The sequence below is a fragment of the Bos grunniens genome, chromosome X (assembly GCF_055505025.1).
Source record: "Bos grunniens cultivar Pamir isolate PY7600 chromosome X, Bosgru_T2T1.0, whole genome shotgun sequence".
Classification (NCBI taxonomy): domain Eukaryota; kingdom Metazoa; phylum Chordata; class Mammalia; order Artiodactyla; family Bovidae; genus Bos; species Bos grunniens.
Genome location: NC_141194.1, coordinates 89,397,839 through 89,542,017, shown reverse-complemented (window position 1 = coordinate 89,542,017; position 144,179 = coordinate 89,397,839). Strand labels below are relative to the sequence as shown.

General features: G+C 40.1%; 3 protein-coding genes and 1 long non-coding RNA gene across 32 annotated transcripts; 3 read left to right on the top strand and 1 right to left on the bottom strand.

Annotated features, from left to right (window-relative positions):
* The first annotated feature begins 7,683 nt into the window (after window positions 1-7,683).
* TCEAL7 (transcription elongation factor A like 7) lies at window positions 7,684-7,986 on the top strand. The gene has a single exon (XM_086388764.1). It carries the CDS (start codon window positions 7,684-7,686, stop codon window positions 7,984-7,986), a length of 303 nt encoding a protein of 100 aa, XP_086244890.1.
* A 25,696-nt stretch (window positions 7,987-33,682) lies between these two features.
* Window positions 33,683-41,738, bottom strand: LOC147340861 (uncharacterized). The gene is made up of 3 exons (XR_015158602.1): window positions 41,323-41,738; window positions 34,740-34,851; window positions 33,683-33,995 (listed from the first exon to the last, which is right to left on the bottom strand). It is a non-coding gene; the product is annotated as an uncharacterized LOC147340861 (long non-coding RNA).
* A 3,254-nt stretch (window positions 41,739-44,992) lies between these two features.
* On the top strand, window positions 44,993-68,673 carry TCEAL9 (transcription elongation factor A like 9). Of its 3 annotated transcripts, XR_015158601.1 has the most exons (5): window positions 44,993-45,240; window positions 45,721-45,808; window positions 46,048-47,730; window positions 48,127-48,209; window positions 68,485-68,673. XR_015158601.1 is itself a non-coding variant. In XM_086386952.1 (3 exons), exon 3 carries the CDS (start codon window positions 46,117-46,119, stop codon window positions 46,411-46,413), a length of 297 nt encoding a protein of 98 aa, XP_086243078.1. In that variant the 5' UTR covers window positions 44,993-45,240; window positions 45,721-45,808; window positions 46,051-46,116; the 3' UTR covers window positions 46,414-46,753. The 3 variants fall into 3 exon arrangements, 2 of the variants coding, with proteins under 2 accessions (XP_086243078.1, XP_086243077.1); XM_086386952.1 differs by lacking the exons at window positions 48,127-48,209; window positions 68,485-68,673 and having other exon boundaries at window positions 46,051-46,753; XM_086386951.1 differs by lacking the exons at window positions 48,127-48,209; window positions 68,485-68,673 and having other exon boundaries at window positions 46,048-46,753.
* A 664-nt stretch (window positions 68,674-69,337) lies between these two features.
* BEX3 (brain expressed X-linked 3) lies at window positions 69,338-137,500 on the top strand. Of its 27 annotated transcripts, none has more exons than XR_015158584.1 (10): window positions 69,338-69,441; window positions 69,825-69,902; window positions 80,337-80,488; window positions 88,934-88,973; window positions 92,355-92,515; window positions 95,437-95,498; window positions 96,496-96,634; window positions 126,400-126,512; window positions 135,327-135,362; window positions 136,071-137,500. XR_015158584.1 is itself a non-coding variant. In XM_086386949.1 (3 exons), exon 3 carries the CDS (start codon window positions 70,314-70,316, stop codon window positions 70,620-70,622), a length of 309 nt encoding a protein of 102 aa, XP_086243075.1. In that variant the 5' UTR covers window positions 69,338-69,441; window positions 69,825-69,902; window positions 70,302-70,313; the 3' UTR covers window positions 70,623-70,872. The 27 variants fall into 27 exon arrangements, 2 of the variants coding, with proteins under 2 accessions (XP_086243075.1, XP_086243074.1); XR_015158583.1 differs by lacking the exons at window positions 69,338-69,441; window positions 69,825-69,902; window positions 80,337-80,488 and adding exons at window positions 84,670-86,241; window positions 88,253-88,315; window positions 94,599-94,725 and having other exon boundaries at window positions 88,769-88,973; XR_015158596.1 differs by lacking the exons at window positions 69,338-69,441; window positions 69,825-69,902; window positions 80,337-80,488 and adding exons at window positions 84,205-86,241; window positions 88,253-88,315 and having other exon boundaries at window positions 88,769-88,973; window positions 96,499-96,634.
* Window positions 137,501-144,179: the final 6,679 nt, after the last annotated feature.

Here is a 144,179-nt window from a genome sequence, read left to right as displayed (position 1 = left end):
AATTTATTGACTTGTTTTTGGTCTAGCCTGTGATCTCTCTTGGAGAATGTTTCATGTGCATTTGAAAAGAAAGTGTATTTCATTGCTTTTGGATGGAATGCTCTACATGTATCCGTCAAATTCACATGGTCTAATGTGACATTTAAGGACAGTGTTTCCTTATAGATTTTCTGTCTGAATGATCTGTGCCATGATATAATTAGGGTATTAAAATCCCCCAATATGACTGTGTTACTGTCAATTTTCCCCTTTGTGCTTGTTAATATTTGCTTTATGTATTTATATATAGACATTAGTATGCTAGATTTTGTCCTCAAACTATCCTCATTTTCTAAAAAAATATTTTTCTTTTTTCCATTCAGCTTAGGTGATTTTCACTACTCTGTCTTTCAGTTCTCTGATCCATTCTTGTGCATCATCTAACCTTCTGTTGATTCCTTCTACTCTATTTTTTTTATTTCAGTTATTGTAGTCTTCAATTCTGTTTGATTCTTTGTATTTTTAAACTCTTTTTTGAAGTTCTTACTGTGCTCATCCATTCTCCTGAATTCAGTGATCATCTTTATGATCATTACCTTGAACTCTTTATTGGGTAGATAAATTATCTCCACTTTGTTAATTTCTTCTCTTGGGGTTTTGTCTTGTTTCTTCATTTGAAACATATTCCTTTATCTCCTCATTTTGCCTAATTCTCCGTGTTCATTTCTATATATTAGGCGGTTGGTCATATTGCCTCATCTTGGAAAAGTAGCCTTATGTAGGAGATGTACTATTTGGCCCAATACCATACTCCCTTTTGGTCACCAGAGCTGTGTGCTCCAGAGATGCCCACTACGTGGGCTACATGGGCTCTTCTCTTGTGATGGAGAGGACTACTATGGGCACAGTGGTAGATGGGGTTCCCTAGCCCAGTTGGTTGCCAGGCTCTGCCTTCTATCATGATTGCCAATTTGCTTGGTCGTGGGGCTGGGTCTTGGGGCAGCAGGCTATGGAGCTGGAGGGCCTGAAACTGGTGCCAACTTGCTGGTGGGGAGGTAAGCTCCTATTGCTATAGGCTAGAGAGAGGACACCAAAATGGCACTTGCCAATACCAGTGTCTTTGTGGTAGAAGGAGCTCCCCAAAATGGCTACCGGCAGCATCTATGGCCCAGAGGGAGTCCCAGTTTCCTCCTGCCTCTCTGGGAGGCTCTCTAGGATCAGCAAGTGGGTGCAAACCAAGCACCTTTCAAAGTACTGCCTCTGCAGTATGACTTGGAGCATGTTAGACTTTGTGTGCACCCTTTAAGAACAGAGTTTCTGTTTCTTACAGCCATCTAGTTCTCCTGCACACAAGTTCCACCGGCTTTCAAAGATATCTAGGGACTTGCCTTCGTAGTGCAGCAACTCTGGACTAGGGAATCTGATATGGAGCTTGGACCCTTTACTCCCTGGGGAGACCCTTTGCAATTGTGATTTTCTTTTCATTTGTGAGTTATCTACCCAGGGGTGTGGGTCTTTACTATATATGTGTACATGTTTCCACCCCTCCTACCTGTCTCATTGTGGTTCCTGCTTTATATCTTTACTGCTGCTGCTAAGTCACTTCAGTCGTGTCCAACTCTGTGCAACCCCATAGACGGCAGCCTACCAGGCTCCTCCGTCCCTGGGATTCTCCAGGCAAGAACACTGGAGTGCATTGCCATTTCCTTCTCCAATGCATGAAAGTGAAAAGTGAAAGTGAAGTCACTCAGTCGTGTCTGACTCTTCACAACCCCATGGACTGCAGCCTACCACGCTCCTCTGTCCATGGGACTTTCCAGGCAAGAGTACTGGAGTGGGTCACCATTGCCTTCTCTGCTTTATATCTTTAGTTGTGGAAAATCTTTTCTGTTAGTCTTCAGGTTTTTGTCATATATAGTTGCTCTGTAAACAGTTGTAATTTGGTTGTGCCTATGGGAAGCGGGGAGTTCAGGGTCTCACTACTCCACTTCTAACCACTGGTCACACCTTAAACCATTTTTAACTGTAGAATTTAATGTATTTTAGTACACTTATAAGTGTATAGTTATCAACACTAGCTCCAGAATATTTTCTTCATCCCAAAAGGAAATCCCAGACCTCTTAAGCACTCTGATCTCCATTCTTCCCTTTATTAGCCCCTGGAAAACATTCATTTGCTTTATGTCTCTATTGATTTGGATATTATGGATATTTACCATAAATATTATCATACAATATGTGGCCTTTTATGTCTGGTTTGTAACTCACTTGTCTTTCTTTGTCCACCTTCGTGAAGTTTCACTTTATGCATGTGCAGCTTCATATATAGCAACGGACTCGAGGGAAGCTTTTTAAAGACTTTTGGAGAATGTTTTTGTGTACTAATCCCTCATCTCTGGCATTCTTCCTCACAAACTTCAGCCACCTCTACCTCCAATATCTTTATTGTCAACTCAGAAAGGCAAACACTCCTCCTCTTTATGCCACCATCCATAAGATGCCTTTAGTCAAAATCCAAAGCAGTCATAGGGCTTACCTTGATTGCTTCCCTTTTCTCAGGAACCACACCCTTGTGCTGCCAATTATATAGTCTGAAAACATTGTAGTTATTTGATATATTTGCTCATTATCTAGTTCTTCAAGGCAGAGGATATGCCTGATTCCAGTTTGTCTATCATTTCTGTCATTTGTTTTATTTTAGCATGCATGTGTGCATGTTAAGTTGCTTCAGTTGTGTCTGACTCTTTGCAACACAAAGAGTAGACTGTAGCTATTCCAGGGTCTGTAGCTGGCATAGACCTATGGACTGTAGCTTGCCAGGGTCCTCTGTCCATGGGATTCTCCAGGCAAGATTATTGGAGTGCAAGGCCATGCCCTCCTCCAGGGGATCTTCCCCACCCAGGGATCAAACCTGTGTCTCTTACGTCTCTTGCATTGGCAGGTGGGTTCTTTACCACTAGCACCACCTAGGACGCCCTTATGTTAACATATTTTGCACAATTCTAGGACAATTTACTTACAGAGTCCCCTCACCCTGTGTGAAGCCTTATTGGAAAAGGAACCAGCAAGTCAGCTTGGTGTCTACCTAACACACAGAAATATTCACCCATCCTTGCCATAACAAAGGTGAGAGTACATTATATCTCTGTCTTCACTCTGCTATCTCTTTTAGATCAACAGAATAAGTAGTAACAAGCTATGTTTTTTTTTTTTTTCCAGTAGTCATGTGTGGATGTGAGAGTTGGACCATAAAGAAGGCTGAGAACCAAAGAGTTGATGCTTTCAAACTGTGGTGCTGGAGAAAACTCTTGAGAGCCCCTTGGACTGCAAGGAGATCCAACCAGTCCATTCTAAAGCAAATGGATTCTGAACACTCATTGGAAGGACTGATGCTGAAGCTGAAGCTGAAGCTCTAATACTTTGGCCATGTGATGTGAAAAGCTGACTCACTGGAAAAGACCCTGATGCTGGGAAAGATTGAAAGCAAAGGGAAGGGTTGGCAGAGGATGAGATGGTTAGATGGTATCATCAACTCAACAGACATGAATTTGAGCAAGCTCCAGGAGATAGTGGAGGACATGGTAGCCTGGCATGCTGCAGTCCATGGGGTCACAGAGTCAGACACAACTTAATGACTAAACAACAACAACAACTAAGAACTGTACACCAGTTCTGTATGTACCCTCTTCTTGCAGATCTTTCTCTGCATGTAATTCTCTTAGAGCCTCCACCTCTACTCGGTTTAAAAGAGGATAGAACTATGCTCTTCCTTTCATCCATGAAAAAGGGATAGAATTGACTTTCATCATGTGCCACCCCTGGAGTTTGAATGTGCATGCATTCAACTGGACTTTGCTTCAGGCATGTCCGACTCTTTGTGATCCTATGGTCCATAGCCTGCCAGCTCCTCTGTCCATGGGATTCTCCAAGCAAGAATACTGGAGGGGGCTGCTGTGCCCTTCTCCAGAGGATCTTCCTGACCCAGGGATTGAACCCATGTCTCTTATGCATCTTGCATTGGCAGGCAAGTTCTCAACCACTAGCTCCACCTGGGAAGCCTGGAGTCTGAATACCTTAGTTAAAATTCTGTCTGCACTATTTACTGTGGGCTTCCCAGGTGGCACTACTGGTAAAGAACCCAAGGCAATGGCACCCCACTCCAGTACTATTGCCTGGAAAATCCCATGGACGGAGGAGCCTGGTAGGCTGCAGTCCATGGGGTCGCTGAGGGTCGGACACGACTGAGCGACTTCACTTTCACTTTTCACTTTCATGCATTGGAGAAGGAAATGGCAATCCACTCCAGTGTTCTTGCCTGGAGAATCCCAGGGATGGGGGAGCCTGGTGGGCTGCCGTCTATGGGGTCGCACAGAGTCGGACACGACTGAAGTGACAACAGCAGCAGCCAATGCAGGGGACATAAGAGACGTGGGTTTGACCCTTAAGTCACGAAGATCTCCTGGAGACAGAAATGGAAACCCACTCCAGTATTCTTGCCTGGAGAATCCCATGGACAGAGGAGCCTGGTGAGGCTACAGGCCATTGGGTTGCAAAGAGTCAGACACGACTGAAGTGACTTGGCACACATGCATTTTATAGAAGGTAGAGATGCTAATGATAGAGAATACCAGAAAAACAGGCTTATTAGAAGGATGAGCTATGGTGCCGTGTGTGCTAAGTCACTTCAGTTGTGTCTGACTCTATGCGACTCTATGGATCACAGCCTGCCAGGCTCCTCTGTCCATGGGATTCTCCAGGCAAGAATACTGGAGTGGGTTTTCATGCCCTCCTCCAGGGGATCTTCCTGACCCAGGGATCAAACCTGCATTAGCAGGTGGGTTCTTTACAACTAGCGCCACCTGGGAAGCCCTGAACTATGGTATTTACTTTCATTTCTGTACTCTATTCAGTTAATAAAGAGTGACTGCTTTCAAACTGGAAGAAAGAACCCTACAAATGCAATGATCTGCATTAAAAAGCTGTTTATAGAGGCTTCAGGACTTCTCCACCCCACCAACAGATCTTTTGCCTCTATCACAACTACAATGCCCCACTCTTTTTAATATCTCTTTTATTTCTCCTCTTAAATAGTTTTTGGAACTACTTACCTAAAAGTGGTTGGTGGCAACTTTGCATTTATGATGAGCCACTGTTTTCCTAAAAACAAATATTAAGAACACATTGCTGAGAATTCCCTGGTGTTCCAGTGGTTAGGACTCCATGCTCTCACTGCCTGGGAGGACCCAGGTTCAATCCCTGGTCAGGGAACTAAAATCCCACAAGCTGCACAGCATAGCCAAAAATAAATAAATAAGTAAATAAACATTAAAAAAAAGAACACATCTCTCTTTCTGTTGCATATATTTCAAGCTAACCAATCAACAACAGATTCACTGATTACTACCAAAAGTCTTAGCAACAAAAGCTTTTGTGTGATAATTGACTAAATGGGGCCAATTTCTGTTAGTGCTTCTAATTCCCCAATGTGACGGAGTAAGGTCTTTGTTGTTGTTGTTTAGTCATTAAGTCGTGTCTGACTGTTTTGTGTCCCATGGACTATAGCCCGTCAGGCTCTTCTGTCCATGGGATTTTCCAGGCAAGAATACTGGAGTGGGTTGCCATTTCTTTCTCCAGAGTAAGGTCTAAAGAAACATAAATAAGATAGAGATGTGTGGGAGAAATGAAAATCTATTGGATTCTAAATAAGAGTGCCGAGGAAAGGTGGGATCTTTTAAACACAGTATTAAGGGAGATAAAAGGGCATGGTACAAACTGGGAGAGAAAAGGCATGATACTGAGATCAAAGTAGTAAAATTCTATGACTGACTTTTGAGATCTGAAAATCTAAGGACAAGGTGTGTAGCATTATGGAATCAGGAGCTCGCCTAATGAAAAGGCCTCCACATACTCAGGAGTGCCTCAAAAGTGTAGCCTCTAGTTGTTCTGTACATTTTAAACTTCCAAAAATGTATCTGGTTGGAGAGTCTACATTTCTTATGACTCAGCAACAGAAACAGATGGCTGGGTCTTTTTATCCTCTTATCGTGAATCTTTTTTATAAATGCATGTATTGTTACTGTATTTCTGATTATTAAAGGAATATATGTTTATGGGGGGAAGAATAGGAAATTATCAGAACAAAAGTACAAACCACGATCCCAATCATTACTTCCTTCCTTAATTTACCCCATCCCCTCCAATTTGGTTGCAAGAATTGAAGTGCAAGGAAAATGATGGCTGTTAGTGACTGAGGAGAGGGCAGGTGAAAGGAAGACTGCTACCTTTCTGTTCTTGTAGTTTAGAAGAGAATGAATCGTCTTCTCTCTCCAACACAACCATTTAAAAAGTAACAATTGTTAATATGACTATGGTAATCAGAGAGAGGCAAATTCCAACTACAGGGAGAAGGGGCCCCTTTTGACCTCTGGAATTAGCAGTGACAAAAATGAATGACAGGGCCTGGTGGGGGTGGGGGGAGGTTGGTAAGCTGCTCCACTTCTCCAGCACAGCTGGTGGGAGAGGAAAGTGGGGACCAGAGTTGGAGGATGACATAATCCTCACGTGATCAGGAGCTGGTGTGAAGTCCCTGTATTTCTGGGATTCTTTCTCCTCTGGCTACCAGCTCCTTACTGCCCTGCAGGTGTTCCTGCTTGTGACCAAGAGAAAGAGGACATAAAATCTAAATCCCAGCAGGTTGGTGTGAGGGAACCACTGGAACTCTTGGGGTGGTAGTGGCTGAATCTACTACTGGAGAAGGTCTAGGACTGCTTTCCCCAACCCCCGTGAAGATAATTGTATTTCTGAAGGAGGGTGGGGCTGGAGTAGGTGGAAGTCTCTTGAGAGACACCCAGAAATTTAGTGGTAGTTTAGAAATAATCAGCTTCCCTCACACTGGTAAGATTTCCCTTTTTTCTTCTTTTCTTTCCCCAACTCCATTGAAGGAAATGAGGTGTGGGCTGGTGTGTGGAGAAAGGCTGGAATCCTGAGGTGGAGACAGATAAATTTAGAGAATTTGAAAATAGTTCATCTCATTGACTGCTGGTCAAGGGATCCAGTGAAGTGGGGAGTGAGGGGAAAGTGGTCCTCATAGGACTAGGCCCGAGGGTGAGGGATGTGAGGTGGGGGCGGCACAGAGATCCAGTAGGAAAGGATGGGACCAGGAAGGGAAACAGGAGGTAGGAAATTTGGGGTAACAACAGTGGTGAGGATCCTGGATTCAAGATAATATAGAACTCTCTCCTCCCCCCTCCTTCCTTTCTGCCAGCGGGTCTGAGGGTCTGTGTTCACAGATCTCTCGAGGCAAGAAAAAGAGAAGGAAACTATCCCAAACCGTCTCTGGTCAGTGTGAGGCAGGCACTCAGCAGTCTCTCAGGGAGGGTGTTGGAAAGGTCGAGAGCTGGGTTAAATTTGTGGCCTCGTAGCTCACCTCCCTGTCCGCTCCCCTTCTCCCGCCCATCAGAGAGGCCATTTAACCTTGTCTGCTGGAGAAATGGTGGGTTGCTGAAGGAGGAGAAAGGAGGTGGAGAAGGGGTGGGAGAGGAACGGGCGGCATCTCGAATTTCAGGAGGGCTGGACCAGTGTGGTAGGGGTAAGGAATCAGGCGAGTAACCAGCTTCAAAGAGAAACTGACAAGGTTGAATCAAAAGAAGTGAAGCAATCTTACTTACATTTTCTCCCTGGACCTAAGCAGGAAATCACTACATCATGCAAAAATCCTGCAAAGAAAATGAAGGAACACCCAAGTGCAACGTGCCAAAGAGACAGGAAGAGCGCTCCTATGGAGAGTTCCAACGCCAGCAAACAGAAGGGAATTTTAGGCAAAGGCTGCTTCAGTCTCTAGAGGAATTTAAAGAGGACATAGACTTTAGGCATTTTAAGGATGAAGGAATGACAAGAGAGGGAGACGGGATGGAAAGGTGTTTAGAAGAGATAAGGGGTCTGAGAAAGAAATTTAGGGCTCTGCTTTCTAACCGTAAGCATTTTCGGGACCATCCATATCCCATTTAATGCACTTCTCCCCAGAATTCGACTATTTTCTGTTATTAATATTGCAGCATTGGTTCCTTTTGTCTGCGTTTTCTTGTGAAATATTTGCTACTATTTTATTCCAATCCTTCAATGTTTTACATGTGACTCTTGTTACCATCATTTCATCTTTTGACCTGATCTCACTCATTTAATAGAGTTGTTTCATTTGCTTGCATGTGAAGATGCTCATTGTATATTGTAAAGTGAAAATAATATGTTGAAAAAATGATATATATAGATATACCTACGTATATCTTATATGTACATTTATATATGTCATAATACCAAAAACGTCTGAATTATTATATAACAAAAGGTTAACAGTGAATCACTGTGTTATCTGTATTTTATTTTATTTTTTTACCTATCTGCATCTTCTCATTTTCCAAAATGAATTATATATATGTGTGTGTGTATGTGTGGATTACTTGTGTCACAAAAAACTAAAATAAACAGACACGATAAAAGAAATTGTCAATCACCTTTGAAGGGCAATGAAACAACAAACTCCTAATAACAGACCTTGGAGTAGGAAATGGCAACCCACTCCAGGATTCTTGCCTGGAGAATCCCATGGACAGAGGAGCCTGGTGAACAAAGAGTCCGTACATGACTGAAGTGACTTAGCACATGTGCACACAGTATATATGTATGTATACTTAAGCATTATTTCTTAACTGGACTTAGCATTTTGCATTTTCAAGTAAAGGCTATTATATTTCATTATATTTCTATTGATTACTGCTGTGACTTATGCATAGTGGGTACTTAATAAATGTTTACTTAATTAGAATTATAGTGTTCCTGGCCTAGTTTTTTGGAGCCCAAAAAATAAAGTCTGACACTGTTTCCCCTGTTTCCCCATCTATTTGCCATTAAGTGATGGGACCAGATGCCATGATCTTAGTTTTCTGAATGTTGAGCTTTAAGCCAACTTTTTCACTCTCCTCTTTCACTTCCATCAAGAGGCTTTTGAGTTCCTCTTCACTTTCTGCCATAAGGGTGGTGTCATCTGCATATCTGAGGTTATTGATATTTCTCCCGGCAATCTTGATTCCAGCTTGTGTTTCTTCCAGTCCAGCATTTCTCATGATGTACTCTGCATAGAAGTTAAATAAGCAGGGTGACAATATACAGCCTTGACGTACTCCTTTTCCTATTTGGAACCAGTCTGTTGTTCCATGTCCAGTTCTAACTGTTGCTTCCTGACCTGCATACAGGTTTCTCAAGAGGCAGGTCAGGTGGTCTGGTATTCCCATCTCTTTCAGAATTTTCCACAGTTTATTGTGATCCACACAGTCAAAGGCTTTGGCATAGTCAATAAAGCAGAAATAGATTGCAGCCATGAATTTAAAAGACACTTATTGCTTGTAAGGAAAGTTATGACCAACCTCAATAGCATATTAAAAAGTAGAGATATTACTTTGCCAACAAAGGTCTGTCTAGTCAAGTTTATGGTTTTTCCAATGGTCATGTATGTATGTGAGAGTTGGACTGTGAAGAAAGCTGAGTGCCAAAGAATTGATGCTTTTGAACTGTGGTGTTGGAGAAGACTCTTGAGAGTCCCTTGGACTGCAAGGAGATCCAACCAGTCCATTCTGAAGGAGATCAGTCCTGGGTGTTCTTTGGAAGGACTGATGCTGAGGCTGAAACTCCAGTACTTTGGCCACCTCATGTGAAAAGTTGACTCATTGGAAAAGACCCTGATGCTGGGAGAGATTGGGAGCAGGAGGAGAAGGGGACGCCAGAGGATGAGATGTCTGGATGGCATCACTGACTCAATGGACATGAGTTTGAGTGAACTCCAGGAGTTGGTGATGGACAGGGAGGCCTGGCGTGCTGCAATTCATGGGGTCTCGAAGAGTCAGACATGACTGAGCAACTGAACTGAACTGGCCTAGTTCTACCTCTGATAGCTTAAAGTTGGGAATAATATATTTCTTTAGAAACTGTAACGTTTATTTTCGAAAGGAACGCAACAGGAAAGCGGTTATTCCCCAAATTCAACCTACAAAACTATTATAACATTGTATAATTGATGTCTCTCAAAAAATCAACTCCTGACATTATAATCATGTAGAGTACTTGTTACAAACACACATTTTTTACAAATATCTCCCCATACACACACACACACATCCTTGTACAAAATCAGAATCTCTGTACATATGGCCTTGGAATCTTCATTTTGGGAGTTCCCATGAAATTATGTTCTCCAAAACTGCTTCAAAAACTCTCACTATAGAACCTGTTTCAACTGAGCAGTGCAGAAGCAGTTTCCTTATAACCAAAGAGCCTAATCATTTATCCTTCATAATTAAGGGCTCTTGAAAGTCAAAATGGTTGTTACCATAGCTGGAAAATTGAGGGTACACACCAAGTAAATCTATGTGGAGAATAAGCATTGTTCACCCTTAGTAGAAGGCAAGAAGAAAAATGGAAAATGAATAAAATAAAAACAAGTTGCTATCTCTATTAAATAGACAAGTGTTTACTTACAATACTCAGCTTTATTGAATATGTAGGCATTTTCATACTCATTGAGAAAGTAAATTGCTATATCCATTTTTTTTTTGCTTCCATTCACAGTAAGTATCAAAAGCTCTATACTTCGCATGCTCCATGTCTCACAAATTCTACTGCTTAGACTTTGTCCTAAAGAAATAATCAAAAAAAGAAAGAAAGAATCAGAGCAGTGAGCAAATTTTTAGCTATAAGTATTTTTATTTAAAGATGTCATACATTTTCAGGGAGCTTTTTTAACCTAAGAATCAACTACATGAACTATCGAATTAAAAGGAAATGAACATAGATTCCTACTAGCCACATACACAAAAATACATCCCAGGTAGATTAAAGATGAAAATGTGAAAAATACAAATAAAATACTGAAATGAAAATTAAGAAAAATTTATATAGTCTTGTGTTGTGATTATCTTCTTAAGCATAAAAGAAAATCCAGAGGTTGTCAAGGAAAAAAATATAAATATCTAAAAACAAGAAATAGCCTGGAAGAAAAATATTTGCAATAGCATGACAGATAACAGGAAAATATCTCTAATGCCCCAATAGCTTTTGCAAATGGAAAGGAAAAAATAAACAAATCTGTAAAAATATGTACATACCATATTACATAAAATTCCATTGCTTTGTATTATAATAGAGATATATATCTGAGATATATGATATATACACAGAATGCTTAGATGGATGTTTATTGTGACATTGTAAAAGCCAATATATTAGAAATAGCTAACTCATCAAAAGGAAAAGGTCAAATAAACTGTGGTCTAGCTATATACTAAGAAAAGTACATGGTAGTTAAAAAAATGAGATTTTTTTTTTAATTTTAATTGGAGGCTAATTACTTTAAAATATTGTAGTGGTTTTTGCCATACATTGACATGAATCAGCCAAGAATGAGATTCTTATGGTGAATATTGCTGAGTAAAGACATTATATATCTTTATGTTGCTATTGTCACAAGTAATGAATTACCTAGTTCACCTTAATATAATTTCCTTTAACCACACATTCAATTCCAATTTCCTTCCCACAATTAAACATTTATCAGCTTTGTGGATATCTATCTAAAAATTTATATATTTCTGTTTTGTATTTTAGCTAAATATTATGTTACATTATGACTTTCAGGAGCTCTTAATTATGAATTATAAACTAGTAGGCTCTCTGATTATAAGAAGACTCCTGTACAGCTCACCTGAAACTGAGTCTATGGTTATGTATGAACATTAACTTTACAGTTATTGTTTTGTGCATTTGTCTTTTAAGTCATATAGAAGAAAAAGAGACGTTATAAACCAAATATGCAAAACTATTTGCTTTTGTATTTAGCTAGGTAGCTATCTCTACCATTGTTGTTTAAGTCTTCATATGACTTTGAGTTATGCATTTACCTTGTGTCCCTTCATTTCAGCTTGGAAGTCTTATAGGATGTTCCAAAGGTCAGTGAATACAAATGCAATGAATCTATTTTCTATAGTATAAATATAATTTACGCTATTCAAACTATTCCCCTATTGATTAGCATTCAAGCTATTTCTATATTTTGCCCACTAAAAGAATTGCTACCTGCCATGAGCATGCTTGTACATATATTCAAACTACTGGTGCTTTTATTTCTGTAGAATAGATTCTGGAAAGTAAAACTGCTTGATCAGAAAGTACATGTTCTGGGAATTCTCTGGTGGTCCAGTGGTTAGGACTCTGCACTTTTCCTGTGAGGAATTGGGGTTCAGTCCCTGGTGGGGGAACTAAGATCCAGCAAGGTGAGTAGCAAGGCCAAAAAGAAAAAAAAAAAATTCGTGTTCTTTTACTTTTTCCAGCTTTCCTTGCACATATGTTGGGGCCATCGAATGTAATATAAGACACATCTAAGGCTTATAAACAATGCAGGGTGATCTCTCCACACTCCTTTCAGTAACCTTGGAAACCATGTGTGCCATCTGGATCACATAAAACTGTGAGATGAATGCAGGCTAGATACCGAAACAATCAGTGGAGGAGAGCCAAGCTGGAGAGCCAATAACTCTCATGAACTGACAGGAAGGAATAATAAACCATTTTAAAGTCAGTGAGTCAGGAAGATCCCCTGGAGGAGGAAATGGCAACTCACTCCAGTATTCTTGCCTAATCCCATGGGCAGAGGAGGCTAGTGAGCAATAGTCCATGCTGTCACAGAGTCAACATGACTGAGCAGCCACATCTTAACATCTTGACAAAGTCAGTGAGATAGCCTCGTTAATCTTAATATACTGCTTTAACTACACCTTAACCCAATTTCAATCCCTTCTCCACAAACACTTATCAGTTTGACAGCTATCCATCTAGAAATTCATATATTTCAGTATACATTTTAGCTTAATGTTATAAAATTACATTTACTGCCCTACTGTTTTTACTTAAAAATATTCCTAGAGATGCTTCAAAAAAGAATCTCATCCTTTTTAATGACTATGTAGTTTTGTTAGAGCATAGTTTATTTTATCTTTCCCTCCTGATGACCTGGGTTATTTCCAATATTTTGACTCTTACAAACAATTTTCACAGTAAAAATCCATCTATGCATTTTTGAGCATGCGTGTACGTATATCTCTACAGTAATACAAAGCAGTGGAAGTGTTAGGTCATATAGCATGTACATAATTTTACTTGTTTGTTTATTTACCAGTGTACGCCAGAAACACATAATCATCTTGAAAGTCCTGTTGAATACTGATGTAAAAATTCTCAACAAAATGCTACCAAACTAAACTAGCAGCATATTGAAAGGATTTTACATCATGATGAAATAGGATTTGTCCACGAAATGAAAGAGTGATTCAATACATGAAAATCAAGTAATGTCATATAGATTACATTATATACATATATTAATATGTACATTATATGTTACATTAATATAAGAAAGGTAAACACACTGTCTCAATACAAAAGAAAGTATTTGACAAATTCCAACATTGTTTTATAATACAAACACTCAACAAACTAAGAATATAAGAGGGTTGTCTTACATGATAAAGGACATTTATAAGAAACTCAAAACTAAATTATACTCAACAGTGAAGGATTGAAATCTTTCCATGTAATATCAGAAACAAGACAAGGTTGCCTGCTTTCATCAATATTTTACTGAATGTTCTAGCCAGGGAAATTAAGCAAGAAAAAGACATTAATCAAATCCAAATTGGAAAAAAAGTATCTTTATTTGCAGATGATGTGACACTATATGGGCTTCTCTGGTGGCTCAGATGGTAAAGAATCCGCCTGCAATGCAGGAGATCTGGGTTCAATCCTTGGGTTGGGAAAATCCCCTGGAGGGGGGCATGGCAATCCACTCCAGAATTCTTGCCTGGAGAATCCCCATGGACAGAGGAACCTGGTGGGCTGTACAGTCCATGGGGTCACAAAGAGTTGGACACAACTGAGCAACTATGCACATCATATATAATAAATCCCAAAGAGTATGCAAGAAGGCTGCTGCTGCTGCTGCTAAGTCACTTCAGTCGTATCCGACTCTGTGTGACCCCATAGATGGCAGCCCACCAGGCTCCCCCGTCCCTGGGATTCTCCAGGCAAGAACACTGGAGTGGATTGCCATTTCCTTCTCCAATGCATGAAAGTGAAAAGTGAAAGGGAAGTTGCTCAGTCATGTCTGACTCTTGGCTACCCCATGGACTGCAGCCCACCAGGCTCCTCCGTCCATGGGATTTTCCAGGCAAGAGTACTGGAGTGGGGTGCCATCGCCTTCTCCATGCAAGAAGGCTACTAGAGCTAATAGATGAACTAACTTGGCAAACTGCAAGACACAAGATAGCCATCCAAATTCTGTTGTATTTTTGTATACTAGCAATGAGGAATCCAAAAATGAAATTAAGAAAACTATTCTATGCACAAAAGCATGATAAAGAGCAGAATACTTAGGAATAAAGTTATCCAAGGAAGTTCAATATTCATACACTGAAAATTACAAAACTATTGAAAGTAATGAAATAAGACCTAAATAAATGGAAAGATACCCCATGCTCATGAATTAGAAGATCTATATTCTTATAGTGGCAATAATTCCCAAAGCAGTCTACAGATTCAATGTGATTCCTTTCAAAAAAAGAACAATCCATTTTCCTGAAATGGATAAGCTAACAAAAATTCTTATGAAATTTTTGAAATCCCAAATAGGTTAAAAAAAATTTTGAAGGGAAAACAAAGTAAAAAAAGACTCACATTTTTTTATTTCAAAATCCTATAAATTTATAGTAATCAGAAGAGTGTACTACTGACATAAGGATAGATATATAGATAAATGGAATAGAATTTAGAATCCAGAAATTTTTTTAATGGCCAATTAATTTTTGACAAGAGTGACAAGTCCATTCAATTGGAGAAAGTATAAGCTGTTTCATAAGTGGTAATGAGACAACTGGATATCCACATGTAGAAGAGTGAAGTTAGATTTCAATTCACATTATATCCAAAAACAAAAAATGGATTAAAGATCTAAATGAAGAAGCTAAAACCATAAAACTTTCGAAACAAAACAGAAGCAATTCATTAGCCAAAAAAAAAAAAAGATGAATTGGACTTCATCAAAATTAAAAACATTTGTCCATCAAAGGATACTATCAGAGACTTCCCTGGAGGTCCAGTGGTTAAGACTCTGTGCTTCCACTACAGGGGCTCATGTTTGATCCCTGGCCAGGGAACTAAGATCCCACATGCCATGCCATGTGGCGTGGCCAAAACAAAACAAAACAAACAAATTAATAAATAATCTTTTTTAAAAAGGGACACTATCAAAAAAGCGAAAAGACAACCTACAGAATGGAAGAAATATTTCTGTATAATATATCTGATAAAGGTCTAGTATTAGAATATATGGGCTTCTCTGATGGCTCAGCTGGTAAAGAATCTGCCTGCAATGCAGGAGACCTGGGTTCAATACATGGTTTGGGAAGATCCCCTGGAGAAGGGAAAGGCTACCCATTCCAGTTTTCTGGTCTGGAGAATTCCATGGAATAGTTCACGGGGTCTTAAAGAGTCAGACATGAATGAGCAACTTTCACATTAGAATATATAAAGAATTCCTGCAATTCAACAACAAAAAAACAAACAACCCAATTTAAAATTTTTGCAAAGGACTTTAATATAGACTTTTCTCCAGAAAGGATACAATTGGTCATAAGGAACATTAAAATATGTTCAACATTATTAGTCATTAGAGAAATAGAAATCAAAACCACAATGAGATACCACTTACATCCACTGTGATGGCTCTAATCCATAAAACTGAAAATAACAAGAGTTGGTAAGAACATGAAAAATTGTAATCCTGGGCTTCCCTGGTGGAGACTTCACCTTCAATATATGAGACAGGAGTTTGATCCTTGATCCTGGAAGATCCCACACACCTCAGAGCAACTAAGCCTGTGTGCCACAACTACTGAGCCCATGCACTCTAGAGCCTGTGTTCCACAACAAGCGAAGCCACTGTAATGAGAAGCCTGTGCACTGCAACTAGAGAGTAGCCACCACTTGCTGCAACTGGAGAAAAGCCTGCATGCAGCAATGAAGACCCAGCACAGCTGAAAAAAAAATGTAATCTTTACAGATTGCAATGTGAATGTAAAATGGTACAGGGCCTGTAGAAAAGTGAGTTCTTCAATGGGTTCAACATAGAATTACTGTATGATCCAATAATTATACTCCTAGAAATGAACCCCTTTTCAGAATTTAAAATAGGTATTCAAACAGTTGTACAGAAATTTTTATAGCAACACTATTCACAATAGCCTAAAGATGGAAACAACCCAGATGTCCATCAAATGATGAGCTGACAAACAAAATGGGATACACCCATGCAATGGACTACCATTCAGTCCTAAAAATGAATGAAGTACTGATACATTCTACAATGTGGATGAACCTTGAAAACATTATGCCAAGTGAAAGAAGCCAAACATGAAAGGTCACATATTGCATGATGCCATTTGTATGAAATCTCAAAATATGTAAATACATAAAGACAAAAAGCAAATTAGTGATTCCTAGGGCTGGGGACAGGGCAGAAAGGGGAGTGACTGTTTAATGGGTACAAGATATCCTTTGGGACTAATGCAAATGTTTTGGAACTAGATAGAAGTGACAGTTGTGCAGCTTTGTGAGCATACTAAATGCCACTGAATTGCACACTTAAAATAATTTTATTTTATGTGAATTTCACCTCAATACAAAATTATATGCATTTTCGTGTTTAGAAATATTTCCTTTTGCTCCTAAGAGTTTGTACCAATTTACAGTGGCATCGGCAATGCATGAGACTATTCCCTTCACATCACTAGGACTGTATTAAAAACCTTTTTGATCTCTAGTCTTTTCAGACTACCCCAGTTCATGAAGACTGTCACTTTCTCTAAACTATTTTTGACCTTCACCTTTTAGTCCATAATCATTCTCTAAATATGCTCGTGTAGGGCTTTACCTACTTAACAGAAAATCATTGCCAACAGGTCAGTTGTGTCCTCTTAAACCTGTCTCAGTGATAGAAACAAAGTGCTTTGCATTAGTGTTTTCTACATTTAGATCCTCAGATTTATACCTATGTTACAGATATTGTTCTAATTTTACAGATAAAAAACTGAGGTTCAAAGTTTTAGGTAATACTTTTAAACCCTGGAGTGTATCAAGGCTGGGATTCTAGCTTCCCAATCTACCTATCATTCCATGTGTCCTTCTTATGGGCTGATGAGACTTGTTTATCAGCTTCTACACATTTATATTTTAATGGCCATACTATGTAATGCATATATGTATTCATTTAATGACACCCCCTGCTGAGGATGAGGGTAGCAGTGAACTTATGTTCTTTAGGCTGAGAAGTCTGGGACTGAGGACCATATAGATTGGCTGGTGTCAAAGTCAAAATGGTATAAAGCAATGTGCAATTTTAAATTACCAGCTTTTTTTTGCTGAATTTGAAAGGCTATCTTTATTATATTCTAAAAGTCAAGTTGTTTCTCTGTCTGTATCAACCTTCCAATGGTATTCCTTAGCTTTTTCTCTATTCTTGGGCAGTCACTTAAAAAAAATATTCTTAATCTATCTGGCAGTGGAGTTTGCTTTTACCGTTTGTTTTAATCAATTTGTGTATTTGTATATGCATGTGTATTTATAATTAAGAGAAATTTTATTTTTTATTTTTTAACCATTTATCATTTCTTTATTATTATTATTATTTTTTACTTTACCATACTGTATTGGTTTTGCCATACATCAACATGAATCCGCCACAGGTGTACATGTGTTCCCCTTCCTGAACCCCCCTCCCATCTCCCTCCCCGTACCACCCCTCTATGGTACATATACACAATGGAGTATTACTCAGCCATTAAAAAGAATACATTTGAATCAGTTCTAATGAGGTGGATGAAACTGGAGCCTATTATACAGAGTAAAGTAAGCCAAGAAGAACAACACCAATACAGTGTACTAATGCATGTATATATGGAATTTAGAAAGACGGTAACGATAACCCTGTATGCGGGAGAGCAAAAGAGACACAGATGTATAATTCAGAGAAATTTTAAAGCAACATTTTCAAATTCCAAAAAGATTCCTTGTGATTTGAATTGAAACTGAAATGAATTTAAATACATGAATTTATGCATAATTTTCATCTTTTACAGTAGTTGTCCCACATAAGCTCTTGGGCCCCCAAGTGTACCCAAAGATTGCACTTATTGTCTATCCTCTCAGTATTCCATGGTAACAAGGCTGTGTGAGCTGCTAAAAGCTTACATATAAATAAGTAACTCAAAGTTCCTTTTTACCTTGGTGAAGGTGGTGGTTTCTGCCCCACTACATCATCCTCTTAAAAAAATATTCTTCCAGAAGTACCTATTTCATATGATTATGGGAGAAAGTAGAAATAAGATATTAAATAACAGTGGTTTTTATAAGATTTCATATTTGAAAAAATAAATCAATTAAACAGGAACAATATATAATGTACAAATGTCTGCAAGTAACATTTCATAGTATTCCAGGAAAAATATAATTGAGTATCTTAAACCTGAACCATGGCAGTATAACAGGTAATAGGTTTGGGGAAAAGTAGGCAGAGGTGAAAGATAATTAGAAGGATGAATTCTCAGGAATTGGTTATTGATGTGATTGAGGGAATAAAAGTAAAGGATAATACCCAGGTTTCTGATTTGGCATGTAAAAGGATATTGGCATTATTTATTTAGATGGGAAATGGTGGTAGCTTAAATGTGTGTAACGGTAGGGGAGTTGGATAAAAAAAAAAAACTGGTTCTAGAGGCATATTAAAAAGTTATATCCCAATCAACATCCAAGCAAGTTATTCCGTGGAGATCACAAAATAGTCAAAGGTTTATAAGGCGAGGTAAAAGACCCAGAATAGCCACCACAATACTGAAGAACAATGAAATTGAAAGACTGGCTTCAATGACTACAACAGAAATGCAAGGCTTACGATAAATCTAAAGTAATCATGATAGTGTGGTATTTTCAAATGAGAGAAGACTAGATGAATGGAACAGAATAGAGAGCTCAGAAATAGACCCACATATAGTCAATTGACATTTGAGAAAGGAGCAAAGACAATCCAATGAAGCAAAGAGAATCTCTTCAAAAAGTGGTGCTGTAACAACTGGACATCTATATGCAAAAAAATGAATGTAGACACAGATCTTACACCCTACATAAAAATTAACTCAAAATGCATCACAGACGTAAATGTAAAATGTAAAATTATCAAACTACTAGATGGTAGCATAGAAAATCTAGATGACGTTGGATGTTGGGCATGGCAATGACTTTTTAGATATTACACCAAAACCATGATACATGAAATACTTGACAAGATGGACTTCATTAAAATGAAAAACAGCTCTGCAAAAAACAATATCAAGAGAATTAGAAGACAAGCCACAGACTGGGAGAAAACATTTGCAGAAAACACAACTGAGAAAGGACCATTATCCAAACTATACAAAGAATTCTTAAAATTCAATAATAAGAAAACCAAAAACATGATTTAAAAATGGGCCAAAACCCTTAACAGACACCTCGCCAAGGAAGAGCCACAAATAAGTATATGAAAAGATGCTCCACATCCTAAGTCATCATCTAAATACAAATTAAAACAAGATACACTGTACACTTATTAGAAAGATCAAAATCTACAACATTGACAACACCAGCTGCTGTAAAGGATGTGAAACAATAAGAACTCTCATTCATTGCTGATGGGGCTGAAAAATGGTTTAACCATTTTGGAATACTGGCAGTTTCTTAAAAAGTAAACATCCACTTATCATATGATCCAGCAATCATGCTCCTTGGTATGTACACAAATGAGCTGAAAACTTACGTCCATATAAAAATCTGCACACAGATGTTTGTAGAAGTTTTCTTCATAATTGTCAAAACCTGGAAGCAACCAAGATGATTTTTACTAGGTGAATGGATAAATAAATGGTGGTACATACAGACAGTGGAATCTTATTCAGAACTAAAAATGAATGAGCTAAAAACCATGAAGACATGGAGGAGTCTTAAATGCATATTACTAAGTGAAGCAAAGCTAGTCTGAAAATGCTACAAACTGTATGATTCCAACTACATGACATTTGGGGAAGATGCATGGGTCATGGTGGAGAGATCTGACAAAACGTGGTCCACTAGAGAAGGGAATGACAAATCACTTCAGAATTCTTGCCTCGAGAACTCCATGAACAGTATGAAAAGGATGAAAATGCAAAATGATATGACGCTGATAGATGAGCCCCCAGGTCGGTAGGAGTCCAATATGCCACTGGGGAAAACGTAGAAATAGCTACAGAAAGAATGAAGAGGTGGGCCAAAGTGGAAAGCACACCCAGTTGTGGATGTGTCTGGTGGTGAAAGGCCGATGCTGTAAGGAACAATATTACATAGGAACATGGAATGTTAGGTCCATGAACCAAGGTAAATTGGACATGGTCAAGCAGGAGATGTCAAGAGTGAACATTGACATTTTAGGAATCAGTAAACTAAAATGGACAGGAATTGGCGAATATAATTCAGATGACCATTATATCTACTACTGTAGCCAAGAAGCCCTCAGAAGAAATGGAGTAGCCTTGAAAGTCAACAAGAGTCCAAAATGCAGCACTTGGGTGTAATCTCAAAAATGACAAAATGATCTCTATTCATTTCCAAGGCAAACCATTCAATATCACAGTAATCCAAGTCTAGCCCCAACCACTAATGCCGGAGAAGCTGGAGTTGAATGGTTCTCTGAAGACTTACAAGACTTTCTAGAACTAACACCAAAAAAGATGTCCTTTACATCACAGGGGACTGGAATGCAATGGTAGGAAGTCAAGAGATACCTGGAGAAACAGGCAAGTTTGGTCTTGGACTACAAAATGAAGCCAGGCAAAGGCTAACAGAGTTTTGCCAAGAGAACACACTGGTCATAACAAACACCCTCTTTCAACAATACAAGAGATAACATGGACATCACCAGATGGTCAATACCAAAATCAGATTGATTATATTCTTTGCAGACAAAGATGAAGAAGCTCTATACAGTCAGCAAAAACAAGACCTGGAGCTGTGGCTCAGATCATGAGCTTCTTATTGCAAAATTCAGGATTAAATTGAAGACAGTAGGGAAAACCACTAGACCATTTAGGTATGACCTAAATCAAATCCCTTATAGTTATACAGTGGAAGTGACGAATAGATTCAAGGGATTAGATCTGATAGACAGAGTGCCTGAAGAACTATGGGCGGAGGTTTGTGACATTGTAGAGGAGGCAGTGATCAAGACCATCCCCAAGAAAAAGAAATGCAAAAAGGCAAAATGGTTGTCTGAAGAGACCTTACAAATAGCTGTGAAAAGAAGAGAAACAAAAGGCAAAGGAGAAAAGGAAAGATATACCCATTTGAATGCAGAGTCCCAAAGAATTGCAAGGAGAGATAAGAAAGCCTTCTTCAGTGATCAGTGTGAAGAAATAGAGGAAAACAATAGAATGGGAAAGACTAGAGATCTCTTCAAGAAAATTAGAGATACCAAGGGAACATTTCATGCAAAGATGGGCACAATAAAAGACAGAAATAGTATGGACCTAGCACAGGCAGAAGATATTAAGAAGAGGTGGCAAGAATACACAGAACAACTATACAGAAAAGATCTTAATGACCCAGATAACCACAATGGTGTGATCACTCACCTAGAGCCAGACATCCTGGAATGCAAAGTCAAGTGGGCCTTAGGAAGCATCACTATGAACAAAGCTAGTGGAGATGATGCTGTGAAAGTGTTTCACTCAATATGCCAGCAAATTTGGAAAACTCACCAGTGACCACAGGACTGGAAAAGGTCAGTTTTCATTCCAATCCCTAAGAAAGGCAATGCCAAAGAATGCTCAAACTCACACAATTGTACTCATCTCACATGCTAGCAAAGTAATGTTCAAAATTCTCCAAGTCAGTATGCTAACTGTGAACTTCCAGATGTTCAAGCTGGATTTAGAAAAGGCAGAGGAATCAGAGATCAAATTGCCAACATCCGTTGGATCACAGAAAAAGCGAGAGTTCCAGAAAAACATCTACTTCTGCTTTATTGACAATGCCAAAGTCTTTGTGTGGATCACAACAAACTGTGGAAAACTCTTAAAGAGATGGGAATACCAGACCATCTGACCTGCCTCCTGAGAACTCTGTATAGAGGTAAGAAGCAACAGTTAGAACTGGGCATGGAACAATGGACTGGTTCCAAATTGGGAAAGGAGTATGTCAAGGCTGTATATTGACACCCTGCTTAGTTAACTTATATGCAGAGTACATCATGCGAAACGCTGGACTGGATGAAGCACAAGCTGGAATCAAGATTGCCAGGAGAAATATCAATAACCTCAGATACGTAGATGACACCACACCTATGCAGATATGCATATGACACCACACTTATGGCAGAAATCGAAGAAGAACTAAAGAGCCTCGTGATGGAAGTGAAAGAGGAGAGTGAAAAAGCTGGCTTAAAATGCAACATTCAGAAAACTAAGATCATGGCATCTGGTCCCATCATTGCATGGTAAATAGATGGGGAAACAATGAAAACAGTGATAGACTTTATTTTGAGGAGCTCCAAAATCACTGCAGATGGTGACTGCAGCCATGAAATTAAAAGATGCTTGCTCCTTGGAAGAAAAGTTATGACCAACCTAGACAGCATATTAAAAAGCAGATAAATTACTTTGTCAACAAAGGTCCATCTAGTCAAAGCTATGATTTTTCCAGTAGTCATGTATTGTGGGGAGCGAGCTCCGCCCGTGGCAAAGGTCATGAGGAAGGAGGCTTGACATACGCAAAGGCGGGATCAAGCCTCAGGAGTCTCCCTGGAAATTCTCGAGCAATCTACCCCCAAAACCAGAGTCTGCCTACTTTCTGCTTTGTGCTTTCACCTACACCTCTGACTTTACGGGGGGCTGTCCCCCACTACCTCTCTGAAAAAACAGTTAGCTTACAGCTCCAGTTAATAATTCCTGGGTGTGACAGTGTTTAACCTACAAACTCCTTTGGAAATCCTCTAGCCTGCCTGAATAGGTTTTTCCGGCCACATGTGATTGTTCAGAGCCTCCCAACTGTGAGAGGCAGGAGATGTTCTAAACTGTCTAAACACAGATTCTTTTGAGTAGTTAAAAGATTGATTAGAAATTGTATTGGTGAAGGGATTTTCACTTGTTGGGCCAATGTTTGCTGCTAAGTTTCCATATCCCTCACCTGCTGTGTCCCTGGCAGTGTATTGATTAATATAATTGGTGTAAGTAGTAGCTTTAATGTTTGTAACCTGGGAACCTTGAGTTAATTCTTTTTCTTGTTATAGCCCACCACACCTTTGCTCTGTAGGAATGCAACTTTATCTAATGCTTTTGGAGGGTGGCTCCTGACCAATCACCTTTAGAGAAAAATAAGTTTTCTGAAGAAAAGGTCTTAAAATGTTAACAGGCCTCCGGGCCAGAAGATGATGCAAATCACCTAAGCTTTTGCATATGATAAGTTTGCAGGAAGAAAGCCTGGTTTGCTGCAAGACTCTACCCCTTCCCCCATTATCCTCTATGCATAACTTAAGGTATAAAAACTACTTTGGAAAATAAAGTGCGGGCCTTGTTCACCGAAACTTGGTCTCACCATGTCGTTCTTTCTCTTACCTTCTGGCTGAATTATTCAGCCTCTTTTCTCCACTGAATTTCCTCACTGAGCTATCCTTATTTCAGCCTCTTTTCTCCACTGAATTTCTTCACTGAGCTATCCTCATTCTATTACTCTTTATATCCTTAATTAACATTTAATTAAGCAATTGTCTCCTGATCTTCGCCTACGCCGTCTCTCCTTCGAATACCCTGGATCAGCCGGGGCTGGTTCCCGGCAATGTATGGATGTGAGAGTTGGACCACAAAAAAAGCTGAGCGCCACAAGAAGTGATGCTTTTGAACTGTGGTGTTGGAGAAGACTCTTGAGAGTCCCTTGGACAACAAGGAGATCCAACCAGTCCATCCTAAAGGAAATCAACGCTGAATATTCATTGGAAGGACTGATGCTGAAGCTGAAACTCCAATACTTTGGCCACCTGATGTGAAGAATTGACTCATTTGAAAAGACCCTGGTGGTGGGAAAGATTGAAGGTGGGAGGAGAAGGGGACAACAGAGGATGAAATGGTTGGATGGCATCACTGATGCAATGGACATGAGTTTGAGTAGGCTTTGGTAGTTGGTTATGGACAGGGAGGCCTGGAGTGCTCCAGTCCATTTGCTCAAAATGAGTCGGACACGACTGAGCGACTGAACTGAACTGATGTGTGTGGAGAAGGATGTACTAATTCTTCAAGGTGTATCTGTGATTGAGATGAGACTCTGTAGTTCACATAGTTTAAGAAGGGAGTTTATCATATAACAAAGCAAGTCACAAAGCTAGGAAGAGACAGAGTGTGGATTTGGTTCCAATGCCTGGAATCTTAGCAACTGAGCTATCCTGGGGCTATTATGGGTACAATTTTTATATTTTCACTAATGTTTTTCTGATTATACTATTAGTTAATAAGAAACTTACATTATACTTTCTTACTGCAGTCATGTATTTTTCTATTTGTCCTGTTATTCTGATTTTTATTTTTTGCTTTATGTCTTTAGGTGCATATAAATAAAGAATTAGTATACCTATTAAATGTCCCTTTTTATCTGTATGAATGTCCATTGCTTTGAATTCTACCTTGTTTAATATTTAAACAGCAGTATCAGTGTTCTTATAGATACAATTTGCATAATATACCTTTCAGTATTCTCTTAGGTTCACCCATTCTTTGTTCTTATATTCAATGTGAATCTTATAGAACCATCTCATAAATCTTTTTACTGGAACACTAAGGGGCAGAATGGAGATTTAAACTCAACTAGAAGTGACAACTTTTAACACTTAGACTTTTAGAGCCTGAGCTATATTACTTCCCTGAATACTGCAAGTCCTCTCTCCTCAGTCTCCATGCTCTCCTTGGCAGATCCCATTTACTACAATTCCACATGTCTAGCTGGAACTACCCTTTGGCCCTACAGACTTTTGTCCAATCTCAAGTGGAACTCTCCTCCTGAATGTCCCAAATTTACCTCAGTCTCAACAGGTTCAAATTTGTTTCACCATTAATTGAGATTAACTCTGTTTGTCCATGAGGTTGCAAAGAGTCGGACAGGACTGAGCCACTAAGTTCACACTGTTTCTCTGTCTCAGGTTTCCTGCTCAGTGATTTTCTAGTTGCAATGTTAGTTCTGGTCACAAGGTGACCCTGTACTCTACTTTTTAAGTTTCTTCAATAGACATTCAAATTTTGTTAAAAGAGAAAAATAAATCTGCCATTATTAAAAAAAAAAAAGGTAGGGGATATTCTTTACCTCACAATACCTATTCACTTTTGAAAATGTGTATGAATCACAAACACAGACAAAATCTACTTGGCACATTTCTTTCCCACAAAATATGCATTCATGCAACTAGTGCCTCTCTTCACCCATTGCTGACAACTGTCTTAATTTTCTACTTAATAGCTTTTCTCTGTGTCCTAGTTTATACTTATGCACAGTTTCTGTTTTCCCTAATTTCATCTTTCTCACAAGCTGGACTTACTATGATTACTTCTCAAGTCCTCAATATTAGGGACTCCATTTTTTTCCATTTTGCTTTGTTTCTTTTTTGATTCCCAGCATCAACAGCCTGATTATCTCCCCCATCCCCAGTTTTATCCAATGAGAGGGAAACATGGCTCCCTTTAGAAGAAACAATAGGATTGGAATTTGCCAGTATGAAAATATCTAAAAAATATATAATTTTGAAATTATATTTAAGAAAATAGGTGGCTGTTACAATTATTGCTTTAATGAATGTATTATTTGTTTTATTGAGAAACTGAGAGCACTGATTCTGGACCCAACAGTTTGGGCTATATCCTGGATTTACAACTTACTAGGTATACAATTTTAGGTAATTTGCTTAATGTCTATATGCTTCTGGAGAAGGCAATGGCACCCCACTCCAGTACTCTTGCCTGGAAAATCCCATGGACGGAGGAGCCTAGTAGGCTGCCGTCCATGGTGTCGCTAAGAGTCAGACACGACTGAGCGACTTCACTTTCATTTTTCACTTTCATGCATTGGAGAAGGAAATGGCAACCCACTCCAGTGTTCTTGCCTGGAGAATCCCAGGGATGGGGGAGCCTGGTGGGCTGCCGTCTATGGGGTCGCACAGAGTCGGACACGACTGAAGTGACTTAGCAGCTATATGCTTCAATTTCCTCCTATGTAAAATGGGTACATTGATAGTACAGCCCTCACAGATTCCTTATGAGAAATGGATTGATTAGTACCTGTAAATAGGTGATAACACTGTCTTGAATATGGTGTACATTAAAAGTATGTTATGAATATTTTTATTATTACTATCATTTTCTGTGTTTAACATGATGACATATATATATATATATATATATTCAGAATTGCTTTAATGGCAATAATATTATAACTGTACAAAAAATTAACATCTAAAACTTGGATGTTGAAGTAAATAACAATAGAAAAATTACCTCTTATCACACATCCATTCTCAAATGTCTTTTGTGGTGAATTTCTTCATGACCTTTTCTATTGTGTATGTACATTCCTATATATATTTATGCACCTTACTTTCTTGATTATTAGATTACAGCATTAACAACATACACTATTGATTCATTAACACTTTTTTAAGAAAAAATAACATTATCATATAAAATCTACACGTTTTTTATGATATATTCAAATGTGAGAAATGTTGAAAGATTCTAAGAACATTGATCCTAACAGAATAAAACAATTTAGATCATGTGATATATGCATTGCTACAATCCTTGATATTTTGATGTACTTCCTTGTAGTCTTTTTCTAGGCCTAATTTTTGTGTCCCCTTGAAATTCATATGTTGAAATATATCCCTGCTGTGATGTTAAATGGAGGTTGATGGAGCCTTTATAAATGGGATCAGTGCTACTATAAGAAAAGACACTCCAGAAATCTCCCTTGCTTTTTCCAAAATATGAGAACACACAAAGGATATTGCAGTCTATGAATGAGGAAGTTGGCCCTTTCCAGAAACCAAACGTGCCAGTGTTTTGATCCTAGACTTCCTGCCCCAGAACAGGGAAAAATAAATTTCTGTTATTTAATCCATCCATTCTGTGGTATTGTTACTGTAGCCCAAATGAACTAAGACAGTGCTTAATATAATTGTTTCCACTATACTACCAGTGGTTCTTCCTTGTTAGTACATGATCAAAATCATGTTAATAATATATGTTCTGGGGCCCAGTTGAAAAATGTGTTTGATTTATGTAATCCAGGGGAGGGCGCCAAAATTTACATTATTAGTAAGACAGAGTGTTACCAAGTCCAAGCTCTTACTGCTTGCCACGGACCAGGTCAATAAATTAAAAGACAAGGCATTGGAGCAAAGAACAGCAACCTTATTTAAAAAGCCAGCAGACCGATAAGATGGTGGACTAGTGTCCCAAAGAACCCTCTTACTAGAGTCAGAATTCAGACTTCCTTTATACAAAGAGGAGAGAGGTTGTGGTTGGTTGTTGCAAACTTATTGGTGGTCACCAGACCCCAGAGGGGATGTAATACTTTGTTCTTGCAGCTATCCAGGTAGGTCTGATCACAATATTCCTGTAAACCTCCAACAAGACAAATGTTATTCTCTGTTCTACAACTTTGAACTCTATATGAATAGAAAGTGTTAGACCTTTAAAGGTCAAGCCTGGAAGGCAGAGACTTGAGAAAGAACTGTAATGTATATTTCAGGCTACAGGCAACATTCCTTTACAAAGGTTCAGAGCAAGCATAACTAAGCACAGGTAATAGAGAACAAAAGCTTCTGCACATCAAAGGAAACTATTAGCAAGGTGAAAAGACAGCCTTCAGAATGGGAGAAAATAATAGCAAATGAAGCAACCGACAAACAACTAATCTCAAAAATATACAAGCAACTCCTACAGCTCAACTCCAGAAAAATAAATGACCCAATCAAAAAATGGGCCAAAGATCTAAATAGACATTTCTCCAAAGAAGACATACAGATGGCTAACAAACACATGAAAAGATGCTCAGCATCACTCATTATCAGAGAAATGCAAATCAAAACCACTATGAGGTACCATTTCACACCGGTCAGAATGGCTGAGATCCAAAAGTCTACAAATAATAAATGCTGGAGAGGGTGTGGAGAAAAGGGAACCCTCTTACACTGTTGGTGGGAATGCAAACTAGTACAGCCACTATGGAGAACAGTGTGGAGATTCCTTAAAAAACTGGAAATAGAACTGCCTTATGATCCAGCAATCCCACTGCTGGGCATACACACTGAGGAAACCAGAAGGGAAAGAGACACGTGTACCCCAATGTTCATCGCAGCACTGTTTATAATAGCCAGGACATGGAAGCAACCTAGATGTCCATCAGCAGATGAATGGATAAGAAAGCTGTGGTACATATACACAATGGAGTATTACTCAGCCATTAAAAAGAATACATTTGAATCAGTTCTAATGAGGTGGATGAAACTGGAGCCTATTATACAGAGTGAAGTAAGCCAGAAGGAAAAACACCAATACAGTATACTAATGCATATATATGGAATTTAGAAAGATGGTAACGATAACCCTGTATACGAGACAGCAAAAGAGACACTGATGTATAGAACAGTCTTATGGACTCTGTGGGAGAGGGAGAGGGTGGGAAGATTTGGGAGAATGGCATTGAAACATGTGAAATGTCATGTATGAAACGAGATGCCAGTCCAGGTTCAATGCACGATGCTGGATGCTTGGGGCTGGTGCACTGGGACGACCCAGAGGGATGGTGTGGGGAGGGAGGAGGGAGGAGGGTTCAGGATGGGGTTTTAAAAAAGAAAAAAAAAAAAAAAGAGGTAAAGGAATAGACCCAATATTGAGTCAGGTTTGTTCTTCTCTGTTAAAATAGGAGATTTTAAAACAAGTAGTCTGTATGAGAAATTATTTGTGTTTTGATTTAGCATGCCACCTGGTCTCTACTGGGCTTCCTGGTGACTCAGTGGGTAAAGAATCTGCCTGCAATGCAGACAGATGTGGGTTCGCTCCCTGGGTTGCGAAGATCCTCTGGAGGAGGGCATGGCAACCCACTCCAGTGTTGTTATCTGAAGAATCCTATGGACAGAGGAGCCTAATGGGCTATAGCCCGACAGGGTTACAAAGAGTCAGACACTGAGCATGCATCATGTCAGTCTCTACTAGGAAATACATGTCTTTGCCTCTAGAGAAATGAAATAACTTACCTGCTGTTCTTTAGTCAAGAGTAGAACTGGGTAAAGGACTTGAGGATCCCCACAGAGTCAAAATGGCTTTATTAAACATTTATTCAACATTTACAATATGGCAAACATTGTAATAGACATTTGGAATATAAGGGTGATAAAGAAACTGTATGTGCTAAGAGAATGGCACAGTTCTGCAGAGGAGTTATTGCTAACACTTTTAGGATTTTTTTTAATCTTACAAAATATTTTAAACTCTTTTCATGTAATGATAATATCAGATTTGGGGAATGTTACATAGTTTTGATCAAAAAAGTGAATATCTCTGTAATTTATATATATGTTGCCCTAGTGAATGGGTCTGCCCATTTCTGTGAGAGACTGTAGAGCACTCTGAGAGAGAAGTCACCTCTGGAAATAACATGGCAGGCAGAAAAAGTCAATGTTGTCACCATCTGGAGATTATTCTTACAAATTTTCACTAGTAGAAAAGAAATACAGTCCTTATTATAATTAAGATAATAAGTGGCTGACTCCAAGTGTTCAATTCATTATTTTATTTCATTCATCATTTATGTTATTAATGAAATCTCATATTCATGTTTTAACCCAGAGCTCTCCACCCAAATAGAATCATGTCTGAGTCCCTAGAGAGCAGAGGACCTATAAATAAAATAGGAAAGCCCTGTTTTTACTAAAACCTTTACTAAAATCTGCTAAAAAAAAAAAAAAAAAAAAAAGATTTTATCTGCTGAGGCACATTTGTGTAGTATCCACCTTCATAAGTGTAACAATAATCTCCTAGAAATCAGGAAGGCTTTGTCATCTTGAGGACTCCAACACGTCAACCACTGTCAGCAGAAGGAAAAAAAAAAAAAGGAGAAATGACAGTAGGGTCTAAGAGACATGGCAGTATCCAGAGGAGGGTGGAACCTACTTCTTAGTTGCCTTAAATTGTTCTTGGGCATAGGTAAGATATCCCTCAGGCTTCCTAAATATCACTGGAATTTGGGGTTTGGAAAGAGCAAGGGAGTTGGGTAGGGTCCAAGCCAACAAAGATTACACACACAGTACCTCATCTGATCCACTCAGAGGCCTTGGACACAAAGAGTATTCCCTTTCCCACAGATGACACCCTTTAAGGGAATGTCAGGGTAATAAAGGTGGCTTCCCTGGTAGCTCAGAGGTTAAAGTGTCTGCCTGCAATGTGGGAGACCCGGGTTCGATCCCTGGGTTGGGAAGATCCCCTGGAGAAGGAAATGGCAACCCACTCCAGTATTCTGGCCTGGAGAATCCCATGGACAGAGGAGCCTGGTGGGCTACAGTCCATGGGGTTGCAAAGAGTCGGGCATGACTGAGCAACTTCACTTTCACTTTCTTTCAGGGAATAAATACCAGGGGTTTTATTGCTAAAACAGAAATTCTAAACAAAAAATACACCCTTGAAATGTATTTTTTTGTTCTTTTAACAAGTTTAAAAAGCTGATTGACACATTAATTACTTTTATTACACTTAAGGGCACAAGTCATAAATACAAATTTGGGGAAAATACAGTTATCACAGAGAAAGAAATTAAATAATTCATAATTATGCCATCTAAAGATAAACACTCACATTTTAGTATATATATTTTGACTCATTGTTAATATATGTAATACATAAATACATAAGCATTAAAATGAAAGAATGATAAATTTACTCACTGCTTTCTAACTTTTTTTTTTTTTACTTTTGAAACACACAATGAACATGTTTCTATTCAAATGAATGAAAACACCTCTGCTGACTAAGAAAAGCTTGTTGATTTGGTCTGAATTCAAATAGATGCTGATAGTATTCAAAGTTTTGAAGCAACTGAATGAGTAAAATTACACCAAGAAAAGGCAAATAAACAGAAAACAAGATTGAAAAGTATTAACCTCAGAGAAAACCTCAGTATTCAAGGGGTAAGGAAAAGTTCATCGTGATGATGAGGGTGATCCTGCACCCATGCTAAGTAGCTTCAGTCTCATCCGACTCTTTATGACCCTATGGACCATAGCCCTCCAGGCTCCTCTGTCCACGGGATTCTCCAGGCAAGAATACTGGAGTGGGTTACCATTTCCTTCTCCAGGGGATCTTCCCAACTTAGGGATCGAACCTGTGTCTCCTATCTCCCACATTGGCAGGCGGGTTCTTTACCACTAGCGCCACCTGAGAAGCCATCCAGGGTGGTCCTACTAAAGCTAGATGGACTATACTTAAACTTCAGGGCCCTGAGTTGAACTCTCTCATCTCTTCCGTAAACATTTCCGTATCATCTGCATCCCTATCACGTTATTTACAAACCTAAAATCCTAGGAAAGCAGAGCCCAAGCCCCTCTAATATTGCCTTCAGGCGTCTGGCTTTCTTTCCCTCCTAGAGCTTCCTCTCCATTCAGCACAGGGGCAGGATCCCTTCCTTTTGTGTCTTCCCCCCTCCCCCAGGGAACATTTTCCATGTTGAGATCCTCCCCCCCCCCCCCCACCACCTTTGGACTCCATTACTTGTAGGAGACAAAATGGGAAAGAAAGGACTGAATGCTTGAGGCAAAGATCAGCACCGAGGACAGAGATCCTACTATACGCCTTTCAAGATTCAGATTTCTGTGGTTTCTGAAATTCTGTTTTTCACACATGAGAGGACTACTGCGCCCTCCAGGAGGCCTCCAGACGGAGCTCCGTCTTCCCGCTTGCTTCTCTTCCCTCCACCCTTTTAAACTCACCAATTTTTCCTTTACATAGACCCTTCCCCAAGCTTCTGAAGGCACAAAAGGGGAGGCTCCGTAGGGGTGCCTCAGATTGAGCTCTGTTCCCGCCCCCCCCACCCCGCCCACTGTCCCTCGCATAGACTGTGCCTATCTTTGCTGTCTCTGCCGTGTCGCATTCTCGCCTCCAGGCGCGCGAGGTGCTTGGTCCTGATCCGAGGACCCTCACACCTGATGGTTGGGGTCAGAGAAGCGGGAGGTGCCGTAGCAAAAACTCGGTGCGGATCTGCCCCTGCCGGGCCCTTCCTGGCCTCTCCCAGCACTGTATTTCCCAACTTTGTCCCTCCTTATCCACAGCCATCCTCAACTTTTGGTACACCTCCTCTTAAATACTCCCAATGGTGGAAGAGGGGTGACTATTTAAAATAAAACTCATTCTCCGTGTGTCTTTGTTTCCTCCTCCTGTGATTCGTTTCTGCACTCCTACGACCAAGATGTTTTGCACCAAAATGGGCGTGGGACATGGGAAGCAGGGGTTGAGTGGAAAGCTTTTCAGCATATTCCCATACTTATGTACTCATAAGAAGAAAAGCTATGACCAACTTAACATACAAAAAGCAGAGACATTACTTTGCCAACAAAGGTCCCTCTAGTCAAAGCTATGGTTTTTCCAATAGTCATGTATGGATATGAGAGTTGAACTACAAAGAAAGCTGAGCACGGAAGAATTGATGCTTTTGAACTGTGGTGTTGGAGAAGATTCTTGAGAGTCCCTTGGACTGCAAGGAGATCCAACCAGTCCATCCTAAAGGAAATCAACCCTGAATATTTATTGGAAGGACTGATGCTGAAGCTGAAACTCCAATACTTTGGCCACCTGATTGGAAGAACTGACTCCTCAGAAAAAATCCTGATGCTGGGAAAGATTGATGGCTGGAGGAGAAGGGGATGACAGAGGATGAGTTGGTTGGATGGCATCACCGACTCAATGGACATGAGTTTGGGGAAGCTCTGGGAGTTGGTGATGGACAGGGAGGCCTGGCATGCTGCAGTCCATGGGGTTGCAAAGAGTCAGACATGACTGAGTGAAGTGAACTGAAACTACTTGCCCCCAGCTCACCCAAAATAGACTTTGGGTAAGGAAGCTGTGACCAGAAAGCAGACTCTGATCCATTTGAGGATTCTGCCCTCAGTCCCCAGCCGTCCTGGTGCCAGGGTTATCCCAGGCAGCTTCAGTCGGAACACAAGCTTACAGTGTTGCTGAACCATTGCTTCCCCATGCCCTCGCGCCTCCCCACTCCACCCCCCACCCCTCCCACCCTGCCTCGTATTCCTTGACCAGAAGCTTTTCCTCCTCTGCCAAGAGGAATGGACCCAGGGCCCAGGTAGACTCCCATCTAGTGACACTGTTGCAGGAAAGGGCACCCCTTCCAGGGCCGTAAAGTGGGCTCTGGTCTAACACTTGGAAATGATTTGAGCACCTCTTCTGGGGCCTGAAAATGGGCTCTGGTCTAACACTCAGAAGTGAATTGTCCGAGGAGACACACGTGCTGACAAAGCAAGAGATTTTATTGGAAAGGGTGCTGGGGTGGAGAGCAGTAGGGTAAGGGAACCCAGGAGAACTGCTCTGCCACATGGCTGGTAGTCTCAGGTTTTATGGTGATGGGATTAGTTTCCAGGTTGTCTTTAACCAATCATTCTGACTCAGAGTCCTTCCTGGTAGTGCAAGCCTTGTTCAGCAAAGATGGATGCCAGAGAGGATTCTGGGAGGTGGTTGGACATGTGGTGTCTCCTTTTGATCTTTCCCAAACTCTTTCAGTTGGTGGTGGCTTATTAGTTCCATGTTCCTTACCAGGACCTCCTGACATAAAACAACACATGCAAATGGTTACCATGGTGCCTGGCCAGGGTGGGCAGTTTCAGTCAGTGTGCTTGCCCTAAAACACCAAAAGAGTTCAGGTTCCTAATCCTCCTTCCCACTCAAACTGGGCAGCAGGAACCCTCAACCCTTGATCCTCCTGTCACCCTGGATCTGGAATGTCTGTTTTTCCACCTCAGCATTTCAAGAAGCCAGATGTACTATTTGGCTTTCTCCAATAATGGGTGAGGGGGCACTTCCCAGGTGGCGCTAGTGGTAAAGAACCCACCTACCAATGTAAGCAGACATGGGTGGGTTAAGAGAAGAGGGTTTGATCCCTCCGTAGGGAAGATCCCCTGCATGAAGGCATGGCAACCCACTCCCGTATTCTTGACTGGAGAATCCCAGAGGAGCTTGGCGAACTACAGTCTATAGGGATGCAAAGAATCAGACATGACTGAAGTGACTTAGTATACAATCATAAGGAAGAGACCACTTAAAATTCTTGTCAGGTTAGCGCTTTCCCTTGTTCTAACCTCTCCTCAACCTGCTCCTTCTCAGAACCTCCTCTCGTGGTATTCTTTTCCCCTGAAGCCCTTACCTGCACCTAAATGGCCAGAAAGTTAGGTATCAGGAAAGAGTGCTGGAAGTGGAAAGTGAAACATTATCTTTCTTCTGTGTATGTTCACATTAAATTTTTTAAATTTTAAATGCTTTGTTTTTGCATTTCAGAAATACAGTACTTACATTTGTAGGGGAGGAAGAATATGGGTATTTATCCTCAGATTTCTCTTTTCGTTGTAGTGCTTTACTATTTGGCTAAATTAACATGTATCAAATAGAAAATATTTTCCATCAGCTACAAAAGAAAGAGCAATTTTTAAAAACATGCTAATTGTTCACAATCTTTAAGACACACTCTTTGGAGAGTAAAGTAACACAATAAAAATAAGATTTTCTACTAAATAGGAAATTCTTCATAACTTGGTCATGTTTATCATTTAAAGAATGCTTCTGGTGATACTTCCCAAATAGTTTTTAAAAATTGGGTGAATTCGTTTGAAATTTTTAAACCTAAATTTTTCTAAAAGAAATCCACATTTTAGATGTTCAGCAAATTAATCCATGTAGAGCCTAGTAAATGTCCTATTTCTGTCTTGTTTTAGAAAAATGAGCTATCTCTTCCACTTTGAGGCATTTTAATCTTTATAAATGTGAATTAGTTCAGTTGTGTCCTGTCAGAGGGATGCAGCCTGCTAGGCCTCTCACCTCTGGCCTCTTTACCTCCAGGAAACCCAGGAGAAGTCTAGCCTTGCAGAAGGGTTGCTGCCTGCCAGCCCATCCCCACCTAGATGGCTCTTCAGCCAGACTTCCAAAGAACTCTCACCCACTAACCATATTAATTAACTTAGACAAGGTGTTCTCAACAAGAGAAGTCTGTGGACCACCTGAAATTTTATGCAAATTTGTACAAGTTTGGGCTAGTGGGGTACATGCACTTTTGTGGGAAGACGGTTTGTACCTTAGGTACCTGAGAAAGCCTATACATTAGCAGGGCAACATGATGGGGAAACTGAAGCTGTGAAGTAGAGACAAGACAAAGGAGGAGAAGGAGATATGAGGGGAAGGGAGAAGAGACTGAGTCCAAAGCTGAGCCAAGTTAATAGTAAAACACTACAGTGCTCAGGTCCTGGCTCCCAGAGTTGCATTCAAAACTGGCTGTCAATTCTCAGATCCCCTTAGGATCCTAGTCTTCTCTCACTTCAGTTCAGTCACTCAGTCGTGTCCAACTCTTTGCGACCCCATGGAACTGCAGCACACCGGGCTTCCCTGTCCATCACCAACTCCCAGAGCTTCTTCAAACTCATGTTCATCAAGTCGGTAGTGCCACCCAACTATCTTATCCTCTGCCGTTCCCTTCTCCTCCTGCTTTCAATCTTTCCCAGCATCAGGGTCTTTGCCAATGAGTCAGTTCTTCGCATCAGGTGGCCAAAGTATTGGAGTTTCAGCTTCAGCATCAGTCCTTCCAATGAATATTCAGGGTTGATTTCTTTTAGGATTGACTGGTTTGATCTTGCAAGTCCAAGGGGCTCCCAAGAGTCTTCTCCAACACCAGAGTTCAAAACCATCAATTTTTCAGCACTCAGCTTTCTTTACAGTCCAACTCTCACATCTATACGTGATTACTGGAAAAACCATAGCCTTGACTAGATGGACCTTTGTTGGCAGAGTAATGTCTCTGCTTTTTGTATGCTGTCTAGGTTGGTCATAGCTTTTCTTCAAAGGAGCAAGCGTCTTTTAATTTCATGGCTGCAGTCACCATCTGCAGTCCTTCTGGAGCCCAAGAAAATAAAGTCTGTCAGTGTTTCCATTGTTTCCCCATCTATTTCACATGAAGTGATGGGACCAGCTGCCATGATCTTTATTTTTTGAATGTTGAGTTTTAAGACAATTTTTTCACTCTCCTCTTTCACTTTCATCAAGAGGCTCTTTAGTTCCTCTTTACTTTCAGCCATAAGGGTGGTGTTATCTGCATATTTAAGGTTATTGATATTTCTCCTGGAAATCTTGATTCCAGCTTGTGCTTCATCCAGCACCATTTTGCATGATGTACCCTGCATATAAGTTAAATAATCAGAATGACAATATACAACCTTGATGTACTCCTTTCCCAATTTGGAACCAGTCTGTTGTTCCATGTCCAGTTCTAACTGTTGCTTCCTGACCTCTGTACAGATTTCTCAGGAGGCAGATCAGGTGGTCTGGTATTCCCATCTCTTTAAGAATGTTCTACAGTTTGTTGTGATCCACATAGTCAAATGTTTTGGCATAGTCAATAAAGTAGAAGTATATGTTTTTCTGGAACTCTCTTGCTTTTTTGATAATCCAGTGGATGTTGGCAATTTGATCTCTGGTTCCTCTGCCTTTTCTAAATCCAGCTTGAACTTCTGGAAGTTCATAGTTCATGTATTGCTGAAGCCTGGCTTGGAGGATTTTGAGCATTATTTTGCTAGCATGTGAGATGAGTGCATTGTGTGGTAGTTTGAGCATGCTTTGGCATTGCCTTTCTTAGGGATTGAAATGAAAACTGACCTCTTCCAGTCCTGTGGCCACTGCTGAGTTTTCCAAATTTGCTGGCATATTGAGTGCAGCACTTTCACAGCATCATCTTGTAGGACTGCAAGCAGCTGTACAAGACTGAAGCAACTGAGCACAAGTGAGCACATAAATGACGTATAACACTATATTAGTTTCAGGTGTAAAATATGGTGATTCAATATTTGTATATATGGCAAAGTGATCACCATGATAAATCTAGTTCACATTCATACACTATTTTATAGTTTCAAGAACACTTGTGAATAGATGATATAGCTGGAAAAGCAGAATCCCCATCATTGAGGCCTTTCAGAGAAAGGGCTTATGGAAAGGGTAGACTGCCAGGTCAATAGGAGCTCAGAGAAGGCAAAGGCCAGTTAGTCCAAAATAGTCAGAGGAAGCCTCATGGAAGTAAAAGACCTTGACCTAGGCCTCACAGGGTGGGCAGGACGTAGATGGAGGGTGGGAAGGGAAGAGACCAGTCTGACTGTATCCTGACCCCATGTCCTTACCATTACCCTGGCCTGTTTTAAGCTTCCTTGCTGGGTCAGGTTCATTGTTCCTTTTTCTGGGTATTTATATCTATTGACAGTGGCTATTGTCTGAAAGCAGGTACAGTGAAAGTACTTTTTGACAAGCTCTGCACTACCCCCAAGGACTTTCTCACTTATTTCCAGGTTATAGACTCTGAATTGGTCAATCTTTCTGGATAGTTCTTGAAAGTGAAAGTGTTAATCACTCGGTCGTGTCCAACTCTTTGTGATCCCATGAACAGTAGTCTACCAGGCTCCTCTGTCCATGAAATTCTCCAGGCAACAATACTGGAATGGGTAGTCATTTGCTTCTCCAGGGGATCTTCCCAGGTCTCAAGCACGTCCCAGGTGTCAAGCACTGCAGACAGATTCTTTAAGGTTTGAGCCTTCAGGGAAGCCCTTTAGTTCTTCAGTTCAGTTCAGTCGCTCAGTCGTGTCCAACTCTATGCAACCCCATAAGTCACAGCACGCCAGACCTCCCTGTCCATCACCAACTCCCGGAGTTCACCCAAACTCATGTGCATCGAGTCAGTGATGCCATCCAGCCATCTCATCCTCTGTCATCCCTTTCTCCTCCTGCCCCCAATCCCTCTCAGCATCAGGGTCTTTTCCAATGAGTCAACTCTTCGCATGAGGTGGCCAATGTACTGGAGTTTCAGCCTCAGCATCAGTCCTTCCAATGAACACCCAGGACTGATCTCCTTCAGAATGAACTGGTTGGATCTCCTTGCAGTGCAAGGGACTCTCAAGAGTCTTCTCCAACACTACAGTTTAAAAGCATCAATTCTTCGGTGCTCAGCTTTCTTCACAGTCCAACTCTCACATCCATACATGACCACTGGAAAAACCATAGCCTTGACTAGATGGACCTTTGTTCGCAAAGTAATGTCTCTGCTTTTCAATATGCTATCTAGGTTTGTCATAACTTTCCTTCCAAGGAGTAAGCGTCTTTTAATTTCATGGCTGCAATCACCATCTGCAGTAATTTTGGAGCCCAAGAAAATAAAGTCTGACACTGTTTCCACTGTTTCCCCATCTATTTCCCATGAAGTGATGGGACCAGATGGCATGATCTTCATTTTCTGAATGTTGAGCTTTAAGCCAACTTTTTCACTCTCCTCTTTCACTTTCATCAAGAGGGTTTTGAGTTCCTCTTCACTTTCTGCCATAAGGGTGGTGTCATCTGCATATCTGAGGTTATTGACATTTCTCCCAGCAATCTTGATTCCAGCTTGTGCTTTTTCCAGCCCAGCGTTTCTCATGATGTACTCTGCATGTAAGTTAAATAAGCAGGGTGACAATAAACAGCCTTGACGTACTCCTTTTGCTATTTGGAACCAGTCTGTTGTTCCATGTCCAGTTCTAACTGTTGCTTCCTGACCTGCATATAGGTTTCTCAAGAGGCAGGTCAGATGGTGTAGTATTCCCATCTCTTTCAGAATTTTCCACAGTCTATTGTGATCCACACAGTCAAAGGCTTTGGCATAGTCAATAAAGCAGAAATAGATGTTTTTCTGGAACTCTCTTGCTTTTTCGATGATCCAGCAGATGTTGGCAATTTGATCTCTGGTTCCTCTGCCTTTTCTAAAACCAGTTTGAACATCTGGAAGTTCACAGTTCATGTATTGCTGAAGCCTGGCTTGGAGAATTTTGAGCATTATTTTACTAGCATGTGAGATGAGTGCAATTGCACAGTAGTTTGAGCATTCTTTGGCATTGCCTTTCTTTGAGATTGGAATGAAAACTGACCTTTTCCAGTCCTGTGGCCACTGCTGAGTTTTCCAAATTTGCTGGCATATTGAGTGCAGCACTTTCACAGTATCATCCTTCAGGATTTGAAATAGCTCAACTGGAATTCCATCACCTCCACTAGCTTTGTTCGTAGTGATGCTTCCTAAGGCCCACTTGACTTCACATTCCAGGATGTCTGGCTCTAGGTGAGTGACCACACCATCGTGATTATCTGGGTCATGAAGATCTTTTTTGTACAGTTCTGCTGTGTATTCTTGCCACCTCTTCTTAATATCTTCTGCTTCTGTTAGGTCCATAAAATTTCTGTCATTTACTGAGCCCATCTTTGCATGAAATATTCCCTTGGTATCTCTAATTTTCTTGAAGAGATATCTAGACTTTCCCGTTCTATTGTTTTCCTCTATTTCTTTGCATTGATCGCTGAAGAAGGCTTTCTTATCTCTCCTTGCTATTCTTTGGAACTCTACATTCAGATGCTTATATCTTTTCTTTTCTCCTTTGCTTTTTGCTTCTCTTCTTTTCACAGCTATTTGTAAGGCCTCCCCAGGCAGCCTTTTGCTTTTTTGCATTTCTTTTCCATGGGGATGGTCTTGATTCCTGTCTCCTGTACAATGCTATGAACCTCTGTCCATAGTTCATCAGGCACTCTGTCTATCACATCTAGTCCCTTAAATCTATTTGTCACTTCCACTGTATAATCATAAGGGATTTGATTTAGGTCATACCTGAATGGTCTAGTGGTCTTCCCTACTTTCTTCAATTTAAGTCTGAATTTGGCAATAAGGAGTTCATGATCTGAGCCACAGTCAGCTCCTGGTCTTGTTTTTGCTGACTGTATAGAACTTCTCCATCTTTGGCTGCAAAGAATATAATCAGTTTGATTTCAGTGTTGAGCATCTGGTGATGTCCATGTGTAGAGTCTTCTCTTGTGTTGTTGGAAGAGGGTGTTTGCTATGACCAGTGCATTCTCTTGGCAAAACTCTATTAGCCTTTGCCCTGCTTCATTCCGTATTCCAAGGCCAAATTTGCCTGTTACTCCAGGTGTTTCTTGACTTCCTACTGTTGCATTCCAGTCCCCTATAATGAAAAGGACATCTTTTTTGGGTGTTAGTTCTAAAAGATCTTGTAGGTCTTCATAGAATCATTCAACTTCAGCTTCTGCAGAGTTACTGGTCGGTGCACAGACTTGGATTACTGTGATATTGAATGGTTTGCCTTGGAAATGAACAGAGATCATTCTGTCATTTTTGAGATTGCATCCAAGTACTGCATTTCGGACTCTTTTGTTGACCATGATGGCTACTCCATTTCTTTTAAGGGATTCCTCCCCACAGTAGTAGATATAATGGTCATCTGAGTTAAATTCACCCATTCCAATCCATTTTAGTTTTCTGATTCTTAGAATGTTGACGTTCACTCTTGCCATCTCCTGTTTGACCACTTCCAATTTGCCCTGATTCATAGACCTGACATTCTGGGTTCCTATGCAATATTGCTCTTTACAGCATCGGACCTTGGTTCTATCATCAGTCACATCCACAACTGGGTATTGTTTTTGCTTTGGCTCCATCCCTTCATTCTTTCTGGAGTTATTTCTCCACTGATCTCCAGTAGCATATTGGGCACCTACCAACCCAGGGAGTTCCTCTTTCAGTATCCTATCATTTTGCCTTTTCATACTGTTCATGGGGTTCTCAAGGCAAGAATACTGAAGTGGTTTGCCATTCCCTTCTCCAGTGGACCACATTCTGTCAGACCTCTCCACCATGACCTGCCCGTCTTGGGTGGCCCCAGACAGCATGGCTTAGTTTCATTGAGTTAGACAAGGCTGTGGTCCATGGACCACATGTGGTCCATGTGGCTAGTTTTCTGTGATTATGGTTTCATTGTGTCTGCCCTCTGATGCCCTCTTGCAACACCTACCATCTTACTTGGGTTTCTCTTACCTTGAATGTAGGGTATCTCTTCATGGCTGCTCCACCAAAGCACAGCCACTGCTCCTTACCTTGGACGAGGGGTATCTCCTCACAGCAGCCCCTCCTGACCTTGAACGTGGAGTAGCTTCTCTTGGCCCTCCTGCACCCGCGTTTAGTTCTTAGGCAATTGCTAAGCACTTAAATATGCATTCCCTTTGAGCCTGTAAATCCATTCTTAGGTATTCACCCTGAGGTGAACCCACAGGGGATAGGGCTCACTCTCAAGAGGATAGACCTGAAGAAAAGGCATAAGCAAGTCTTGCATTTCCTCTCCAGGTCCTTTGGACAGAATACTCTAGGGTCCTAGATATCTAGAACATGGTCTAGAAGGATAGAAGTGAAGGTTCCAGGTTGGCATATCTTCTTGCTCATCGGCTCTTTGGTACCTGGGGAAGACAGCATCCAGAGGAGCAAACTGATTACTTCCTGGCAAATATCACCACTGAGAGAGTCAGTTCCTAGGCAGGTTGATAAGGAGTCTAGGGGTCCCCAAGGAGAGAGGAGTCTGGAATTCTCAAGGAGGAAGAAAGGACAAACTTTTTTTCTTTCTCCACATTCCTTATGATTATATAACAATAATGTATCCTGCCTAAGGACAGTCTTTGGATTCAACCTTCTGTTATCTTAAAATGTAAATTATGTGAGTAGACCTGGTCTTTACAAGGATGTATCTTGCCTGAGGACAGTGTTATCTTAAAATGTAAATTATGGGAGTAGGTCTGATGAGGTCTTTACAACCTCCAGATATTCTTTGGATTATATAACTTCATTGTTAACACTAGCAAGCGGGTACTCTTTCTGCCCCCTTCTGATGCCTATGTGAGAAGCTTTCTCTATCTCCTTTATACTTTAATAAAACTTTATTACACAAAAGCTCTGAGCGATCAAGCCTCGTCTCTGGCCCCGGATTGAATTCTTCTCCGGGGGCCCAGAATCCCGGTGTATTCGCGTGATTCAACAACAACTTTTCACCACCAAGACTCTGGAGTCAAACATGATTTTTTTTCATTTTGAATCCTTTTCCCCAAATGAAATCCTAATATAATTATTTTTTTTGATAGTGAAAATATATTTTATTTTTTAATACAATAGCTGCCAGCAATATACTGGTTCCAGAGAGAGAAAAGAAAATACAAGCATTCTACAATAAGCTTTCATTTTCCTTTTCAAGTAATTAAAAAAAATGCTTCAATTCTGTTCAAGTTTATGATTTGGGGGAGTTGAAATTTTTTTCCATAATAAAAGTATAATTTTGAAAGCCCCAACCTTGGTAATTTGTAAAGGATGGGATAAAAATGATGATACAGTATAATAATGAATGTTTCTCTCTCTCTGAATCAAATACTGATTATAACCAGTGTAAGAAATTGGTTAATCAATAAATTTGATGAAATGTGTATCAAAATGTTCATGAAAAAATACATTTCTATTTCTTCTCATTTTTACCATGTAGATATTTTCTAAATGGATTATTTTAAATGCACAGAAATAAAAGCTATCTACACGCAGCTCTAAAGAGATTCAAAACAACAGAAGTAAATGTGCCTAAATTCTAAAGTCAAACAAATGAGTGTAAGAATAAATGTCAGAAACCTCTTCATTGTATACAGATTGCTCAAGGGTTTAAAGATAGTTGTATAAGCCAAAGTTACCAAGAAATAAAATCTTGTATGAATTTTATCACAAAAGTCAACAATCTTGGTAAAAGGAAATAACAGAACTATACAGAAAATCCACATCTATATTTTTTTTTAAAGGGAGAAGTTATATCAACTGAAATAGTAGACAGCCTTCCAAATGTTGAACACAAAAATTTCTCAGAATCCCTTGGAAACTATAAGATCTTCCATTCAGACTCTTATCTTGTTTAAGTGAAACAAAAGGGGTTTAAATGAAGGGGAGAATGATTCAGTAGTTGTAGAAATAATATCAGACTATTTCTATTACATCAACCCATACACTACATATTTTTAAAAATATAAATATAATAATAGTTTGCACTTCTAAGGCACTTATCATATGCCAGGCACTATTCTCAGGACTGTAAACATACTAACTTAACTAAAGTAATTCTGTCTTTGTTTTTTCCAGCTATAAAAGACATGAATTTGTTTAAAAACAAAAAAATAACACAGACCCCAAACTTCATCTCTTGTGCTAAAGCCAATGATACCAAACTTAGACTTAATATCCCACCTAATTGCAGTTTTAGCCTCTTCCCAGAAATGTAATCTTAAATCAACCAGCCTGGAATTTTCTGGTCAAACAACAGTAAGGTAATGTCACATAGGCCCTCTCCATTCCCCAAAGAAAGAAGTAATCTGCTTCATAAAACCCTCGCTGCTCCCTTCCTCTGCTCATGCCAGACTCTATGCAAATCCATGGACTGTAGCCCACCAGGGTCCTCTGTCCATGGGATTTTCCAGGCAAGAATACTAGAGTGGGTTGCCATTTCCAACTGAGGGATTGAACCCACCTCTCTTGCATCTCCTGCATTGGCAGGCAGATTTTTTTTTTTAATTGAAGGATAATTGCTTTTCAGAATTTTGTTATTTTCTGTCAAACCTCAACACGAATCAGCCTAGGGTATGCATATGTCCCCTCCCTCTTGAAGCTCCCTCCCATCTCCCTCCCAATCCCATCTCTTTAGATTGATACAGAGCCCATTTGAGTTTCCTGAACCATACAACAAATTCACATTGGCTATCTATATGGTAATGTAAGTTTCCATGTTACTCCTTCCATACATCTCACCCTCTCCTTCCCTCTCCCCATGTCCATAAGTCTCTTCTCTATGTCTGTTTCTCCATTGCTGCCCTATAAAATAAATTCTTCAGTACCACTTTTCTAGATTCCATATATATAACAGGCAGATTCTTGACCACTGGGCCACCTGGGAAGCCCGTCCCTTCCTCTCCCCTCCCCCCAAAATTATCCTTGTCTAAAAATAATCTTTTTATTTATTTATTTATTTATTTATTTAAAACTATATCTTTACTTTTTAACACCAAAACATTTTGGCACTATTTTAAATGTAGTTTTTCACTTTACTTAATACTTTTCTATAGTTTTTAAAAAGTAACTGAAAAAACAAAATTCGGCTGAATAAATGTGAGGAACTAATTCGCTTTATACAACAATTCATGAATAGGGCAGCAACCCACCTAGCAGCTAGCAGAGCGCTGTCAGGGGTTGTATAAAATGGAAGGTTTCTATAGGCTGGCGAGTCGGGCAAGGGAGCCATTAGCATAATAAAAGAAAGGATTGAAGCTATACCCCAATAGAAAAGTATTAACAGTAAAGTTTAAAACTACATTAAAAACAATACTTCTGTCCCAGGCCTCCCCAACTCAGCTCTTCTTTTTTTTAAAAAAAAAAACAAAAAAACAAAAAACAACCCGCTGCCAAACCAAGCCTGTTCCACAACAGCCAAGGAGCAGATTGCAGATGAAATGGAAGCTGAGGCAGGGGCAATGGATGTAGGTTAGTGTTCTTAATCCTGGGAGCAGAAGGCAAGAAAAAATTCTTGAAGAAAGTAGAAAAGTTTAGGAGCTCCAGAAAAAAAAATGCAGCCCCTCCCTAGTAATCAGAGAAAGGCAAATAACATTTCCCCCCTCTGGGATAGGCGAAAAAGATGGACAGGGCAAAATGTGCAAGAGGGGAGGGAGCAGAGGACTAGCCCACATCTGCCGCGCTTTTGTTGGGAGTGGAAATTGAGGACCAGAGATCACTGATGACGTAGACCTCATGTGACCAGGAGTCGACGTGTGCAGAAGTCCTGCTAGTCTGGTCCTTGTTCCCTTCTGGGTACCAGCTTCCTTCAGCAGCGGTAGCCGGTGGGGCCAACGGTGGGGAAGGAGAAGGAGTCTACTGGCTGAAATTTTTCAGGTTGGTGGCAAAATAGATGCTGCCTGGGAATTTCTAGGGTGGGGATGACCTAGAAGCAGAGATTTAAGGGAGCCCTGAAAAAGTCCATCTCTCCACCTCCCACCTTCAGGTCTGCAGAAAATGATGACCCTTGGGAAAGGGACTAGGGGTCCCGGAAGAAAGACAAGGAGACCTGTGATAGTTTAAAAATAATCATCCTTTGCCACCTAAGACCACTTTCCCAACCCCTCCCCTCCCCCCACCCCCAACCCCCAGTTTTAATGATAGTTTGGAAATTTGCTTTTCCGACTCCCTGTCTGATGGAAAATTCGAGCTAACTTGCACTATGGAGAGGGAGAGAAATGAGGGAAACAGAAGGCAGGAAAGTTTCCATAACCGAGAACCTTAACAGGAAAAGTGCGTGGAGTTGATCAGTCCGCCGAGTGCTCACCCCACCCCCACTCTTATCCCCTCCCCCTCCCGTTTCCCGTTGGTCTGCAGGTCTGCTACTCTGAAAAGGCCAGGAAGAAAAGTGATCGGATCCGTACAGGAAGATGAAGGAAATATTATAAAGACCCCTGGGGTGGAGGTGAGCAAAGGAGGGACTGAGGTCATGGGCCCCTATGTTCTTCCCCCGCACCCCTCTTCTCCCAGCTTACTCTGTTCTAGGAGGGTCTTGCGTTCTGCCTTGTGTGAGAGAAATGGTTGAGAAGAACCTTGGAAAAGGCTGGAGGGAGGGACGAGGGAGGTGAGGAGGTGGAAAATGGAGGTGAGAACGACAGGCTCAGGGGAAACCCTGATGGCTGACGTATCCTTCTTGCTTCCTAGAAGTAGTTGTTTTCAAAGAAAAATAAGTAGAAGAAAAGAAAGGAAGAGGGAAAGAAAGGGAGACACAAGATGAAACCCTGTCAAAAAACTGAAGAAAAACCAGAAAATGAGAATGAACCAAAACTTGAAGAAGTACCAAAGCCTGAGGAAAAGCAAGAGGAGGAGGAAAAAACAGAAGGAACTTTTAGAGAAAGACTGATTCAGTCTCTCCAGGAATTTAAAGAAGATATACACAACAGGCATTTAAGCAAGGAAGATATGTTTAGAAATGTGAATGAAATTGATGAGATAAGGAGAGTCAGAAACAAACTTATAGTGATGCGTTGGAAGGTTAATCGAAACCATCCTTACCCCTATTTAATGTAGTTTACCTTGATTTCTGTTTTTTTCTGATGTTGACATTACTTTCTTTTTTGTTGTCCTGTATATCTCTGTCCATCTTTCTGCTTTTAACTTGTTGCTATTAGTGGTTTTAGATGCATCTCATTGTTTATTTCAAACCAATCTACAAGTCTTTGCCTTTCAAAAGGAGAGCTTTACTCATTTGTACAAAAAGAGATTCCTAACAGTATATAAAATGTAAAAAAAGTTACTAATATGTGAATATCGTATTTTTGAAAGGGAAGGGTACATTTGTATATTGCATATATACACAGAAGAATATGTGAAGGATGAAAGACAAAAAATATAATCTGTGGTAGGATTATGAGTGATTTTTTTTTATTCAGTTTATTTGTATTTTTCCTTATTCCTAGAATGTACACACTTTATTGTTAAAAATAATAGAAGTTTTATAACAAAAAAAGGAGTAACCAACAGTAGTTGTTATATTTCTAAAGGCATTGAGACACAATATTTATTAGCAGAATTTTAGAAGTAAGTGTGAACTCCAGATTACCACCAGACCTCTTAGCTAGAAAAATAAATTTTATATCTTTTCTCATTTGCAGTATAGAGATAATAATGATCTTTCTGGGATCTCATGAGGACCAAATAAGGTACTGACCATGAGCTATATTTGATAGGCTTTTATTTCCATGTGCCCATGTAGGATGCGAAATCCTTAAGAGATTTGTTTTAGGTATTTTGGAGGGAGAAGGTTAGTTCTCACCTGTGCTTAAGGAAAAATCCAGACAGCTGTCAGGTGGGTACCGCCTTTGTTTTTCTCTCCTCCTGTGCCTGCCCAACCTTCTATGCCCCTCCCCTTGATACTACCACGTGTATTGGATATTTCTGCCCCTTCCTTCAGATTCTGTACCTCTCAGCCCCCTAACACGGCTGATGTGCTAGAAATCTCAAACAGTGAAGCCCAACATATTTCTTTGGAACCTGCTTGATTCTCCAGTCTGAGCTCTACAGAAGTGGGGGAAATGCCCATCTCTTCAGTTTAGATAGACGTTTATGCAGGGCTACTTGGGCTGTGATATCTTACTGATACCTTGGCAACTTTGGGGTTTTAATCAGAGAACCCCTCTTCCGTATAGGACTCAGACACAATGGGTCTGTTTAGGGTTGGGACCAGAAAATAAGTCTGAATAACAGACATTATGCTTTAGTCAGGGTTGCTTCTGAGTCTAAAGATTGGTTTATCTTCCTGAGCCTCGTTTCCTTAGGGTGAGTGATCTCTCCCAAAAGACTGGTGGCCGGCCTCCTCACCAACTCAAAAGACACCCTTAGACTTGTGTAAGTTTTAAAGGGAGATTCAAGTCAGATTTTGGGATATTCCCATTCTTTATTGGAAATGTATAAAAGTGCTGTGTAAGACTTACTGTGTATTTATATCTGCATCCAGATTTTCATAACTATATGTGTATCTGTGGATCACAGTTACACCAACAGTGTGTTATTTTTCCTGTGTGATGCTCTTTTGGGGAGCAGTTAATCACTTCAGACCATTCTTTGAGGTTATGGCAGCTTGATGGATGCAGGTGAAGGTCCAGGAACTCAATTGCCAGCATTATAAGACTGGTTGAATCCAGCCCCATGGCACTGAGGAGTGGCACTGTGGCAGGACATGGAAGGACTCCCCCAAGGCACACCCCTCTCCAAGATGATCTGACATTGGTTTTTCTGCTCCAGCTTGCAGCAGGCACCGACTCTCCTAGGCTGAGGGCCAGGCTGTCCTGGACATGCATACCTGGAGGACAACTGTCCCATTGCAGGTCAGAGCACTAGACTTCCTTTATTCCTTTTTTTCCCTCACAAAAGGGCTTGATGGGAACTTTTTAAAGGAAAAATGTAAGATTTCAAAAGTCACTAACTAAAAACATTGGTTGTGATAGTCTTTGTCCCAGCAATGACTACTCTGGAGGTAATCAGATAACTTGGGATTAAGGTAGAAGGGCCTACTGGAGATGATTTCAGATAATACACAAATATTTTAAGTTGTAATATCCATGTATTTGGGGCTTCCCAAGTGGCATTAGTGATAAAGAACCTGCTTGCCAATGCAGGAGACATAAGAGATGTGGGTTCAATTCCTGGGTTGGGAAGATCCTGGAGGAGAGAATGTCAACCCAGCCCAGTATTCTTGCCTGGAGAATACCATGGTCAGAGGAGCCTGGTGGGCTGGAGTCCATGGGGTCACAAAGAGTTGGACACTACTGAAGCAACTTAGCATGCACACACATATTCATGTATTTATTTGAATGTATATTAATAAATCTTTAAGGCAAACAATGATAGTTTAGATTAAGGGAAAGCTATAAAGTTTCCTTTTCAAAAAAGTACCCAAATTTCCTTTTCAAAAAATATTCAAATTAAATAAGTGAGTCAGTTTGAAGACAAACATGAAGTAGAATACTGTGTTAATAGCCAAGATGGTACATAGATATGGCAAAAGTTACCCTAATGGGAAATGCTGTTGTCACTCTTTTGCAACCCCATGGACTGTAGCCAGTCAGGCTCCTCTGTCCATGGAATTCTCCAGGCAAGAATACTGGAGTAGATAGCCATTCCCTTCTCCAGGAGATCTTCCCAACCCAGGGATTGAACCCAGGTCTCCTGCATTGGCAGGTGGATTCTTTACCACTGAGCCACCTGGGAAGACCGGAAATATTGCCCCAGTATAATTGATTTAGAGAATAATATCTGGAAACACCTGTCAAGAGGGGTGCAATAAGAGATTTTACCCTATCTACAAATTAACAAGTTAATATTAACCTGCTACTGTTTAACCTGCTTTTGCTATGGCAAATGGTACTAGAATCCCAGTCCTAAGGACATTATTACCCATGGTAAAAGCAGTAGCCTTGGCTTCATTTTGGTTTGTATCAGTTCCCCATGATCAAGTCCCATAAGCTGACACAGCCCGTCATGGATGACGGAACATGCAATGCACCGTGTTCTAGGAAAGATGCCCATAGTTTGGAGAACTCACTGCTTTCATAGTAAGCAAAAGCAAGCCTGCTGTGTCCCCAGAAAGGAAAAGACATTACCTCATGCCTCAAAGTTGCTTGCTGCAAATAAACTCTGAGAAATGGCCTGCTTGCATAAAGAGTGGTCAGGGCCTTAAGAATGTACAAGGATGCTCAGGACTCAAGGCAGATTGACTCTCCCAGTAACACTTTTCTCTGTACAACAAATCTTAATGTGAATGGTAAGCCTTTCCTAACACCACAAATTTTGATTTATTTTTCCAAGTTAAAGCAGATAATGCATTATAATACTGTATACTATAAATATGAAATTTGTAATTCTAATTTTTACTTTAATACATAGGACTTTGAATGAATACTAATTAACTGAATGAAAAGAACATCACCTAAGAAACTACAAGTAAACAATCTATGAGGAACTTTGAAGTTACAGTAAGACATAGCTACTGTGACACACAAAATTAAAGAAATAGAGGAGCAAAAAACATGGGTTTATCAAAATGCTAATAACAGGAAAAATATTCTGCAAAATTTTTCACTGAGAAATTGACAGGAGTGTGTGTGTGTGTGTTTGTAAGTCAGCCCCAGATCCTTTACATATACAATCGTTACTGCCTCTATAAAAGGAAAAGCCAAAAGCTAGGAGGAAAGCTGGTCTGTTCCCTCTATAGGAAAGTTTTGAGGGGGGGGGGGAACCTTTTGCACATAATGGTATCCTAAATCAATCATTTGATATTTTGACACCAGTGTTTTGCAAGAGCTTCAGAAAAATACAGCTGCATCATTTGCTAGATAATTTACTTGAGTATGGGACATCTTTTCATGTACCATTGGTCATTCAAACATCTTACTTTGAGAAATGTCCATTCAAATATTTTGCTTAAACACCCCCTTAATATTTTCAGTACACTATAGGTAAAGAATCCATTTACAAGGATGAGGTAGCTCCATATGTACTGCATGTTCACCATGCATTATTACAAGAAAAATGAAGGACAGGAGGTTAAGTATAATATATACAGGTGGCGCTAGTGGTAAAGAACCTGCTTGCCAGTGCAGGAGACGTAAGAGACCCAGGTTCGATCCCTGGGTCAGGAAGATCCCCTGGAGAAGGAAATGGCAGCCTATTCCAGTATTCTTGCCTGGAGAATCCCTTGGACAGAGGAGCTTGATAGGCTACAGCCGATGGTATCGCAAAGAGTTGGACACGACTGAAGCAACTTAGCACATACCCACAAATACCAACATAAAGCCCTTCAGCTCACTAAAGGGAGTGACTGTGTCTTTCAAAGTGATATCTTGATATCTCATCAGACCTCTTGCTATCTGATTGTTTACGGAATAATTACTTTTTAAAAATTTCTCCTAATAAGTCATTCTATCATCCTTGCATTGTAACATGTATCCTTGCATGTCAAAATAGTTTCTTGTACTTACACAAAGTCCTTCCCTTTTATGAATTCTGAGTCCTTTTCCAGATATTATGCTATTAACCTACTATTTAACAGAAAAGGAAGCAAGGCTTAAAGAGATTATGTGTTTCGGCCAAGGTCACCCAGCTATTAAATGGAACACCTGCCTAAGGTCAAAGCCCTCACTCCTAATCTCTACTCTGCAACAGTTGGTATTTAATAAATACTAACAACAACAGCAGCAACACTGCTAAATGGATTCCCATTATTTCCTTAAAGCTCCTACTCATTATCCCAGAATAGACGTTACTTCTTTTAAAACAGTTTTATTGAGATATAATTCACACACCATAAAATTCACCCACCTTAAGTGTACAAGTCAATAGTTTTTAGTGTACATTTTCACATCAAAGAGAAATACCATACCTTAGCTATGATCCTGCCCCCATGCCTCTATCCCTTCAGCCCTAAATAAACATTAATCTACTTTCTGTCTCTATAGATTTCCTTTTCCTGGACATTTCATAAAAATGGACTCATAAAATGTGGTCTTTTGTTATTGGCTTTTTTCACTTAGCATATGTTTTCAAGGTTAATCCATTGTGTACCATGTATTAATTTCCTTTTATGGCTGAACAATATTCTGTTGTATGGATATGAACATTTTGTTTATCCATTAGTCCATTGATGGATATTTGGGCTGTTTTCATCTTTTGCTTGTTATGGATAATGTTGCTATGTAGATTTATGTACAAGTTTTGTGAGGACATAATGTCCACCTCATGCGAAGGGTTGACTCATTGGAAAAGACTCTGATACTGGGAGGGATTGGGGGCAGGAGGAGAAGGGGATGATAGAGGATGAGATGGCTGGATGGCATCACCGACTCAATGGACGTGAGTTTGAGTGGACTCCGGGAGTTGGTGATGGACAGGGAGGCCTGGCGTGCTGCGACTCATGGGGTCGCAAAGAGTTGGACACGACTGAGTGACTGAACTGAACTGAATGTTCTTATTTCTCTAGGGTAGATATCTAGCAATTGAATTGCTGTGTCATACAGTAACTCTATGCTTAATTGTTTCAGGGACAGCCATATTATTTTCTAAACTGGCTGACCATTTTACCTGCAGTGTGTATACTGCTGTATACTTACCAGCAGTGTGTAAGGGTTACAATTTTCCCATATCCTTGGCAACACTTTATTTTCTGACTTTTTGACTGTAGCCATTTTAGCAGAGGTGAGTGATATCTTATTGTGGTTTGGATTTACATTTCTCTGATGGTTAATGATATTGAGCATCTCTCCATGAGTTTACTGGCCACTAGTATATATTACTAGGAGAAATGTCTATTCAAATCCTTTGCCCATTTTTAATTGGGATATTTGCCTTTTTATTATTGAGTTGTAGGAGTTTTTATATACTCTGAATACAAATCCCTTGAATACATGATTTGTACATATCTTTTCCCATTCTGTGGGTTATCTTTTTACTTTCCTGATAGTATACTTTTTAGAAAATTATTTATTTTATTTATTTAGTTTTGGCTGATCTGGGTCTTTGTTGCTTTGCATGGACTTTATCTAGTTGTGGTGAGTGGGGGCCATTCTCGGTTGCAGTGCACAGGCTTCTCATTGCAGTGGCTTCTCTTGTTGTGGAGCACAGGCTCTACGTGCACGGGCTTCAGTAGTTGCAGGAAGCAGGCTCAGAAGGTGTGGCTTGTGGGCTCTAGAGCATAGGCTCGGAAGTCCTGGTGCCAGGCCTAGTTGCTCTGTGGCATGTAGAATCTTCCCAGAGGAGGGTTTGAACCTGTGTCCCCTTATTGGCAGACAGATTCTTATCCACTGTGCCACCAGTATCCTGATGGTATACTTTGATGCCCTCCAAATTTTAGTTTTGATGAAATTTAATACACATTTTTTATTTTTCTGCTCATTCGTTTGGTATCAAGTTCGTGAAGATTTGTCCCTACATTTTTCCCCCTAAGAGTTGTATCATTTTAAATCTTACATTTAGGTCTCTGATCTATTTCTAGTTAATTTTTTGTATATGGTATGAGATATGGGTCTCATTTCATCAGTTTGCAAGTGGCTGTCTAGTTGATCCAGGACTATTTGTGAAAGGACTGCTTTTTCCCATTGAATGGTCTTGGCATCCTTGTCAAAAATCAGCTGAAACATAATTTTATTTCTTTGGGACTGGAATGAAAACTGACCTTTTCCAGGCCTGTGGCCACTGCTGAGTTTTCCAAATTTGCTGCCATATTGCGTGCAGCACTTTCACAGCATCATCTTTCAGGATTTGGAATAGCTCAACTGGAATTCCATCACCTCCACTAGCTTTGTTCATAGTGATGCTTTCTAAAGCCCACTTGACTTCACATTCCAGGATGTCTGGCTCTAGGTGAGTGATCACACCATCATGATTATCTTGGTCGTGCCATGGTGATTATCTTGGTCATGAAGATCTTTTTTGTACAGTTCTTCTGTGTATTCCTGCCACCTCTTCTTAATATCTTCTGCTTCTGTTAGGTCCATACCATTTCTGTCCTTTATTGAGCCCATTTTTGCATGAAATGTTCCCTTGGTATTTCCAATTTTCTTGAAAAGATCTCTAGTCTTTGTTTTCCTCTATTTGTTTTCCTCCATTCTGTTGTTTTCCTCTATTTCTTTGCATTGATCGCTGAGGAAGGCTTTCTTATCTCTCCTTGCTATTCTTTGGAACTCTGCATTCAGATGCTTATATCTTTCCTTTTCTCCTTTGCTTTTTGCTTCTCTTCTTTTCACAGCTATTTGTAAGGCCTCCCCAGACAGCCATTTTGCTTTTTTGCATTTCTTTTCCATGGGGATGGTCTTGATCCCTGCCTCCTGTACAATGTCACGAACCTCCATCCATAGTTCATCAGGCACTCTGTCTATCAGATCTAGTCCCTTAAATCTATTTCTCATTTCCACTGTATAATCATAAGGGATTTGATTTAGGTCATACCTGAATGGTCTAGTGGTTTTCCCTACTTTCTTCAATTTAAGTCTGAATTTGGCAATAAGGAGTTCATGATCTGAGCCACAGACAGCTCCTGGTCTTGTTTTTGGTGACTGTATAGAGCTTCTCCATCTTTGGCTGCAAAGAATATAATCAGTCTGATTTCGGTGTTGACCATCTGGTGATGTCCATGTGTAGAGTCTTCTCTTGTGTTGTTGGAAGAGGGTGTTTGTTTTAACCAGTGTATTTTCTTGGCAAAACTCTATTAGTCTTTGCCCTGCTTCATTCCGTATTCCAAGGCCAAATTTGCCTGTTACTCCAGGTGTTTCTTGACTTCTTACTTTTGCATTCCAGTCTGCTATAATGAAATCCAGATGTTCAAGCTGGTTTTAGAAAAGGAAGAGGAACCAGAGATCAAATTGGTGGATCATTGAAAAAGCAAGAGAGTTCCAGAAAAACATCTATTTCTGTTTTATTGACTATGCCAAAGCCTTTGACTGTGTGGATTACAATAAACTGTGGAAAATTCTGAAAGAGATGGGAATACCAGACCACATGACCTGACTCTTGAGAAACCTATATGCAGGTCAGGAAGCAACAGTTAGAACTGGACATGGAACAACAGACTGGTTCCAAATAGGAAAAGGAATACGTCAAGGCTGTATATTGTCACCCTGCTTATTTAACTTATAGGCAGAGTACATCATGAGAAACGCTGGACTGGAAGAAACACAAGCTGGAATCAAGATTGCTGGGAGAAATATCAATAACCTCAGATATGCAGATGACACCACTCTTATGGCAGAAAGTGAAGAGGAAAAGCCTCTTGATGAAAGTGAAAGTGGAGAGTGAAAAAGTTGGCTTAAAGCTCAACATTCAGAAAATGAAGATCATGCCATCTGGTCCCATCACTTCATGGGAAATAGATGGGGAAACAGTGGAAACAGTGTCAGACTTTATTTTCTTGGGCTCCAAAATTACTGCAGATGGTGATTGCAGCCATGAAATTAAAAGACGCTTACTCCTTGGAAGGAAAGTTATGACAAACCTAGATAGCATATTGAAAAGCAGAGACATTACTTTGCCAACAAAGGTCCATCTAGTCAAGGCTATGGTTTTTCCAGTGGTCATGTATGAATGTGAGAGTTGGACTGTGAAGAAAGCTGAGTGCTGAAGAATTGATGCTTTTGAACTGTGGTGTTGGAGAAGACTCTTGAGAGTCCCTTGGACTGCAAGGAGATCCAACCAGTCCATTCTGAAGGAGATCAGCCCTGGGATTTCTTTGGAAGAAATGATGCTAAAGCTGAAACTCCAGTACTTTGGCCACCTCATGCGAAGAGTTGACTCATTGGAAAAGACCCTGATGCTGGGAGGGATTGGAGGCAGGAGGAGAAGGGGACGACAGAGGATGAGATGACTGGATGGCATCACTGACTCGGTGGACGTGAGTCTGAGTGAACTCCGGGAGTTGGTGAGGGACAGGGAGGCTGGCGTGCTGTGATTCATGGGGTCGCAAAGAGTTGGACACAACTGAGCGACTGAACTGAACTGACCTGAACTGAATTTTATTTCTGGACTCTCAATTCAGTCCTATTGACCTATATGTCTATCATGTGACAGGATCACACTGTTTTGATTACCCTGGTTTTGAAGCAGTTCTGAAACCAGGAAACATGAGTCCTCCTATTTTATTTATTTCCAAGGTTTTTTTTGGCTATTTAGGGTGCCTTGCAATGCATATGAATTTTAGAATAAGCTTGTCAATTTCTACAAAGAAATCAGCTGGGATTATGAAAGGGATTGCATTGACTCTATAGATCAATTTGGGAAGCATTACCATTTTAACACTATTAAAATTTTCAATGGGATTTTTTTTCCCATTTAATTGCATCTTCTTTAATTTCTTAATGGCATCATTTAATTTTCTTCTTTAATTTCGATAATAGTTTGCAGTTTTCAGAGTATCGATTTTATGCTTCCCTTATTAAATGTATTTCTAAATATCTCGGTCTTTTTGATACTATTATAGGTAGAATTGTTTTCTTAATTTTCTTGTTCTGATTGTTCATTGTAAGTGTATAGAAATATGGCTGTATTGAAATATCTTTATATATTCATCTTATATCTTGCAACCTTGCTGAGGTTGTTTGTTTTGTTAGTTTATCAGTGGATTCCATAACACTTTCTATACATAAGATTATGTCATCTGTAAATATAGTTCTAATTCTTATTTTTCAATCTGGATGCCTTTTATTTCTTTTTCTTGCCTAACTGTCTTGGCTAGAACCTCCAGTTGTAATGTTGGATAGAAATGGTGAGAGCACATATCTTTGTTTTTGCTCCTAATACTAGGGAAAAGATATTCATTGTTTTAACATTAAGTATAATGTCAGCAGGGGGCTTCCCTGGTAGCTCAGCTGGTAAAGAATCCACCTGCAATGCAGGAGACCCCAGTTCGATACCTGGGTCAGAAAGATCCCTTGGAGAAGGGATACACTTCCCACTTCAGTATTCTTGGACTTCCCTGGTGACTCAGACGGTAAAGAATCTGCCTGCAGTGTGGGAGACCTGAGTTCAGTCCCTGGGTTAGGAAGATACCCCAGAGGAAGGCATGGCAACCTACTCCAGTATTCTTGCCTGGAGAATCCCCATGGACAGAGGAGCCTGGCAGGCTACAGTCCATGCAATTGCAAAGAGTCAGACACGACTGAGAGGCTAAGCACAGCACAGCACATAATGTCCATGGAGGGTTTTTGTAATAACTTTCATTATGCTTAGGGAATACCTGGTTTGGGGATGTTAAATCAAGCTTGCATTTTGGGATAAATCTTTTTTGGTCATAATGTATAACTGTTTTTATATGTTTCTAGATTTTTCCTAGTATCTTGTTGGGGGATTTTTGCATCCATATTCATAGGCAATACTGGTTTGTAGTTTTTTCTTGCAATATCTTTGCCTGGATTTTGTATCAGGGTAATACTGGTCTCACAAAATAAGAGAAGAAGTGTTTCCTTTTCTTTTTTTTTGAACAATTTGTGAAGGATTCTTCCTTAAATATTTGATAGAATTCAGTCGTGAATGGAGAAGGAAATGGCACCCCACTCCAGTACTCTTGCCTGGAAAATCCCATGGACGGAGGAGCCTGGTAGGCTCCAGTCCATGGGGTCTCGAAGAGTCGGGCACGACTGAGCAACCTCACTTTCACTTTTTACTTTCATGCATTGGAGAAGGAAATGGCAACCCACTCCAGTATTCTTGCCTGGAGAATCCCGGGGACAGAGGAGCCTAGTGGGCTGCCGTCTATGGGGTCTCACAGAGTCAGACACGACTGAAGCGACTTAGCAGCAGCAGCAGCAGCAGCAGTGAAGCCATGTGGCCTAGAATTTTATTCGTGGGTAGTTTAAAAAATGTATTACTAATTCAGTCTCTTCATTTGTTATAGGTCTATTCAGATGGTTTATTTATTCTTGAGATAGTTTTGGTAGTTTGTGTTTTTCTAGGAATTTGTCCATTTCTTCTATTATCTAATATAAGGGCATGTAATATTTCATATTGTTCATTCATAATCTTTTTTCATATCTATAAGGTCAGTAATACCAGCCCCTCTTTCATTTCCAATTCTAGTAACTTGACACACATTTCTCTCTTTCCCTCTCACCCTCTCTCTCACCAATCTAGCTGAAGATTTGTCAACATTGTTGATCTTTTCAAAGAATCTGCTTTGGTTTCACTAATTTTCTCTATTCTCTTTCTATTTTCCATTACATTAATTTCTGCTCTAATTATTATTATTTCCTTCCTTCTGCTTGCTTTATGCTTAGTTTGCTCTTCTTTCCCAGTATCTTAAAGTGGAAAGTTAGGATGTTGATTTGAGATCTTTCTTCTTTTTTAAATACAGGCTTAAAGCTATATATTTCCCTTTATGCAAGTTTAGCTCTATCCCATCATTTTGAGTACATTGTGTTTCTAAATACCAAAGTTCCACCCCATAAGTTCTGGTATGTTGTATACTATGTTTCATTTTTCTTTAATTTCAAAGTATTTTCTGATATCCATTTTGATTTGTTCTTTGATGCATTGGCTATTTAGGAGTGTTTTGTTTAATTTCCAGATATTTGTGAATTTCCTAATGGTTTTTTTTCTGTTGTTGATATGAAATTTTATTGCAGTGTGGTCAGAGAACATATCTTGTATAACTAACTTCTAATCCTTTAAATTTACTGAGGGTTGTTTTATGGCCTATTACATGGTCTACCATGAAGACTGTTCACTGTGCACTTGAGAAAAATATGTATTCTGCTGTTGTTGGGTGGCATATTGTATATGTCTATTAGGTATAGTTGGTGCATGGTGTTCTCACATCTTCTATTTCCTGGTTGATCTTCTGTCCAGTTGATCTATTTATTATGAAAAGTGGGCTATTAAAGTCTTCAGCTATTACTATTGAATTATCTATTTCTCCCTTTTTTATTGTCAGTTTTTGCTTCATATATTTTGTTGCTGTTATTAGGGGCATATATATTTATAATTGTCATGTATTACTTATGTGTTAACTCTTTTATCATTAAATTCCCTCTTGCTTCCAGTTTTTGGTTTGGCATGGAAAAAACTTAGAAGTAGTAACAATAAGTAAAAAGTTGTATAAACTGAAAATCAAGAACTCTTCTTAGATCCATTAAATGACTGAAGTCACAAATCAAATCCCTGCTACAGACAGGTGACAGACAGGCAGATACAGAGAATCACAATTTGCTAGAGTAAAACCTATAAACAGTTTATATTGATAGCATATCAGTACTGATATGCTGCTGCTGCTGCTAAGTCACTTCAGTCGTGTCCAACTCTGTGCGACCCCATAGACGGCAGCCCACTAGACTCCTCTGTCCCTGGGATTCTCCAGGCAAGAATACTGGAGTGGGTTGCCATTTCCTTCTGATATAGGAAAACCTAAACTATAGTTTACGAATTTCTAGAAGCTCAATGTGGACAAGTCTGAGATTTAAAACTCCAGAGAGGCCCAGTTTAAGGGGTGCTCTCACACTTTCATGAGTTACTTTTTAGAGACCTATGAGGTTCTCACAGTGAATATTAGAGAAAACCTCTTTGTTCTTCTGGAAGGGGGAGGGAAAAGTAGGCACTTTTAAGTGTATCCAGAGCATTCTATTCTTCTTAATAGTCAAGAGAAACTATTTTTTACAAGAGCCTAATCAGAGTTTTATCAGAGCCTAACTGACCTGGAGGAAGGACAATATCCAATCCCAACGCCTCTCTCATCATCCTGTCCCAACTAAATGAGAGTGAGGTGAGGGACTTAAAAGCACTTGTAAAGGCCATAGTCCTGTCCATATGCAGTTGTTAGGCTCCTATTATGACTGAAGTGACTTAGCATAGCATAGCATAGCATTGCCAGTTGATTAATCTACTATTTTTAAACAGTGTTCTTGGGCATCAATTGTTCTGCAACCTAATTCAATCAAATCGGGGCTCCCTTGCAGGAAAAGTTCCAAAGGTCAGTGTTTAATATTTGCTCCAAACAAGGAAGGAGAACTCCCCACAGCCATCTTCTTACCTGGCTTTTTTAAAAAAAAAAAATTATTTATTTATTTGTCTGTGTCAGGTCTTAGTTGTGGCACTTAGGATCTTCATTGTGTCATGCGAGATCTTTCATTGAGATGCATGGACTCTAGTTGTGGCACACTGGCTTAGTTACTCCAAGGCATGTGGAATCTTAGTTCCCCAACCAGAAATCAAACCCACGTTCCCCGTATTGCAAGGCGGATTCTTAATCCCTGGACCACCAGCGAAGTCCCCTTACCTGAGTTTTTAAAACAATCTAGCCAGTTTACAGCTAACTGGTATCTTCACCAAACCCCTGAATCACTTCCCAATTGCCTCCACAACAACCATTCTGTTTTTAGAGCAACTTTGGCTTGAATGCCTCCATACTTTGTTGCAAATAAAGTAAGTTCCATTGGGAAAATTTTAGTACCTATATGATTCATGACTTTCTTCTCTCCCCAGGAAAAATCTCTGAGCCAGGGCTCTGGATCTGGGGGTGGAGACAATGGCACTCTTATCTTTGAATGACACTTGTGCTTTAGCACCTGATGTCTTAAGTAGGCAGAAAGGAAACAACAGCCTGATGTTCTCTCACCTTGCTTCTCATAGTGTGGAACCACACCTTACAGCCAAACCAAGAGTGATAAGGACCCCAGCAGTCTCAGTGGTACCACACCCACAGGACAATTTCCATTCTATTAGTGAGGAATGGTTGGAAGGAAAGAGCCCCCACCTCTCAATTGCACTCACCTGGAGCCTAACCTCGCAATCTCAGTAGTTGGGGCAGGATAAGAAATACTGTTATATTCCTCTTCCGAGAAGGAAATCGCCATGGCTGTGAGCTGCAGGAAGAGGATATCCCATGTTCTTGGCTGATAGTTAGGAGAGCAATTTTGCTTCCTTGACATGGGAGTGAGGAAAAACGGAGAGGTCTAGGTTCAAATACCACAGACTCATATTTCTTGTGAAGTTTTTATAGATTTTCTTGAATAGTTTTCCACTTAATGGTTTCCTTAAAACCTTTCTAGAGCCTTTAAATTGTTTTGCTTTTTTTTTTTTTTTAATGAATTTCACTAGTTTCAAAGGAAAGCAGATCCACAGAGATCCTCATATTGTCATAGCAGAAATTGACCTCCTGGACATTTCTTCTTCCTGGAAGACTTCACTGGCAACTGGGTTAAGTCCTCTTACTCAGTGCTGTAATCTCCCCTTCACTACTTATCACACTCTCCTTGTTTCCTCCCACTAAACTATCTGCTACATAACAAAATGAAGCCTGTATCTGTCTTATTGCTTTTTATATCTCCAGGGCCTGGAACACAGTAGATGCTTAATAAATTATGATTGAATGAAAAGTATATTTCTGATATTTTAATTAAGTGGAAAGAACTATGTCTTGGAAATCAGAAATGTAAAAACAGTACTGAGATTGAGATGTGGAATGGGCAGGCAGTGCCTGGCACAGAAAAGGGCTCAAACAATACATGGATAAAAGAAAGAATGAGAAATAGATTTGGGACTTTTAAAAATTATTTATTTATTTAATTTATTATGTTTTGGCTGCATTGGGTCTTTGTTGCTGCACGTGGGCTTTCTCTAGCTGCAGCGAGCAGGGGCTACTTTCCATTGTGGTGCATGAGTTTTTCATTACAGTGGCTTCTCTTACTGCAGAGCGAGGCTCTATGTGCATGAACCTCAGTAGTTGCAGCATGCAGGTTCAGTAGTTGTGGTACATGGGCTTAACCGCTCCATGGTGTGTGAAATCTTCCTGGATCAGGGATCAAACCTGTGTCCCCAGCACTGGCTGGCAGACTCTCAACTACTGGACCACCAGGGAAGTCTGGGACTTATTAATAAATGAAACTGAGTAGAGGGCAAGAGCATGGAGTTAGGAACTAAACTGTATGTGTTTGAATTCCTGCTCTACCACTTCTTATCTGTTGCATAGGCTTGCTGTCCTACAATACTCTTATTTGTAAAATAGGGGATTATATTAGCACCTACCTCATAGAATTTGGTGGAGAAGGCGATGGCACCCCACTCCAGTACTCTTGCCTGGAAAATCCCATGGATGGAGGAGCCTGGTAGGCTGCAGTCCATGGGGTCGCTAAGAGTCGGACACGACTGAGCAACTTCACTTTCACTTTTCACTTTCATGCATTGGAGAAGGAAATGGCAACCCACTCCAATGTTCTTGCCTGGAGAATCCCAGGGATGGGGGAGCCTGGTGGGCTGCCGTCTATGGGGTTGCACAGAGTTGGACACGACTGAAGTGACTTAGCAGTAGCAGCATAGAATTTGGGGGAGGATAAAATGCAATAATGAATATACATATATAACACTGTTTGATATATACCAGCATTTATGTAAGTGCTGTTTTATTTCATTTTCATCACTATGTATTTTCAAGGAAACTAGGATAATTCTGTATATACTATTTCATAGCCTGAATTTAAAAGAAAAATAATTAACAATTTTTCCCTTCTACTTACAAAAAGAATACCTTGTCCTCTGAGATAATTTAGAAGATAGAGGTAATCACCACTTAATGCCCAGCATTAGAAAAACATTTTTAATCTCAAATATGAGGACAAGTACAATAAATGGGAGGGGATGAGGGAGGAGTGGGAGTGGAGGAGGGGGTCATCAAGTCACCAGGCATAAGTCTCTAAGTGTAAAATATGGCTCAAGATACTGTCATGCTACAAATGCCTAAGTCTTAGATTTATGGTGGGAAAAGTAGCCCCTGACTCAGGAACTGGGGCAGGGGTGTAACACGAAGAAGAGGAACAGAGGAAGGGAGGAGTGTATGAGTGTGTGTGTGAGAAAGACAGAGTATGTGTTAGCTTACTGTTTAGTTATAGATAAACTTGGGGTTTCCCTCGTGGTTCAATGGTAAAGAAACCACCTGCCAAGCAGGAGATGTGGGTTTGATCCCTGGATCAGGGAGATGCCCTAGAGAAGGAAACAGCAACCCACTCTGGTATTCTTGCCTGGGAAATCCCATGGATCTCTAATAGATAGTGAGGTCCTGAATATTTGTTGATTTCACACTCAGATGTCTTAGCCTTATGGCTTTGTAATTATTTAATACAAGATCTCTTGAATGAAATATTGAATCCATTATCTTTCAAATGTTCCAAACTCTTAAAGTAACATCTTTAAAATTTTATCAGGTCTGTTCTCAGTTCTTCAAAGTTCTTGGCATCAAAATTATAATGGCCATAGCTTATTGGGAAGCTAAAGTAGGCATAATTTCCTAGATTTTTAATACATTAATTTCAATTTGTTAATACATGCTTACATTTAGGAAAAAAGAGAGAAGCACAATAGGACTGTAGTACTGAAGCATCGGGATGACCCATAGAGAACCATTCTAGGCAGGAACAGAGATATCCACACCCACAGAGCCCACCATGTGCCAGACTATCTGCTTTCAATCCTTGCACTCACCCATGAGAGTATAACGAGAGGAAAACAGGACAATAACTACAATCCAACTGGGTACCTTTCCAGCTAAATACATGTGAGCTATATATCATGGCAACATAACAATAACCCTGTATGCGAGACAGCAAAAGAGACACAGATGTATAGATCAGTCTTTTGGACTCTGTGGGAGAGGGCGAGAGTGGGATGATTTGGGAGAATGGCATTGAAACATATATAATATCATATATGAAACGAATCACCAGTCCAGGTTCGATGCATGATACAGAATGCTCAGGGCTGGTGCACTGGGATGACCCAGAGGGATGGGATGGGGAGGGAGGTGGGAGAGGGGTTCAGGATGGGGAACATGTGTATACCCGTGGCAGATTCATGTTGATGTATGGCAAAACCAATACAATATTGTAATTAGCCTCCAATTAAAACAAATAAATTTATATTAAAAATTAAAACACTGATAATCACTTTTGATTCAGAATCCTCCTCATCCTTCTAGGAAATCTATCTATCAGTTATCGATTAAAAGGTCTATGCTGCTGCTAAGCCACTTCAATCTTGTCGACTCTGTGCGACCCCATAGACGGCAGCCCACCAGGCCCTGCCATCCCTGGGATTCTCCAGGCAAGAACACTGGAGTGGGTTGCCATTTCCTCCTCCATTGCACGAAAGTGAAAAGTGAAAGTGAAGCCGCTCAGTCATGTCCGACTCTTCGAGACCCCATGGACTGCAGCCTACCAGGCTCCTGCGTCCATGGGATTTTCCATAGACTGACTATAAGTCTATAAGCTCACATGGTTATGTAGCCTGGGAAGTCCCATGATGTGCTGTCTACAAGCTGGAGAGCCAAGAAAGCCAGTGGTGTACTTTAAAAGCCTGAGAGTTGGAGAGCTAACATGTAGGTGCCAGTCTGAATTAGAAGTCCTGAGAACCAGGAACACCAAAGACAGGGAAAGATCAAAGTCTCAGCTCAAGCAATCAGGCAGAGAGTGAATTCGGCCTTCTGCTTTTCTGTTTTATTTAGGCCCTCAGTGGTATTAGATGATGTCTACCTGCATTGGGGAAGTCTGCTTTACTCAGTTTTCCAATTCAAATGCTAAACTTTTCCAGAAACACCCTCACAGACACACTCAGAAATATTATTCAGTCAGATATATGGGCATCCAATGGCCTGTTGGAGACATAAAATTAACAATCACACCCTTTTCCCTGTGTTTACTCAAATGACTTGAGAGTTTGAAGAAGAGGGATATAAAGACAACTCTTATGTGAATACCTAAGGTAAGATTGCTATCCCACATGATTAATCACCACTGAAGCTCAAGCTTGATTTCTAGAGAACCTGCTGCTAAGGACTCACATCCAAGCATTTCCCTTTCAAGTGTTTCCTTGGAAGACTGGGCCATATCTTGTATGTGACTCTTACCTCATAATCCTCACATGAAATTCCTATAATTCACAGGTCTCTTTGTGCTAGTCTGTATCAATTTCTGGTAAATCTGTATCTCAATAACTCCCCTCTTCCCAACTCTGGAACCTGTAAGCATGGTAGGATTTATTTTCACACTTATCCAGAATTGGGAACTTTGGTAGGGGATTAATCTTAGCCCTTTCTCTACCTGGCCACACCACAACATAATCTTTCAAAAATGTTCTTTCCAGGCTCCCATAGCATCTGCTGCTAAGTTGCTTCAGTCGTGTCCAACTCTGTGCGACCCCATAGACGGCAGCCCACCACTCTCCACCATCCCTGGGATTCTCCAGGCAAGAACACTGGAGTGGGTTGCCATTTCCTTCTCCAATGCATGAAAGTGAAAAGTGAAAGTGAAGTTGATTAGTCGTATCTGACTCTTTGCAACCCCATGGATTGCAGCCTACCAGGCTCCTCCGTCCATGGGATTTTCCAGGCAATAGTACTGGAGTGGGGTGCCATTTCCTTCTCCGCCCATAGCATCTAGTTCAAAATCCCAATGGTAATGCAGATATCCAGCAGAGGAATAAGTGAACCTTAACACATGATGCAAAGAATCGACTCATTGGAAAAGACCCTGATGCTGGGAAGGATTGAAGGCAGGAGAAGGGGACAACAGAAGATGAAATGGTTGGATGGCATCACTGACTCCATGGACATGAGTTTGAGCAACCTCTGGGAATTGGTGATGGGACATGGAAGCCTGGTGTGCCACAGTCCATGGAGTTGCAAAGAGTTGGACACGACTGAGGGACTGAACTGAACTGAATATCTTGTATATATCCCTAAACGTTATGTACTGTTCTTTTGGGATCCCATCTCCTCGGCTTTGGTGAAGGAAACCAATCAAGTGGCTGGTTCCACTATAATTATAGGAGATAAGGAAAGGAAATAGGTTCTCTTCATAAATACTGCACTTCCCCAAACATAAACACAGGCTCCTCCTTTCCAGTACTATACTACTCTTCTTATTATTTTAGGGTAAAAGTCATCACACCAGTTCACTCTCTCTGTCCTTCAGGGCACATGAGTCCCAAATTAAGACTCTTATATCCTTCCAACTCAGCCTTAGAAATTAAAAAAATTTTGTTCTCAACAGGTTGTTTACCTACCTTCAACTCCTCAGAAAACACCAAGGACAAGAAAAGATCTCAATCAACACCTCACAACACTTTAGTGAAGACAACATCATTGCAAGGACAAATTTCACCTATCTTTATTATTTTTAACTAATTTATTTTTTAATTGAAGGATAATTGTTTTACAGAATTTTGTGTTTTTTTTTTCTGTCAAACATCAACATGAATCAGCCATAGTTCACCTATCTTTAAAATATCACTTCATTACAACCAACCTCCCATGTAGCATAGCCTCTAACCTTGAAAAATACACAAATGCATGCTTTCATCCAAGAAAATTTGGTGGTTTCAAGCAAAAGACTAATCCAAGATGGATCTAAAAGATAGTAGCAAAGAACTGAGCCACTGAGAGAACCAACAATCTACTTTTCAAATTTTGTATTCAATGGTTACATGTGTGCTCACTCGCTCAGTCATGTCTGACTCTTTGCGACCCCATAAACTGCAGCCCACCAGGATCCTCTGTCCATGGGATTCTCCAGGCAAGGATACTGGATTGGGTTGCCATGCTCTCCTCCAGGGATCTTTGCAACCCGGGGATTGAACCAGCATCTCTTACATCTCCTGCATTGGCAGGCGGGTTCTTTACCACAAGCACCATCTGGGGAGGCCATTCAACGGTTATGTCATAGCAATTTGTCTACTTTCAGGGGATTCTTTCTAGGTAATTCCTAATTTTCATCAAAGTTTTTCTATATTGCTCTAAATATAGTCCCCTGAATGAAAAGCAACCTATTAGCCTCAGTATGCATGCTGCATGCTAAGTCGTTTTAGTTGTGTCTGACTCCTTGTGACCCTATGGACTGTAACCCGCCAGGCTCCTCTGTCCATGAGATTCTCTAGGCAAGAATACTGGAGTGGGTTGCCATTTCCTTCTCCAGGGGATCTTCCAAACCCAGGGATTGTCTCTTATGTTTCCTGGGTTGGCTGGCGGATTCTTTACCACTAGCGCCACCTGGGAAGCCCCATTAACCTCAATAGTGGATATATCAGTCAACAAATATTCACCAATCACCTACTTGGTACAAAGAATTCTATAAATCACTGACTTTGCAAAGTAGAAGACAGAAGATGTGTTTGGGACCCTCACAGATTTTAAAGACAAGCATATCTAGCTAAGGACAGAACTATGCTTTGCCCACTCTTTAAACCTTGTTAGAAACCATCTAATAATAGTAAAAAAAAAAAAAAGTAATGAATCAACTTTCATTGATGAATCTTTAGGCTCTGTGGTACATACTTGAAATATGTGATTTACTTCTAATAATCCCTGTTTCACAGATGAAGCACAGAGACCTTGATAAGTAACTGACCCAAAGTCATACATCAGTACAAGTAGCAGAAACATGATTTAAACCCAGACATGTCTAATACCACAATTCATGCCTCTAATTGGCATGATTCCAACAGGTATCATTAATAGAGCTACCTATATGAAGAGTTGTTAATTGTGAGACAGAATTCAGGAATCACTAGCATTCCTTTCAGAGAAGGCAATGGCACCCCACTCCAGTACTCTTTCCTGGAAAATCCCATGGATGAAGGAGCCTGGTGGGCTGCAGTCCATGGGGTCGCTAAGAGTCGGGCATGACTGAGCGACTTCACTTTGACTTTTCACTTTCGTGCATTGGAGAAGGAAATGGCAACCCACTCCAGTGTTCTTGCCTGGAGAATCCCAGGGATGGGGGAGCCTGGTGGGCTGCCATCTATAGGGTCACACAGAGTTGGACATGACTGAAGTGACTTAGCAGCAGCAGCAGCATTCCTTTAAAAGACAAGTATTTTTTAATTTGAGCTTTTGAAGCAATATATCAATATTTCTTTATATCTCTAAAATTAGTAAATATATATGTATATATATATATGACACATATATATGTCATATATAAATAGATAGATACATGGGCTTCCCCAGTGGCTCCTCAGTAAAGAATCCGCCTGTAATGCAGGAGATATGGGTTCGATCACTGGGTCAGGAAGATCTCCTGGAGGAAGGAGGGCAAGGCAACCCACTCCAGTATTCTTGCCTGTAAAATCCCATGGACTGAGGAACCTGGCAGGCTTCATGAGGGGTCCATGAGATTGTCATGGTTTTGACATGTCTATAAGGTCAAAAAGAGTCAGACATGACTGAACATGCATGCATATATACATAATTTTATATATTTCAAACTACATATGCAGTAGGCATATACTCTTCCTTTATTCAGTGTCCCAGCTAGTTTAGCAGGATGGGAGATTACATAGGAGTTTGGAGCCAAAGGGCTTCCCAGATGGCATAGTGGTAAAGAATCCACTTGCCAATGTAGATGACACAAGAGAGGCAGGTTCAATCCCTGGGTTGAGAAGATTCCCTAGAAGAGGAAATGGCAACACACTCCAGTATTCTTGCTCAGATAATCCCATGGACAGAGGAGCCTGGCAGGCTACACTTGATGAGGTCTCAAAGAGTCAGACACAACTGAAGCCCCTGAGCACCTGAGCAAAACTAGAGGCAGTTAGCATTTGCCTGGCCCCTCTGGCCTCAGTACATATAACTCTTGGTTCCTTGAACACAACCAACACTTACTAAGTATTTTTAAATAATAATGTCATTTTCCTGGAGAAGGAAATGGCAACCCACTCCAGTGTTCTTGTCTTGAGAATCCCAGGGATGGGGGAGCCTGGTAGGCTGCCGTCTATGGGGTCACACAGAGTCGGACACGACTGAAGTGACTTAGCAGCAGCAGCAGCAGCAATTCCATTTTCCTAAAGGCATCTCTATTTTGTAACCATGATTTTTAAAAATAGTTTTCAGTTATTTCAAGTTGAAAAAATGAACAGTTACACTCAAGATGAGTTTCAGGTTTAATTGCTTCACATACCCCATGCCTATTTCTAATATTTTTTGGAAAAATTCACATTACAAAAAACATGTCTTTGGAACTAACTTTTACCAGTTGTATACTTAATTTCTGAGATCACTCTAAGGAAGTATGTGTAGGAGTGCTTTGCCAAGTTTGGAAAGGAAAGCAGAAAATAAACAGGCTCCTTTTTTTTTTTTTTTTTAAGGCTCCTTTCCTCCGAAGACTGTGGTAGCAAAAACATCACATAAATTTACATAAAATGGTCAAGGTCTGACAACTGGACTTCTACCTCAAGATTTACTTTACAGATCATTTTGAAAACACCAACTGTATTCGGGAAGATACTTGTATTTTTTCAAAATAAGATTTCAAAATAAAATGTTTCCAAAATGTTGTTGATGTTGTGTGGTGGAGTCCAAAGAAAATATTTTCTGGGTAGTACAGGTGAACAAACAAATCAAACAATGAGGCTTTTCCTTTCCACAGGATGAAGCATTTCTTTCAAAAATGAAGTCTTGTAATTTTTAATTTTTTGATGGCATGCTTTTTAAAAAAAGAAATAAAGAGAAATTATTAGGAAGGATATATACAACCCATTCTACCTTCTCGCCTGTCTGACAAGTTTCTTGCTCCCTCCCCACCCTAACCTTCAACCTAAATGTCCTAGAAGAGTATGAATTCAGGACACTTGGTGGGCAATGGCGGGGCGGAGTGGGGGTGGGGAAAGACTTCGGTCAGCGAGAAGAGGAAAGAAAGCAGAAAAAGCCAAGGCCAAGGCCTAGGGGCGGAGAGGGGGTAGAGGGTGTTGTAGACCCTCCCTTATAACCAGAGAAAGGCAAACTCTAACCGCAGGGAGGTGATGCCACTCGTGGGCAGTCAGATTGGAGAAGAGCGAGATGATTGATTGACAGGGAGGTGCGCGCTGTGGCCCAGCGCACAAACAGGCGGTTGTCCGTGCTTGTGCACGAGGCGGAAGTGGGGCGCTCCTGCTGCACTGGCCGCCGGAGTTGGGGGCGAGCTCGGCGGTGACGTGGGGTGCTCACGTGATCGCGAGCTGCAGAGCGACGCAGCCTTCGGTGCAGTCGTCACTCCTGTCTGGGTACCAGCTCCCCACTCCCCTGCGCACGGCGGGTTGGCATCAGGCCCGCAGCAAGCGGAGCAGGTAAGGGCCCCGGGGCCACGCGCTGACGCCAGGGAGGCAGCTGCCAGCCAACCCCAGAGGCCGGCACAGGGATTTAGCGCGACGAGTCCCAGCAAGCCCTCTCCACATCCCGGCTTTCCTGGGAACAGAAATAGTGGCCCCCTGGAGTGGGGGTGCAGGGGGGCAAGTTTCCAGGGAAGGCAGGAAAGCAACTCAGAGCGATGGGAAATCATCCCTGAGTCACCTGGGAGCGGGGCGGGGATGGGGGCATCTGAGGGTGGGGGCGGGGACCCGGGGCGGCTAGGCGCGGAAAGGGGGGTTGGTGGGAGTAGGGGACGCGGGGTCGGGAAGGCGCCAAGCGCCCGGCTGCAGCAGCCTCCTGTCCCCACCCTGGCCCTTTGCAGGTCTGCCGAACCAAGTGTGGCGGCGGCGCACTCGTGGCGAGGATCAGAAGGAGCAAGAGACAGCAAGGATAGGCCCAGGTCAGTGCCGGGAACAGTGCAGGGGAGGAAGGGGACTGGTGCACAGCCCAGCCTGAGATCCCTTGCTAACTTCCCCAGACCCCATGCCCCGTCCTCCATTTTGGTGCCTGCTGCGCTCTGGGAAAGAATCCTGGGAAAAGAAAAATGGTGGGCTTTGGGTTTGAGGGAGGGAGGGAAAAGGAGAGCGCTGGGAAAGAGGTCAAATTGAAGGCTCCCCAGAAGGAGCACGAAGCGCCTGAGGTGGGAAAAAAAAAATTTTTTTTTTAATCTTTACTATCAGAACTCTGAATCCTGCTGGTCAGTGCACCAAGCATTCAGTGTCTCTCCTTGCCTTTGTCTTACTTGTTCAAAGAAAAATAACCGGGGGAAAAAAATCTCATCATGGCTAATATCTACCAGGAAAACGAAGAAATGGAGCAACCCGTGCAGAACGGAGAGGAAGACCGCCCTTTGGGAGGGGGCGAAGGCCACCAGCCAGAAAGAAATCATAGACGGGGACAGGCTCGCCGACTTGCCCCTAATTTCCGATGGGTTATACCCAATAGACAGGTCAATGATGGGATGGGTGGAGAGGGAGACGATATGGAAATATTCATGGAGGAGATGAGGGAAATCAGGAGAAAACTTAGGGAGCTGCAGTTGAGGAATTGTCTGCGTATCCTTATGGGGGAGCTCTCTAATCACCATGACCATCATGATGAATTTTGCCTTATGCCTTGACTCCTGCCATTTCCATGAGATTAATACTGTGATTTCCACTGTTGTTCTGTTTTTCCTTGCATTTTCCTGATAATGCCTTTACTGATCCGTTTGCTGTGAACCTTATGTAATTTCAGTGTGTCAGGTGGGTTCTGTGTTACCAGCTTCTAATTACAGATTGCCTTGGCATCCAATCTAAGTTTCTGTCAACAGTAAAGTTTCACCCATTTGCATGGAAAAATGTAAAGTTAATAAAGTAATTAAAAAGCAATTTATACATTTATTATTGTCTGATTAAAGAAAAAATACATGAACCCTTCAAAAATCTGAAATCACATATCCCAGGATGGTAATTGGAGCACATTTCTCTGTGGTTGGATAATACATGACTTTTTTTTTCATTTATTATCTGGGATTTTAGAAGCAATGAGAACAGTTTTTCAATGAGTCTGTGATTGAACATAATTACTGGTTCAGCAGACTTAAAGAAAATTGAACTTTAAGTATCTTCCAGCCTTAACTGGAAGTAAACCCTCCCTTCATTACAGATACATTCCTGTAAAGAGTCAGTCTTCTCTTCTGTGAAATGGGATAAATAATTTCTGCCTTAGAGGGCTGCCGAATGGAATACATGAGGTGTGGAACTGTTGGCCTGCCTCCTATGCAACTCCCCAGCATTTAACAGGACCCTGGCTCTCATCAGATCCTTGGGCAGTACTAAGGGGAATTTTCACCCAGGCTCACAGCAGGAAAAATAGGTGGGTTCCACTCTGTCATTCCAGTCATATTTGCAGTACCCCTACCTCCCTGATTACTGCCATGTCAGTTGGGCATTCTTTCCCTTCTGCTGACTCCTATTTCAGTTCATGTTGACGATGTGCTGGAGTCCACAAGGTAACAAAAACCTACTGATCTGTCTGTAGTGCCTGGTGAGATAAATCCCCCCTTTGACTTCTATAAAAGTTGTGGGAGAAAGCCTTCATCCTCACTTTGGAGTTATATTTACCAGTGAGTACAATTCCCATGGTTCTTGTTCTTAACATTGGTTCTGAACAAGACCCTTTTGGTTTTACTCTGTCCATGGGATTCTCCAGGTAAGAATACTGGAGTGGGTTGCCATGCCCTTCTTCAGGGAATCTTCCTGACCCAGGGATCGAACCCATGACTCTTAAGTCTTTTCCATTGGCAGGCAGGTTCTTTACCACTAGTACCACATGGAAAGCTTCAACAGATATTTAATTATTTTAACCGATTCATTAATAGAGTTCAGAAACCAGCTTAATACTGTTCCTAAGTGGCTGTCCTTAATTAAGTGGCCTAGTGAAAAGTGAAAGTGGCTCAGTCATGTCCAACTCTTTGCAACCCCGTAGACTATACAGTCCATGGAATTCTCCAGGCCAGAATACTGGAGTGGGTAGCCTTTCCCTTCTCCAGGGGATCTTCCCAGCCCAGGAATCGAACCAGGGTCTCTTGCATTGCAGGTGGATTCTTTACCAACTGAGCTATCAGGGAAGCTCAATCACCTGAAGGAAATGTTAAAAAAAAGCTTTCACTTGGGTGCCCCAAGGAACCCTGTGTCATTCCTTGAATCACCTGATCATTAACTACTGTTTTGACAGTTGCTCAGGTGATTCTGCTTCCCTGGGGGCTCAACAGTAAAAGAACCCGCCTGCTAATGGAGGAGGCACGGGATTGATCCCTGGCTTGGGCATATCCCCTGGAGAAGGAAATGGCAACCCACTCCAGTATTCTTGCCTGGAGAATTCTATGGACAGAGGAGCCTGGTGGGCTACAGTCCATGGGTCACACAGAGTCAGACGCGATTGAGCACACATGCAGGTGATTCTGATGCATCTGAGTTTTGCCAGCATAGGCATGGAGAAACACTGACAGTGATGACACCATTTTACAAACATTGTGATCTGATTGGCTTATTTAATTTCACAAAGAATGTACCTTTCCAAATTTTAATATTTCCGAAATTGGGATTGCATTAAACAATGTATGTCTGTATTTAAACCAGTACCTTTTTTTACATTCTTTTGTTCCCTGTGCTGTACAGAAGGACCTTGTTGCTAAACCAGTACTGTTTTTTTACCTTTCCGAATATCCTGTTAAGTTAATGCATTATTACAGTTTATTATTAATAATAATTATATGACTATTAAATAAATTAGGCATTATCTTTTCTGTGCAAGCCTGTGCCCTTTTATAACAATGCTTTTGTCTTAATTACTCTGGAGCTCAATTTCCAGCAGTGTCTGATGTAGATATTTAATAACATAATAATGCATTTAATTATTATTAAAGCTTTTAGCAATTATAACTTATCTAAAATAATATATAGCAATAATTAACATTGGTTCTTTGTGAGTTGTTTATTTCTTTACACTTGTTTTAAAAGTTTCTATGAGAAACATTTGAAGATGAAATACTTTTTATAATTATTTGTGTTATACAAGGTGATTAGACATATTTGGATTATGCAGAAATATAAAGAAAAATATAAACAAAACCATAATCTAATTATCCAAAGAAAGTACAATTTACAAAAATTATAAAATTTTTTATTATCATCCTATACTAGTCATGATTAAACCAGGTTTAGTCATAATTAAACTACTCATGATTAAACTTAGTCATGATTAGACCTCTTAAGAGAAATATTGCCTCTTTCACAGCCCCTGCCAAGGAGACATGTTTAACTTGTTATGTTTATTTTTTGTCTTCTTACCACTCTTCAAAGCTAATTGGATCATATTTGACCTACTTTTCAGTTGTTGTTCAGTCACTCAGTCATGTCTGACTCTTTGCGAAACCATGGACTGCAGCACTCCAGCACGCTAGGGTTCCCTGTCCTTCACTAATCTCCCAGAGTTTGCTCAAACTCATGTCCATAAATTGATGATGCCATCCAACCGTCTCATGCTTATCACTCCCTTTTCCTCCTGCCTTCAATCTTTCCCAGCATCAGTGTCTTTTCCAATAAGTTCGCTCTTTGCATTAGGTGGGCAAAGTATTGGAGCTTCAGCATCAGTCCTTCCAATGAATATTCAGGCTTGATTTCCTTTAGGATTGAGTGGTTTGACTCCTTGCTGTCCAAGGGACTCAAGGGTCTTCTTCAGAACCACAATTTGAAAGCATCAATTCTTTGGTGCTCAGCCTTCTTTATGGTCCAACTCCGACATCCGTACATGACTACTGGAAAAAGCATACCTTTGATTATATGGACCTTTGCCAGCAGAGTGGTATCTCCACTTTTTAATACACTGTCTAGGTTTATCATGCTTTTATTCCAAAGAGTAAGCGTCTTTTCATTTCATGGCTGCAGTCACCATCTGCAGTGATTTTGGAACCCAAGAAAATAAAAACTTTCAATTAGCTCCTGTTTTTCAAAACTGAAAATAACAGTCATGTTTCAGCAAGCCAACTCTCAGTGGGCAAATTTGGGAACATTACATGAATACATTTAGTTAATAGAACTAATTTATTTCTATATGAAATTTAAAAGTTGTCTAGTGAGTAGAAAAAGGACTGATTACAGGAATGAAATGGACAAAATCCTATGTCTATTCCCTGTCTCCTTCCCTAATATCATGTATTTCATATAATAAATGTGCTGATTTTGTTTAGAATGATCTCATTTAAAAATTTTCATGCATATAACATGAAATGTAATTGCTGTCTTGTGTAACCAGTTAAAATGCTTTCTAAGTAATATAAACATACATAACCAAATGAATAAGGCATCTCTATAAATTTGAAAATCTTAACATTTATTTGTATTTTTAATTTTTGCTCAAACATTGTTTTAAAAGTTATGATTAGCCTGTTCAGAAATTTACTCTTTCCTGTGTAGCCAATGGAAAATATTTTCCATTTAGTTCCCACAAATGGAATGAGCATTATTATGTTTCTGATTGTAAAATATGCCTCCTAAAGTGGTTTTGTTGTTGTTGTTTTGAAACAGAAGAGAAAATTTATTAAGAAGACAAATTTTAAATCTTGATTTCAGCACCATGTTTCCTTTACTGAAATCACATGCGTAGATTAAAGTTTTTATCTAGTTTTCCTAAATTAGCAAGATTACTTAATCTCTGATTAAAGTTTGATTTTTAAAAGAGGAAGCAGGAATTCCTGGGTTGTCTAGTGGTTAGGTTCTCCACTTCCACCGCAGAGGGCACAGGTTTGATCTCTGGTCCAGAACTAAGATCTCACATGCTGCATGGCTAAAAAAATAAAAAACAAGAGGAAGCAAACTAAATGTATCAGTCAACTTAAAGACAATGAAAAATTTGATGAAAACTTGTTGAAAAAGCACCAATAAACAAGAATAATGAATTTCAAAATATTTTTGAATCATTTAGCTGGCAATATGTTGTTTACTCACTAAGTTTTGTCCAGCTCTTTTGGGACCCCATGGATTATAGCCCCGCCAGGCATCTCTGTCCATGAGATTTCCCGGGCAAGAAATCTGGAGTGGGTTGCCATTTCCTTCTCAAGGGATCTTCCTGAGCCAGGGATTGAACCTGTGTATCCTGTGCAAAAGGCATCTCCTGCATTGCAGGCAGATTCTTTACCCCTGAGCCACGTGGGAAGCAGCTAGCAATATAAACAGTGGTTTTTATCATGACAATGCCTCAGTTATTTCTCTCTATTTATTAGTAAAATGGAGACAATAATTTCCAGGGCTGCTGTGAGAACCAAGATAGGTAAAGAGCATGTGAACTGGCACAGGCAGGATTCACGTCCCTCAGATTCCCCTCCGTTGCTGGAAGTAGCATCCAAACTGAGTGTCACAAGCCCACTCCATTCCTCTGCTGTGGGGAGCCACCTCCACCCTCCATCATTACAGATTTCTCTGGACAGCTCAGTGTCCCAGTTTGTCCCTTATAGAGTTGTGCATAAAGATCCTCTACCTGACTTAGAATTGTACTAGCTTAGGTGAGTACTATCTTAATGATGCTTGGACCATGGTGTGTTGTATATTTTTAGCAAAAAGTTTTTTTTCTCAGTATGTGTCTATGGTTTATTGTGTATGCAACAAGCCCTCTCTTCTCCATAACGTTCAGATATTAAGGGCTCAGTCTTGCTTTTTATTCACTCTGACAATCTCTATCATGTCATTAGAGGGCTTAGACAATTTTCATTTAAATGATTATCAATATAGTTGTCTCACAACTCAGTAATGCTTGTTCATTTTTAAATTGAAATACAATTTGTGCCTCAGCTTGTAAAGAATCTGCCTGCAATGTGGGGGAGCTGGGTTTGATCCCTGGGTTGGGAAGATCCCCTGGAGAAGGGAATGGCTACCCACTCCAGTATTCTGGCCTGGAGAATTCCATGGACTGTATAGTCGATGGGGTTGCAAAGAATCGAAAACGACTGAGTGACTTTCATTTCACAACTGATTTACAGTATTATGTTAGCTTCAGGTGCACAGCATAGTGATTCAGTATTTTTACAGATTATATTCCATTCAAAGTTATTATAAGGTAATGGCTATAATTCCTTGTGCTGTAAAAATAAGGGTATGGAATTGAGATCTATTCATTTTTAAAATCTTTTCCTCTCTACATTTCATTTTGAATTGTTTCTATTCCTATGTCTTCAGACTCACTAATCTTTTCTTCTGTAACATCTAATCTGCCATTAACCCCATCTAACATATTTTTTAAATTTCAGACATTGTAGTTTTTATTTCTAGATGTTCAATTTGGGTCTTTTTTTTTTTTTAACATTTTTTGTGTTCTATGTCTCTACTAAACATCTTCAGTCTTTCCTCCAGCTTCTTGAACATAGGCAGTGCAGTTATATCTATTTTAATGTCCTTGTCTAATTGTACCATCTTTATCTTTTCTTGGTCAGTTTTGATCGATTGATTTCTTTTCTCCTCATAATGGGTTAGATTTTCCTGATTCTTTGCTGACCTGGCAATTGTTGACTGGATACCAGGTATTGTGAATTTTACCTTTTGAGTGCTACATAGTTTTGTATCTCTGTAAATATGATGGTTTTTATTCTGGAACACAGCTAAGTTACTTGTAAACAGTTTGATCTTTTTAGGTTTTTATTTTAACCTTTGTAAGATGAGAACAAAGTACTGTTTAGCTTAAGCTTAATTGCACCCCATTAATGAGGAAAAACTCGTCCAAACACTCTTTCTGATGTCCTGTGAATTATGAGATCTTCAAATCTGACTGGTAGGAGCAGGCACTATGTCCAAACTTCTATGCACTTAAGAAATTATTCTCTTTAATCCTTTTGGATGGTTCTTTTCCTGATCTGGGATCATTTGCTCACAGGTGTGTAATCAGTACTCGGATAAGTAGTCAAGGGCTGCTGCTGCTGCTAAGTTGCTTCAGTCATGTCCGACTCTATGCAACCCCATAGACGGCAGCCCACCGGGCTCCCCCGTCCCTGGGATTCTCCAGGCAAGAACACTGGAGTGGGTTGCCATCTCCTTCTCCAGTGCATGAAAGTGAAAAGTGAAAGTAAAGTCGCTCAGTCGTGTCCAACTCTTAGCCACCCCATGGACTGCAGCCTACCAGGCTCCTCGGTTCATGGGATTTCCCAGGCAAGAATACTGGAGTGGGGTGCCATTGCCTTCTCCTTAGTCAAGGGAGACCCTCTGTAAATCTCGAAAACTTTTTCTCTGTGGGCTCTTTCCTTTTTGGTACTCTGTCTTGCAATCTCTAGCTGCTTTGGACTCCCCAGATTCCCTTCTTATCCTAATCTATAGGATACCACCAGGCTCTCCACGGATTCTCACTTTCTACACTGTGGCCTGAAAACTTTCTTCAGGAAGTAGGCTGGGGCAATCATAAGAATAATCTTACTTTTTCCCAGTCTTTTAGGGACCACTGACCTCTGTTGCTTAATGTCCTGTGTCTGGAACAGGACAGTTCTTAGAATGTCTTGAACAGTTTGTTCATAGAATGAAAGGTGATTTGTTTGTTTCAGAATGGAACACTCTAGGTTACTTTATCCTGATCAGGAGCAGAAATTCTGATATATCTTGAATAAATGTTTAAAGTAGCCATTATGACTGTGTGGATCCTTAAGTCCTTAGCCTAATTCTACCCATAACTAAAGAATAACAGGCAAGTCACTTCATTTCTCTAGAGTCAAAGACTTGAATTTCCCAAGGAGCCTAGCAGGGGTAGTATGACACAGCAAATTAAAACATGAACAAAAATTTTATGTTATATTATAAAAGAAAAATGCCTTTTACCTATTAAAAACAGTAAGAAATACTTTACTCAAGATTATTGCAATAAGGATCAAAACTATTGCAATAGGGGAGAGAAATTAAACTCAACTGTAAATACGACAGGGACAGGTAGGGATTTATGGCCAATGGGAAAGGTGCAGGAGAGGATGAAAAATTATGAAGAGGAACTTGGTTATGTATCAAGCTTGAATAGATATCAAGGTTGGGAGAATTCTTGATAAATTGCCTAACCAGAATGTCTTGCTAAAACTGGACTTAGCAGGCCAAAGCCAGAACTGAGGACAAGACCTCATTGAAAAGAAAGCCAGAGAAGCCTGAGTAAAATTTTGGTCCATGAGGGAGTCCTTGTCAGTATGTATCAGTGATTTTTTGCAGCATTTCCCAAAGACTACTTGCTTCAGAATCTTCTATCTCCCTTGTTAATAATACAGACTTTGGTACTCCTCTCCAGATTTCATGAGTCAAATCCACTTCCAACTGGGCCCCAAAATATACATTATTATCATGTTCCCCTGAGAGATTTTAATGCACACTAACACCTGAGAACCACCAGCAGTATGGCGGAAATACAATTATATTGAATACAAACGTGCCTAGAGAAAGGCTACAAGGAAATACATCAAAATGCCAGAGATCCTAACTGCATATATCAAATGACCTAAATTGTCTTATTCTGTGTTAGGATCAATTTGTTTTTAATTTCAACATTTCTCATATTGGGCTACATCATAAAATACATGTTATGTGATCAGTTTATTTTTCTCAAAAAAGTATTTCTGAATAAATGGTGTATGTTGCAGATACTCTAATAATTAAAAAAAACTAAGGTATGAAATATATATGGGAATGTGCATATAAAAGCAGAAAAAGTCATAAAGGAATTCACCACGAATGACATATGGAAATAGATATGTGATAAAATGTAATTTTTCTGTTATTTACTTCAGTGTCAGGTTTTTAGATTTTAATTTTTTGTATAGTTATATTATTGCCATAAAGGAATTCTGAATATGTCATCATGTTAATTTGGACTACACAGAAAATTATGATACTAATCCAATATTCGTAACATAGCACTACTTTTAGTGTGTACTATATTTGAAACAGTGTCTTCAGCTATTCACAGGTACTAATCAATCCATTCCTCAGAAGAAATCTGTGAGGGCTGTACTATCAATGTACCCATTGTACATAGGAGGAAGTTGAGATACATAGTGATTAAGCAAATTACCTAAAATTGTACAACTAGTAAGTTGTAACAGAGAGGGCAATGGCACCCGACTCCAGTACTCTTGCCTGGCAAATCCCATGGATGGAGGAGCCTGGTGGGCTGCAGTCCATGGGGTCGCTACGAGTCAGACACGACTGAGCGACTTCACTTTCACTTTTCACTTTCATGCATTGGAGAAGGAAATGGCAACCCACTCCAGTGTTCTTGCCTGGAGAATCCCAGGGACGGGGGAGCCTGGTGGGCTGCCGTCTATGGGGTCGCACAGAGTTGGACACGACTGAAGCGACTTAGCAGCAGCAGCAGCAGCAGCAGTAAGTTGTAAACCCAAGATACAGCTCAAAATGTTGGGTCCAGGACCAGTGCTCTCAGCATTTCATAAAACAATAAATCCATTAAAGCAGTGATTGAAACAGCCACCTATTTTCTTCAATATAATTTTAAAATAATGTTTTTTAAGATATTTTAGTAGTAGCAAATTCCAATCCTATTGTTTCTTCTAAAGAGAGACATGTTTTTCCTCACACCAAATAAAACTGGGTATGAGATGAAGTGAAGTGAAGGTGAAAGTGGCTCAGTCGTGTCTGACTCCTTGCAACCCCATGGGCTATACAGTCCATGGAATTCTCCAGGCAAGAATACTGGAGTGGGTAGCCTTTCCCTTCTTCAGGGGATTTTTCCCAACCCAGGGATCAAACCCAGGTCTTCGACATTGCAGGTGGATTCTTTATTAGCTGAGCCACAAGGGAAATCCAAGAATATTGGATTGGGTAGCTTATCCCTTCTCTAGAGGATCTTCCTGACCTAGGAATGGAACCTGGGTCTCCTGCATTGCAGGTGGATTCTTTACCAACTGAGCTATCAGGGAAGCCCAAGGGTGGATATAGTGGAGATAATCAGGCTATTGATGTTGGGAACCAAAAAGGAAAAAAAGCAAAAGGAAAAAAATGAAGTCCTTAATGTTGAGGACTTGAGAGGTAATCGTGGTAAGTCCAACTTGTGAGGAAGATGACATTAGGGGGAAGAGAAACTATGCAGAAGTACAAACTAGGACCTAGAGTAAAGCTATTGAGTAGAAAAATTGAGACACCTGTCAGCAATTGAAGAATGGCATTAGTTGTATGAATGCATATTTCACGGGAAAGAAATGTGCCAAGTAGATTTTGTCAGTGTTTGTGATTCATATACATTTTCAAAAGTGAATAAGTATGAGGTAAAGAATATCCCCTAACTTGTTTTTAAAAATAATGACAGGTTTCTTTTTCTCTTTTAGCAAACTTGACTGTCTATTGAAGAAACTTAAAAAGGGTCACCTTTGTGACCAGAGCCAGCATTGCACTTTGAACACCACTGAGCAGGAAACCTGAGACAGAGAAATAGGGTTAATCTTAATGGTGGAACATATTTTGACCTGCTGAGATTGAGGTAAGTTTGAGACATTCAGGAGAGTTCCATTAAAGTTCAGACAAAAATCTACAGGGCCAAAGAGTAGTTTGGGCTAGACATATGGAATTGTAGTGACAAATGCAGAAATGAATAGGATCTGCCAAAGAGAACATAGAGACTGAAAAGAGAGAGGACTTGTAATGTTCAGGGAAGTGATATAGCTCAGGCTCTAAGAGTCCAAGTGTTAGAACTTCTCACTTCTACTTGGGTCTAAATCTCTACTCAGCCCCTCAGTATTCCAGTAAAATACAACTATGAGATAGTTATGTAAGATTCACATTGAATATAAGAACAAAGAATGGGTGAACCTAAGAGAATGCTAAAAGGTATATTTTGCAAATTGTATCTATAAGAATGCTGATACTGATTTTTAAATATCAAACAAGATTGAATTCAAAGCAATTGACAATTATATAGATTAAAAAGAGACATTTAATAAAGAGAAAGATCAATCCACTAGATGGTATTCTAATTATTTATATGTGCCTAAAGACATAAAGGAAAAAAATCAGAATAACAGAACAAGTATAAAATGCATAATTATAGTGAGAAGGAATAATACAAAGCATTTTTTTGGTAAATAATAGTATTATCAAAAAATATCAGTAAAGACCTCAAAGATTTTACAAAATTCTTAACATATATGACCTTATCATATATATAGAACACAGTGAATAACAACTATTGAATAACTGGGGAACTGAAGTTTGAAACAGTTCCAGAGCTTGCACAGGTGGGGAATAATTCCGTCAAATTGCAGTCTTTCCGAATACTGGCTTTCCCAAGTGGTGCTAGTGGTAAAGAATTTGTCTGCCAATGCAGGAGATGCCAGAGACACAGGTTCAATCCCCAGGCTGGGAAGATCCTCTGGGGGAGGAAATGGCAACCCACTCCAGTATTGTTGTCTGGAAAATTCCATGGACAGATGAGCCTGAAGGGCTACAATCCATGGGGCCACAAAGAGTCGGACACAACTGAGAACACACAGACAAAAGTGAGCATTCACACACCAGGAGCATTCAGTAGAGTCCTCAGAAGGAAAATATTTGAGTAGTAGTAATAAATTAACACTAGAGTAAAACCTGCTGTAAACATGCCTGATAAAGTTTAAAGAAAATCCTCAAGAGTTAAGATGATCTGCCTCCAAGAACAAAATCCTGCATTCTTTAAAGGAAGAAAACATAATCCCAATATTTAACCACGTAAAATTCACAATGTTCATCATTTAATAAAAAGTTACTAGTAATACAAAAGTAGTAGGAAATTATGACCAATAATTAAGAGAGAGAAATACTCAGTATAAACAAAACAGAAATTATAGCAGCATCCAAGGTGAGGTTAACATCCACAGATTTAAAACAGCTATTATAAATATGCCCAAGGATTAAAGGAAAGTATTATTATAATGAGGAGTTAAATGGCAGATATAAATGTTCCCAAGTGAAGCTTTGAATGAAAATAGTATTTGTTGAGATTAATGGTAGACCTGACACTCACTGAAAGCTCATTGAGTTGACAGCCCTAGGAACAGAAACTATCAGGAGCTTCTTCATTGATCTGTGGGACAGTACCAAGATGTCTAATGTATCTATAATTAGGGAACAGTAAAAAATTTTTGAAAAAAATAATGGCAGAATGGTTTCCAAATTTAAGGAAAACTGAAAACTCAAAGATTCAAGAATCTTAATGAAGCCAAGCCGTAAAAACAAATAAGGCCACGCCAAAGCATATAATGACAAAATATCTGAAAACTAGTAATAAAAAGAAAATCTTAAAAACAGCTGGAGATATAATATCATATATGAAACGAGTCGCCAGTCCAGGTTTCGATGCACGATACTGGATGCTTGGGGCTGGTGCACTGCGATGCCCCAGAGGGATGGTACGGGGAGGGAGGAGGGTTCAGGATGGGGAACACGTGTATACCTGTGGCAGATATATGGCAAAACCAATACAATATTGTAAAGTTAAAAAATAAAAAAAAAGAAACACAAATGTAAAAATCACCATGCATGGTTTACTTATCAGAAATGGTGTAAGCCAGAATATGACTGAGTCATGTTTGAAGTACTAAAAAAATAAAAACTGTCAAACTAGAATTTGCTGTTCTCTGTAAATATCCTTGAAAATAATGATAAAATACTTTCAGTCAGTTCAGTCGCTCAGTCGTGTCAGACTCTTTGTGACCCCATGGACTGCAGCACGCCAGGCTTCTTTGTCCATCACCAACTCCTGAAGCTTGCTCAAACTCATGTCCATCGAGTCGGTGATGCCATCTGACCATCTCTTCTTCTGTCATCCCCTTCTCTTCCTGCCTTCAATCTTGCCCTGCAGCAGTGTCTTTTCAAATGAGTCAGTTCTTCCCATCAGGTAGCCAAAGTGTTAGGGCTTCAGCTTCAGCATCAGTCCTTCCAAAGAGTATTCAGGACTGATTTCCTTTAGTATTGACCAATTTGATCTCCTTGCAGTCCAAGGGACTCTCAAGATTCTTCTCCAACGCCACAGTTCAAAAGCATCAATTCTTCAACACTCAGCCTTCTTTATGGTTCAACTCTCACATCCAGACATGACTACTGGAAAAACCATAGATTTGACTAGATAGATAGACCTTTGTTGGCAAAATAATGTCTCTGCTTTTTAATATGCTATCTATGTTGGTCATAACTTTTCTTCCAAGGAGCAAGCGTCTTTTAATTACATGGCTGCAGTCACCATCTGCAGTCCTTTTGGAGCCCCCCAAAATAAAGTCTGTCACTGTTTCCAATGTTTCTCCATCTATTTGCCATGAAGTGATGGGACCGGATGCCATGGTCTTAGCTTTTTGAATGTTGAGTTTTAAGCCAACTTTTTCACTCTCCTTTTTCACTTTCATCAAGAGACTCTTTAGTTCCTCTTAGCTTTCTGCCATAAGGATAGTGTCATCTGCTTATCTGAGGTTATAAATATTTCTTTAAATATTTCTTTGAATACTAACAAAGCCTGAAAGAGTTTGTTGCCAGTTGACTAGCAATATAAGAAGTATTTTTTAAAATGTACTTCAGACTGAGGGGAATAATGCCAGATGGAACACTGAATCTGGGCAAAGGACAAAGAACACCAAATATGGTAAATAGGTAAGTAAATATACTTTTTCTCAGTTTTAAATATTTTTTTAAAAACTAAAATAAGATAGCGTATTAAAAAGCAGAGACATTACTTTGTCCACAAAGGTCTGTCTAGTCAAGGCTATGGTTTTTCCAGTGGTCATGTATGGATGTGAGGGTTGGACTATAAAGAAAGCTGAGCACTGAAGAATTGATGCTTTTGAACTGTGGTGTTGGAGAAGACTCTTGAGAGTCCCTTGGACTGCAAGGAGATCCAATCAGTCCATCCTAAAGGAGATCAGTCCTGGGTGTTCATGGGAAGGACTGATGTTGAAGCTGAAATTCCAATACTTTGGCCACCTAATGCGAAGAGCTGACTCATTTGAAAAGACCCTGATGCTGAGAAAGATTGAGGGCAGGAGAAGGGGACGACAGAGGATGAGATGGTTGGATAACATCACGAACTCAATGGACATGGGTTTGGGTAGACTCCGGGAGTTGGTGATGAACAGGGAGGCCTGGCGTGCTGCAGTTCATGGGGTTGCAAAGAGTCAGACACTACTGAGCTGCTGAACTTACTGAAAATAAGATAAATACATTATGTAATTCATATGATATGTACAGTAAAATACATTACAAAAATACCACAATAAGGGAAAATAAAATAAAATATGATTATTGTAAGATTCTTACATTTATATGTGAAGTGCTAAAATCAGTGTTTAAAAGTAGATAGAAGTTAAAAATACAGTGTGCAAATTCCACCGAAACTAGTAAAAATAAAATAATGTGTACTAATAAGCCAACAGAAGAGATAACATAAATTACTAAAAATGGTCAAGTAATTCAAATGAAGGCAGGAAAAGATCAATTCAAAAAGAGATACAAATAGAAAACAGCAAAACATCAAATTTGAACCAAATTGTTTTGAAAATTACATTAAATATAACTATTATGAACATTCCAATTACAATGTTAGTTTGTCTGATTGGATGAAAAAGCAGGACCCAAACATACGCTCTATAAAAAATAGACTTTATTTTAAAAAATTATTTACTTATTTGGCTGCATCAGGTCTTAGTTGCTGCTCTCAAATTTAGTTGCTGCACAGCATATTGGATCTTAGTTCCCTTCCCAGAGATTAAACCCACATCCTCCACATTGCAGGGTGGATTCTTAACCACTGGACCACCTGGGAAGTCCCAGAAATAGATTTTAAATATAAAAATACATATAGGGTAAATTCAATGGGTACAAATGTGTATTAAGAAAAATGCTAAGGCTTGTCATTATATTAACATTAGACAAAGTATACTTCAGAACAAGGAATATTACTTCAGAAAAACAAAGGTGTTTTTATAATGCTAGATTAATTCATCAAGTGAAAATGAAAATAACTCAGTCGTGTCCAACTCTTTGAGATCCCATGGACTATACAGTCCGTGGAATTCTCCAGGCCAGAATACTGGAGTGGGTAGCCTTTCCCTTCTCCAGGGGATCTTCCCAACGCAGGGATCAAACCCAGGTCTCCCACATTGCAGGCAGATCTTTACCAGCTGAGCCACAAGGTCACAGAAATCCTAAATATGCTGCACCCAATAATATGCTTCAAAATGCTTAAAGCAAATCCTACCACTGAAAAGATACATAGACAAATCTGAAATTATAGTTGTAGATGTCAATGCTTCTTGCTCAGTAATTAATAGAGCAAGTAGACAAAAAAATTAAGGGTATAAAAACCTGAACAGTAACACACAAAAATCTTCACACAAATATTTATAGCAGTTTATAATTGCCAAAATGTGGCAGCAACCAAGATGTCCTTCAATAGATAAATGGATAAACAAACTAGGGTTCATCCATAAATGGAATATTATTCAACAATAAAAATACATAAACTATCAAGTGACAAAAAGATATAGAGGAAACTTAAATGTGTATTTCTGAGTGACAGAAGCCAAACTGATAAGGCTCCATACTGTATGATTCCAAGTATATAACATTCTGGAAAAGGCAAAAGTAAAAGGCAACAGTAAAAAGATTGAAATATTTCAATGATTTTATGTACATACTAATTGAAATTTGTAGAACAATCCAAATAACAACAGCAAAATAAGTATTTTTGAGTAAACATGGAATATACAAAAGCATTCAAACAAAAACTGGAATGCGTTTGTGCTGCAGACAAAGTCCTTCAGGCTCCACTTCCTTTTTGGTAAAACAGGTATAAAAGGTATAAAAACTTGTATAAAACCTACCTCGTAGACTTGTGCTGAGGATTAGATGAAGCAAGAGAGACATAAGAGACACAAGTTCGATCTCTGGGTCGGAAAGATCCCCTGGAGAAGGAAATGGCAACCCACTCCAGTATTCCTGCCCAGAGAATCCCATGGATAGAGGAGCCTGGCAGGCTCCTCCATGGGGTTGCAAAGAGTCGGACATGACTGAAGTGACTTAGCACACATGTACAGTAAAGCTCACTTACAAAACCTGTACAAGATGAGAAATTTCAGGCAATAATGACAAAAAAAATGCAGAGGCATAGACAAGGAAATTTGCTGATTTTTATGTTTTTTGTTATTTTTTCATATGGCGTGGAAATCCGTGGTCCTTTGAGAAAAGCGAGAGCCAGCTATTCAATACCAAAAGGTGATGGTAATGGGCTATACGACCTTCTCTTTATGGCTATTCTTTGTTCTTTTCTTCTGAGAGTTGAAGATACCAATGAAGTTTGAGAATTTTTCATCGTAGAGAGGCTGCACCTCCTGCAGTTAAGTTGCCCAAAGTTGTTTCCAGATTTGAAAGGCCATGCGGGACACTAATGTAATGAGGAGTAGAAGAGAGAGGATCAGCTGCAACATGAAACAGTGATAGAGAATCATGTCTGACCAATTGCGCATTGTAATGGACAGGTTTTCACTCAGAGAAGACCCTCTCTTCACTTTTCCAACAGTGAGTTCATAATTTTTAGGTGTCAGAGAGGAGCCATCCCACAGTTATAAATTCTCTGGGTTGTTGTTGCCTTTTTCATCCAGTCTAAGTTCACAGATAGGTGATTTGGGCAAGAGGCTTAAAGGGAGTATGACCAGAGGAGTTCAATGGCTGTTGACCTGGCAACTGGGGGCTTCATTATTACCTGTCTCTTTTTCCCCCTCTGAAACTTTATTACCCTAGCACTCAGAGCTGCTTATCAGTCTTGGTTTCCACTTCAGCCTTGGGTGGAAGAACTACTGCCAGTTTCCCTAGAAACTTTATTCACTGACTAAGTTATTTGGTGTTTCCCATTTCGTACTGAAAAAATGACTTGTGATTCTTTTCTGCCAGTATTATCAGATGGGAAAAGAAATGTTGAAGCATTCATCAGAAGTGTCCAGCCACTGCTTTGTCACATGTAGTCATCTCCTTCTGGTCTCCACCATAAATCCTTACTCTTGTTTTGGGTGTATTATGCTAGACATGGGATTATTTGTCCCCCAGGGCCTTCAAGGGAAGAACTCATCCAGGGGTCCTCTTTCCACCCTGCTTTCCAATTAGTTTCAGAGAGGAGGTCATTTCTCAGAAACCCTTTGTCTGGCCCTCATCAGAGGCAGCTCCCTTCACTTTGCCAGAAGACCTAAATTAACTCCGTTAAGAGAATCTACCACATGAAAAACCTTACTCTGTGACTAAGTCTCTGTATGTCTAAAACTGTTGGAACTGAACAGAAGCTATGAGTTCTAACTCTTGCCTAGAAACAGCCTTCTCCCAAAGGAGGATCCTGCCACCACCCTGCTCTCCTGGAGTGATGGCTCCACCGGTATCAGAAAGATGCTCGTCAGGAGACATCAAGTGTCCTGGGAATGTGAGGACAGTGCAGTCACTATCTGACTTGGGGCCTTGGTCTCATTCCCTTCCAGCCTCAATGGGCCTGTGAAGATAGCACAGAAGCTTCTGTGAAGACAGAAGCTGAGTCATATGTTCAAAGGGAAAAGGAAGAGGGACTCACACTTCTTAAGGACGGATCTGCTGAGAGTCAGGAATCTGGTGGAGCTTTATCCTCCTAGAAGTGGAGGGGGCAGGAGAACTACAGATGTGACTGGTATTTGAAGGGTAGCATGATCTGGAGAGAAGGAAAAGAAGGAAAAAAGAACAGGAGAGAAGGAAAATATTTACATATTTCTGTTTTGACTGTGACTCAATGTCATTTTGGGCTTCCCAAGTGGTGCAGTGGTAAAAAATCTGCCTACCAATGCAGAAGACGCAAGAGACGTGGGTTCGATCCCTGGGTCTGGAAGATCCCTTAGAGGAGGGAATAGCTATCCACTCCATTATTCTTGTCTGGAGAATCCTACGGACAGAGGAGACTGTCAAGCTACAGTCAATAGGGTCACAAAGAGCCAGACATGACTGAACTTAGCACACATGCATGCAATGCTGTTTTATGTGGTGGAATAAGTGCCCTGATGCGGCTGGGGAAGAAAAGAAGGTGTCTATACCATTTCCATTCAACTGAGTCATGTACCCCATGAATGGAGACTGGAGTAAGGGAGTGAAGTCACCATCTACCCTATTCCCCATGTTTTCCTTTCCCCTTAGCTTACCCTCTTGTTTTACATAGGAAAATATTATTTTCTTTGAGGTCCTGAAAAGTGAGATCAAAGTCTAATACTATGTCTGCCAGACAGGACACAAGACACTGGAAAAAGAGATACAGGAGACTTCCCTGGAGTAACTGTTCATGTCTGTAAGTCACCTCACCCCTCTTAGTCTCACTTGGAAAATATATATTTGTGTTATGTATGGGCTTCCCTTGTGGCTCAGCTGGTAAAGACTGCCTGCAGTGTGGGAGACCTGGGTTTGATCCTTGGGTTGGGAAGATCCCCTGGAGAAAGGAAAGACTACCCACTCCAGTATTCTGGCCTGGACAATTCACAGTCCATGGGGTCACAAAGAGTCGGACATGACTGATCGACTTTCACTTTCATTGCTATGGGGTAGAGTGATGGCACTGCAAACATAAACAAGTAGAACTGAGAGCTTGATGGATGAGCCAAGAACCAGGGCATATGCTTCGGTATCTGTGTTTCCTGTTGTACCATTCTGGTTGTCAGGCATCTCCCATCTTTCTGTCCTTCTCTCAGCGCGCCCCAGATTCACTAACCCTAACTTCTGTCTACATTCCTGTCATGTCACAAAGGGCTGGGCTGGAGCAAAGGATTTCAAGAATGGGAGCAAAGAGGGATCTCCTGGAAAACCTGCTGCTTTCCGCTCTCCTCCCCTGGAGAAGTTGAAAAGGAAGAAAACCATCATCCTGTTTGTTCTTGTGTCATGTGCTATTATGTTCCCTTACTTCTCCCTGCAGATAACTTTAGGGAAATACTTCTCTGCTGAACCTTTGAAAGGTAAGGTGATACATAGGATCAAAGGCTATTTGTGTATTTTGTATGAGACCACACAGTACCAGCCAAGAGCTCTCCCTGGGCCCCAGTGACAGACCTCACCTCATAACTCTAGGATGACATTGAATAAATACTGGCCAAAGAAGAGGTGGTCTCTCCTGTCAAAGAGGATCACATCAGCTTCTTCTCCCAGCCAGCTAGGTCTGGGCCAGAGACTAAAGTCATTTCCATCCAGCAAAACACTTTGAGTTTCTAGATGGAAGATATTTTTCAATGTAAGTCCAAGGAATTATTTTAAGACTCATGCTGTAGGCTCTACATCTACATTCAGTCTCTATATATGATTTCAATTCAGTTAAAAATTCACTGAGTTCCAGACTCTGGGTGAGATTATAGAGACATTTGTTGTTTCATGATAGGGTACTTTCATAGTTAGTATCAGTGGGCTTTATTTAATACCATATAGACCTGGGAAGGGCCATCCCTCTGTCTCCTACTATGTGAGCTAGACAACTTTTTTAACCTCCCTGTGCCTTAACTTCTGATTCATAAATGGTGATAAAACCTTAAAAGGATGTTTTGAAGATCAAATATGTTAGTATCATCAAAGTACTTAATACGGTGTCTGGCATAGAAATGTAGGCTACACTGGACCTTCACTCTTTTGTTCTTCCATCTTAATGTTGAGTTCTTGCTCTGGCTTTACCTGGTGGTAGCATAACCCACTTCAACATGTTCTACCATTTCAAATACATTCCTTTCACAAAGAGGAAAAAAGCTAATAATTGTTGGGTTGAAAATGTAGATTTTGATAAAGCTTATGAGAATGATCCTGCTTTAGTTTGTAGAACTGGTATAAGGATAGAAAGACTTTATGACTCAATTTTATAAGCCATTTGCATTTTTAACAAATATTTTGGGGGTATCTGTTACATCCCAGGCTCGGTAAGCCTACAGATCATGTCTTCATCTCAGAACTTCCTTCTAGGCTCCAGATCCATGTATCCAACTACCTGTCAGAAATTTTATACCTAGAGCAATAGTTCTCAAATGGTGTTGATTTCATTCCCTGGCTCCAGGAGACATGTGGAAATATCTGAAAACACTTTCAGTAGTCACAACTTGGAGTACTACTGAAATTTTGTGGGTAGAGGCTAAACATCCCACAATGCATAGAACAGCCTTCACAACAAAGAGCTCTCTGAACCAAAGTGTCAACAGTATTGAGACAAAGCTCTCTAGAGCAAGGTAAACGTTATTACCCACCCTGTGTGCACAGATACAGGGTAGAACCCAACTTTGGAATCTAACAACCCTGGATTAGAATAACTATGCTGCCTATTCCCTGGCATGCCCTTGAAAAATGTATGTAACCTCTCTGAGCCTTTGTAGAGTGTGCCATGGCAAAAAACCACTGCAATATTATAAAGTAATTAGCCTCCAATTAAAATAAATAAATTTTTTTAAAAAGAGGAATGAGTTATAACAGGGAATACTGATACCTACAGTCCATGGGGTCGCAAAGAGTCAGACATGATTGAGCGACTTCACTTTCACTTTCAACTTACTGAACAGTTGTAAGAAGTTGTAAAAACAGTATGTGGAGTTCCTAACACAGTGTCTGGCCAGTAATAGGCCATTGATTTGTTAGTTTTCTTCCCACCCCACTTCCTAACTTCTGCTTCCAAGATTACTTTAACCTAAACGATGTAGCCCTACACAGCATAACTATGTCTTGAAGGGCTTCTGGAACTATAACAGCAAGAAGGAAAATAAGCTCACACAGACCCAACTTGTGTATAAGAGTTGGTTCCACTTTTGTGTTGTATGTATAATGGAAGTGGGCTATGGGGAAAAATTGTCACCCCATTTCCAGGAAATCAGTGTGCCGTTACTGAGCTCTTATGGGGCCATCTTGGAAAGTTAACACAGGAATGCCCACTAACTGGGTATGTGGGTTCATCTTGTGGCTCAATAAACATAAACACCCAGAGAAGCACAAAGCCCAGGCATTTTGGAGCAAGGCCATAGGAATAATTGGGAGCCAGCCAGACACAGAAAGGGGAGAACTGTGGGCCAGTCACCTTACAACTGGGCAGAACAGAATGTGAGCTCCATAAGGGCAACTCACCACCAAGAGTTTTGAAGGAAGCTGACCTGAGCTGTGCAATTAGTTCTCCTTCTAATCTCACTAATTAGGTTAGTTGTTCCTGTAATAGAGAAGAAATGAGTGTATAGAAAGGCTAGAAGTGCTTTGGTCATGGATGACCCATCATATGGAAGAAATTAATGAGAATGGAGGGTCAGAATTCCCCAGGACAAACCAATGTATGGCCCAATAGACTAAGTTTCTGCCTTGTGCATTGTGCTAAGTCACTTGTGTCATGTCTGACTCTTTGCAACCCTGTAGATTGTAGCCCGCCAGGCTATTCAGTTTTGGGGATTCTCCAGGGATTGAATCATTGTCTCTTACATCTCCTGCATTTGCAGACATGTTCTTTACCACTAGGGTCACCTGGGAAGCCCAAGTTTCTGCCTACTAAATAACTAATATTCTAGGCCTGCTTTCTTGAAATAATTCCTAAATTGCCTAATGACATTTATTTTGTGTGTTCCTTGATCATTCAGTCACATGATTACAGTCAGTCTCTTAGTTTTCTGCCACAGATGGCTACCTGCTTAGCTGTGGTTTTACACATTCACCCTGCAAGGGCTAGTTCACCTCCAAGAACCCTCCGTGGATTTCATTATATTGATGATATTTTCACCCTGTCTCATTTTAAATAACGCAAAATTCCTGATGACAGGCATTTGCTTTGTGAGAATAGCTTGGGCAGAGTTCCACCACCACCCAGCTCCCAGTCTATATTGCCTTTATTTCTCTGGTGACAACATAAAGAGCAAAAGTGCTCTGCTTTCGGGCTTCCCTTGTGGCTCAGCTTGTAAAGAATCTGCCCACAATGTGGGAGACCTGGGTTTGATCCCTGGGTTGGGAAGATCCCCTGGAGAAGGGAAAGGCTACCCACTCCAGTATTCTGGCCTGGAGAATTCAATGGACTGTATAGTCCATGGGGTTGTGTCCATGGGTCACGACTGAGCGACTTTCACTTTCACAAGCCAATGGCCCTGTAGTTATTGTGGGATCATGAACGTCTGTATGAATTCAGGCAATTTTTATTGCTTTTCCTCTTTGTTGTTAACAGATAGATGAGAAAAGGAGAAGAAAAAGGCCATGGTGTGAAGCTCATTGTAACATCTGGTTGTTATTATCACTACCCAATTGTTTCAATGTCATTGTCACTAACCCAGTGCCTAGTATGGTGCAGGGCATGCAGTTACACCGGTAAACCGTGGTGATTGCTGGATGTGTCTCTCCCTGTGCAGCCCTCATGCCAGTGGCCTTTCTCATCAGATGTCTGAAGGAGACAGATTCTGAGGATCAGTGTCCTGTTGACTGATGGAGCTTCTACTCCAGGTTCAAGGGCAGCGGTCCTCAGGAGACCCCAGCACTTAACATCTTCAGTTGGATATGACACATGACTCAAGTGAGTTCATAGATCTGATAAAAGCATATTGTGGGATATCTCTGTAAGGTTCACAAACTAGCCTAAAAGTAAAGAAGCTACTTTGATCTCATCATGGAAGAAAAAGGTTAGCAGGTGGCATTTAATTTCTTCATCAGCTAATGCTTTATAGTAGCCCTTGAGGTCTATTAAAGATGTCTTCTTTTGTCTGAAAGCAATTATTTACCCAACCTGAGGCAGGAACTTGATCTTTAGCATGCATTTGGAATAAATATACCTAAATTGTTCTCACTGGGTAAATATTATTCAGTGATCAGCATGTTTCTCTCAGGTGGTTGTTGAAATATGCATTTGGTTAGAAACTCTTCCTAGTGATTTGAGATTGTAATATAGTTTATTCCCTGGAAGCTGCATTCTTTATCTATTCTATAATGAAAAGTCTTAAGATGCCAGAAAATTTCCAAATGTTAGTTAAAAATATCTTTTACTGGCAGGCTACAATTCATGGGATCACAAGAGTTGGACACAACTTAGTGGTATCCTCAGCTTTCAACTCAGCTTTAAAAATTTATATATTTAAATAATTACTTTAGAGTGTCTTATTGATCTGCTAAAATAACCATGTAATCTTAAAGGTAGATATGTTTACCTTCCCAGTACATAATAATTTCAGCTCTTTATTACCTTGCCTCCCTCCTCCTCCCCCTTGCAGTGTACCCAGGCAACCACTGATTTTCTTTCACTATAGATTACTTTTCATATCCTGGAATTTTATTCAAATGGAATCATAAAGGATTTTCTTTTTTTTTTTTGGTCAGTTGGTTTTGGTTGACTGGCTTCTTTCATTCAGCCTTTTGGTTTTAGATGTATCCATTTTGTTGCATGTATCAATAGTTCATTATTTTTTATTGATGAGTAGTGTCCTAGTATGAGCTTCGTCTATGACTCAGTGGTAAAGAATCTATCTGCCTGTAATGCGGGAGCCGTGGGTTCGATCCCTGGGTCAGGAAGATCCTCTGGAGAAGGGAATGGCAACCCACTCCAGTATTCTTACCTGGAGAATCCCATGTACAGAGGAGCCTGGCAGGTTGCAAAGAGTCAGACATGACTCGAAGTGACAGCATGCACACACGCACACATCGCAGTATACAGATATACTCTGATTTGTTTGAAATTTGCTGTTGTGTTCTAAATTAAATCTTCAGTTAATTTTGCATGGATTTGTTTACTTTCTCTCAGGTAAATACTTAAAGAGTGCAGTGTCTGAATAATATGGTAGATTTAAGATTAACATTGTTAAGAAACTGCCAAACTGGTTATACCATTTTTCATTCCCTCAAACACTTTGTGAGAGTTCCACTCTCCTCAACCTCGCCAGTGCTTGGGATGGTCAGTCTTTCTAATTTTAGCCATTCTCGTGTGAATATAGTGGTATCCAATTGTAGTTTTAATTTATAATTCTCTAATGATATTGAGCAATTTTTCATGTGCTTATTTGCTGTTTCTGTATCTTCTTTGGTGAAATTTTTATTCCAAAATTTTCCCTATTTATTTATTGTAGTATCTTTTTTGCTTCTTAAATGACTTTTGCTAGATTTTCTGTATTCTGGATACAGATGCTTTGTCAGATATATAATTTGCACATATTTTCTCCCAGCCAATGCCTTGACTTTTCATTTTCTGAGTAGTATCTTAGGAAGGGCAGTTTTTAACTTGAAGTCCAGTTTTATGTATTAGTTTGCTTATGGATTATAGTTTCAGTGTTTGTGAAATCTTCACCTAACACAAGGTCACAAGGATTTTCTCCTATGTTTCCTCTAGAAGGTTGAAAACTTTAGGTTATATTTGGGTCTCTGATGCATTTTGAGTGGACATTTGCATATTATGTGATATGTGAATCACTCTTTATATTTGTATATATGATATCCACTTGTCCCAGCACCTTTTGTTGATAAGACTATCATTTCTCCACTGAACTGCCTTTGCTTGTTTTCAAAAATCAGTTCTCCGTATATGTTTGCATCTATTTCTGGATACTTTATTATTTTCCTTCAATCTGTTTGTTTACATTGATTCTAATACCACACTTCCTTGATTACTGTAGGTTTATAGTGAGCACCCCACTCCAGTACTCTTGCCTGGAAAATCCCATGGATGGAGGAGCCTGGTAGGCTGCAGTCCATGGGGTTGCTAAGAGTCGGACACGACTGAAACGACTTAGCAGCAGCATAGTGAGTCTTCAGAAATCTTGGAGTCTTCATCCTTCAACCTTATTCTTCTTTACTCAAGGTTGTTTTTCATAGTCCATGACCTTTGTGTTTCCATATTAACTTCAGAATTGGCCCATAAATTTCTTTTTAAAAATATTTTCTAGGATTTTTATTGGTATTACACTGAATATATAGACCAATTTGGGAGAAGTACCATCTTAACAATACTACATCTTTTGACCCACAAAGACAGTTGTCTGTCCATTTATTTAAGTTTTCTTTAATTTTTCTGAGCAATGTTTTATAGTGTTCAGTGAACAGGTCTTGCTCATTTTTGGACAAGTTGTTCATACGTATTTCAGACTTTTTGATGCTATTCTAAAGAACACTGTTTTGTAAATAAAATTTCCAGTTATTGTATTTTCACTGTACTGTCAGCAGCCAAATGTTTAATAATAGCCACGCAGGGACTTTTTGGTTGAAAGAACAGGCTACTCTAGGATGTAAAAACTATTTGATGTGTAACATGCTTTTGACTGTGTTTCTTTATCAGCTTTTAGATGTTATTGGCAATGTGCTGAAACTAGGGAGGAAGATGTCAGAGATAGTTCTACAGGACATCTCCAGAAAAATCAGCGACTGAAATAAAATAATTATGGCAGCTTTCAATTTCATGCATGTGGTTAGAATTGAACCAATTTAATTGTGGGTTTTTTCTTTTTTGTGCCCCAGCAAGTCTTCCTCAGTGAATTCCTGGGTTCTCCAGTGGTGAAACAGACAGAAGGAGAAAGCACGTATGTATATGAACATGTATGTTTATGTGTATATGTATATTGGAGAAGCTACCAGGAATCTTTATTGGAAGGAAAACTTGAGGTTAATGCTGTGGTCATGTCAGTCCTTTTAACTTCCTGTCACATAATTGGAACCAAATTGGTTGCTGTTTGTTTGCTGGCTTCACTTGCCAAGCATGGTTACCATGGTGACTTAGTGACTGCTGTGGGATTTGATGCAGATTGAACATCATTTTATAATTTTAACCTGTCTTATTTATTACTATTATAGTTGTCAAGTGTTGCTTTTCTGATTAGCTCATTCCTTTCAGATTTGTTCACTGAAATTTGACTGGAGGTAGAGCTTTCTCTTTTCTCTATTTTTTTTATTTATGTAAGTATGACTCATAGATTATCCTATTTTGCTCAGAGGTCTACCATTTGGTGCTGTAATTATTTATTTTGATGCTCAATTTGTCCCAGAATTGGCCAGCAGAGGCCCCTTTAAGTTGGCTTCTGTTTCCATTTGATGCCTCCTTAGAATTCTTTGAACATGTACTTTGCTCTCTGAGCCCGAGTATCTCCAAATCTGTAGAAAGAAAATTATGATTCTCCACCTCAGAGCATCCTTTTGTAGAACTGAAAAGTCTGATAATTACAACCTTCAGCATGTGGCATCTATTAGGCCCTCACCAAATTGTATTTCTCCACTCAAACATTACCTCCTTCATTCTGTTTAGTGTGATGCCTTTGACATTTCCATAATAGCATGACGACTGGAGAGAATACTTGGACATGTAACATAAACAGGGATAAGGGTACATGTCCATGATGTGAAAGCCTCAGTGTCACTGCTGTGTGTGGAGGAAAAGCATCATTGCACAGCTTCCAGGGAAATGAGAGGAGTCAGCAGGCAAACACATCCTGAGCCCCTTCCCCTGCATTTCATGTGCTTTCCCCTCTTCTCACTTCCCTCTCTATTCCATGTGCTGTCTTATCTCCTTATTCTTCCTTAAAGTAGGACATCACAGAAGGATGTGGACACTGAGCCCCAGAAACAAGATCCAGTAGAAAGAACCAGTTGTGATGTTGAGTCTGCTAGACAGGTTCTTGGAGCAAGAGTGAAGAGATTGGGTCCCATCATTGGTACACTTTAGGTAAGTCACCACTCTTCCCTCCATTCTCTTCTATACAACAGGATAACAGTACCCAATGCTTCCGACCACCCAGGAGTTTAGGTATGAACCCATGTGGGAAAGCAATATGTGATTGTAGGTGGGAGGGAAGGACCAGTGTACTACATTAACAGATACACCCCAGATATATTAGAATTTTGCATGGTAGGCGTTAAATTACCTTTTTTAAGCCGTACAGCATGTGGGATCTTAGTTCCTCAACTGGATATTGAACCCACATCCCCTGCATTGGAAGCACCGAGGCTTTACTGCTGGACTGCCATGGAAGTCCCATGTTGGGCATTAAATTAATGCTACACAGATGTTAGCTGTTTGGGTCAGGAATTATCCAAATGGGATCCTCAAAGCACTTCATTAAACTCACTTGGGGGTACTTATTAAAATTCCAGATTCCTGTACCCCACCCTAGGTCTGCTGAATTAAACCCAGGGAGGTAGAATGGGAGGTGCCTACATTTTGAAGAATATTTCCAGTGTTTCTGGTATTCATCCAATTTTAAACAGCTCTGCTGCAGATTTGCAACAAACACTTCTTAAAATTCTGCATCATTTAATGTCTTTTGTCTTTGCCGACTTGTCCTGTACCTCAGTCTTAAATATCTGCCCCTGCTCCTGTATGTCAAATAGGTAACAGTTCCTTCATGCAAGTAATATTTATGCAGAGATTTATATGTGAAGCAATGAAATAGGCACTGGGGACACAGCAAAAAGAACAAGACAGGCAAGGTCCCTAGAGTTTTATTCTAGTTTGGGGAAACTGGCAGTAATCAGGTAAACCAGTAAGTGGGATAATTCCATATGGGGATGAGTGCTTTGAGGAAAATAAACACATAAATAGAGTAAAAAATGAGTGGCATGGGGATTATAATGGAGGGGTTGTCAGTGAATCTCTTTCTCAGGAAGTGACATTTGAGCTGAGTCCTGAATGACAAGAGGAAACCAGGCCTGGGCAGGCCTTTGGGTCACTCATCCTGTCGAGTATGTGGCACTGCTGGTTCCAGGAGCAGAAGACAAGGTCCAGTGAGTGGAGCCTGGCACACAAGTGCAGATGGTAGGAGATGAGGTCAAGGGCAGACAGCAGCCACATGGTGTGGGACATGTAAGGAGTTTGGAGTTCATCCTGAGGGTGAAGGGCTAGAGGGAGGGAGTGACAAGCTGTGATTCATGCACTCACAAGGTGACTCTGGCTGCTGTGTGGGGAATGGACTGGACAGATATAGGAGAGATGGAGGGAATAACCACTAGGAGAATCTTGCAGGGTCCATGGCAGAGACGAAGGTGGATTGGCCCTGAGCTGCAGTGGTATGCAGAGGACAGGTGGCGTGGACAGGGTGTGCCGGAGGCAGGGTAGGAAGGACCTGCAGTGGCTGTGTGTTGGAGTGGTGGGGTATATGAGGATAACGCAGGATCCTGAATGAGGCCTCGGATTTATGTTCAGTCATGTACAGAAATTGTGATGGTGTTTCCTCAGATCAGTTATTCCAAGTACTTGAAAACATTCTTATGATAATTAGGTATCCAACATTGGTGACAATGAAAATTAATGAGATACAAAATCTCTTTTGATGAATAGAATTCAGTTGTAAGACTATTAAACTTTATTAAATACACATGTAAATGATAAAACTATAATAAGATCTGTATTGTGAGTATTTTTTAAAGCAGCTTGCATTTTTTGAGCTGTTATTGTGTGCCTAGCATTGTTTTAAGGCTTTTTATATATTAATTCAGTTCTCAAAGCAGCAACCTTTGATGTAGCTATGATTGTTTTACCCATCTTATAGAATGAGGAAAACAACTGAAGTGCTGAGTGGTTCTTTCAGTCTACTAAGATCACAGAAAGTCAGGTATCCCAATATCTCTGCAGTAGAATTTTTGTTGTTGTTGTTCTTGTTGCTTGGTTGCTAAGTCATGTCTGACTCTTTTGCAACCCCACAGACTGTAGCCCGCCAGGCTCCTCTGTCCGTGGGATTTTGCAGGCAAGAATACCAGAGTGGGTTGCCATTTCCTTCTCCAGGGGATCTTCCTGATTCTGGGATTGAACCTGCATCTCCTGCACTGGCAGGCAGATTCTTTACTGCTGAGCCATCTGGGAAGCCCAGTAGAATTTTTTAAATATTAGTATTAGGGACCATTTATGCTTGTAAAGACCAAAACACAAAGCAATATTGTTTAGAAACATTTTGTCTTCTACAGTAAGTACTGCACAATCCCAGTTTTTATACATGAGACAATTGAGTGATTATAAGGTGAAGTAAAAGTATTGAAACTCACACAGTTTGTAAGTGGCAGAATAGCAGTTTGGACCTAGCCTGTCTCCAAAGCCCATACTTCTAGCTAATACTCTTAGGGAGAAGAAAAATATTTGTTGAACCATGTCAGCCCACAATGGATGATGTTAGGTTAGAGCCATCCATATCTCTTTGGGTAGAAACTATGCTTCATTAGGCATTTTGCTATGTACCAGATGGTATTTATTTAACAAAAAGGTAATGATTATACGAAAAAAAGCATGACAAAGATAAACAAAGCCAGACCTTAGTTAAAGTGGTAAGGACATATTTTAATCAGTAATATATTATTATGACAGGGAAAAGAGTCCAGTGTGAGCTGACTCCAACTTCAATTTGTACAGAGGTGACTACGCTTTTCAAAGGGAATATGAGGGGAAAAGGGAGAGGGGTGAGTAGGGGCCAGTATAGCCCTGGAACTAAAAATTTACAAAAAAGCAGGAAGGGAGGTGTTCATGTGAAACCCATATGGGTTTCTAAGGCATACTTATTCAAGTTAGATTTCTACCCTCCCACAAAGGCTGGGAGACAAGGTCCTCTCCTCAGGCATTGGCTGGAACAAACAGTAAATTGTTCTGAAAGACTTGAGTGTTCTTAGGCAATCACTTTAAGGGAATTTAAGGTCATCTTAGGAATGCAGCCGTTAGCTAGAAACTATGTCAGTTTTTTGTTTGCAACTATTGTCCAGGTTCAGGCCTGGTTCAGAGGAGAGCTCAGAGGAATCTGACTAGAGTTTGGTCAAGGAGAGAATGTTTTACAGGAACCATCATTATTTATTTATATTTTTATTGAAATATAGTTGATTTACAGTGTTGTGTTAGTTTCTGAGGTACAGCAAAGTGATTTTATATATATATATACACACACACACACACACATATATATATATATATACACACACACACACACACATATATGTATATTCTTTTTCATATTCTTTTCCATTATGGTTTATTATAAGATATTGACTATGGTTCCCTGTGCTATATAGTAGGATCTTATTGTTTATCTGTTTTATATACAGTAGTTTGTATCTGCTAATCACAAACTCTTATCTTTCTCCCCCCCATCCCCTTTGGTAATGATAAGTTTGTTTTCCATGTTTGTAATCTGTTTCTGTTTTGTAAATAAGTTCATTTGTATCATATTTTAGATTCCACATATAAGTGATGTCATATGGCATTTGTCTTTCTGTTTGACTTACTTCACTTAGTTTGATAATCTCTAGGTTCATCAATGTTGCTGCAAATGGCATTATTTCATTCTTTTTTAAGGCTGAGTAGTATTCCATTGTAATATGTACCACATCCTCTTTATCTATACATTTGTCTATGGACATTTAGGTTGCTTCCATGACTTGGCTATTGTAAATAGTGCTACAATGAACATTGGGGTCGGAGAAGGCAATGGCACCCCACTCCAGTACTCTTGCCTGGAAAATCCCATGGACGGAGGAGCCTGGTGGGCTGCAGTCCATGGGGTCGCTAAGAGTCGGACATGACTGAGCGACTTCACTTTCACTTTTCACTTTCATGCATTGGAGAAGGAAATGGCAACCACTCCAGTGTTCTTGCCTGGAGAATCCCAGGGAAGGGGGAGCCTGTTGGGCTGCCGTCTATGGGGTCACACAGAGTTGGACACGACTGAAGCGACTTAGCTGCAGCAGCAGCAGAACATTGGGATGCATGTATCTTTTTGACTTATGGTTTTCTCTGGATATATGCCCAGGAGTGGGATAGCAAGATCATATAGTAGCTTTTTTTTTTTTTTAGTTTCTTAAGGAACCTCCAAATTGGCTGTACCAATTTACATTTCCACCAACAGTATAGGAGGATTCCTTTTTCTCCATACCCTTTGCAGCATTTATTGTTTGTAGACTTTTTGATGATGGCCATTCTGACCAGAATGAGATGATACCTCACTGTAGTTTTGATTTACATTTCTCTAATAATTAACAATGTTGAACATCTTTTCATGTGCTTTTTGAACCTCTCTATGTCTTTAAAGAAATGCCTATTTATGTCTTCTGTCAAGGGAAATAATTATAACAGCAAGTGAAAAGGGAATAATCACTGTAGTTCCTATGCATTAGATAGCTTGAATGTTAAAATAATTACTTGGACATCAAAGATAAATTATTTCACCTTTTATGAACTCAAGGTGCTTTTTAGATGGGAATCACATTGCTCTGTGCTCTGGGTTTTACTGGTTAGGAGGCAGGGATGGTCTGATAGGTGAGGCCAGAGGAAAAATTCCTGGTAATCTATAGCATATACTCTTGAGTATGGCTCCTTTTAATCAACATAATGTACATGTGTGTGATTTACATTATTGTTGTCTACAGTTCTAGATCATTCATTCTCATTATGTATAGTATTATATCATGTGGATATTTTACAATATATGTATCTAGGGGATTTACATATTTTTAATTATTATGAATAATAGTACTATGAATGTTCATTTGCACATCTTTTTTATGAACATTTATTAATATTTTCACTTCTGAACGTATATCAAAGAGTGGCATTTTTAAGTCATAGAATATGAATATTTTGAGTTCAGTAGAACTCAAGCAGTTTTTCAAAGTTGTTCAGATCTATACCCCTAGTTAAGTGTGAGAGAATTCTATTTTGTGCAAATCCTTGTTGACACATGGTATTTTTCATCTTTTTCAGTTTTGTTGTCCTGGAGGGCACTTAGTGGTAACTTGTTGTGGTTTTAATTTTAATTTCGGTTTTAATTTCTCTTTAACTCTCTCTCTGAAGTATTAAGTCTTTTAATCTAAAGAAGGTCTATCTCCATTTTTTCAACCTTCTAATTTATGTGCTGAATAAACTGGATCTTTTGTCCTATAGAGTGTGGATTTTGGATTTTGCTAATTATATATTTATGCTATTGCTTATTTTGTTCCTCTGACCTCTGTAGTCTTTAAGTTGATAATTAGGCTTAGAGGCTTGTTAAGACTAGGCTTTTTGGCAAAAGTTCCTTGTGCTATTGTTTATTCCTATAGTATTCCACCATGAGATTCATTGTGTCTGGTCATCTCTCCTCTTGTAACATTAAAATTGATCACTGAATTGGAGTACTGTCAGCCTGATTGGAGAAGGAAATGGCAATCCACTCCAGTATTCTTGTCTGGAGAATCCCATAGACAGAGGAGCCTGGCAGGCTACAGTCCATGGGGTTGCAAGAGTCAGACACGACTTAGTGCACTGTCTCTCGCTCAGCCTGATTGATCCATTATAAAATTTCCCATGTGCTTTTCACCTCATGTTTTATGCAGTCTCTGAAGATCATTGCCTAATTCTGCATTTCAGTAAAGGTTGAAAAATTGTTGTTCAGTCACTAAGTCCTGTCCGAATCTTTGCAACCCCATAAACTGCAGCACACCAGGCTTTTCTGTCCTCCACTATCTCCTGGAGTTTGGTCAAACTCATGTCCATTGAGTCAATGACCCTATCTAACCTATTGTTCTAATTCTAATTTCCTCTGCATTCATTACCTAGACTTCTATCAAATAAATGTAACCTCAGCAACTTTTAGGTAATGCTGAGCTATGGTACGCACAAAAAGGGATAAATGAATGCTTAAGTCTTTTGCAGCATTTCTACTATTTAAAAGAGTAGTTTGTTTCCCTAGGATTCTCCAAAACTGAGCACTGAGTTAGTTTAGTTTTGTTTTTTGTTAGCATGCCATCATGAACTCATATATGCTTATATTTGACATGTTTTAATACACTGAAGCCATTAATCTTTCTGCTCCTGAGAACATTCAATGTTTGGCCAGTGGGAGTTCCTTTGTCTTGGCTTCTGAGTCTTTTTGACATGCTTTCTGATATGATAGTTTGGTCCAAATTGATATCTGGTACGTTCCTTACCCTAGACCTGGTTTCAGACATTTCAGAAAAGTCTGGCTCCTTTGAGTGGGAAATGATATTAGAGGATTAAGTCATGGTGGTAGAGGTACACATTGAGACTAGGTTGGCACTGTTTCTTGATCTTTTCAATGCATGGAACCAGTGAAAAAGTATTATATTTTTAAAATTTATTGTTTTCAATAGAGTTTATTTCTTAGAGTAGTTTCAAGTACATAGCAAAAACTGAGAAGTACAGAGAATTCTCATATACCCAGTGCCCCTACACATTTGTAACCTCATTATCAACATCACTCACCAGAGTGGTACATTTGTTATATTGATGAACCTATATTTAACACATCATTATCACACAAAGCCCATAGTTTACATCAGGGTTCATTCTTGTATATTTTATGGATCTGGAGAAATGTGTAATGACATGTCTCCACTATTGTAGTATCATGCAGAGTAGGAGGCCCTAAAATTACTCTGAAAAGTGAAAGTGTTAGTCACTCAGTAGTTTCCAACTCTTTGCAAACCCATGGACTGTAGCCTGCCAGACTCCTCTGTCCATGGAATTCTCCAGGCAAGAATACTGGAGTGGGTAGTCATTCCTTTCTCCAGGGGATCTTTCCAACCTAGGGATAGAACCTGGAACTCCTGTATTGCAGTCAGATTCTTTACCACCTGAGCCACCAGGTAAGTGCCCCTCCACCAAATGCTCCACCAGTTATTCCCTCTCCCCATTCTAGCCCCTGGCAACCAGTGATCTTTTTATTGTCTCCATAGATTTACTGTTTCTAAAATGTCATATAGTTAGAATCACACAGTATGTGACCTTTTCATATTGGCTTCTTGTACTTAGTGGTATGGATTTAAGTTTCCTCCATGTCTTTATGGCTTGATAGCTCATTACTTTTTAGTTATAAATAATATTCCATTGTCTGGATGTGCCACAGTTTATTTATCCATTCACCTAGTAAAGGTCATCTTAGTTGCTTCCAGGTTTTGGCCATTATGAATAAAGCTGCAGTATGTGCAGGTTTTTGTGTGAAAGTAAGTTTTCAACTCCCATGAGTACATACCAAGGAGCAAGATTGCTGGATCATATGGTAAGAGGAGGTTTAGTTTTTTAAGAAACCACCAAACTGTCTTCTAAAGTGGTTATACCATCTTTTCAGTCCCACCAGCAATGAATGAGTCCCTGTTCCTTCACATCCTTGTGAGTATTTGGTATTGTCAGAGTTCTGGTGTTTGGTCATTCTAATAGATGTGCAGTGGTATCTCATTGTTTTAATTTTCACTTCCTTGATGACATATGATGGAGAGTATCTTTTCATTTGGAGTCCACCCTGACTGGAGTGAAGAATGGAGGCTCAGAGGTAACTGAGGGGGCACTCCAGGGATCTGAGGCCATCCGGGTGTAGGACTGATTGGGGAAGGACCATAGTTGCTTCCATGGGACACTACACAGCTCCTTTATACACTGATATGGTATACAACGTGGGTAAGGAGTAAAGTGCCCCATGTCTGTCACTGGTCTACAGGGCAGAGAAGGACCAGGTCCACTGAGAGCAGGGAAGTTGAGCTGATACTCAGTTCCCTAAACCTCCTTTAAAGTAGGAAGCAGACATAAAGGGGAAGGATTCATTACTAAGGGATTCCCCCACACTTTCTGGAGACCATACACCCTCTTTAGTTTCTCTGACCCCAGGTCCCATGGACTTCATCTGCCAGTGAGGTCCTACCTGCCTCCTGGGGGTCACATTCCTAACCAGAACACTCTGTCCACCCGTTAGCTCTCCCCACACTCTGGTTTGTTCCATCTCTGCATCGTCCCTGAGATCACTCAGGCTTTTCTCGTCCTTTGTTGTCTCAACGCCTTTCATCAGCTCAGTGAGGTGTATTACAACACAGCACTGCCATGACAAGCTAACCCCAAATTTAGCATTCACCTACACTCTTTTATGTATTGCTTTTGTGCACTTTCCACTTCTGCAGAGCTAAAATCTGATGCAGCCACAACCTGGTCAAAAAAGGCAGTGATACAGAGAGAGAATTTTCCTGTGTCCAGACTAACACCTAAACCTTTTGGTGACTTTGTGGATGTCTCATATCGTGAATGTGATCTAATTTTGTATTACAAGTGTTGGGCATGTGCATATTTTCCTTTCCTTTGATTATTTTTAGTTGCCCAAGGAAGGCACTTCAAAGGTGTTTTCATTTACCTGTGTGGACTGTTTCTGGGGACTTTCTCTGAATGATCCTGGAACTAAAATTTCCCCTGAAACCTGCCCTTTGAACATTTTCCCCTCTGGATGCTGTGGGTCTGGGCAATTTCATGGAGACTCTCAATCTTTCCTTTCTCCATGGTGTTAGCTGCTTGGCTAACTGGGTGGTTAAACCCACGAGCTTGCCTTCATTTCAAGAGTTTATTTGGAAAGGACAGAGAGATGCATGTTGTGAAACTACTTTCAGCTCAAGACCTTAGTTAAAATTCTGGAAAGTGGAGACACTTCCTAACTGTTGAATGGAACATTTGTTTAGAGACAGATTCCCTTCTGTTACCCATGTGATTTCCCTGAAGCTGCTCAACTGGGATGGTCATATGGTGGATTCATAAATGACTCCTGGGTCCACCCTATTACCTAAGTCCCTTAGGTTAGAGGTGTCCCTATTCTGATGCTGAGTCACTTTTCTATGGAAAGGGCTGGGGATGTATATTTATTCATTAGGGTGATTTTCATTTCCAAATCTAAGACACAGTCATTGTATAAAAATTGAAAAATGCATTTAGGAAAACATCATTAAAAACCCGTAAAAGCCTATTACTTATGGAGAAGGGTTCTTAACAGCTCAGTATCTATAATATTTATTTTTGAGCTGTTTTACTATATAAATATAACTGTTTATATATAAGAATAGCAATGAAGCAATAGCCTATTTATAGCTTCATAAAGTCAAGGCTATGGTTTTTCCAGTGATCATGTATGGATGTGAGAGTTGGACTGTGAAGAAAGCTGAGCACCGAAGAATTGATGCTTTTGAACTGTGGTGTTGGAGAAGACTCTTGAGAGTCCCTTGGACTGCAAGGAGATCCAACCAGTCCATTCTAAAGGAGATCAGTCCTGGGTGTTCTTTGGAAGGACTGATGCTAAAGCTGAAACTCCAATACTTTGGCCACCTCATGCAAAGAGTTGACTCATTGGAAAAGAGTCTGATGCTGGGAGGGATTGGGGGCAGGAGAAGGGGACGACAGAGGGTGAGATGGCTGGATGGCATCACTGACTCAATGGACGTGAGTCTGAGTGAACTCCGGGAGTTGATGATGGACAGGGAGGCCTGGCGTGCTGCGATTCATGGGGTCGCAAAGAGTCGGACATGACTGAATGACTGAACTGAACTGAAAACTTCTTTCTATGGAGAAATATCAATATAGGCCAACTTAATAATAAAAATGAGAGTAGAAACACTAATGGCCAACTTTAAGTACCTCATGCTCCAGAGTCTGTCAGTTAGTTCATCCAGTTGGGCATTTCCTCATGTACTCTGCATATAAGTTAAACAAGAAAGGTGACAATATACAGCCTTGATGTACTCCTTTCCCAACTTGGAACCAGTATGTTGTTCCACGTATGGTTCTAACTGTTTCTTCTTGACCTGCATACAGATTTCTCAAGATGCAGTTAAGGTGCTATGGTCTTCCCAACTCTTAAAGAATTTTCCAGTTTGTTGTGATCCACACAGTCAAAGGCTTTAGTGTAGTAAATGAAGCAGAAGTAGATGTTTTTCTGGAATCCTCTTGCTTTTTCTATGATCCAATGGATGTTGGCAATTTGATCTCTGATTCCTCTGCCTTTTCTAGATTCAGCTTGAACATCTGGAAGTTCTCAGTTCATGTAGTGTTAAAGCCTAGCATGGAGAATTTTCAGCTTTACTTTGGTAGCTTGTGAGATGAGTGCAATTGTGCAGTAGTTTGAACATTCCATGGCATTGCCTTTCTTAGGGATTGGAATGAAAACTGATATTTTCCAGTCCTATAGCCACTGCTGTTTTCAAAACTTGCTGGCATATTTAGTGCAGCACTTTCAAAGCATCATATTTTAGGATTTGAAATAACTCAGCTGGAATTCCATCACGTCCACAAGCTTTGTTCATAGTGATGCTTCCGAAGGCCCACTTGACTTCGCATTCCAGGATGTCTGGCTCTAGGTGAGTGATCACACCATCATGGTTATCTGGGTCATGAAGATCTTTTTTGTAGAGTTCTTCTGTGTATCCTTGCCACCTCTTCTTAATATCTTCTGCTTCTTTTAGGTCCAGGCTGTTTCTGTCCTTTATTGTGCCCATCTTTGCAAGAAATGTTCCTTTAGTATCTCTAATTTTTATTGAAGAGATCTCTAATCTTTCCCATTCTATTGTTTTCCTCTATTTCTTCACACTCATCACTTAGGAAGGCTTTCTTATCTTTCCTTGCTATTCTTTGGAAATCTGCATTCAGAGTTCTTGCCTTTTCTCCTTTGCCTTTTGCTTCCAGAGTCTGGGAAACTGTCAAAGATTAGCTGTTAAGTGACAAGAGCAGTCTGCTCAAACATGCTAAAGTCAGGTGGTCATTAAAAGTAATATTATGGACAGGGAGAACAAGATGGCAGAGGAATAGGTGGATGTGGAGTACATCTCTCTCCATCAGGAATACACCTTCAGACACAGAAGTGTATGCGGAACACCAGCTGAGAGCAGACAGGAGTACCTAACCAGTGGAAAAGAATATATAGACCCACGCAAAACTCAGTAGGATGAAGGAACTAGGGGAAAAAACAAGAGTATTAGTAGGGCTGGACCTGCCCTTGGCAGGTGGGGGAACTGAAGCACAGTGGGGCAATTGTCTGAGTCAGAGGAGAAAGATTTAAGGCTGAGAGTGAAATGGCTGATCTGTAGCAGCCTAAATGGAATGAGAATCAGACAGTCCAAGCTCCAACCATACATACCCTGGGCAGGAATGCCGGTCTCCTGGAAGGGGCAATGGCTGGGAGCTGGAGTCAAGGGATTGTGGAGCAATCCCAGGGTGAGGGCTGCTGTTGACTGTGGAGAGATGGATTGAGGGGATGTGAGGGAGGAGATCATGGTGGGAAATGGCGGTGGAGGAAAGCCAGGCAGCCATGGAAGCAAGGCGATACTGCTGAGTCAGCATAGCGGGTGGAGCCATCACCATAGCCTCTCTCTCCCCACAAGCCAGCATTGGCAGAACAGTAGAGAGGCTGGCCCATCAAATGCCTGACACACTGAAGTACAGAGTAGGACCCCACCCAGGGTGCCCCTTTAAGTGCCTGATGTGACAATCTACAGAGTAGGACCCCAGTCAGAGGGACCCCTCTACGTGCCTGATGCGCCAAACAACAGAGAAGGACCCCAGGCAAGGGACCCTTCTAAATGCCTGAACGGGCGGAGCTACAGAGAAAGACTGACCAAAGAGGCCTTCTGATCACCAGCTACAACAGGCTCAGAAAAAGTCTCTGATAGGGCCATAACTCCTGCAGCAGAGGCAGTCCGTGTCCCTGTACACTTGGTGCCACCAGGGTTCCCGCAAGCCAAGCAGGTGCACCACCTCTCAACTCTCACTGGGGCAGAGCTGCCACAGGCAAAAAAGATGTCTTGTGTTTATGCATGCAGGGTTGCTTCAGTCGCGTTTGACTCTTTGCGACCCTGTAGACTGTGGCCTGCTGGGCTTCTCTGTCAGAGAGGGGGCTCTCCAGGCAAGAATACTGGAGCATATTGGCCAACAATGGTTGCCATACCCTTCTAGAGCACTATATTTCCTACTACCCTAGCCGCCAACCCCCCTGAGTATCTGGTGCTGCCAAAACCCCTGTGACCCAAGCAGCTGCACCACCTCCACACCTGGCCCTCGCAAGGGCAAACCCAAGTCCTCCAGGGAAGCCTCAGGAGCTAAGCCCCAGTGGACAACCCACATGTAGAGGTGGAAATAAAACCACAATTGAAACCAAGGGGCAGTGTGGTTAAGGAAAAAGATCCAAAACCTTCCCACCAGCTGTACAAGCTGCATATTCAATCCATATGATCAATTAAGCAGACTCTGTGTCTGTGGAATATACAAAAGGCCACTGAGAGTGCCCACAAAAGAAAACACACTAGCTCTGATTGCTGTGGACATTGGAGGCAAGAACACACAGGAGTAGGACTAGACTAGAATCTGAGCAGCCCCCACAGAAGGTCCAGAGATCAGCACAGTGTTGGAGGGCATCCTAGGGAGGTAAGGTGGACTGTGATTCCCAGTACAGGAAAGGACTCTGACAGCAGTGACTAAAGAAAAATATTTATCATTCTTATTTTTTGACTTGTTCTATAGATTCTTTTGGATTTTTTTTTCTTTTTTCTTTTCCCGTTTTCCCCCCTCTGTTGTAGTTGTCAGTTTTATTGGCACTAAGAAACCCTATTACGCTTTTGAGCTTTTTTTTTTTTTTCCCCCAGTCACATTTTTTTTTTTATTGTTGTCATAAATCTCTGCCTCTACTTTGGGCTTTTGCAGTTCTGTGAAGTTTTCCTCTTTTTTTTTTATTTTTTCTTAGTTTTAATTTTTAATTTTTTAAACCTATTATTATTTTTTCTACATTTATTCCTTTGTTTGCTTTTCCTACTGTTCTTTTCCCCTTGCCATTAATCTTTAATGTAAATAAATCTACCTCTATTTAACTTTGCATATCTATTCTTTCTTTCTTTTCTTTCTCTCCTCTCCTCTCAACATTTTTGTTAGTTTTATTTTCATTGCTTTATTCCCCAATTGGCACCTTGCTTTAGTTTTGTTTTCCAGTTTGTGCTTTAATAAGTTTTGTTCTGGTAGATATAATTTTCGGTTTTCTTTGTTCACTGGGTCAATCTATTATACTTTATTTTTGTTGAACTGTTTTGATTTTGCTTATGGATGTATATGTATATGTGTATATTCAGTCACATTTTCTACAGTTGTTATAAACCTCTGCCTCTATGTTGGGCTTTTGCAGTTCTGTAGAGATTTCTTCCCCCCCACCTTTTCTTTCTTCTTCTGGTATTTATCTTTTCTCTTTTTTATAATTTAAATTTTTAATTTTTTTAAACCTGTTATATTTTTTCTACATTTATTCCTTTGTTTGCCTTTCCTACTGTTCTTTTCCCCTTGCAGTTAATCTTTAATGTATATAAATCTTCTTCATTTACTTCTACTCTGTATATCTATTCTTTCTTTCTTTCCTTTCCTCTCAACATATTTGTTAGTTTTGTTCTCATTGCTTTATTCCCCACTTGGCACCTTGCTTTAGTTTTGTTTTCCAGTTTGTGCTTAAGTTAGTTTTGTTCTTAACTGGTAAATATAATTTTTTATTTCCTATATTCTCTGAATCAATCTGCTGTACTTTATTTTTGTTGGACTGTTTTCACTTTGGTCATGGGTGTATATGTATGTGTGTATATTCCATTATTTTAATTATTATTTGCCTGATTTTGTAACTGCCATTTTTCTAGGGTTCATCTTTGGCTACTCACTTTTGGATATTTGTTTTAATTTCACTTAATGCCATAACAAACCACTTGTGGAATCTTTGTTCCTGACCAGAGATCAAACCCTGAGCCTTTGGAGTGGGAGCACTGACTCCAAGACCCTAGACTACGAGAGAACTAACCATAGGGAGTATCAAATAGTGAGAACTCACACAAAGGAAACCCCTTGAATACAAGACCCAGCATCACCCAACCGCCAGTAGCACCCTGTGCAGGACGCCTCATCTAAACAACAAACGAAACAAAAATACAAACCCAATCATCAGCAGACAGGATTACCACTCAGCCTTGCCTATCAGAGGAAAAACAAACAAAAACTTAGCACAAATCCCACCCTATACAAAGCTCACACAAACCACTGGACCAACCTTAGGAGGGCAGAAACTAAAAGGAAGAAAGAATTCAACCTTCTTCAAGGAAAGGATTCAACTTTCCTTGAAGCCTGGGAAAAGGAGACCTCAAACAGAATAACTTTAAAAAAAGGCAGAGAAATACTGTACAAATGAAGGAACAAATCAGAAACACAGAAGTCCAAAAAAATGAAGAAGAAATAGGCAAACTGCCTGAAAAAGAATTTAGAATAATGATAGTAAAGATGATCAAAAATCTTGAAAACAAAATGGAGAAAATGAAAGAATCAATTAACAAAGACCTAAAAGAATTAACGAATAAACATACAGAGACAAACAACACAATTACTGAAATTAAAAATACTCTGGAAGGAATCAATAGCAGAATATCTGAAGCAGAAGAACAAATCAGTGAGCTGGAAAATAAAATGGTGTAAATTACTTCTGAAGAGCAGAGTAAAGTAAAAAGAATGAAAACTGAGGACAGTCTCAGAGACCTCTGGGACCATATCAAATGCACCAACATTTGAATTATAGGGGTCCCAGAAGAAGAAGAGAAAAAGAAAGGCTATGAGAAAATTTTTGAAGAGATTATAGTTGAAATTTTCCCCAGCATGGAAAAGGAAATAGTCAATCAAGTCCAAGAGGCACAAAGAATCCCATACAGGATAAACCCAAGGAGAAACACGCCAAGACACATACTAACAAAGACTAAACACAAAGAAAGAGTATTAAAAGCAACCAGAGAGAAGCAACAAGTAACATACAAGGGAAACCCCATATGCTTAACAGCTGACCTTTCAGCAGAAACTCTTCAGGCCAAAAGGGAATAGCAGGATATATTTAAAGTATTGAAAGGGAAAAATCTACAACCAAAATTACTGTACCCAGCAAGGATCTCATTCGAAATTGGTGGAGAAATAAAAAGCTTTTCAGACAAGCAAAAGTTAAGAGAATTCAGTACCACCAAACCAGCTTTACAACAAATGTTAAACAGACTTATATAGTCAAGAAATACAACAGAAGAAAAAAAGATCTACAAAATCAACCCGAAACAATTAGAAAATGGCAATAGGAACATATATATCAATAATTACTTTAAATGTAAATGGATTAATTGCTCCAACCAAAAGACACAGACTGGCTGAATGGATACAAAAACAAGACCCATATATATTCTGTCTACAAGAAACTCACTTCAGACCTCAAGAAATGTATAGACTGAAAGTGAGAGGATGGAAAAATACATTCCATGCAAATGGGAAGCAAAAGAAAATGTGAAAATGACTATATTATCAAATGCAATCTACAGGCTTAATGTGATCCCTATAAAATTACCAATGGTATTTTTCACAGAACTAGAACAAAAAATTTCCCTAAGATCAGGAACAAGACAAGGGTGTCCACTTTTGCCACTATTATTCAAATTAGTTCTGGAAGTCCTAGCTAAAGCAATCAGAGAAGAAAAAGAAATAAAAGGAATCCAGATCAGAAAAGAAGTAAAGCTCTCACTGTTTGCAGATGACATAGAAAACCCTAAAGATAGTATCAGAAAATTATTAGAGCTAATCAGTGAATTTAGCAAAGTTGCAGGATACAAAATTAATACACAGAAATCACTTGCATTTCTATATACTAACAATGAAAAATCAGAATGAGAAATTAAGGAATCAATCCCATTCACCATTGCAGCAAAAAGAAGTAAATATCTAGGAATAAACTTACTTAAGGAGACAAGAGAACTGTATACAGAAAATCATAAGATACGAATGAAAGAAATCAAAGAGGCCATAAACAGACAGAGAGATATTCCATGTTCCTGGGTAGGAAGAATCAATACTGTGAAAATGACTATATTACCAAATGCAATCTACAAGCTTAATGTGATCCCTATAAAATTACCAATGGCATTTTTCACAGAACTAGAACAAAAAATTTCACAGTACATATGGAAACACAAAAGATCCTGAACAGCCAAAGCAGTCTTGAGAAAGAAGAATAGAGCTGGAGGAATCAACCTTCCTGACTTCAGATTATACTACAAAGCTACAGTTATCAAGACAGTATGGTACTGGCACTAAAACAGAAATACAGACCAATGGAACAAGATAGAAAACCCATAAATAAACCCATGCACCTATGGGTACCTTATTTTTGACAAAGGAGGCAAGAATATACAACGGGGCAAAGACAGCCTCTTCAGTAAATGGTGCTAGGAAAACTGGACAGCTATATGTGTAAGAATGAAATTAGAACACTTCTTAACACCATACACAAAGATAAACTCAAAATGGATGAAAGAACTAAATGTAAGACAAGAAACTATAAAACTCTTAAAGGAAAACATAGAACACTCGATGACATAAATCAAAGCAAGATCCTCTATGACCCACCTCCTAGAATAATGGAAATAAAAACAAAAGTAAACGAGTGGGACCTGATTAAACTTAAAAGCTGTTGCACAGCAAAGGAAACTATAAGCAAGGTGAAAAGACAACCCTCAGAATGGGAGAAAATAATAGCAAATGAAATAACTGACAAAGGATTAATTTCCAAAATATACAAGCAGCTCATACAACTCAATACCAGAAAAACAAACAACCCAATCAAAAAGTGGGGAGAAGACCTAAACAGACGTTTCTCCAAAGAAGACATACAGATGGCTAACAAACACATGAAAATGTGCTCAACATCGCTCATTATTAAAGAAATGCAAATCAAACTACAATGAAATATCACCTCACATGGGTCAGAATGATCCTCATCAAAAAGTCTACAAACAATAAATGCTGGAGAGGGTGTGCAGAAAAAGGAACACTCTTGTACTGTTGGTGGGAATGTAAGTTGATATAGCAACTATGGAAGATGTTATGGAGATTCCTTTAAAAACTAGGAATAAAACCATCATATGACCCAGCAATCCCACTCCTAGGCATATACCCTGAGGAAACCAAAATTGAAAGAGACACATGTATCCCATTGTTCATTGCAGCACTATTTACAATAGCTAGAACATGGAAGCAACCTAGATGCCCATCAACAGATGAATGGATAAAGAAGTTGTGGTACATATACCCAATGGAATATTACTCAGCCATAAAAGGGAACACATTTGAGTCAGTTCTCATTAGTTGGATGAACCTAGAACCTATTATAGAGTGAAGTGAGTCAAAAAGAGAAAGATAAATACCATATTCTAACACATATATATGGAATCTAGAAAAATGGTACTGAAGAATTTATTTACAGGGCAACAATGGAGAAACAGACATAGAGAATAATCTTAGGGACATGGGGAGAGGGGAGGAGAAGGTGATGTATGGAAAGAATAACAAGGAAACTTACACTACCATATGTAAAATTGATAGCCAATGGGAATTTGCTGTATGGTTCAGGAAACTGAAACAGGGGCTCTGGAGGGGTGGGATGGGGAGGATGATGGTAGGGAGGTTCAAAAGGGAGGGAATGTATGTATACCTATGGCTGATTCATGTTGAGGTTTGACAGAAAACAGCAAAATTCTGTAAAGCAATTATCTATCCTTCAATAAAAATTAATTTTTTTAAGTAATAATATGTAAATACCTCTACAAAATATCTGGACCTATGGACAAATCGGTGGCTTGTGACCTTGGTGAGAGCAAGTTCTCTGAAATCATGGGGGTATAACTGACAGTGCAATGAGATAAGGGGTTGGTGAGAATGAGGAATGTTTACCGGGAATGCTGAAAACTTTCTGATGTAAATAGAGCATGTAGAAAACTCTCTGGGGAAGTTATATTTTGAAGGCAAAGAGGGATAGAGAGGGAAGGAGTGAGAGCCTCCTGTGTCTGCATAGGTATTACAAGCCCTGAGAGGGTTTTTTGGGTTTTTTTAATCTTCAATTCCAGAACTTCTCAGATGGCCCAGTAACTAAGACTCAATGCTCGGGCCCAGGTTTGATCCCTGGTATGAGAAATAGGTCCCATGTGCCATAGCTAAGACTTTGCATACCACAACTAAGAGTTCACATGCCCCAACTATGACCCAGCAGAGCCAAATAGATAAATAAATATTTAAAAAATCCTCAATGCCATGAAGTTTGAACAAGTTTAAAAATTAATATGAAGGAGCCATCTCCTGTTAGGTTTAACCCGTGAATTTTCCTATATGTTCAATTCCATCTTTATCTTCTTTTTCTTTCACAAAAGAATTAATGAAACACTTTCACTGCACAGGATGGCTTCTAATAGATATTTTAAATTATTAGTAAGAATTTACAATTAAGTATTGGAAAATTCTAGTAATTCTTGGACTTGTGCCTCTCAGGAAGGCAGCACATGGCTGAAAGGCTGCTGTGACTTAATCTGAGGACCCATCCACTTATGACTATTTTCCCATTTGGGACTATTGTCCCAAATTTTCCTATAGGCATATTAACATACAGAGCAATCCAGGAGCAGCAATTAGGCAAACACCACAACTCGGTACCCTGGAGGCATCACCAAGTGAGTCAAAGTGAGGTCGCTCTTCCCAGTGTGGGAAACTGGATTAGTACCAGCACACAGGTATGATGTGGAGCATGTTTTAGGAGCTTTGAGTCTCCCAAGACTAGAGATCCTTCCATCTTTAAAACGTTGAAGTCAAGGTATATCAGAGAAATATTTGCTTCCCGCATAAATTTATTTATCTTCTCATTAGGGGAAACAACATCAACAACAAAAAACATCTGTCTGCAATGCTGCCTTAGCTGTCTCAGCCAGAACTTATTATTGAGTCTTGGCTTTTAAGGCGCTCTTAAAGTCCCACTATATGTCATATACTTTGGGCATGTTTTCTCAGTTTATCCTTGGGATAGCTGTGTGAAAAAAGTATCCTGAATCCCATTTGATAGACAATGAAGCTTAGGCTCATAGCACCAAGACTATATCACCAGATAAATGGCAGGACTGGAATGAAGTTACACACCTCACCTTAAGCAGGTATACAATCGCGCTATACTATACAATTGCATTCATTCACACACTAGCAAGGTAGTGTGCTCAAAATCCTTCAAGTTAGGCTTCAGCAGTACATGGACATAAAATGTCCAGATTTACAACCTGGATTTAGTAAAGACAGAGGAACCAGAGATCAAATTGCCAACAGTCATTGGATCATAGAGAAAGCAAGGGAATTGAAAAAAAAATCTATTTAGGCTTCACTGACTAAGTTAAAGTCTTTGACTGTGAGCATCCCAAGAAACTGCGGAAAATTTTTGAAGTGACAGGAATACAGACCAGGATAACTGTCTCCTGAGAAACCTGAATGCATGACAAGAAGCAACAGTTAGAACAGGATAGGGAACAATGGACTGGTTCAAAATTGGTAAAGGAGTATGTCAAGGCTGTATTGTCACCCTGCTTATTTACCTTAAATGCAGAATACATCATGCAAAATGCCAGGCTGGATGAATCACAAGCTGGAATCAAGATTGCTGGGAGAAATATCAATAACCTCAGATATGCAGATGATACCACTCTAATGGCAGAAAGCAAAGAGGAACTAAAGAGCCCTTACATGAGGTTGAAAAAGAAGAGTGAAAAAAAGCTGGTTTAAAACTCAACATTCAAAAAAAAACGAAGATCATGACATTCCGTCCCATCACTTCATGGCAAATAGTTGGGGAAAAAGTGAAAAAAGTAACAGATTTTATTTTCTTCAGCTCCCAAATCACTGCATATGGTGACTGCAGCCACAAAATTAAAAGATGCTTGCTCCTTGGAAGAAAAGCTATGACAAACCTAGACGGTGCATTAAAAAAGCAGAGACATCATTTTGCTGACAAAGTTCTATATAGTCAAAACAATGATGTTTTCAGTAGTCATGCACAGATGTGGGAGTTGGACCATAAAGAAGGCTGAGTGACAAAAAAAAAATTGATGCTCTTTAAGACATACAGATGGCTAACAAATACATGAAAAGATGCTCAACATCACTCATTATCAGAGAAATGCAAATCAAGACCACTATGAGGTACCATTTCACACCAGTCAGAATGGCTGCGATCCAAAAGTCTACAAATAATAAATGTTGGAGAGGGTGTGGAAGAAAGGGAACCCTCTTACACTGTTGGTGGGAATGCGAACTAGTACAGCCACTATGGAGAACAGTGTGGAGATTCCTTAAAAAACTGGAAATAGAACTGCCTTATGATCCAGCAATCCCACTGCTGGGCATACACACTGAGGAAACCAGAAGGGAAAGAGACACGTGTACCCCAATGTTCATTGCAGCACTGTTTATAATAGCCAGGACATGGAAGCAACCTAGATGCCCATCAGCAGATGAATGGATAAGAAAGCTGTGGTACATATACACAATGGAGTATTACTCAGCCATTAAAAAGAATACATTTGAATCAGTTCTAATGAGGTGGATGAAACTGGAGCCTATTATACAGAGTGAAGTAAGCCAGAAGGAAAAACACCAATACAGTATACTAACGCATATATATGGAATTTAGAAAGATGATAACAATAACCCTGTGTACGAGACAGCAAAAGTGACGCTGATGTATGGGACAGTCTTATGGACTCTGTGGGAGAGGGAGAGGGTGGGAAGATTTGGGAGAATGGCATTGAAACATGTAAAATATCATGTATGAAACGAGATGCCAGTCCAGGTTCAATGCACGATACTGGATGCTTGGGGCTAGTGCACTGGGACGACCCAGAGGGATGGTATGGGGAGGGAGGAGGGAGGAGGGTTCAGGATGGGGAGCACATGTATACCTGTGATGGATTCATTTTGATATTTGGCAAAACTAATACAATTATGTAAAGTTTAAAAATAAAATAAAATTTTAAAAAAATTGATGCTCTTTAGCTGTGGTGCTACAGAAGACTTTTGAGAGTTCCTTGGACAGCAAGGAGGTCAAAAAATCCATCCTAAAGGAAATCAACCCTGAATATTCGTTGGAAGGACTGATGCTGAAGCTGAGCTCCAAGACTGTGGCCATTTGATTTTAAGACCTGACTCATTGGAAATATCACTTATGCTGGGAAAGATTGAGGACAAAAGTAGAAGGCCATAGCAGAGACTGAGATGTTTAGATACTATCACTGACTCAATGGACATGAGTATGAATAAACTCAGGGAGATAGTGAGGGACAGAGAAACCTGGCCTGCTGCAGCTCATGGGGTAGCAAAGAGTCAGAGGCCACTTAACAACTGAATGTCAATATAGCTTATAAATGCCACTTTAACAAATCTAGCTTTCTCTTCAGGTCTGACTAGAGGTTGATTCCGATCTCAGATTTAGATATGCCAGAAAATGGAAGATACCGAGAAACTGCTCCCAGTAAGTGAAAAATTCTGGAAAACCCTGGCTAAAACCATTAACCCACATCCCTAACTTCCTCCTCACCCTCCTTTGCCAAGCCCCCTGTTCTGAGTCACAGAACTGCAATCATGTCTCTGACCACGAGGTGGCTCCCATCTCCATTTTTCTTTTACAAAGAAAATGAGCACACTGTGCTAAGCAGAAGATGATCTTGGAATGTTTTATTTACTAAGGGACTAATTATGTTTGTAAAGTTTATATATATATTAGTAAAGCAGTACCACCTGCAGTTTTCCCAAAAAGAACATCGAAGTCACTGAGGTATCTCCTTCCTTTGTAAGTGTAGGTTGAAGTGTCCACACTTCAAGATGGGGGTCACTCCCAGACAGCAGGGTGTTCACCCTCCATCACCACCCACCCTGTAGAGTCTTTTCAGATCTTCTCCCACTCCCTGTATGTCATACCCTGCCCATGACATTGGACAGAGCCGCCAAAACCCTGCTCTGGATCCCCTTCTCTCTTGCACCTCCCACCAGTCTTACCAAACCCTTCAACAAGTGGCCACAGCCAACAAGCTATTGTGACCTGGTGTTTTGTCTTCATATGCAAGTGCTAAGTATTTCCTTTTACACTCTTCTCTTACCTCTAACAAGTTTTTAGACAAAATTAGAGTCATCGTGTAGATAGGTATATAGGCTGGCTTTTGAAGAAGTGAAAGTGAAGTCATGAAGTCGTGTCCGACTCTTTGAGACCCCATGGACTGTAGCCTACCAGGCTCCTCCGTCCATTTGAAGAAGAGGATGTGATTTTCTAGCTCTTTGAATGAAAGTCTTCATAGAGAAATGTGACTGTGGCGGTAGGATGGTGCCACCTTGTGACAGTACACTGAACTGCAGCTTGAACATCCCTGAGCTAGAAGGTGGGAGGGAAGGGCTGTGGCCTAAACCCAGAGAACTTTCAGGAAGTCTGTGTGGAAAAGGGATGCAGACTTGATGCAGGGATACTGAAGTATATAGACAGAAAGTGCAGCCTCTTTCTATGTTGAGTGGAAAACTCTATGTGATTTCAACAACAGGACCATTTTTATGTTTTAACAAAAAGTTTTTTTTTTTTTTTCAGTTTTAAAGCTTTCTGGATAAAGAGGTATACCCCTCTATAAGCAAAAATAGATTCTTGTAAGTTATAAATATAATCCACTCTAATGGTAGAAAGCAAAGAGAAACTAAAGAGTCTCTTGAGGATGAAGGAGAAGAGTGAAACAGCCGGCTTAAGACTAACTGTTAAAAAAAAAAAAAAAACCTAAGATCATGGCATCTGGCCCCATTACTGCATGGCAAATAGAAGGGAAAAGGCTGGAAGCAGTAACAGATTTCCTCTTCTTGGGCTCTAAAATCACTGCAGATGGCTGCAGCCATGAAATCAGGAGATTTTGCTTTATGACAGGAAAGCGATGACAAAACTAGACAGTGTGTTGAAAAGCAGAGACATTACTCTGCCAACAAAGGTCTGTTAGTCAAGGCTATGATCTTCCCAGTGGTCACGTACGGTTGTGAGAGCTGGACCGTTAAGAAGGCTGAATGCCAAAGAATTGATGCCTTCGAACTGTGGTGCGGGAGAAGACTCCTGAAAGTCCCTTGAACAGCAAGGAGATCAAACCAGTCAGTCTCAAGGGAAATCAACCCTGAATACTCATTGGAAGGGCTGATGCTGAAGCTGAAACTGCAATATTTTGGTCATCTGAGCAAACGGCTGACTCATTGGAAAAGTCCCTGATGCTGGGAAAGATTTAAGGCAGAAGGAGAAGGGAGCATAAGAGGATGAGATGGCTGGATGGGATCACCAATGCAGTGAACATGAACTTGGGCAAACTCCAGGAGATGGTGAGGGACAGGGAGGCCTGGCATGCTGCAATCCATGGAGTCACAAAGAGTTGGACATGACTGGGCAACTGAACAGCAACAGCAATAAATATTGTAACCTGCTTTATCACTTATTGTGAACATATTTCCATGAGAATTAATATCTACAATAATATTTTAGCTTCTTGAAAGCTAAATGTCACTTTTTCTTTTATATCAACAAACTGTTGCATCACATTGTTACTGACCAGGGTTCTAGGCCTTCCTCAATCAATAAAATAGACTAGACACCAGACATGAAATACAGGCATGGCTTTATTGGGGTCCCTACGGCTGCAGGGGGAAATGAGAACAAACAACAGGTTCCCTTGCTTGCTGCTCCCCGCTCCCAGAGGTATGGCCAGCTCATTCTTTACTTGGGAGGAGAGTAGGGGTGTGTTCAGGGGTCAAGCCAGAGGGGTTGCTTTGATGATTTGGCCACCCCTTAGGTGGTGTTCTGCTTCATGGATCACAGCCTTGTCATGGTGAGGGGGCTTTAGTAACTCAATGAAGCTATGAGCCATGCTGTGCAATGACATCCAAGATGGACAGGTCATACTGAAATTATGGTATGCTGTCCACAAGCATGTAGACCCCAGACCAGTTAAACCTCAAGACTGATGATGTTGGTGCTTATTTACTTCACCACCAACCCATCAGAAGAGTGTCCAGGACCTGATCAATCCCTCTTTTACTATAAAACTTGTCATGATCTACCTAATTTGAGGACACTTGGTTTTGAGGATATTAACATGCTGTGTCCCCGTTTGCCTAGCAGAGGAATAAAGCTTTCCCTTTCTACTTCACCCAAAATTCTGTCTCCAAAATTTGTTTTGGCACCGGTGAACAGAGAAGCTGAGCTTTTTGTATCAGTTATTTGGTCTATTTGGATCTTTTGTCCAGAATTTGTCACAACTGCGCATGCACCCAGTTATTTTTAGTCCTACCCATTTTCTCTGTATTTCCTTGTTCAAAGCAAGGTATGCCAGGTGCAAGTTAAAGTACTGAAACACAGGTCCCAGATCCCAGCCTGTGGCAATTTGGATGCTCCAAAATTCACTTTTCCAATAGTGATGTGCATATAATTCCTTTACCATATTTTCTATTACAAATAATAGTGTACTTAACATTCTTGTTCATTTACCTGAAGATATCTTAGTAGGCATTTTCATACGTTCCTGAAGTGTTTTTTCAAACTAAGAAAGCTATTTTTTATGAATACAACACTGAAAAAAATTGCTATTTTGTATTTCTAACAGTGCTATATGAAAATTCCTATTTTGACACATTTTAAAAATAATGTGAATCATTGCTAATCTGAAAGGCAGAAAATACTCTCTTTTTTATTTTCATTATAACATTTTTGCTACATGACTAGAATTCCATCCTATGGATGTGATAGAACTGATTCTCACAACTTCACATTATTTGGAATTCAATGTTTTTTATATGCCCTATTGTCAATGTTTTGTGCATGACATTGAACAGCTCAGAAAGGAACAGATAAGGATTCATGTGACTATTTGCACTGGTAGCTGTATGTGTCCTCTTTGAGCACAACTGTCTTGTGAGAGTCTTAGAATCTACCCAGCCTGGTAGATGTAGGAATATGTATAATGTGAGTGTCAGTGTATCTGTGCTTGCATATGTGTGCCCACACTCACTGACAACCACACTGTCTTCTGTTTCTTTCAACCTCTTCATGACCTTGCTACTCCTTTGTCCTCCCTTCCTAAACCCAGGCTGAGAGATGATAGGAAGGAAATTATCAGAATGGCAATCCTTATAACCAACTCCTATCACTATCCTTAACTATATCCTGAATGAAATTTGCTTCTCTGTTCAGTTCAGTTCAGTCACTCAGTTGTGTCCGACTTGTTGCAATCCCATGGACTGCAGCACGTCAGGCTTCCCTGTCCACTCCTGGAGCTTACTCAAACTCATGTCCATCAAAACGATGATGCCATCCAACCATCTCATCCTTTGTTGTCCCCTTCTCCCAGCATCAATCTTTTCCAGGATCAGAGTCTTTTCAAATGAGTTAGTTCTCCCCACCAGGTGTCCAAAGTATTGGAGTTTCAGCTTCAGCATCAGTCCTTCCAATGAATGTTCAGGACTGATCTCCTTTAGGATTAACTGGCTTGATATCCTTGTAGTCCAAGGGGCTCTCAAGAGTCTTCTCCAACACCACAGTTCTAAAGCATCAGTTCTTCAGTGCTCAGCTTTCTTTATGGTCCAACTCTCATATCCATACATGACTACTGGGGAAAAAAATAGCCTTGACTAGATGGAGCTTTGTTGGCAAAGTAATGTCTCTGCTTTTTAATATGCTGTTTGGGTTGGTGATAGCTTTTCTTCCAAGGAGCAAGTGTCTTTTAATTTTATGGCTGCAGTCACCATCTGCAGTAATTTTGGAGCCCCCCAAAATAAAGTCTGACACTGTTTTCATTGTTTTCCCATCTACTTGCCATGAAGTGATGAGACCAGATGCCATGATCTTAGTTTTCTAAATGTTGAGTTTTAAGCCAACTTTTTCACTCTCCTCTTTCATTTTCCTCAAGAAGCTTTTTAGTTCTTCTTCGCTTTCGACCATAACTGTGGTGTCATCTGCACATCTGAGTTTATTGGTATTTCTCCTGGCAAGTTTGATTCCAGCTTGTGCTTCATTTAGCCTGGCATTTCGCATGATGTACTCTGCATATAAGTTAAATAAGCCGAGTGGCAATATACAGCCTTGATGTACTCCTTTAGTGATTTGGAACCAGTCTGTTGTTCCATGTCTAGTTCTAACTGTTGCTTCTTGACCTGCACACAGATTTCTCAGGAGGCAGGTAAGGTGGTCTGGTATTCTCACCTCTTAAAGAATTTTCCACAGTTTGTTGTGATCCACACGGTAAAAGACTTTGGCATTGTCAATAAAGCAGAAGTAGATGTTTTTCTGGAACTCTCTTGCTTTTACTATGATGTTGGCAATTTGATCTCTGGTTCCTCTGCCTTTTCTAAATCCAGCTTGAACCTCTGGAAGTTCCAGTTTGTCTACTGTTGAAGCCTGGCTTGTGGAATTTTGAGCATTACTTTGCTAGCATATGAGATGAGTGCAATTGTGCAGTAGTTTGAACATTCTTTGGCATTGCCTTTCTTTAGGATTGGAATGAAAACTGACCTTTTCCAGTCCCGTGGCCACTGCTGAGTTTTGCAAATTTGCTGGCATATTGAGTGCAGCACTTTCACAGCATCATCTTTTAGGATTTGAAATAGCTCAGGTGGAATCCCATCACCTCCACTAGCTTTGTTCGTAGCGATGCTTCCCTAGGCCCACTCGACCTCGCACTCCAGGATGTCTGGCTCCAGGTGAGTGATCACACCATCGTGCCTATCTGGGTCATGAAGATCTTTTTTGTAGACTTCTTCTGTGTATTCTTGCCACCTCTTCTTAATATCTTCTGCTTCTGTTAGGTCCATACCATTTCTGTCCTTTATTGTGCACATCTTTGCATGAAATGTTCCCTTGGTGTCTCTAATTTTCTTGAAGAGATCTCTAGTCTTTCCCATTCTATTGTTTTCCTCTATTTCTTTGCATTGATCACTGAGGAGGGCTTTCTATCTCTCCTTGCTATTCTTTGGAACTCTGCATTCAAATGGTTATACCTTTCCTCTTCTCCTTTGCCTTTCACTTCTCTTCTTTTCACAGCTATTTGTAAGGCCTCCTCAGACAACCATTTTGCCTTTCTTTTTCTTGGGGATGGTCTTGATCACTGCCTCCTGTACAATGTCACAAACCTCCGTCCATAGTTCTTCAGGCACTCTGTCTATCAGATCTAATCCCTTGAGTCTATTTGTCACTTCCACTGTAAAATCATAGGGATTTGAATTTAGGTCATACCTGAATGGTCTAGTGGTTTTCTCTACTTTCTTCAATTTAAATCTGAATTTGGCAATAAGGAGTTCATGATCTGAGCCACAGTCAGCTCCTGGTCTTGTTTTTGCTGACTGTATAGTGCTTCTCCATCTTTGACTGGAAAGAATATAGTCAATCTGATTTCGGTATTGACCATCTGGTGATGTCCATATGTAGAGTCTTCTTTTGTGTTGTTGGAAGAGGGTGTTTGCTATGACCAGTGTGTTCTCTTGGCAAAACTCTTTAAACCTTTGCCCTGTTGCCCTTTTGTACTTCAAAGCCAACCTTGCCTATTACTCCAGGTATCTCTTGACTTCCTACTTTTGCATTCCAGTCCCTTGTGATGAAAAAGACATATTTTGGGGTGTTAGCTCTAGAAGGTCTTGTAGGTCATCATAGAACCGTTCAACTTCAGCTTCTTTGGCATTAGTGGTTGGAGCATAGGCTTGGGTTACTGTGATATTTAATGGTTTGCCCTGGAAATGAACAGAGATCGTTCTGTTGTTTTTAAGACTGCACCAAAGTACTGTCTTTTGAACTCTTTTGTTGACTATCAGGGCTACTCCTTTTCTTCTAATGGATTCTTGCCCACAATAGTGGATATAATGATCATTTAAGTTAAATTCACCCATTCCATTCCATTTTAGTTCACTGATTCCTAAAATGTCAATGTTCACTCTTGCCATTTTCTGTTTGACCACTCCCAATTTGCCTTGATTCATGGACAGATTCCTATGTAACCCTGCTCTTTACAACATCAGGCTTTGCTTCCATCACCAGTCATATCCACAACTGGGTGTTGCTTTTGCTTTGGCTCTGTCTCTTCATTCTTTCTGGAGTTATTTCTCCCCTGATCTTCAGTAGCATATTGGGCACCTACCAACCTGGGGAGTTCATCTTTCAGTGTCCTATTTTTTTTTTTTGCCTTTTCATACTGTTCATGGAGTTCTCAAGGCAAGAATGCTGAAGTGGTTTTCCATTCCCTTCTCCAGTGGATGACATTTTGTCAGAACTCTCTACCATGACCATCTGTCTTGGGTGGCCCTACATGGCGTGGCTCATAGTTTCATTGAGTAAGACAAGGCTATGGTCCATGTAATCAGTTTGGTTAGTTTTCTGTGATTGTGGTTTTCATTCTGTCTGCCCTCTGATGGATAAGGATAAGAGGCTTATGGAAGGAAGCTTCTTCATGGGAGAAACTGACTGAGGGGGAAACTGGGTCTTATTCTGATGGTCAGGGCCATGCTCAGTAAATCTTTAATCCAATTTTCTGTTGATGGGCGGGGCTGTGTTCCCTCCCTGTTGTTTGACCTGAGGCAAAACTATGGTGGAAATAATGAAGATAATGGTGACATCCTTTTAAAATTCCCATGCATGCACTGTTGCACTCAGTGCCCCTGACCCTTCAGCAGGCCAACGCTGACCCACACCTCCACTGGAGACTCCTGGACACTCACAGCCAAGTTTGGGTCAGTCTCTTGTGGGGTCACTGCTCCTTTCTCCTGGGTCCTGGTGTGCACAAGGTTTTGTTTGTGCCATCCAAGACTGTTTCCCCAGTCCTGTGTAAGTTCTGGTGGCTCTATGGTGGGGTTAATGGTGACCTCCTCCAAGAAGGCTTAGGTCATACCCAGGTCTGCTGCACCCAGAGCCCCTGCCCCTGTGGCAGGCCACAGCTGACTTGTACCTCTGCAGGAGACACTCATATACAGTTCTGGTTCAGTCTCTGTGGGGTCTCTTTGTCCTGGTGTGCACAAGGTTTGTTTGAGCCCTCTGAGTGTCTCTGGTGGGTATGGGGTTTGAGTCTAAATGTGATTTCACCCCTCCTACCATCTTGCTGGGGCTTCTCCTTTGCTCTTGGATGTGGAGTATCATTTTTTTTTGGTGGGATCCAACATTATCCTGTTGACGGTTATTCAGCAGCGAGTTATAGTTTTGGAGATCTCGCAGGAGAAGATGAGCACACATCCTTCTACTCCACCATCTTAATAATTTAATAAAATCTTAATAAATTTGCTTCTTACTCTGGTACAAAAGAAGATGTTTTACAATATACAATGTCATATTTTAAACAGCTTTACTCGGCTAAAAATTTCAAGCAATGAAGTTCACCCATTTTAAAAGTACTGTGTGATGATTTTTAGTAAATGCATGTAACCATCACCATAACTGAATTTTAGGTTTCTCCGTAGTTCCCCAAATTCCCATAATCCTTGAAAAGAGTGAATACATGTACCCATACTTTGTCGCAGGTGAACACTGATTTGTTTTCTGCCTCTATGGATTGCCTATTTTGAACATTTCCTATACCTTGAACCCTATGCTGTTTGGTCTTTTAATGTATGAGTTTGTCCACTTTGCATAAGGGCTTCAAGGATCATATATGCTGTCCATGGATCAGTGTTTCATTGATTTCATGGCTAAATCATAATTTGTTGTATGGCTATGCCAAATTTTACTTGTAGATCAATCAGTTGATAGACATTTGATTTGTTTCCACTTTTTGGCTATTATGAAAAATGGTCTTATGAAGATTTTCTACAAGCTTTTATGTTGACATGTATTTATTTCTCTTGAATAGGAACTACAAGTGTAATTGCAGAACCATATGGCACCTCAGCATGTGAGATATTGTAATTTCAGATGATTTCATTCCATAATTGGAAATACCTTGAGGGAAAGAAAAAAAGACAGGTAAGACAGAATCTAGTAAGGTGACCCTAAAAAAGATTTTTATCCTGCTGTAGACCTATTTGTAAAATCCTTTACAATGATGCAAAAGTGTGAGATATGTTGGGGACAATTTAAACTTCATTTGAAAGACTATTGTCTGTAGCTCACAATTCCCCATTGTCTGACTTGATCTCCATGGAAGATGTTTTACAATTCTAAATTTTAGGTAATCAGTTTCAATGTAATCCTTGTCTGTAGACAAGCAAATTAATTGTATCTTGGCTAGGAAAACATCTGCTTCCATTTGAACAAGGCTTTCATAACTCACGATGTATAATGTGACAGAAATATGGCTGTTGATTTTGGCAAGATAAATTTCAATGGAAGAGTGGAGGGATTTCCTCATTAGATTAGAGATGAAGACTGAGTTGAAGGGGAGATTAGGGGATGTGAATTGAGTATCAACAGTTCATTGTAGATCTTTGGCTTCATAGTGCAGAATATATATGAAAAAAGATCAGGAACTAGAGATGTGGACAGAGGCTCACAGCATTAAATGATGTTGTAAAAATCACCATTTATAGGACACTTGCGCAGATTGAGATCTTAATGAGAAAGATTCATCTCTTCTTAGATTAACATCTCAATGTACCACACCAGGCTTCCCACATCTTACTTCTTTGTTTCTATTCTGGAGAAGCCTAAGACTTACCCAAAGAGTGATGTAGAGCTTCTTCCTAATGCCTGTCAAATATATAAATGGAAGAATAGATAGATTCTTCCAGTGTGTCAAAGATGTGCTAAGAATTTAAGAATTTTTATCCATGAGTGTGGAAATCCTCAGGCAGATGACTGAACCTGTGTGGTGGGTGGTTGAGAGGATATAGTTCCTCAGGACTCTGCAACTGAGGCTGCAAGATGGCAGCCCTTAATTTCAGTGCTCAGAAGTAGATTTAGTCAGACTGCCACACCTTATGTCTTGGAGGGATCCATCCCTGACCTGAGCAGGTGAGTGCAAACAGGCTTGCCTTCCATCTGGGGAAAGGGACTACTGTGTGCTCAGAAGCATGTTATGGTCTAGCTGTGTGCCATTTAGAAAGACTCGAGAATGAGCAGATTCAACTCCTTTCTAATCCTGAACTCAACATACATCACAGAGAGATATTCTCAACCTCTTTCTAGGGATACACACTGTCATTGGGAGCCCCCAGAGTCCATATGTGCACACACACAACCTGGAGGTTACATACAGCCATCAGCCCTAGGAAACCTGACACCTGACGTGGCCATCACTCATTGTTTTTTAGGCTGCATGTATCGCTGGAGACTTTTGCATTAATCACCAATGAAAATGGTGATTAGCAGGTATTTGGCACACTAGGGATTCTTTTAGCTAACATTACTGCCCAATTAAATATGATAATAATAACAGAATTTCTATCTTCATGCTTTTCAAATGTAATATCTCAATTATATTGAGAATTCCCAGTGTGGGTGTGCATATGGGAAATCCTACAAAGTCTTATATTGCTGGTGGAGACTTCAATTAGTACAATCTTCTCACAGGTTGATTTGTCAATATGTATTAATCAATCCAGGCACATTTGATTTTCATGCATTTGGAGTCTGTTCCTTCAATTACTCATCCTTAATATAACACATATCCCTCTGTTTTATTAAGCACATTCCCTTTTGTCTACAGAATAGGAAATCGAAGTAAATGATGTTCACTAACTTGCAGGCAGGATTCTCAGTCTGGCATCGGAAGTGAAGATAGATTTCAGAAGTGTCACAGATCAGCAGAAAAGTTAGACTTACTTGAATATGGTGTGATATCTACCTGAGCATCATGCAGTCTGCTCTTGGAAATATAGGGTGTCAATCTCTGCTTTCCCTCTTAATAAAAGGATGACCCCTACCCAAATTGATTAACCTCTGTACATTATTACTTTCCAAAATATTGTGAAGATCTATTATTCTACCTTCTAAGAATGTTGTAGAAAATGCATAAGATAGAAAAATGTATGCGTTCACAACAGACAAGTCCCTGTGGTTTTCTGAGTCAGAGGTCCTCCCTAATATATAAATTTTTAGTTCCAGACACCTTAAGACTATTCACAAACGGCAATTCAAGTGCAAAGTGATGTAAGTACTTATGTATACTGAATTTATTCAACACAGACTATGATAATATTCAAAGTGTATATTGCAAAGTATGTAGAAATGACAGGTCCTTGTATTCCACCTAATGTCTCAAAAGTGCTTTCCTAGACAATATCTCATTAATTTCTACATCTGAGGAGTTTTATCCAAAAATTTGACCTTGTGTCTGACTCTTTGCGACCTGTGAACTATAGCCTGCCAGATTCCTCTGTCCATGGAGTTTTCCAGGCAAGAATACTGGCATGGGTTGCCATTTCCTTCTCCATGGGCTCTTCCCCACCCAGGGATCTAACCACAGTCTCCTGCATCACTTGCATTGCAGGTGGATGCTTTACTGCTCAGCCTATAGTGAAGCTCCCCCAAAATTGGCCAGCATGGTGTAAATGACTTACCCAAGAACCTATGATAAGCCTGGTACCTCGTGATTTATTGCAGTGTTCTTCTGCAAAGCCATTCTTGCTGGATTACAGTACATGTTATTCTTCTATTAATATTTTCTGAGCACAGCCCACCCATCAGAATAAGACCTAGATCTCCCCACAGCCAGTCCCCCCATCAGGAAGCTTCCACAAGCCTCTTATCCTCATCCATCACAGGACAGACAGAATGAAAGCCACAATCACAGAAAACTAACCAAACTGATCACATGGATCAAAGCCTTGTATAACAATGAAACTATGAGCCATGCCGTGCAGGGCCACCCAAGATGGACGGGTGGAGAGTTCTGACAAAACATAGTCCACTGGAGAAGGGAATTGCAAATCACTTCAGTGTTCTTGCCATGAGAACACCATGAACAGTATGAAAAGGCAAAAAAGATATGACACTAAAAGACGAACTCTCCAGGTTGGTAGGTGCCCAATGTGCTACTGGAGATCAGTGGACAAATAATTCCAGAAAGAATGAAGAGACAGAGCCAAAGCAAAAGCAATATCCAATTGTGGGTGTGACTGGCGATGGAAGTAAAGTCCGATACTGTAAAGAACAATATTGCATTGCACCTGGAATGTCAGGTTCATGAAACAAGGTAAATTGGAAGTGGTCAAACAGGAGATGACAGGAGTGAACATCGACATTTTAGGAATCAATAAGTTGAAATGGACTGGAATGGGTGAATTTAATTCAGATGACTATTATATCCACTATTGTGGGCAAGAATCCATTAGAAGAAAAGGAGTAGCCCTGATAGTCAACAAAAGAGTTCAAAAGACAGTACTTTGGTGCAGTCTTAAAAACAACAGAACGATCTCTGTTCATTTCCAGGGCAAACCATTAAATATCACAGTAACCCAAGCCTATGCTCCAACCACTAATGCCAAAGAAGCTGAAGTTGAACGGTTCTATGATGACCTACAAGACCTTCTAGAGCTAACACCCCAAAATATGTCTTTTTCATCACAAGGGACTGGAATGCAAAAGTAGGAAGTCAAGAGATACCTGGAGTAATAGGCAAGGTTGGCTTTGAAGTACAAAAGGGCAACAGGGCAAAGGTTTAAAGAGTTTTGCCAAGAGAACACACTGGTCATAGCAAACACCCTCTTCCAACAACACAAAAGAAGACTCTACATATGGACATCACCAGATGGTCAATACCGAAATCAGATTGACTATATTCTTTCCAGTCAAAGATGGAGAAGCACTATACAGTCAGCAAAAACAAGACCAGGAGCTGACTGTGGCTCAGATCATGAACTCCTTATTGCCAAATTCAGATTTAAATTGAAGAAAGTAGAGAAAACCACTAGACCATTCAGGTATGACCTAAATTCAAATCCCTATGATTTTACAGTGGAAGTGACAAATAGACTCAAGGGATTAGATCTGATAGACAGAGTGCCTGAAGAACTATGGACGGAGGTTTGTGACATTGTACAGGAGGCAGTGATCAAGACCATCCCCAAGAAAAAGAAAGGCAAAATGGTTGTCTGAGGAGGCCTTACAAATAGCTGTGAAAAGAAGAGAAGTGAAAGGCAAAGGAGAAGAGGAAAGGTATAACCATTTGAATGCAGAGTTCCAAAGAATAGCAAGGAGAGATAGAAAGCCCTCCTCAGTGATCAATGCAAAGAAATAGAGGAAAACAATAGAATGGGAAAGACTAGAGATCTCTTCAAGAAAATTAGAGACACCAAGGGAACATTTCATGCAAAGATGTGCACAATAAAGGACAGAAATGGTATGGACCTAACAGAAGCAGAAGATATTAAGAAGAGGTGGCAAGAATACACAGAAGAAGTCTACAAAAAAGATCTTCATGACCCAGATAGGCACGATGGTGTGATCACTCACCTGGAGCCAGACATCCTGGAGTGCGAGGTCGAGTGGGCCTAGGGAAGCATCGCTACGAACAAAGCTAGTGGAGGTGATGGGATTCCACCTGAGCTATTTCAAATCCTAAAAGATGATGCTGTGAAAGTGCTGCACTCAATATGCCAGCAAATTTGCAAAACTCAGCAGTGGCCACGGGACTGGAAAAGGTCAGTTTTCATTCCAATCCTAAAGAAAGGCAATGCCAAAGAATGTTCAAACTACTGCACAATTGCACTCATCTCACATGCTAGCAAAGTAATGCTCAAAATTCCACAAGCCAGGCTTCAACAGTAGACAAACTGGAACTTCCAGAGGTTCAAGCTGGATTTAGAAAAGGCAGAGGAACCAGAGATCAAATTGCCAACATCATAGTAAAAGCAAGAGAGTTCCAGAAAAACATCTACTTCTGCTTTATTGACAATGCCAAAGTCTTTTACCGTGTGGATCACAACAAACTGTGGAAAATTCTTTAAGAGGTGAGAATACCAGACCACCTTACCTGCCTCCTGAGAAATCTTTGTGCAGGTCAAGAAGCAACAGATAGAACAGGACATGGAACAACAGACTGGTTCCAAATTGGGAAAGGATGCATGTTGTCACCAGGCTAATATTTAACTTATATGCAGAGTACCTCATGGGAAATGCTGGACTAGACAAAGCACAAGCTGAAAACAAAATTGCCAGGAAAAATATCAATAACCTCAGATATGCATATGATACCACCCTTACAGCAGAAAGCAAAGAGGAACTAAAGATCCTCTTGATGAAAGTGAAAGAGGAGAGTGAAAAACCTGACTTTAATTCAACATTTAGAAAACGAAGATCATGGTATCCGGTCCCATGACTTCATGGCAAATAGATGGAGAAACAATGAAACAGGGATAGACTTTATTTTTGGGGGCACCAAGACCACTGCAGATGGTGACTGCAGCCATGAAATTTAAAGGCACCTGCTCCTTGGAAAAAAAGCTATAACAAACACACAGCATATTAAAAAGCAGAGACATTACATTATTGACAAAGGTACATCTAGTCAAGGCTATGGTTTTTCCAGTGGCCATGTATGGATGTGAGAGTTGGACCATAAAGAAAGCTGAGCACTGAAGAATTGATGCTTTTGAACTGTGGTGTTGCAGAAGACTCTTGAGAGTCCCTTGGACTGCAAGGAGATCCAACCAGTCCATCCTAAAGGAAATCAGTCCTCAATATTCATTGGAAGGACTGATGCCGAAGCTGAAACTCCGATACTTTGGCTACCTGATGCGAAGAACTGACTCGTTGGAAAAGACCCTGATGCTGGGAAAGATTGAAGGCTGGAGGAGAAGGGAATGACAGAGGATAAGGTGGTTGGATGGCATCACCGACTCAATGGACATGAGTTTAAGCACAGTCTGGGAGTTTGTGATGGACAGAGAAGCCTGACGTGCTGCAGTCCACGGGGTCGCAAAGAGTCAGACACGACTGAGTGATTGAACTGAATATTATTGAAGTCTAGGTGACTTACAATGTTGTGTTAATTTCTGCTGTACAGCAAAGTGATTCAGTTATACATCTATATTCTTTTTATCTTATTTTCCACTATGGTTTACCACCGAATACTGAATTTAGTTACTTGTGCTATACAGTAGATCCTGTTGCTTATCCATTCTACATATAATAGTCTGCATCTGCTACTCCCAAACTCCCAATTCATCCCTCCCCACACCACACCTTGGTAACCACAAGTCTGCTGTCTGTCTGTCAGATTGTTCCTGTTTCACAGATAAGTTCATCTGAGTACACACATTATTCTTATGAAATTGACATAAACCATTAAAAGTGGTATGGGAAAGTATATGAAATAATGTAAAATGGACCAATGGTTTTCCTTTACACACCCAATGCAAATGGTACAGTCAATTTTCCACTGTTTGAAATTATCTGAGAAATGACTCTAGCACAGAGAAATGACACTAAAGTGATACATAGTGAAAATATATACATTTCTCTTCCATGTAATATTTTCACATTTTTGTCTGCTGATACTATTTGGATCGTGTCAAGGGAATCTCCTGTGAAGGAAGGTCAGGTATGAAATAAGACTATTAATACTTATTTAGCACTATATGTATCCTTTGGCAGATGCACTTGAGATATTTACTCCTTACAATAATTGTCTAATATGGATATAATTATTTCCATTTTGCAAGTGAGGAAAGGCAAATTATGAGATACTGTGATGCAGTCATTATAAAATTTCCCATCTAATTCTCACATCATTTTTTGCAGCCTCTAAAGATCATTGCTTAGAACTACATTTCATAAAAGGTTGCAAAAGCATGATGTACAAATTCTTCAATTTCTTCTGCATGTATTAACTATAATTCTTTCATAAAAGAATCCATCTCTCGTCAACTATGCATAAGTGTAATATTCATAGGAAAGGCCAGGTGAATATACAATTCATTGACAATATTTCCACTTTCAAAAATGAGTTTTTTCTCTACAACTCTCAAAGGTGAGCAGTGTGTTGGTTTTTCTGGCTTTTTTTAAAGAGTGTGATACATGTTAGAGCTCATAGATATTCCTATATTTACGGTGTTTTAGTGCATTACACGGAGAAGGCAATGGCACCCCACTCCAGTACTCTTGCCTGGAAAATCCCATGGACAGAGGAGCCTGGTAGGCTGCAGTCCATGGGGTCGCTAAGAGTCGGACACGACTGAGCGACTTCACTTTCACTTCTCACTTTCCTGCATTGGAGAAGGAAATGGCAACCCACTCCAGTGTTCTTGCCTGGAGAATCCCAGGGATGGGGGAGCCTGGTGGGCTGCCGTCTCTGGGGTCACACAGAGTCGGACACGACTGAAGCGACTTAGCAGCAGCAGCAGTGCATTACAATCATTAATGTTTTTGATGTTCAAATTGTTCTATCTTTGGCCAATGCGAGCCCCTCCAGTTATGATTCTTTTTGATATAATTTCTGTTATGAGAGTTCAGTCCACACTCACCTTGTAAAATCCTTACCTAGACCAGAAATCAGGCATTTCTCCAGTAAGCCTGGTTCCTTTCAGTGGGAAATGTGTTTAGAGAATTCAGTGCAGAGACTACAGTTGCTGATTGTTACTGGATTTGTCAGTGTTTCTTGCCCTTTTCAGTGAATAGAGCCAGTAAACATAAGTCTCATATTTAGAGACTCTACATCATTGTCATGCATCCTGGGCTGCTCTTCTGTCCTCTTATAGGTACACATTTTTATCATCATTTGTATAACTATACAGTTTAGAAAATATAAGAAAAGATACCACAAATTTATTTTCACCCCCTTTCATATGTAAAAATTGTTATATTTTACTTCAGAGCTATCCAATAGAAATTTCTGTGGATTTGGGAACATTCTGTATTCTGTTCTTCAACACAGCAACCATTAACTAACAGAGGCTTATTCATGAATTGAATATTTAGCTACTAAAATGTGGCAACTGTGACTGATTTGTAATTTTAATTTAATTTACTGTAAGTAGTTACTTGAGGCTAGTAGCTACCCTATTGGACAGCAGCAGCTCTGTACACTTTTTTACACCTGTTTTTTTATATCACTGAACATTATATCCTGGTGATGACTCCATAGCAATACAGAAAGAGAGTCTTACTTTTTTTTTTTTCCTTCAAGTATTTTTATTTTATTTTTTAAATTTTATTTTATTTTTAAACTTTACAATATTGTATTGGTTTTGCCAAATATCGAAATGAATCCACCACAGGTATACATGTGTTCCCCATCCTGAATCCTCCTCCCTCCTCCCTCCCCATACCATCCCTCTGGGTCTTTCCAGTGCACCAGCCCCAAGCATCCAGTATCGTGCATCGAACCTGGACTGGCGACTTGTTTCATATATGATATTATACATGTTTCAATGCCATTCTCCCAAATCTTCCCACCCTCTCCCTCTCCCACAGAGTCCATAAGACTGTTCTATACATCGGTGTCTCTTTTGCTGTCTCGTATACAGGGTTATTGTTACCATCTTTCTAAATTCCATATATATGCATTAGTATACTGTATTGGTGTTTTTCTTTCTGGCTTACTTCACTCTGTATAATAGGCTCCAGTTTCATCCACCTCATTAGAACTGATTCAAATGTATTCTTTTTAATGGCTGAGTAATACTCCATTGTGTATATGTACCATAACTTTCTTATCCATTCATCTGCTGATGGACATCTAGGTTGCATAGGTCTTTTGGATGTAGATGGACCACAGTTTATTCAACCAGCCCCCTGTTGGTGTATATATATTGTTTCTTATATTAAATCTTATGAATTGTTCTGGCAGGAATGACTTTGTGCTTATGTCTTTTTTTTTTTTTTACATTGTTACTTTAGGGTAGATTCTTAGAAAAGGCACTGCTGATTCCAAGGGTAAGTACTCTGATAATTTCATTACATCATAACAAATACCCTGGTTAGGAATTGTACCATGTCACATTACCACCAGCAAAAATGTACAGGTCTCCCTATTTCTTCACAGACTATGTAAATGATGAGAAGAGGCATCCTGATTCTTTCCTCTTTGCATCTCTTAAGAGTTAGGTTGAACAGTTTTTAACATGTTGAAGGAACATTTTTTCGGGAAGTACTTCTTTGTATCTAGTGTGCTTTCTCTTTCAGAATGTTCTAATTGGCTTTTTCTTTTTCATAATCTTTCTACTACAAGTAGATAAACTTTGTTAGTTATATAAGTTGTATATTTTCCTCAATGTGTAACTTTTCATTTTAGTTTGCTTATGAGATTTTTCACCATGCTATTTTTAATGGAATCAAGTGTCACCAGGGTTTTCTCTTACTGCCTCTGGATTTGAAGTCATCTTTGGAAAACTTTTCCCGAGTATTAGCTTATAGAGGAATTTACTGTGGGTGTACATTTGTAGCCAAGAGAGAGAGAAAGGGATCATATTAGAGTGTCAGGTGTAAGAGGAACTCAGAAAACAAGTGACCATCGTGTGAGAAATCTGGGAAAAACATTTCACTAAGTTAAGAGAGTTGGGCATTTGGACCAGAGTCTTCATGCTGTGTTTGTCTTAATAGCTCAGTCTCTACTCTTTGCCATCTCTCATGGATACATACCAGGCTCCCCCCGACTGGCAGAGAACATCTTCATGAAGCAGGAATTCTGTGTCGTCTCAAATGGACCTGTCAGATGACTAAATGGATAGAACCACCCTCTTATCTTCTTAGAGAGAAGACATATGAAACCAATTCCGAAGTGTATCATTCTGACAGAACAAAAGACTAAGAGAAAGGGATACCTCCAGTTGGATCTGGTGAGAAGAAGCAAAACTGAAACCAACATTGATCATCTCATCCTTGACTCTCTGAGTGATGTCCTGTCAGGAAAGATAATAGACAGCTTATTAGTCCTATGCAAAAGGATGGGGGTTTGAGTTAGAAGGTGCCACAGTCTCCTGTGTTATAAGCTCTCCCACTCAGCTACATCATTTCTTGTTTCCATGATGGTTTCCGGGAGTCAAAGTCAAACTCAGACTCATTTTGCTTAGAATGGAGCCTGAGGTCATACCCCAGGGACGGCCACTAACATCCATCTTGTTTCCTGTGGGCATTTCCAGGTACGCAGGTCTGCAGATAAGAGAGAGGCTGAGATGCAGATAAGGAATTGGACTGACAGTTCCTGGCAGATAGTACTCACACAGTACACATAATACCTCAGTGAGAAGCAGGATAGAAACTACACGCATATCCTGTTAGTCTTTTTACACACGTCTGAATTTTCAAGGAAAGTTAAGGTCCCGTTGTACCTACTTTTGTCTTTTGGGAAACTTTTTACTTTGAAAAAATGATGTCTTTTCGTTGAGGGGGAGAAAGAAAAATATGTAGACAATTGAGAGTGCTGCCACCTGGTGAACAGAGTCAGAACTGCAGGTGTGAATGTCTGAACTGGGGGTTTGGCAAAGGATGGGGGACGGAAAGAGCCGTGGTATTGGTGTGGAATTGAACGGATTCCCCCCCACAGGCCAAGATTTCTAGACTTCACACTGGCAGCAATCCTTCTGTGTTTATGCCCATTCTGGGATCTTTAAGCCCGGGGACTGGAAATCCAAGAAAGCTGCATGAATTAGTGTATGGGTAATTGATATAAACAATTTGAGACAAAAAACAGATATAAATACACACACATACAGAAAACTGTCAAATACATTGTTTTCAACGCCTTCTGAAACAATGAATATATGAATGTTGTATCTTTATCAGGGTGCATTTTTTTTGTTTTTTCAACATTTTATTCAGCAAATTACATATTGAAAACACCCTAGAAATGTAAGGTTATAAAATAAAAACATCCCCTTTGACAATGCATATTCACCAAATAATCATGAAAGAGATCTGTTTAATACCTAAGTCAATGAATGTATTTCTACACTACTGTTACTCAGCTGTTGATAAACCTGTTTTACAAAATTTTCTCTTAATATGTTGTCACCAATTAATACTTCTCTTTGTTTAACAGATATGAATAAAATAGAGACATGGGTTTCTCTTAACTTCTTGGTGCCTACTTTCCAGATTTTTCTCTGCATGTAATGCACTAACATATTTAATCACACTCATACACCCATGCTGATATATATTCGTTGCAAAAAAAAAAGCATCATATTTTTGGTACATCATGACAATCCTGTTCACTTAATATGATTTAGTTCTTACTTATTTACATAGTTTTTTTTTTCTTTTCAAGTGTTTTTGTGTGCTCTTGATATCATTGACCTACTCTATAGTTTAAGAAATCTATATGTGAATATATCTTCCTTGGAAGAAAAGTTATGACCAACCTAGATAGCATATTGAAAAGCACAGACATTACTTTGGCAACAAAGGTCCGTCTAGTCAAGGCTACGGTTTTTCCAGTGGTCATGTATGGATTTGAGTGTTGGACTGTCAAGAAAGCTGAGTGCTGAAGAATTGATGCTTTTGAACTGTGGTGTTGGAGAAGACTCTTGAGAGTCCCTTGGACTGCAAGGAGATGCAACCAGTCCATTCTGAAGGAGATCAGCCCTGGGATTTCTTTGGAAGGAATGATGCTAAAGCTGAAACTCCAGTACTTTGGCCACCTCATGCGAAGAGTTGACTCATTGGAAAAGACTCTGATGCTGGGAGGGACTAGGGGCAGGAGGAGAAGGGGACGACAGAGGATGAGATGGCTGGATGGCATCACTGACTCGATGGACGTGAGTCTTGAGTGAACTCCGGGAGTTGGTGATGGACAGGGAGGCCTGGCATGCTGCGATTCACGGGGTCGCAGAGTCGAACACGACTGAGCAACTGAACTGAACTGAACTGAATACCCTCTAGGTGTTTGCTGCTGCTGCTAAGTCACTACAGTCATGTCCGACTCTGTGCGACCCCAGAGACTGAAGCCCACCAGGCTCCCCTGTCCCCGGGATTCTCCAGGCAAGAACACTGGAGTGGGTTGCCATTTCCTTCTCCAATGCGTGAAAGTGAAAAGTGAAAGTGAAGTAGCTCAGTCGTGTCAGACTCTTAGAGACCCCATGAACTGCAGCCTACCAGGCTCCTCTCTCCATGGGATTTTCCAGGCAAGAGTACTGGAGTGGGGTGCCATTGCCTTCTCCAGGTGTTTACACATATTTTAATGTTGTTATGCAGAGGGTATCCAATACTTTGTAATGAGTTTTAGTGTTTTGCATGTTCTTCACATTGTTTTGAAAAGAACAACTGAATAATGATGCTTCCTGGGATGTCGAATGTCAGTTAAAGTATAAAATGGGAAATGCTGAATCATTTTTGTAACTCCCGTTTATGAATCCTGAAGTAGTAGTTAATAATGCTGTTTCCCAGGTCATGTTACTTAACTTTTACATTCTGTTCCCTGAAATGAACTGAGCAAGGTAGCAGGATAGAAGATTAATCTATAGGAATCTATTGCATTCCATTACACTAATAAAGAAATATCAGAAAGAGATTGCAAAAAAAGAAAAACAAAAAAAACAGCAATCCCATTTAAAATGCCATCAAAAATACCTAAGAATAAACTTAACTAAAACATAAAAACTCTAAAACCTTTATAAAATAATTGGAAGAAAATTCAAAGAATTTAAAAGATATCCCATGATCTTAGATCAGAACACTTAATATTATAAACATGTCTATACCTCCCAAAGATATCAACAGATTTAATGCAATCCTTATCAAAACAACCTATTACATTTTCACAGAACTAGAACAAATATTTCAAAAATTTATATGGAACTACAAAAAGACCCAGAATTACCAAAGCAATCCTGAGTTAAGAAACAAAGCTTGAGGCATAACCCTCCCAGACTTCAGGCTATACTAGGAAACTACAGTCATCAAAGCAACTTGATACTGGAACAAAAGCAGACATATGTATCAATGGCAGAGTAGAGAGTCCAGACATAATCCCATGAGTGTGTGCCTGTGTGCGAAGTCACTTCAGTCGTGTCTGACCCTTTGCAACCCCATGGACTGTAGCCCACCAGGCTCCTCTGCCCATGGATTCTCCAGGCAAGAATACTGGAGTGGGTTGCCATGCCCTCTGCCAGGGCATCTTCCTGACCCGGGGATGGAACCCACGTCTCCTGCATTGCAGGAGGATTCTTCACCTCTAGTGCCACCCGGGAAGCCCAAACCCATGCACCTATGGTCAATTAATCTTCAACAAGGGAGGCAAGAATGTACAATGGAGAAAAGACAGTCTCTCCAACAAGTGGTGCTGGGAAAACTGGACAGCTACATGTAAATCAGTGAAATTAGAACACCCCCTCGCACCATATACAAAATAAACTCAAAATGGTTTAAAGACCTAAATATAAACTCTTAGAATTCTGAGACCAGAAGCAACAAACACTCTGACAAAACAATCATAGCAATATCTTCTTAGATCAGTCTCCCAAGGCAAAATAAATTAAAACAAAGATAAACAAATGGAACCTAACTAAACTTAAAAGGGTTTGCACAGCAAAGGAAGCCATCAGCAAAATGAAATGACAACTTATGGGATGAGAGAAAAATATTTGAAATGTCGTGACTGTCAAGGATTTAATATCCAAAATGCACAACTCTAAAACAAAAGGTAAACAACAAAATGAAAAAATGGGGAGAAGATCTAAATATTTTTCCAAAGAGATGCAGATCTCCAAGAGGAACTGGAAAAGAGGCTCAACATAAGTAAATATTAGGGAAATGCAAATCAGAACCACAATGAGGTTATGCCTCACATGGGTGAGACTGGCTATCATCAGAAAGTCTACAAATAATAAGTTCTGGAGAGGGTGTGGAGAAAAGGGACCTTGATACACTGCGGGTGGGAATTAAATTGGTGCAGCCACTATGGAGATTGGTATGGAAGTACTTGAGGAAGCTACAAATATAGCTACCATAGGATCCAGCATTTCCACTTCTGGGAACATAGCCAGAAGGAAAGAAAACTGTCATTCATAGCAGCACCATTTACAGTAATCAAGACACTCAAACAACACAAGTACCCATCAACAGATGACTAGCTTAAGAAGATGTGATATGATACACACACACACACACACACACACAGTCACCCAAACAGTGGACCATCACTCAGCCATAAAAGGATGAAATATTACCATTTGCAGCAACATAGACAGACCTAGTGAATATTATAGTTAGTTAAGTCAGTCAGAAAGAGAAAGTAACTATGATATGATATCATTTATATATTGAATCTTAAAAATCATAGAAATGAATCTATATTCAATACAGAAACAGACTCACAGACAGACAAACTGAGCTTATGATTACCAAAGGGGATAGGGAGTGGAGAGGGACAGGAATTAATAGAAGTTTGGGATTAACAGATACAAACTTTTATCACAAAAAAGGTAACCAATAAGGAATTATAGTAAGGTACCGACATTATGCTGATTAATTTATAAATATATGGATAATAATCTGAAATACATATATATATATCCAAATTGCTTTACTGTACACCTGAAAATAATGCCCTACATCAGCTGTATCTCAATTTAAAAATTCACACACAAAAACTCCCTTTCTCACTGTTTGTGAGTGCATATTGGCCTTGAAAAGAGATTAGGGCTGAAAGAGATAAAATGTAAAACAGGTTTCATATAGTAGCTGTAAGCATGTTCAGTACAGTTCAGTTCAGTCGCTCAGTTGTGTCCGACTCTTTGTGACCCCACGATCGCAGCACACCAGGCCTCCCTGTCCATCACCAACTCCCGGAGTTCACTCAGACTCACATGCATCGAGTCAGTGATGCCATCCAGCCATCTCATCCTCTGGCGTCCCCTTCTCTTCTTGCCCCCAATCCCTCCCAGCATCAGAGTCTTTTCGAATGAGTCAACTCTTCACATGAGGTGGCCAAAGTACTGGAGTTTCAGCTTTAGCATCATTCCTTCCAAAGAAATCCCAGGGCTGATCTCCTTCAGAATGGACTGGTTGGATCTCCTTGCAGTCCAAGGGACTCTCAAGAGTCTTCTCCAACACCACAGTTCAAAAGCATCAATGCTTCGGCACTCAGCCTTCTTCACAGTCCAACTCTCATATCCATACATGACCACAGGAAAAACCATAGCCTTGACTAGATGAACCTTTGTTTGCAAAGTAATGTCTCCGCTTTTGAATATGCTCTCTAGGTTGGTCATAACTTTCCTTCAAAGCAGTAAGGGTCTTTTAATTTCATGGCTGCAGTTATCATCTGCAGTGATTTTGGAGCCCAGAAAAATAAAGTCTGACACTGTTTCCTCATCTATTTTCAATGAAGTGATGGGACTGAATACCATGATCTTCGTTTTCTGAATGTTGAGCTTTAAGCCAACTTTTTCACTCTCCTTTTTCACTTTCATCAAGAGGCTTTTTAGTTCCTCTTCACTTTCTGCCATAAGGGTGGTGTCCTCTGCATATCTGAGGTTATTGATATTTGTCCCAGCAATCTTGATTCCAGCTTGTGTTTCTTCCAGTCCAGCGTTTCTCATGATGTACTCTGCATATAAGTTAAATAAACAGGGTGACGATATACAGCCTTGACGAACTCCTTTTCCTATTTGGAACCAGTCTGTTGTTCCATGTCCAGTTCTAACTGTTGCTTCCTGACCTGCATACAAATTTCTCAAGAGGCAGATCAGGTGATCTGGTATTCCCATCTCTTGAAGAACTTTCCACATTTTATTGTGATCCACACAGTCAAAGGCTTTGGCATAGTCAATAAAGCAGAAATAGATGTTTATCTGGAACTCTCTTGCTTTTTCCATGATCCAGTGGATGTTGGAAATTTGATCTCTGGTTCCTCTGCCTTTTCTAAAACCAGCTTGAACATCAGAAAATTCACGGTTCACATATTGCTGAAGCCTGGCTTGGAGAATTTTGAGCATTACTTTACTAGCGTGTGAGATGAGTGCAATTGTGTGGTAGTTTGGGCATTCTTTGGCATTGTGTTTCTTTGGGATTGGAATGAAAACCGACCTTTTCCAGTCCTGTGGCCACTGCTGAGTATTCCAAATTTGCTGGCATATAGAGTGCAGCACTTTCACAGCATCATCTTTCAGGATTTGGAATAGCTCAACTGGAATTCTATCACCTCCACTAGCTTTGTTCGTAGTGATGCTTTCTAAGGCCCACTTGACTTCACGTTCCAGGATGTCTGGCTTTAGGTCAGTGATCACACCATCGTGATTATCTGGGTCGTGAAGCTCTTTTTTGTACAGTTCTTCTGTGTATTCTTGCCATCTCTTCTTAATATCTTCTGCTTCTGTTAGGTCCATACCATTTCTGTCCTTTATCGAGCCCATCTTTGCATGGAATGCTCCTTTGGTATCTCTGATTTTCTTGAAGAGATTTCTAGTCTTTCCCATTCTGTTGTTTTCCTCTATTTCTTTGCATTGATCGCTGAAGAAGGCTTTCTTATCTCTTCTTGCTATTCTTTGGAACTCTGCATTCAGATGTTTATATCTTTCCTTTTCTCCTTTGCTTTTCGCTTCTCTTTTTCACAGCTATTTGTAAGGCCTCCCCAGACAGCCATTTTGCTTTTTTGCATTTCTTTTCCATGGGGATGGTCTTGATCCCTGTCTCCTGTACAATGTCACGAACCTCATTCCATATTTCATCAGGCAATCCATCTATCAGATCTAGGCCCTTAAAACTATTTCTCACTTACACTGTATAGTCATAAGGGATTTGATTTAGGTCATACCTGAATGGTCTAGTGGTTTTCCCTACTTTCTTCAATTTAAGTCTGAATTTGGCAATAAGGGGTTCAGGGTCTGAGCCACAGTCAGCTCCTGGTCTTGTTTTTGCTGACTGTATAGAGCTTCTCCATCTTTGGCTGCAAAGAATATAATCAATCTGATTTTGGTGTTGACCATCTGGTGATGTCCATGTGTAGAGTCTTCTCTTGTGTTGTTGGAAGAGGGTGTTTGTTATGACCAGTGCATTTTCTTGGCAAAACTCTATGAGTCTTTGCCCTGCTTCATTCCGTATTCCAAGGCCAAATTTGCCTGTTACTCCAGGTGTTTCTTGACTTCCTACTTTTTCATTCCAGTCCCCTGTAATGAAAAGGACATCTTTTTTGGGTGTTAGTTCTAAAAGGTCTTGTAGGTCTTCAAAGAACCGTTCAACGTCAGATTCTTCAGTGTTACTGGTTGGGGCATAGACTTGGATTACTATGATATTGAATGGCTGCCTTGGAAATGAACAGAGATCATTCTGTCGTTTTTGAGATTGCATCCAAGTACTGCATTTCAAACTCCTTTGTTGACCATGATGGCTACTCCATGTCTTCTGAGGGATTCCTGCCCGAAGTAGTAGATATAATGGTCATCTGAGTTAAATTCACCCATTCCAGTCCATTTGAGTTCGCTGATTCCTAGAATGTCGACATTCCGTCCTGCCATCTCCTGTTTGACCACTTCCAATTTGCCTTGATTCATGGACCTGACATTCCAAGTTCCTATGCAATATTGCTCTTTTCAGCATCAGACCTTGCTTCTATCACCAGTCACATCCACAGCTGGGTATTCTTTTTGCTTTGGCTCCATCCCTTCATTCTTTCTGGAGTTATTTCTCCACTGATCTCCAGTAGCATATAGGGCACCTAGTGAGCTGGGGAGTTTCTCTTTCAGTATCCTATCATTTTGCCTTTTCATACTGTTCATGGGGTTCTGAAGGCAAGAACACTGAAGTGGTTTGCCA

Excerpts from the sequence above, each read along its gene's own strand:
- TCEAL7 (XM_086388764.1), top strand. The coding sequence starts at position 7,684 with ATGCAAAAATCCTGCAAAGAAAATGAAGGAACACCCAAGTGCAACGTG.
- TCEAL9 (XM_086386952.1), top strand. The coding sequence starts at position 46,117 with ATGAAACCCTGTCAAAAAACTGAAGAAAAACCAGAAAATGAGAATGAA.
- BEX3 (XM_086386948.1), top strand. The coding sequence starts at position 70,284 with ATGGCTAATATCTACCAGGAAAACGAAGAAATGGAGCAACCCGTGCAG.